This window comes from Ornithorhynchus anatinus, chromosome 4, assembly GCF_004115215.2.
Source record: "Ornithorhynchus anatinus isolate Pmale09 chromosome 4, mOrnAna1.pri.v4, whole genome shotgun sequence".
NCBI classification, from domain to species: Eukaryota; Metazoa; Chordata; class Mammalia; order Monotremata; family Ornithorhynchidae; genus Ornithorhynchus; species Ornithorhynchus anatinus.
This window is the reverse complement of record NC_041731.1, coordinates 108546019-108690197: the sequence shown is the minus strand read 5'-3', so window position 1 is coordinate 108690197 and position 144179 is coordinate 108546019. Positions and strand designations below refer to the sequence as shown.

At 41.2% G+C, this 144179-nt stretch overlaps 1 non-coding gene across 1 annotated transcript; it reads right to left on the bottom strand.

The window, feature by feature from the left end:
• Nucleotides 1-42814: 42814 nt before the first annotated feature.
• LOC114811388 lies at nt 42815-42952 on the bottom strand. Its single transcript, XR_003759092.1, has one exon. It is a non-coding gene; the product is annotated as a small nucleolar RNA SNORA7 (small nucleolar RNA).
• Nucleotides 42953-144179: the final 101227 nt, after the last annotated feature.

The following is a 144179-nucleotide window of genomic DNA, read 5'->3' as shown; positions in this document are numbered from 1 at the left end:
AGACATCTGTTTAAAGGCAGCAACCCCTTAAGCACAATCCAGGTTGATCCACCCTCTGCCTCTCTCTCCCATTGTTTGAAGCTGCACTTTTACTGGAAGTAATGCACACAGCCAAAATTGTGCATTAGGAACTGAGAATTTGAGATCTGCACTGAATTCTGCTTTTTAGGCAGAACCTTAGTTAATGTAGGCCAGCATGTGCTGTGGGAGTGTAGCCACAAGCTTCATACCTTACTAAAGGACAACATAGTAATGTCCCAACAGGCCCCATCTCCAGCTTTTTGAGCTATTTTGATCATTTTCTCACATTCCCTCTGTGTTTCTCCATCCCTAAATTGATCCTTAGGGACTTGAATATCCATATGGCTGCTCCTGATGAAACATCTGCTGTCCACTTTCTATTACTCCTTAACCCCACTGATCTCCTGTTCCACTCCATCTCATCCACTCACCAAATTGGGCATACCTTTTATCTCATCATCTCTAGCACAATCTCTACCCTCACCAACTCTAAAATTCCTCTATCTGACCATAACCTTATTATCTGCCTTCTCTCCCACACACCCCTCCCTCCAAATCTGTCCTGTTCCCCCAGAGAGACCTTGGATCATTCTGTTAGTGTATCCATAGAGTTTTCTTGGTAAAAATAAGGAAGTGTTATACCATTGCCTTCTTCCTCATAGTAAACGTGCAACAAGGGGACAGAGGGAAGTTTATGTGGGGTGAAGGGGACAGAAGTCAGATTGGAGAGGTTCAAGGAGAAAATTGGTTTCCTAAGTAAATAGTTGAATTGTATGCAGGTCTTTGGGTCCTTGAGAGTGAAGCATCCAGTGTTTAGGAGTAAACCTGAGTCTGGGTTGATGTGAGGGTAGACAGCTGTTGATATGTATGAGTCTGACTCACTGTCACCTGGGCATCAGAACAGCCACACCTGTTCTGTGATCTCCACCGTGTATTCAGGAGGGCTGCAGGGAAAGGGGAAAGACGAAGAAATGGCACTTCTCGGCTACAGCAGTTCGGGATCGAAATGTCAGAATCCTGGCAGGCGGGGGGTAAACAGTTGTTCCAATGGCTGATGACCTGGTCCGGTTGAGGCTACTCTGAGGAGAGAGCTCAGTGTCCTTGGATAGATTTCTGTCCTGGTTGATATTCGATGATCCGTGGTGATTTGTGGCCTCTCGGCAGGGAGAGATCTCATGATAATCAGGCAGAGGAGAGGACAGAGTTAAAGCAGGCAAGGATGAACTTGGGGTGAACAAGGTTGGCATGATCTCTGGATTTCTGTCAGCAGAGCTCTGTGACTCAGGCACAGAAGTGAAGGAAGCAGGCTGTGGAGGTGATCCAGGGCTGTGAGTTAGTGTTATGAGATCAAAACTTTAGGGGAGTAAACAAGTTGAGTTCAGTAGAGGGTGGGGTTGAGACCATGCAGTGTGGCTCAGTGGCAAGAGCCCGGGCTTGGGAGTCAGAGGTCATGGGTTCGAATCCCGGCTCAGCCACTTGTCAGCTGTGTGACTGTGGGCAAGTCACTTAACTTCTCTGTGCCTCAGTTACCTCATCTGTAAAATGGGGAAAAACTGTGAGCCCCACGTGGGACCACCTGATTCTCCTGTGTCTACCCCAGCGCTTAGAACAGTGCTCTGCACGTAGTAAGTGCTTAACAAATACCAACATTATTATTATTATTATAAATTTGGCCTTCAAGGGAAGGTAGTTTGGGTAAGGAGACTAAATGGGACATGATGACTTGAGATAATTGGATGGGATCAAAAGATCCAAGGTCTCTCTGGGGAAACAGGACAGCTTTGGAGGCAGGGATGTGTAGGAGAGAAGGCAAATAATAAGGTTATGGTCAGATAGAAGAATTTTAGATTTGGTTACGGTAGAGATTGTATAGTGAGTAGAGATGATGAGATAAAAGGTATGCCCAATTTGGTGAGTGGTTGAGATGGAGTGGAACAGGGATCAGTGGGGTTAAGGAGTGATAGAAAGTGGGCAGCAGAAGTTTCATCAGGAGCATCCATATGGATATTCAAGTCCCCAAGGATCAATGTAGGGATGGAGAAACACAGAGGGAATGTGAGAAAATGATCAAAATAGCTCAAAAAGCTGGAGATGGGCCTGTTGGGACACTACTTTGTTGTCCTTTAGTAAGGTATGAAGTTTGTGACTACACTTCCACAGCCCATGCTGGCCTACATTAACTAAGGTTCTGCCTAGAAAGCAGAATTCAGTGACAATCTCTAGTTCTCAGTTCCTAATGCACAATTTTGGCCGTGTGCATTACTTCCTTTACTGGGAGACTGGAAGGCTGCTGTGCAGGAATACTGGTCCACGATCTCAGGCTTCTGAATCCTTGTCAGTAGAGAGCAATCTGCCTTTTATAAAATCCATATATGCTATAAATGCATAAATATAATAATAATAATAATGGTATTTATTAAGTGTTTACTATGTGCTAGGCACTGTTCTAAGTGCTGGGTAGATACTTGGATTGGACACAGTCCCTCTTCCACATGGGGCTCACAATCTTAATCCCCATATTTACAGATGAGGAAATTAAGGAATGAGAAGTTAAGTGCTGTGCCCAAGGTCACACAGCAGACAAGTGGTCGAGGTGGGATTAGGAGCCATGACTTTCTGACTCCCAGGCCCATGCTCTATCCACTGGGACATGCTGCTTCCCCAGTATTATATTACATGTATGCACTGGAGTTTACTACATGGTGTTGGGAAGTTAGGTTTGTGTAAGTTAAATAGGAGAGAACACTATAAAAAATGACTTTGCAAGTCTATAATTGGGTTTGGACATTTCATAAGGACCATTATTGCAAAGTAGACATAAAGACAAGTGGTGATGAATTCTATTATGGTGAACAATAGTCTTTTTTTATTGCCAAAGCATCCTGTAGACAGATTGTCAGTTTGTGTTATATATACTTCATTCTATATTAAAAAAAACACATTTACTATTGATGTGTTGATATCTCTGAATGAAAACTAATTAAAGTTCTATGAGCTATAATTGCAATTAAAAAACAACAATCAGAACCTGTTTTCTGGAACTAAAATTAGAAATTTTAAAAATACCAAGAAGAATCCAATAGTAAAATGAGCAATGGACTATAAGAAGAGATTGAAATGAAAGTTTGATAAACACTGAATAATGGGTTCAAGCTGTTGTTGAGGCAGAGTGAGGTTTAGAATTTACACTGATGAATCTTTTCCCTCCGCTTTCTTCACTAGATTCTCAGTTTGTAAGGAGCAAAAGCTTTCAGGCACAAACTATTTACTAGCGGCAAGAATAGCATTTTTAATTTAGTAAATTTTATCAAAATACGCAAATATCAAAAGTCTCTAAGAGGTCATCTATGTAGTGATCTTGCACTCCCTCTGTACAACCAGAGTCCAAAGTGTTAAACTGAAACCATGCAACTGTAATTTCACAACTAGCCAGCTACTTGCAGTTCAGGTAGGGTAAAGTCAATTAGGTCAGGTTTGAAGTAAAACACTTCAAGCAAGAATAAAGTATGAATCTATACTACTGATTCAGTTGCTAGGGGGCCCATTAGGGATTTGAAATTTGAATGGCAAAAGTTATGACAAATTTAGTGGGGGGTTTTCCTTAGACAACTGCTATTCTGACCCCCAGAACTCTTTTTTTTCCACACTGAAATATATATACTCTTAGTAGAGAGACATAATTCCAGGTCTTCAGATGTACAGTTACAAGACCAAACAAGGGTCTGATACATTACACCTTTAAGAGCCTTCAAATTGGTGGCAATTAAGGGCATGCCCTTAGTATGCCCAACACAAAGGTTGTGGAGAGTAAATCTCTTTGGTTTGATGATGGGAACCGCTTTCAGCATCAAAGGGTGAATGGGGCAAACTAATCAACAATTTGGCAACAACTGCTTTTACTGGTTCGTATTGTCTGAAACCTTGAACTTTTTCTTTTTTAGACATTGCTCTCAGGAGTTCAAACTTACATTGGCAGCGGTAAAGTATACAGTTTGCTAGGTCTCCTTTGTATGTAAATTGTACCTTTTCAACATGTGTCAGTTTCTGGGCAGAAAAAATATAGTTCCCTGATTGAATCCAATAATGTAATTCAATTGAAGTTTCATGCTGACAGCACCAGCCCCAGGAGCACAGTAGTTTGTGAGAATAGCAGAGCATTGTGATTGTATGACATCCTATGGATTCAACTGGGGACTATATCCTGTTATGCAGAAGACAGAGAGAGATTATTTACAATTTAACTTTGATGTGAAAGAGAAGTTTTATCATGTGTCAAGCACTGTGTATAATACCAGACAGGAGCTTATCACAAGTGACCAGGGAGAAGAATTCCTTATATTTGATTCCAGAGGAAGGTTTTGCACTTAGCTACGTGCTTGCCAACAGTTTATAAGTAGCAGTAAAACTCTCTCACTCGGCAAAATCTCCTTATACTTTGGTTTAGTAGGGGTTCTTAGAAAACATTCATACAGAAATATGCTGGGCAGCTAAACTAAGGGATATCTTGGGAGTACAGATCTCGAGGTTGCAATGGCTCTTCTTTTCACTTAATTTTAATATCAGATAGATATTTACTTGATAGGTATACAATGCCAAAGTCAGAGGACGAGGGTTCTAATCCCAACTCTGCCAGTTGTCTGCTGTGTGACCTTGGGTAAGGCACTTAACTTCTCTGTGCCTCAGTTACCTCATCTGTAAAATGGGGATTAAGATTACGAGTTCCACATGGGACAACCTGATTACCTTGTACCTACCCCAGCGCTTTGAACAGTGCTGGACACATAGTAAGCACTCAACAAATACCATAATTATTAATGAAATTCAATAAAGTTTGCATTAGTTATCCTTCCCAGTTGTGCGAGATCGAAGATGGTACTTTGGATGGTCTTGGGGAAGCAGAGTGGCCCAGTGGCAAGATCACAGGCTAGGGAGTCAGAGGACATGGGTTCTAATCCTGACTCTGCTACTTGTCTTCTGTGTGACCTTGGGCAAGTAGCTTCACTTCTCTGGGCCTCATTGACTTCATCTGTAAATTGGGGAGTAAGACTGAGCTCCATGGGGGACAACCTAATTATCTTGCATCTACCTCAGTGCTTAGAACAGTGCTTGGCACATAGTAAGCGCTTAACAAATACCATTATCATTGCTATTATGGATAACTTCAAGCACAAATGACCAATTGGATCAGAAGAAATGAGGAAAAACATTAATCAAATATACTAGAAGATACAAAGAAGTCACCATATTCTTATTTCATAAAACTTTAACTTGTTATAAAAAAGTTTAAGGAAAGTGACCAATTCACAACATGATGTCAGGCCAGATTGAACTCCAAGTGGACTACTGGGAAAGTATTAGTCTTCGAGAATCAAAGTGGATACTGGATAGAGTTCTTTATCTTTCAGTGAGGCAAGGTATTCCAGTGAAGAGACTGCAGAAGGAATAAGCAGGACCGGTGGGTATCTTGGGGTTCTAGTGATTAGCTATGTAATCTCAAGAAATTCACTTTACTTGTGTGAACCTCAGTTTCAATCTCTTTAAAATGAAAAGAATCACTCCTGAACACCATGGCATTGAGAGATGTTAAAAGAGGTAGGAGGCAGTATCATCTAATGAAAAGAGCACAGGCTGAGAGTTAGAGGACCTATATTCTAACCTTGGCTCTGCCACTTGTCTGCTGGATGACCATGGGCAAATCACTCAGTTTTCTCATCTGTAAAATGGGAATTTATTGTATTAATGTCTGTCTCCCACTCTAGACTGTAAGCTTGTTGTGGGCAGGGAATTCATTCAATAGTATTTACTGAGCGCTTACTATGTGCAGAGCACTGTACTAAGTGCTTGGAATGAACAAGTCGGCAACAGATAGAGACAGTCCCTGCCATTTGACGGGCTTACAGTCTAATCGGGGGAGACAGACAAGAACAATGGCAATAAATAGAGTCAAGGGGAAGAATATCTCGTAAAAACAATGGCAATTAAATAGAATCAAGGCGATGTACATTTCATTAACAAAATTAACAAAATAAATAGGGTAATGAAAATATATACAGTTGAGCAGACGAGTACAGTGCTGAGGGGATGGCAAGGGGGAGGGGGAGGAGCAGAGGGAAATGGGGGGAAAAGAGGGTTAAGCTGCGGAGAGGTGAAGGGGGGTGGTAGAGGGAGTAGAGGGAGAAGGGGAGCTCAGTCTGGGAAGGCCTCTTGGAGGAGGTGAGTTTTAAGTAAGGTTTTGAAGAGGGGAAGAGAGTTTGGTGGAGGTGAGGAGGAAGGGCATTCCAGGATCGCAGGAGGACGTGGCCCAGGGGTCGATGGCGGGATATCTGACACCGAGGGGCGGTGAGGAGGTGGGCGGCAGAGGAGCGGAGCGTGCGGGGTGGGCGGTTGAAAGAGAGAAGGGAGGAGAGGTAGGATGGGGCAAGGTGATGGAGAGCCTTGAAGCCTAGAGTGAGGAGTTTTTGTTTGGAGTGGAGGTTGATAGGCAATCAGTGGAGGTGTTTAAGAAGGGGAGTGACATGCCCAGATCATTTCTGCAGGAAGATGAGCCAGGCAGCGGAGTGAAGAATAGACTGGAGTGGGGCGAGAGAGGAGGAAGGGAGGTCAGAGAGAAGGCTGACACAGTAGTCTAGCCGGGATATAAGGAGAGCATGTAGCAGTAAGGTAGCCATTTGGGTGGAGTGGAAAGGGCGGATCTTGGCGATATTGTAAAGGGAATGTGTCTGTTTATTGTTGTAGTGTATTCTCCCAAGTACTTAGTACAGTGCTCTGCACACAGTAAGCACTCAATCAGTACAATTGAATGAAAGAACTGAATTAATCCCAAATAAGGCAGCTATCCCTTGGGCATATTAAGCACCTTTGGAAGCTGTTGTGGAGGAATATCTTTCTCAAAATACCCCAGGGTCTTAGAGATACTAGCAAAATCAGCCTTCTTCTGAGTGATGCTCTTGTAGGTTTTTTGAAGAAATACAAGCCTCATAAAATATGACTAATACCTTAGTTTTTGTATGGGGATTTTATTCCCAAAGCACTCTCACATTATTTAAGTGCTTTTTACCCTCCCCAAAGTCTGTGAGGAAGGTAGAAATGCAGGAATTATTACCACTATTTTGAAGATGAGGACACCGAGATGTGGAGAGGTTATGTCATTCCTCCAAGGTCCCACAGCAGACTGGTGGCAGAGCTCACACTTGAACCCAGAACCTCCAGGTTCCAGACTGGCAGTCCTCCACTACACTACACTGACCACCCTGAATATAGATATGTATATGTTATTGTATTGTCCATGCTATAATGTGATTTGTATGAAACAGTATCATTTCCTTTACCTGATCCAACCTACTATGTTAATTGTCCTTATTTAACACTGATCATGATGATGATAATGACGGTATTTGTTAAGCACTTACTATGTGTCAAGCACTGTTCTAAGCACCAGGATAAATACAAGGTAATCAGGTTGGACACAATCGTTGTCCCACATGGGGCTCATAGTCTTCCTTCTCATTTTAGAGATGAGGTAACTGAGGTCCAGAGAAGCTCAGTGACTTGCCCAAGGTCACACAGCAGACAAGTGGTAGAGCCGAGATTAGAACCCAGATCCTTCTGACTCCCAGGCCTGAGTTCTATCCACTAGGTCATGCCACTTTCCTATGAGGATAGGATAATTTATTTGATCTAAAGTCCTTTATCACTTGATCATAAGGGTAGGAGGATTGACCTTATCTAAACATGTACTCCCACTCTCCTCTTCACCCCTCAGGAAGCATCTAGTTGTTTCTCTGAAATTTGAGGTACACATGTTGCACCTGATGGTTATTTTGAGAGAAGAGGAGGACATCCATATACCTCCTATGAATTTTGTCCTTTTGCTTGGATAATTTATTTTAATCAACTCATGTTGACAACATATTCTATTATCTTTCCACACATGAGAGGGAAATGAACTGTGTGCATAAGTATTAATGGGACTTGGGGGAAGGAGCGGCTTTTCATACTGAAACATATGGGGCAGCACTGAGAGAATGGGATGTTGGGTTGGGCCTTTGGGAGTGTGGGGCAAAGAGGGAGAAAGATCAGAAGAGGGATGGAAAAGGGAAGAAAAGAGGAAGGAGCAGAGGAAGGGGAGAAGGAAAGTAGACTGAGGAGAAAACAGAGGGGACCAGAGGGGAGGAGAGAAGCAAGTAGTAGGGGAAGAGGGAGGGGAGAAAGAGGAAGGAGAATGGATGGAGGGGAGAAGGGAGAGGAAGGAGAGCACCCACTCTCCTTGCTATATCACTTTCTTCCACTCTGCTCTTGCCCAGCCAAGGCTCTGGCCCTTTCTAATCAATCTATCAATCAATCGTCAATCAATGGCATTTATTGAGCACTTACTGTATTCAGAACACTGTACTGAACACTTGGGAGAGTATAGTACAACAGAATTGGTAGTCATATTCCCTGCCCACAGTGACCACACAGTCTACAGAGGTAGACAGACATAATTACAAATAAATAATTTCTATATTTGATAATAATAATAATAATGGTATTTGTTAAGCAATTAACTATGTGCCAGGCACTGTACAAAGCTCTGGGGTGGATACAAACAAATCGGGTTGGAGTCAGTCCCTGTTCTACATAGGGCTCACAGTCTCAATCCCCATTTTACAGATGAGGGAACTGAGGCCCAGAGAAATAAGTGACTTGCCCAAGGTCACACAGCAGATGTGGCAGAGCTGGGATTAGATAGACTGTGAGCCCATTATTGGGCAGGGATAGTCTCTATCTGTTGCCAAATTGTACATTCCAAGCGCTTAGTACAGTGCTCTGCACATAGTAAACGCTCAATTAATACTATTGAATGAATGAATGAATGAATGAATGAACCTATGACCTTCTGACTCCCAGGCCCGTGCTCTATCCACAACTTCATGCTGCTTCTCACTTAAGATGTGCATTTAAGTGCTATGGGGCAGTGGGTGGGGAAAACACCAAATGCCCAAAGGGCATCCAAGTGTATAGGTGATGCAGAAGGGAGAGGGAGCTGGGAAAAAGAGGGCTTAAACGGGGGGCCTCTTGGAGGAGACGTGACCTCAACAGAACTTTCTTTCATTCATTCAATAGAATTTATTGAGCGCTTAATATGTGCAGAAGACTGTACTAAGCGCTTGGAATGAACAAGTCGGCAACAGATAGAGACAGTCCCTGCCATTTGAAGGGTTTACAGTCTAATCGGGGGAGACTGACAGACAAGAACAATGGCAATAAATAGAGTCAAGGGGAAGAACATCTCGTAAAAACAATGGCAACTAAATAGAATCAAGGCGATGTATATTTCATTAACAAAATAAATGGCATAATGAAAATATATACCGTTGAGCAGACAAGTACAGTGCTGAGGGGATGGGAAGGGAGAGGGGGAGGAGCAGAGGGAAATGGGGGAAAAGAGGGTTAAGCTGCGGAGAGGTGAAGGGGGAGCGGTAGAGGGAGTAGAGGGAGAAGGGGAGCTCAGTCTGGGAAGGCCTCTTGGAGGAGGTGAGTTTTAAGCAGGGTTTTGAAGAGGGGAAGAGAATTAATTTGGCGGAGGTGAGGAGGGAGGGCATTCCAGGACCACGGGAGGACATGGCCCAGGGGTCGACGGCAGGATAGGTGACACCGAGGGACAGTGAGGAGGTGGGCGGCAGAGGAGCGGAGCGTGAGGGGTGGGCGATAGAAAGAGAGAAGGGAGGAGAGGTAGGAAGGGGCAAGGGGATGGAGAGCCTTGAAGCCTAGAGTGAGGAGTTTTTGTTTGGAGCGGAGGTCGATAGGCAACCACTGGAGGTGTTTAAGAAGGGGAGTGACAGGCCCAGATCGTTTCTGCAGGAAGATGAGCTGGGCAGCGGAGTGAAGAATAGACTGAAGTGGGGCGAGAGAGAAGGAAGGGAGATCAGAGAGAAGGCCGACACAGTAGTCTAGCCGGGATATAACAAGAGCCTGTAGCAGTAAGGTAGCCGTTTGGGTGGAGAGGAAAGAACATCATGCTGATCCTTCAAGCATGTGCTGGTGGAGGTAAGGGACATTGGGTGGTGATGGTAGTGATGGGGTGGTAGTGGGTGGTGAATGGTGGTGATTGGTAGTGATGGTGGGTAGTGGGTGGTGGTTGGTAGTGATTGTGGATGATGATGAGTAGCATGACCTAATGGAAGAAGGTTGGGCATGGGAGTCAGAGGACCTGGATTCTAATTCTAGTTCTCTCCTTGTCTGTTGTGTGATCCAGAGCAAGTCACAACTTTTGCATACCTCAGTTTTCTCACTCTGGGTAATACAGGAGGATTTTACTACCTGTACTTCCTGTTCTTTAGAATGTGAAGCCCATCAGTGATAGATGATCTTCTACTTCTAGCTTAGTACAATGTTTGGAGCATAGTAAGCACTTAATGAAAGATCACAATCATTAATAGCATTAGTAAGAGCATTATTAAACAGGTATTACGTGTGTTGTACTGTTCTAGATGCATGGGCAGTCCAGAATGACAGTGATACATTCCTACCTCCAAGAAACTGTAGTCTAAAAGGGAGACACATTATTGAATGCAAGAGAGGGGAAAACAATAAATGAAGTAGAAATATACACATGAGGGCTAGGATTGGTGTCAATCAGTTCATAAGAGCTAGAATCGGCTGAAACAATGACATGGATGATGATGATGATTATTATTATTACAGTATTTGTTAAGCACTTCCTATGTGCCAAGCACTGTTCCAAGTGCTGGGGTAGATACAAGTTAATCAGGTTAGATACAGCCCCTGTCCCAAATGGGGCTCACAGTCTTAATCCCCATTTTCCAGATGAGGTAACTGAGGCACAGAGAAGTTACGTTACTTGCCCAAGGTCACAAAGCAAACATGCGGAAGAGCTGGGAAGAGGTGCCCAGGCCTATGCTTTATTCACTAAGCCATGCTGCTTCTCAGGATCAGGGGGCTGGGAAATCAATGGGTAAAGCTTGTTGGAATAGGTAGGATTTAAGGAGAGATTTGAACTGGAGGGTTGTGGGTGGGGGGAGCGCTCTGGTCCTTCCTCTTTGGGAAAGGTGAGAATTTCAGCAGAGGGGTGATCAGTGGGAGCAAAAGGACATAAGCATTTGTGTTGGGAGCAAGGTACAGCTTGAAAGGTTGGTTCGGGATGAGCAGTGACAGCAACGTGAGAAACAGGAGGAGAAAGGAGGAGATCTAGTGCTTGATACAGTGATCTTCATGTAGAAAGTGCTCAGTAACTACCACTGATTGATAGATGTGGTGGGATGAGATGGTGGAGAGCCCTGAAGCTGACGGTGAGGAAATTTTTGTGCTTGATGGAGATTGATCACTGGATGCAGCATGGCATAATGAATAGAAAATGTGATAGGAAGTCAAAAGGTCACGGGTTCTAATTCTAGCTCCACCACTTGCCTGCTTTGTGACCTTGGGCAAATCACTTCACTTCTCTTTGCCTCAGTTACCTCATCTGTAAAATGAGAATTGAGACTGAGAGCCCACATGGGATAGGGACTGGTCCAACTAAATTTACATGTTTCCACCCGGCTGCTTAGTACAGTGCCTGGCACATAGTAAGTGTTTAACAAATACCACATTATCATTATTATTATTATGATTCATTATGGACTTTTGGGCTAACCCAGCATTGCTGATGTTCCTACAATTTTGTTTTTGCATGCAAAATTGATACTGAAAGGCACTCTGAATTTTATGTGAGAGTAACATAGATACTGCACGACATTTTCAAAATATTTAGGAAACACCTATGTTGCTCTTTGAAGTGACTGCTGCCTCAGTAAGTTCTAATTTCAAAGTGTTTATCTCACCTCCTTTCTGGGCAGAACTCCGATCTAGAGAGATTCGTGCTATAAGAAAAGATCTGGACTTTGGTAATTTTGGTTGTTTGTACCCCTTTTGCATTAGGTGGGTTTAAAGCAGCCCCGTTTTTTGTCATTGTTCTCCCAAACAATGACCTCTATAGCCTAAAAGAAAATTAGTAGCATGCAGGAAAAACATTTTTAATGAACCTGAAAAAAAGGTTAATTACCTTAACAACTAATAACTGCTTGCTTCTTTCCAAATCCCATTTTAAATTCCCTTCACTCCTGTAATTTATTTGTCTTAAATGATTTTTTCTCTGAACGGACTGAAAAAAGAACTACCCTTTTTCTTATAGTCACCTTAGCCTAGTTCCTTTCCACTTTATTATATCGAATGAAAATCTTTCAGTTGTGATGTTTTTAAAGCCACGAACACATTTCTAGCCATCTCAAACATGTTTTTCTTCTCTGCCATGTCTTTTTTTACTGATACCTATATGGAATCTGACATATTGCCAATAAGGTGGATTGATTATAATTACATCTTGCCATGCTGTTTTTTAATGCTTACTTGTTCTTCAGGCAGGTATTAAAATGTTGAATTTTGTGACAGAATTATGTAAAAAGAAGAAAGATCAATTTGTGATGTAAATATATTTATAAAATTATCTTTAGTTAGTATTTGAAAGCCTATGTCAAGAAGACTAAGTATTACAAAATCGGGTCATTATTATTATTACTAATACTACCACTATTATTAATAATAATAACAGTTGCGGTGTGTAGCAAGCTGGAGTTAGAACCCAGGTCCTCTGACTCTTTCCACTAGGCCATGCTGCTTCCCACACTACATTACATTTATAAGTACCGTTGTTTGAATGCAATTCATGTTACAGCAGTAATATATTGAATAGTGAAAACATTTTATTTTCCTTTAAGCACTTGCATAACAGTGATCTCATTTTATTCTTACATCATCACAGTGAAGTAGGGACAAAGTAGGGAGAAAAATAGCTATTATTTTCCCCATTTAAGAACTAAGCAAACTGAGATCCAGAGAGAAGCAATGTGACTCTGCCACTCGCCTGCTGTGTGAACTTTGGAGAGTAATTTATCTGTGCTTTAGTTTCCTCATAAAATAATGAAATTAACCACAATTACAAATCAAATACAGGAATAAGATACCTGTTTTCCATCCTTCTTGACTGTGAGCCCCATGTATCTGATCTAACTGTATATACCTAACATGCAGTGCCTAACATGTGGCCAGAAAGACATCTTTCCTATCTCACAAGATTGCAACCTCGGTGTCATCCTTGACTCTGCTCTCTCATTCACCCCACACATCCAATCGGTCTCCAAAATCTGTCAGTCTCACCTTCACAACATTGCCAAGATCCACCCTTTCCTCTCCATCCAAACTGCTACTTTGTTGGTACAATGTCTCATGATATCCTGACCGGATTACTGCATCAGCCTCCTTTCTGATCTCCCATCCTCCTGTCTCTCCTTGCTTCAATCTATATTTCACTCTGCTACCTGGATTATCGTTCTACAGAAATGTTCTGGGCATGTAACTCTCCTCTTCAAAAAACTCCTCAGTATTGGCTTCAAAGCTCTCCATCACCTTGCCCCCTCCTACCTCACTTCCCTTCTCTCCTCCTACAGCCCAGCCCACACACTCTGCTCCTCTGCCGCTAACCTCCTCCTCACTGTGCCTTGTTCTCACCTGTCCCACCATCAACCACCTGGTCCACGTCCTACCTCTGACCTGCTGAAATGCCCTCCCTCCTCACATCTGCCAAACTAGCTCTCTTCCCCTCTTCAAAGCCCTACTGAAGACTCATTTCCTCCAAGAGGCCTTCCCAGACTGACCCCTCCCTTTCCCTCTGCTCCTCCTCCCCTCCCCATCGCCCCTACTCCCTCCCTCTGCTCTACCCCATTCCCCTCCCCACAGCACTTATATATATTTGTATATATTTACTGCTCTATTTATTTTATTAATGATGTGCATTTATCTATGGTTCTGTTTATTTTGATGATATTGATGCTTGTGTACTTGTTCTGTTTTGTTGTCTGTTTCCCCCTTCTAGACTGTGAGCCCTTCGTTGGGTAGGGATTGTCTCTATCTGTTACCGAATTGTACTTTCCAAGTGCTTAGTATAGTACTCTGCACACAGTAAGCACTCAATAAATATGACTGACTGAATGAATGGTGTTTAACAAATACAATAATCATCATCATAATACCATTTTTAGTATTAGTGACTTGTCCAGGTCACAAAGCATGCCATTGGCTAGGTAGTAGCAGATTAGAACCTAGGTCTGCTAACTTTGCAGTCCCATAATCTTCCAACTAGATAACTTTGCTTATCCTTGAAAGAAATCTTTGGAGTCCCCTGTTGACAATGGTAGTTGAGTTACAACCCTAAACTGAAACAAGGTATTGACTGGAGGCGGTATTTGACTTGAAGATACTTCAAGTCAATGAATGGCATTGACTTAGCTTCCATAGTTACATCCTTTTTTCACTTTATGATGCACCATTTTTGAGTTTTCAACATGTCTTCTTTCTGGCACTAGTTCCAGGGGCATGTCCAGTGGCAGAATGGTGGGATGGTGGGATGGGTCCGACGCAAGGGCATAAAGGAACTTTGGGAAAATGGGAAAAGCCTTTTCGAAGCAGTGATTCTGGGATTGAGGGAAAGAAGGAGGATTGACTCAATTAATCACCATCCTCTGCTACTGCTCCTGAGAAACAGTGTGGCCTAGTCAAAGCATGTAGGCCTGGGAGCCAAAGAGCCAGAGTTCTAATCCCTCCTCATCTCCGCCAAATTAATTCTCTTCCCCTCTTCAAAACACTACTTAAAGCTCATCTCCTCCAAGAGGCCTTCCCAGACTGTGCTCCCCTTTTCCCTCTGCTCCCTCTACTCCCCCCTTCACCTCTCCATAGCTAAACCCTCTTCTCCCCCCTTTTCCTCTGCTCCTCCCCCTCTCCCGTCCGATCCCCTCAGCACTGTACTTGTCCGCTCAACTGTATATATCTTCATCATCCTATTTATTTTGTTTAATGAGATGTACATCACCCTGATTCTATTTATTTGCTATTGTTTTAATGAGATGCTCTTCCCCTTGACTAATAATAATAATAATAATGTTGGTATTTGTTAAGCGCTTACTATGTGACAAGCACTGTTCTAAGCGCTGGGGTAGACATAGGGGAATCAGGTTGTCCCACGTGGGGCTCACAGTCTTAATTCCCATTTTACAGATGAGGGAACTGAGGCACAGAGAAGTTAAGTGACTTGCCCACAGTCACACAGCCGACAAGTGGCAGAGCTGGGATTCGAACTCATGAGCCCTGACTCCAAAGCCCGTGCTCTTTCCACTGAGCCACGTCACGCTTGACTCTATTTATTGCCATTGTTCTTGTCTGTCCGTCTCCTCCGATTAGACTGTAAACCCATCAAAGGGCAGGGACCGTCTCTATCTGTTACCGTTTTGTACATACCAAGCACTCTGTACATAGTAAACGCCCAGTAAACACTATTGAATGAATGAACGAATAATCCTGGCTCAGACACCTGCCTGCTGTGTGACACTGAGCAAGTTGTTTCTCTGTGCCTCAGTTATGTATATATCTGTAATTTATTTGAATGTCTGTCTCCCCTTTTAGATGTAAGCTTCTTGGGGACAGGGACCAGGTCTACCAATTCTGTTGTATTGTACTCTCCCAAATGCTTAATATAATGCTCTGCCCACAGTAGGCACTCAATAAACATTCTTAATTGATTGAATGAAAAGGGGGATTATTTTCTCTCTTCTTTAAACAGGGGCTACATCTTACCACACTATCTCATATCTAGTACAGTATATGGCAAACAGCAAGTGCTTATAAAATATCACTATTACTTTTATAGTTATTATTTAATTACTATTATTACTATTTTCAATATTATTGTTATTACTGTCCAGCCCATTGCAGTAGAAGCTACTGCTGCTGCCCAGGGGAGAATGTAAGTGTCAGCCCTTACAATTGTAATCTGAGCAGCATCTCCAGCCTCTATTACCCCACCCCAAATACTGCATCCTGGAGATTTTTTAATCTGTCTGAATTTCCAAGAAATTATTCCAGAAAAAGGTCAACCCAGGTAAGAAGGGGCAGAGATAGCATGAAACTCCACATATGATGCTGAAGAGTAAGAAGAGGAGGAAGAGCCAAGCATCCTCTCTCTACACTACCTTCCTCCATCCCTTTGAGCTATTCTGTCACCCGCACAACTGCCAGCCAATGGAGGGTCTCTGGGGGGTGGGATGAAGCAGGTGACAAGCTGTCTAGTTTGGGATGGCTAGATTTGATCCCCACAAGGGACAAGCAACTGTGTGTATACCTACCTGTGTACTTTCTTCCAGCACTTAGGACACTGCTCCACATCAAGTAAGCACTTAAGCACATACTTGGAAAAGAGCATGGCCTAATGGGTAGATCACAGGCCTGGGACTCCTGGATTCTAATCCGGCTCGACCACATGTCTGCCGTGTGACCTTGGGCAATCACTTTACTTCTCTATGCCTTGGGTACCCCATCTATAAAGTGAGGATTAAGACTGTGAGCCCAATGTGGGACGGGGACTGTGTCCAACCCAATTACCTTCCATCTACCCCAGTGCTTAGTACTGTGCCTGGCATACGGTAAATGCTTAACAGATACCACAATAATTATTATTATCATGAATACTATTACTACTGCTATTTCATGAATATTGATGCATTTGACATCTTAGGCATTTGTTATGCTAATGTATTTTTTTTAAGTGCTTACCATGAACCAAGCACTATAGTAAACTCTGGGGTAGATAAAAGATAATCAGATCAGACATGATCCCTGTCCCACATAAGCTTACCATCTAAGGAGAGGGAAAACAGGTATTGAATCCCCAGTTTAGTGTTGAGGAAACTCGGTACAGAGATGCTATGTAACCCAACTAAGGTCACACTGCAGATTTGAGATTTGTGTTTTGTAGCATCTTAAATGCCCTACACTTTTTGGTCTAATATCCCAAAGTATTCAATAATCAGGATTACAGAAAAATGGGATAGATGAAGAAGGATTTGAAGGGAGAAATGTAATTAATAATATGGGAAGATAGGGATTATTATTTTAAGGAAAGGACAATTATGAAATATAGAATGGAAAAGGGAGTGAACAGGATAGGAAAATAAATGGTCAAAATATGTGCTTTCACAGACCAAAATCTAGATGAGAAATGGTGAATGGTGAAAGAGAAGACAGCAGGAGAAGGAGACAAAAAGCATTCATATTCGAAAGCAAGAGGGGAATGGACAAAGGATCCTAAAACAAATAGCATTTTGCCAAATGGACCAATTAATTTTGACTGCTTGCAGCGTAGTTATTAGGTTGACACCTCTTTGCCTTTTGTATCAGCCGAGTAGAGTAGCTATACCTTTGTGTTTGGGAATATGGTTATCATGTGAAATAACATAAATAAATCAGTCTTTGGCAGTGGAAGAACTGTGCAGCTATGACACATTAGAAAATAAGGAATCCTGTGGCCTCCAGGAATTAAACAACTGAGGGGCTTGTCAGACACTATGTGGTCTAGCAGAATTAGTAAGGGCATGTGAATCAGAGGACACGAACCCTGAACCCGCCTCTGTCAGTTGCCTACCAGGTGAATTTAGGAAGGCCACTTAATTGTGCTGTGCCTCTGTTTCCTGCCCTGTACAATGGGAATTCAATATCTGTTTCTCTCTTCAACTTCGACTGACATTTAGTGAGTTCTTACTACATGCAGAGCACTGTATTAAGTGCTAAGGAAAGTACGATATAACAGCATACATGATCCCTGCCCATATGAAGCTTATAGTCTAGAGAGAACTGATTATCATGAATCTACCCTAGCACTACCCCACTTAGTAAGCATTTAATAAATACCATTATCTCTCTTTGGGGTTTGTGAGCGCAGCTGTTTTTGAAAAAATCACCACACTTCCCACCACCATTTTTTCATGGTATTTGTTAAGTGCTTACTATGTGCCATGCACTAAGCAAAACACTGGACACTGTACTAGGCACTGGTTTAAAATCTCATATCCACCAAGCAGTCTTCCTTGACTAAGCCCTCATTTGCCATATTCCCTCTCTCCATTCTCTCCATTCCATTCCTCTCTCATTTTCACTTGGATCTGTATTCTTTAAGCACTTGAGGGTGATATGAATGCACCCTCAGCCCCACAACACTTATGTACATATCCATAATGTATTTTAATATCTATCTTCCTCCTAAACTGTAAACTCCTGTTAGGTGAGGAAGGAATCTTCCAACTCTGCTGTACTGGACTCTACCAAGGACTTAGAACAATGCTTTGCATACAGTAAGTGCTCAATAAATAACATCGATTGTTTGAGGCGGAAATAAACAGGATCTTCTACTTTCTGTTGTCTGCAAAATATACTCTACGCCTTCAAGTAAGAGTTCACACTCTCAGGATCCAACACCATTCTAATCAGTTGTCAGTTTAGTGTGGAAGAAACTACAAACAATATTCTCCCCAATACAGTCTGGAAAAATTAAAGGAAAATTCAGATAGCTTTCTTACTTTCTATTCAATTGCTTTTTGAACTAGCCAATGAAATAATTTCCTTTTTAGGGTTCTTATAGATGAGTGCACTAGTTTGATTCTATTCTTTGTGGTTGCAACAGTGTAAATTAAATTCATTCCATATAAACTTTGAATCTTTAGAATCTGGTCACAAGTGGCGTTCTTGTTTGGGAATAAAATACAAAAGGTATTCCTTTGAAACTGTGGCTGCAGTGTGCCAGAGAGCTGTCTATTAAGATATTTAATCACGGCAAAGCTTATGTTCAATAAAAGTTATCAAAAGGCATTATCATAATGAGGAGCTTTAGTCCTCCACACATAGAGCACCTTATGAATTATGCTGAGCTATTTTTGAACTACAATGCATTGCTAAATTGATCTCCTCTTTGGTGAAGGAAAATATTAGTGCATAATCAGGGACTATTCATTGCTTATTTCTAATTTCTACAACTCTGCCTTGATTTTGAAAAACCTACTGGAATCGGAACTTCCTGATCCTTTTTTTAGAGGCATCTCATTTTGGCTCTGTTCTCATCCTAGAAATTGCTGATGTAAACTACGGCAACAGAACGGCACCTTATCAAGGCTCCTCTTAAATGTGCTTTTCTGAAGCCAATCTGTCTTGCAACTTGCATCTTCCATTTAGTGACAATAAAAGGTGTGGGTGAATAGAGGTCATTCATAGCTTAAAACAACAATAGATGCATGTCCCTTTCAGCCTTGTGATGATGGAATTTGCATATATCCTATTAAGCCTTCCTGCGCACCATTTCCAGATTTTGATGTTACCAGTCAATTTACAAGGGTCAATAATATCTTTTTCTCAATGCACATTTTCTTATAATTGCACCTCAATAACTGACAACTGGAACAGGAACAAAGACAAGAAAGGCAAGTGTTTGCTTCGAGAAAGCATCATTGCTTGGCATTTTGCAGACAGAAATACTCTTCGCCTCTGCTATTTTGGGACCATTAGCATTGAGTCAAGGTTTCCAATGATAAATTCAATTAGAGTGGAGTTGACTAAGTGATAGAAAATAGTGTGCATTAGAAGTATTGAAGGCACATGTAGTTCATTAAACGGCAGCATTTCTGCTTTCATCTTTTAGGAGCACAATCAATTTGTTCATCTCTGCACGATCGGATGGGTCAGACCACATTAAATGTAATATGCACTGACATAGTGATTCTCACTACTTCCAAAGTACCTCCAAATGTGGAGAACAATAGAGATCTTAAACTGCTTCTGTACAAGCCAGAGGAATCAGATTAAAATGAGGGCAAAGGAATGGGAGCAAACATACACTTTTTGTTTGCGCCTAAGTTTTAGAAAGAGTTCTCCTTAAAGTCTACAAAAAAATCAGTCTAATAGAAATCCTGCGAACCCCGCAGATTTTACTGAATTGACTGCTGCATTGGCAAATTTGTATTCCATTTAGGTTTCCATCAAAGCCTTGAAGGTTTATATTGCAGAATTCTACTGACAGGTGCTATAGAAGCAGCACCATTGTGATGTTCTGGAAATTTCCATTGCGGCATAATAAGAAAACTATGAAGACTGAAGGATCTGGCCTCACAAAACAGTTGAAATGTACTTCACCCCCCTCGCAATCTCCCATCTTTCAACTCCTTCCTTATTATTTCAAAACAAAGGGGCAAAACTCACCTTCCAGAGTGGGATAGTGCATGTTTCATCCTCAATCAATTTTATCCATCAGTTATACATTTATGAAAGATCCTTTTGACTGCTTGACTTTTTGTCAGCATCAGTTTGCCTGATAACAATCACGGCCCTGTCCTGTATTTCAGATTAGCATCCCGGAGTCTGAATCTTTGATAATCGGAGAAGAAAAGCTAGAAGGACAACCAAATCCTTACTTGTCCTGTTTACTGTGCGCACTTTTTGAGAATGTAGGGGAAATAACATTTCCTTTGCTCCAGAACTGCAGCCAGTTATATGCGTGCTATTTTACATTCTAGAAAAAGACAACAATCACAACAGAAACAAGCATCCTATGCTCTTCAATTAAGCTCATTTACAAGAGCTCCCAGGGTTTATACATGTGTTCTTTAAAGATTGCTTTAAACAGCAAATTAGAAATGCTGCCTTTGAGTGACTGATATTCCTTGAGGTGATGCTAGGGGGTGCTATAACCACATAATCTAAATTCATCCTGAACCCATGAGTTGAAATAAAATTATTTTATCAACCCGTGTATGTGCAGGGAAGGAAAGAGAGAGAGAAAAAAATAGAGAAAGAGAAAGATAGAGAGGAAATTGCACTTGGAGTTTATTTGAGACTTCGGTTCATTAGAGAGTGGGAGAAATAAGAAATATTACACCTAAATGTAGAGAAATTAGATGAAAACTTCCCAAAGTTTCAATAACCCCCCCACCAAAAAAAAATCAGTGAATGACTCGCAGTTTGTATCTTGGACAAGATTAATTTTAGGTTCTCCCTCACTCCTGATAAATAGATTTTTCCATGTTTTTAGGTTTAGAGTCAAAAAATCATAATTGAATGGGGGCCTTGTAATACGTGTTTCCAGAGAGATCAAATTTCTATACTAAGCTGTGCTATCACCATATCATTTTCCTTACAGATTACCTTAAAATGCATACTTTGGAAGAAAGGGTCAGACTTTTAACATTTTTAAAATAGATTTTTTTCAGGCATTGAATATTTGCTAAAACAAGGGTTTGATTAGAAAAAAAATAGCACATAGCTCAGAAGAGAGAACTGCCTTGATAATTTTCCGAACCCCAGTGTTTCCTGATAATTATTTTGACTAACACTGCTGGGACCTCAAACTCAGTATATCTAAAACTGAACAAATCTATCTTTCTTCCCAAACCCTGTCCTCCAACTCTCTTCTCCATCAGCAACACCACCATCCTCCCCATCTCTCAAGATTAAATCTTGGCATTATCCTAGATACTTTCCTTTTTTTCAGTAACCATATTCAAATTATTGCCAAATCCTATCTTTTGATTCCTCCACAAAATTTCCAGGATCCACAAAGCCTCTTGAACCAAACAACCACACTCGTGCAATTTCTTAGTCACATCACAGCTTGTCTATTTCATCAGCATATTTGTTGATTTTCCTGTCTTGATCTCTCCCTTCTATAGATCTCCTCGGCGCTCCTTAATAACTAACAGTATCACTTACTTCTCTCTTAATCAAGCAGAAACTCCAGAATGTTGGTTTTCAGGCACTTCATCAACTCTCTCCCTTCCATTGAACTATTACACTACAGTTCATATTCTTAGTTTCCTCCAAGCTAACCTATTCACTGGGCCTCATATCTCTCCCATCCTCCCCCAACCTGCTATTGCCTATTTCTATGGGCAGACTGCAGCCTCTCTTATCTTTAAAGCCTTTTGAAATCAGGCCTTCCCCAAGAGTCTTTCCCCAATTCATTTCTGATCTCCCCACCTCTTCATCCCCAAGTGTTATATAAGCACATTTATACCACCTAAACTCACAGTTCCCTGTATTACCTTATATATTTTACTGCAGTAGTTCCATGATATTCACTAGAAGTTGGATAGCGATGCACCCCATGGGGAAATTTAATTCATAAACCCATGGCCTTCTGTCCTTCCAGCGATGATGGGGATGAGAATTTCTCTGTTTTGGAACTCCTTTCCTTCTGAAATTTTCATTATTATTGTAATTATTATCATTACTATTATATTTGTTGAGTGTCAAGCATTATTCTAAGTCCTGGAGCCAATATAAGTTAATCAGCATGTACACAGTCCCTGCCGTGCCTGGGGCTCATTCTCTAAATAAGAGGGAGGCTAGGCATCGAATCCACATTTTGCAATTGAGCAAATCGTGGCACAGAAAAGCTAATAACTTGGCCAAAGTCACACAGCAAGCAATTGGCAGAGCCAGGATTAGAACTCATATCTTCTGACTCCCAGGCCCATGCTCTTTCTGTGAGAAGCAGCGTGGCTCAGTGGAAAGAGCATGGGCTTTGGAGTCAGAGGTCATGAGTTTGAATCCCAGCTCTGCCACTTGTCAGCTGTGTGACTGTGGGCAAGTCACTTAACTTCTCTGTGCCTCAGTTCCCTCATCTGTAAAATGGGGATTAAGACTGTGAGCCCCACGTGGGACAATCTGATTCCCCTGTGTCTACCCCAGCGCTTAGAACAGTGCTCGGCACATAGTAAGCGCTTAACAAATACCAACATTATTATTATTATTAACAGAGAATAGTTAGCTCCACATTTAAGCCCTCCTAGAATTCCTCCTTCCCCAAAGAGACTCCTCCAATTAATTTCCCAGCATCTAAGCCATAGAAACCCATCAGGAAGCTTTAGCATTTGTGAACTTATTTATACCCATCTTCAGCACTCATGTTTATATGTTTATTCAAGTATATGTTATATTATTTATTTTGACAACTCCTGTAAATATTTTTCTATTTGTCTCCCCTATCACAGTGTAAGTTCTTTGGGAGCAAAGACAGTGTCACTCCTTTACTTTCAACTTCCCAAGTGCACAATACAGGGAACTGAAGGAAGTGAATGCTTAATAAACACTATTACTAATACATATTGCTACTGCTATGATTTCTACTATTATTTGTCCAAAGCAGTGCATCTTCACATTTAGAGGTTTTGCTGTATGAGCTTCTGGATCTGCGTTCCTTAAATATATGGTCAAAATTCACACAGCTGACAAAAAATAAAAAATAAATCATCTGTAGCTAGACTTTTAGTTCAAAGTTGCCTTATCCTAGTTATAGAACAGAGAATATGGTTCAGAGTTCATCATCTGAACGGCCTGGTCACTTGGACTAGCATTGATTAAAACAAATTCACATCAGTTCTAGAAATCAGGTCACAGCAGCTGGTGCAAATCACTGTTTCATCGCCCAATCCTCTCTATTTTATAATAATAATATTTGATAAGCAAATTGGGTTGGACAGAGTACCTGTCCCACATGGGGCTCACAGTCTTAACTGTCAGTTTACAGATGAGGTAACTGAGGCACAGAGAAGTATGTGACTCACCCAAGGTCACATAGAAGACAAATGGTGGATTCAGGATTAGAACCCAGATCCTTCTGTCTCCCAAATCCTTGCTCTATGTAGACCACACTGCTTGAAATCTCCATGGCTTTCCAGAGGAAGCCTCTTGTTCTGATTCTCTTTGATGTCATGGTTTCTAACTCAAAATGTTTAGACTGCAAGGAAAACAGCAAGGGTAAAAAGTTTGTGTGAAATAGTAAGTTCAGGTCAGAAAACTAATGTGCAGAGCTCTGTTTTTTGTCTGGAACACTGTATATCCATCCGGGGATATCACCCAACTCTTGTTTATGAGCACACAAAAACAGTTTCTTTACAGAAGGGGATACTACTTCATCATTATTGTTCTGTTACTTAACCTGACCCTAGAGCTATGTTTTTCAAATGCAACCCATGTGGCCACATGAGAACACCAAAGGATTTCCATGAGCTCAGAATAAAAGGACACAGATTTTCCACCATCACCCCCCCCCCCCCCCCCAGACCACATACAGAAAGCAGAGACAGAGTGCAGGTCAGAAGCATAAGTGCAATTGAGGAAAACCGACAATATCACTCAAAAAGCAAAAGAAAGCACTCTTGAATCTTGTTTGAGTTTGAGAGTGCAAGCAGTGTGCCAATATGGGATGTTTGCCAGGAGATAAAGGTACATGGGGAAGAATTTTGTGCATGACATTATTCTCTTTGGCTCTAGAAGGGAGAGCACTGGACTGGGAACTGGGAAACCAGAGTTCTGGTGCTAGTTCTTCTGTGTGACCTTGGGCAAGTCACTTAATCTCTCTGGGCCTCAGTTACCTCATATTAAAAATAAGGATTAAGTAATGCCGGATGTGAGAAAGGGTCTATGTCCAATCTGATATAAATCTACCCCAGCCCTTAGCATGCACTTAGAACAGTCCTACAGAGTTAATACATGATATGCCAAAAAAAAAAGAAAAGCCTGAGGATTACTCCTTTAATGCTGGACCACTGACCAAATCCCATCCCTCAAATAGTCGAATGGCTGAACCAGTGAAACCTGGGACCCAGGAGGATCCCGGTCATTCCTTGCAGCTCCACAAAACTATTCCAATCCCTGCTGGGCCCTCCTGGCTCTAGACATATTGACCAGGAGCTTGGACACACCTGACAGGGCTGAACCTCCTAGATGTTCAGCAGAACGAGAGATTCCCACCCAAAAATCTTGTCCATTTTCTTTTATGGTTTTGTTAAACGTTTACTATTGTTCCAGGCACTGTATTAAGTGCTGCTTTGGACACAACGTAATCAGGTTGAATGGAGTCCACATCCTACATGGAATTCACAGTCTTAATCCCCATTTCTTACTTCCCATTTTACAGATGAGATAACTGAGGCACAGAGAAGTTAAGTGAGTTACCCACAGTCACACAGCAGACAAATGCTGGAGCTGGAACTAGAATCCAGGTCCTTCTGACTCCCTGGCCCGTGCTGTATCGACTAGACCATGCTACTTCTCATAGATTACACCGCTTCTCATGAGCAGGATCCTTGAGGAGGACACAGGTTTACTGGCTTCTAGAGTAGGATGAAAAAGAGACTGCAGTCATTCAATAATATTGATTGATCATTTATTCTCAGCAGAGCACTGTACTAGGCACTTGGGAGAGTATAAAAATTAGTAAGCATGATTCTTGTCCTAAGTAACTCACAGTCTAGGAGCATAGAGGGAGACGCTAACATAATCTGCAATAGGAAAATAATTTACAGAATAATTGCAGATCAAACATATATCTCTCTATACTATAAGCTCGTGGGCAGAGAATGTGTCTACCAAATCCGTTATATTGCATCCTTCCAAGTACTTAGTACAGTGCTCTACACCCAGTCAATGCTCAATAAATACAATTGATTGATTCAACAATTGTTAGGTAAGATCTGCATCTAATTGCTTCAAAGACATTGCTATGAACCATTTCCTACGAGCTTGTCTTTACCTTGAGAGGGAGATTTTCAGGCCAAGGTTGAAACTTTCAGGTAAAAAAATAAATAAATAAAAGGCTCTTCTTAAAAATACTTAAAACTCACTCTAGTAAATAGTTGTTTAGACAGGTCGAAATAAGTCAAGTTTATGGCTTGTGGAGTTCTATTCACCCAAGTCTTCACTCCGAGAGGAGTTCAGATATGATTGACTGATTGATTGATTGATGGATTGGTTAAAATTCCAACATAGTCCATTTCCTGTCCTTTGATGAGAGGGCAAGCTGGGGAAAGACATTTTGAGCTGGTGCCTTCTTAGTCTTATTTGCAAAGCTAGATGAAAGATGTGGGCAATTGAAGCAGTCATTCAAACTATCAATCACATTTATTAAGCACCTACAGAGTGCTAAACAGCATGGCCTAGTGGAAAGAACTGGGGTTTGGGAAGCAGAGGACTGGCTTCTATTCCTAGATCCTCCACTTGCCTGCTGGGTGTGACTTTGGGCAAGTCACTTGCTGCCTCTCTGTCTCAGTTTCGTCATTAGTACAATGGGGATTAAATACTGAATTCTCCCTCCTCCTTAGACTATGAGTCCCATGAGACTTTGAGACAGGGGTTGTGTATGACCCACTTATCTTTTGTCTACCCAACATTCAGTGATATGTTTGGCACATAGTAAGTGCTTATTACCACTAATATCATGATGGTGGTGATGATGATGACGTCGATGATGATGATGTTGATTATGTATTCAACACTCAGGGTAGTTTAAGCAGACGGGTGAACTCCAGACTGTATCTGATCTGATCACCTACCACCTACCCTAGCGCTTGGCACTTAGTAAGCCTTACCATCGTTAAGATAGATGTTTCCTGCCTGTTCTGCAGGAGTTTGTTACCTAAGGGAAACAGACAAGAATTACAAACACACATTTTTTAAAAATATAACAGCTCTTGCACAAAACCCTTCAGAAAGCAGGAGGGCCCCACATTTTCACAACTGACTGTCCCACCGCCAAGCCCACCCAGGTTCACCTGAGCTTCACTTGAGCCCACCTGAGCTCCAGTTCCGGTGAAGAGAAACTGTGCATCCCTGTTAAAGGTGAGTTGTTGAGCATTCTCACGGTAAGTTCTGGCTGCTCCAAGATACTGCCATAGTAGATGGAAGTGACTTTTTCAAAAGCACAAGCTTCAGTGCTAACATAATAATTACTCTTCTAAAATGTGGAGGCTTAAAAATTTGGAGTTGAACAAGACGAAGTACTAAAACTTCCCCTAGCTTTTTTGTTGGTTTGTTTCTTTTTATGGTCTTTGTTAAGTGCTTACTATGTGCCAGGCACTGTACTAAGCACTGGAGTAGGTACAAGCTAATCAGGTTGGACACTGCCCACGTCCCATATGGACCTCAGAGTCTTAATACCCATTTTACAGATGATCTCACTGAGGCACAGATAAGTGAACTGACTTGCCCAAGGTCACACACAGAAACATGGTGAAGCTGAGATTAGAACCCAACTCCCTTCTGACTCCCAAGTCTGTACTCTCTCCACTAGGACACACTCTTTCTCTGAAGGTTGATTTTTTGATCGAAAATCTGGTATCAGTTAATATAAAACTCATATATTGCTATTAAGCATGTGGTAACATTAATTTAAAGGGCAAAATAATTACTTCTTTTCCAGTAGGAGTGAATCAAATACTAGATTGTCTCTAAGGGCCAACCACAGTGTTAAATGGGGTAGATTTAAAATATTCAGATCAGAATAGCATTTCTTTCATTCATTCAACCATATTTATTGAGTGCTTACTTTGTGCAGAGCACTGTACTAAGCTATTGGAATGTACAATTTGGCAACAGATAGAGACAATCCCTGCCCAACAATGGGCTCGCCGTCTAAAAGTGGGAGACAAGACAGCAAAACAAAACAAGTAGACAGGCATTTCTCCCATCTGGGTCTCTGAATCTAAGAGGAGGAAGAGCAGATTTCAAAATAAAAAATGCATTAGGAGCAGCATGGGTCTGGGAGTCAGAGGACCGGGGTTTTAAACCTGTTTCTGCCAGTTGCCTTCTGTCATACCTTGGCAGGTCATTTAACTTCCTGTGCCTGAGTTTCCTCATTTGTCAAATGGAGATTCAATAGGTGTTCTCCCTCCTAAACACTGGTAAAGACACTGTGTCTGACTTGATTAACTTGGATCTACCCATGTGCTTCGCTTAGAACAATAATTGACACAAAGTGTTTAATAAATGACAACAGTAACAATAATAATGATAATAACAATAATGATAATAATAATGATAATAATAGGTTAAAACACTTTCTCCCTTCCTTCCTCTGCCTAACCACCATCTTCAATCGTTTATTCCGCAATAGCATCTTGCTCACTGCTTTCCAACATGCTGGTATATGCCCTAATCCTAAAAAAAAAAGACTCTTTTGACCCCACAGCCAGCTCATTTCATTTTTTGCCCCATCTCCCTCTTTTCAGTCCTCTCCAAATTTTTGGAGAAAGTTGTTTATAATGACTGCCTTCACTTCCGTTCCACACTCTCTCTTTGATGGCCCTGCACCCCGTCAACCTTCTACCTTCTTCGGGCCATGGAAATTGCACGTTTAGGATCATCAATGACCTTATTAATGCAAAGGTCCAATGGTCACTAATCCATTCCAATCCTCCTCAAACTCACAGCTGCTTCAACACTGTGGATCACCCCTTCTCCAAGAAACATTATCTAACCTTACCGTCATTGACACTGTCCTTTTCTGGTTCTCCTACTATAATAATAATAATAATAGTCACGTTTGTTAAGTGCTTACTCTGTGCCATGCACTTTACTAAGTGCTGGGAATACAAGCAAAATCAGGTTGGACACAGTCCCTGTCCCACATGGGGCTCACAGTCTCACTCCCCATTTTACAGATAATAATTATAATAATAATGTTGGTATATGTTAAGCACTTACTATGTGCACAACACTGTTTTAAGCACTGGGGTAGATACAGGATAATCAGGTTGTCCCACGTGAGGCTCACAATCAATCGCCATTTTACAGATAAGGTAACTGAGGCACAGAGATATTAAGTGACTTGCCCACAGTCACACAGCTGACAAGTGGCAGAGATGGGATTACAGATGAGGCAACTGAGGCAGAGAGAAATAAAGTGAATTGCCCAAGGTCACTCAGCAGACAAGTGGAAGACCTGGGATTCGAACCCACAACTTTCTGACTCTCAAGCCCATGCTCTATCCACTATGCTATGCTGCTTCTCTATCTACCTCTCTGGCCACTCATTCTCATTCTCTTTCATGGGTTCCTCCTGTGACTCCCGAAGTCTAGTCACGGGGGTGCCTCAAGGCTTAGTTTTGGGTCCCCTTCGATTCTCCATCTACACCCATTCCCTTGGAGAATTCATTTGCTTCCATGATTTCAACTACCATCTCTATGTGGATGATTCCCAAATCTACATCTCCAGCCCTGCTCTTTCTCCTTCTCTCCAGTCTCTTATTTCCTCCATCCTTCAAGATATCTCTAGCTGGTTTCTCCCACCAACATCTCAAACTAAAATTGTTCAAAGACCGTCTCACGTCTGTAATGTCTGTATCCTTCACTAGACCATAAGCTCATTATGCTAAGGAACATACCCGCTAATTCTAAAGTATTGTACTCTCCCAAGTGCTTAGTACAGTGCTCTGCATATAGTAAATGCTCGATAAATAGCATTGATTGATTAATTGATTAACAGTGTGGCCTAGTGGATAGAGCATGGGCCTCGAAGTCAGAAGGTTCTGGGTTCTAAATCCTGCTCTGCCACCTCTCTGCTGTGTGACCTTGGACAAGTCACTTAACTTCTCTGTGCCTCACTTACCTCATCTATAAAATGGGGATTAAGACTGCACTACATGTGGGACAGGGACTGTGTCCAACCCTATTTGCTTTTATCTACCCCAGAGCTTAGTATATTGCCTGGCACATAGGAAGCATTTAACAAATACCACAGTCAATCAACATTATTATTATTATTGCATTCCCCCTTGCTTTTCCATCTCTGTAGGCAGCCCTACCACCTTCTCTGTCTCATAAACCCATAACATTGGCATATTTTCAACAAACTTCTCTCATTCAACCCACATATTCAATCTATCACCAGATCCTAACAGTTCTACCTGCACAACATTGCTAAAATCTGTTCTTTTCTCTCCATCCAAACTGCTACCATGCTCATCTAAGCACTTATCCTATCCCACCTTGACTACTGCATAAGCTTCCTTTTTGACCTCCCTGTCTCTTGTCTCTCTCCACTTCAGTCCACCCATGAGTCCTCCAAAGGGGTGGGTGGCGATAGAGACTAGGAGACCCTGAACTGAATCTTGAAGGGACTCCCACAGTTAAGGGGTGGGAGGCAGAGAAGAGTCCACTGACTTGTCTTATCCCACCTTGATTATTGGATCAGCTGGCCTACTGACCTCTATCCCTCCTGTCTCTCCCCACTTCAGTCAGTACTTCATCCACTGTTCAGATTACTTTAATAAAAAATTTCAGTCCATTTTTTCCCCACGTCTCAGGAATCTCCATTTTTGCCCATCTAATAATAATAATGTTGGTATTTGTTAAGCGCTTACTATGTGCCGAGCACTGTTCTAAGCGCTGGGGTAGACATAGGGGAATCAGGTTGTCCCACGTGGGGCTCACAGTCTTAATCCCCATTTTACAGATGAGGGAACTGAGGCACAGAGAAGTTAAGTGACCAGAAACAATTTACCATTAACTTTAAAGCACTCAATCACCTAGCCTCCTTCCTATCTTAGCTCGCTGATTTCCTAGTACAACCCAGCACAGTCACTTCATTCTTCTAATGCCAACCTACTCTCTGTACCTTGATCTTGTCCATTTAACTGTTCAACACTCACCCACATCCTGCCTCTGGCCTAGAATGCTCCCCCACCCGCCTTCTGCCCCATATCTGACAAACGATCACTCTCCCCATCTTCAAAAGTTTATTAAAAGTACATCTCTTCCCCATTGCCCCGACTCCCTCCCTTTGCTCTACCCCCTTCCCCACCCCACTGCACTTGTGCATATATGTACATATTTATAATTCTATTTATTTTTATGAATTAATATATTAATTCAATTGTATTTATTGAGTGCTTACTGTGTGCAGAGCACTGTACTAAAGCTCTTGGAAAGTACAATTAAATGATGTGTATATATCTATAATTCTATTCATTTATATTGATGTTACTGATCGATATGGATCAATACTGTTACTGATCAATACTATTTACTTGTTTTGATGTCTGTTTCCCCCTTCTAGACTGTGAACCCATTGCGGGCAAGGATTGTTTCTATTTGTTCCTGAATTGTGCTTTCCAAGGGCTTAGTACAGTGCTCTGCACACAGTAAGTGCTCAATAAATCTGCTTGAATGAATGAGTGAATCATCAAAAGGCTTTTTCCAAGTCTACTACCTTTTGCAATACCCTTGCCCTTTGATTTGCAACCTCTATTTACCCCACCCTCAGCCCCACAGAACTCATGTCCATATCCATAATTTATTTATTTATATAATGCCTGTCTCCAAATGTAGACCGTAAGCTTCTTGTGGGCAGGGAAGAAGTCTACCAACTCTGTTACATTGTACTTTCCCAAGACCAGAGTGTGATGCTCTGTTAGAGTAAGTGCTCAATAAATACGATTGAGTTATTTAACCACCTAGGAAGGTTTGGCAACTTCCTTAGTGTGGTCTTGGCCTATCCTGGTAACCCAGTCTTTTTTCAATACCATGGATGGGCAGGTTCCCGTACTTGTACTGTACTTGTATAAGCAGGGTGGCTCAGTGGAAAGAGCCCGGGCTTGGGAGTCAGAGGTCATGGGTTTGAATCCCATCCCGGATCTGCTACTTGCCAGCAGACTGTGGGCAAGTTACTTAACTTCTCTCTTCCTCAGTTACCTCATCTGCAAAATGGAGATGAAGACTGTGAGCCTCAAGTGGTACAACATGATGACCCTTTATCTACCCCAGCACTTAGAACAGTGCTCTGTACATAGTAAGCACTTAACAAATACCAACATTACTGTATATCCATCAGTCTGATTTTCCACTTTTCACTTTGAATGAGACTGGGAACTAATATCCCTTTTAAATTTTTTCCTGGCTGGGTCTCCAATGGCCGAGAACCACAGGCTAAGGTTCCTATGACTATGAAAGGTAGATGTAAAGTCTCTGGAGGATGTTGGTGGGGTTGGGGAAATTCCCTGAATTTCTTTCCCATCCCCACAGGCGAAGTGCTCTAAGATTAACTAAACTTGAACCTTTTTCCACAATAGGGTACAAGTGACATCATCATATTACTCTGCACACCAAGCAAATGAACATGACATCTCATATATCTCTTGTGATTGGAAAGTGGCTATTTTAGTGTCTGCATATGCTCAGTCAAATCCACAAGGGGAGCGTGCTATGTCATTTATGTCATATAAGCTCCAAACCTTCAGTTGCATTACCCACAGTTTTCTAATGGTGTAATGGGCATGACTCCTTAGGTAAAATATAATTTCACTAGTCAGGCTCAAGACAGGGGGATGATGGACAAAGGCCATTTTGTCATTTAGGGAACCTTATATTTAGGAAACTTTATATCATTTAAGGAATGTTTTGTGGGCAAAGTTGCTCCCATCTCCAACTGTGTGTCACTCCCAAAGGTCACTGTTGGGGAACACAGGGTGCTTTACTACAGAGGGTTGTCTTGCCCAAATGATATTGGACATACTATAGAGGAGGAAGAGAAAGTGAGAGAGGCAAAAATGAATTTCTCATTTCAAGACAGAAGATAGTAAGTGGTAGCTCTTCCTGCTCTACTTCAATCTCTTCATTGCTGCTGGTAAAATAGATTTGACTCCAAGGTAGACAATGCTATGTTGCCTGCAATAGCAGCCTCTATGATGGTTTGTATGGGCACAAATTCATCTCTTCCCCCTAGACTGTATACACCTTGTGGGCAGGGAATGTGTCTAACAATTCTGTTGTACTTTCCCAAGTGTTTAGTATAGTGCTCTGTACACAGTAAATTCTCAATACATACCATTGATTGATTGATTGATTCTGAAGGGAGGAGGTAGATTCCTTTGTTAGTCTCCTTTCTCATTTCTTCTTAGGAGCAGTTTGGCCCAGTGGAAAGAACATAGGCCTGGAGTCAGAGGACCTGAGTTGTAATTCTAACTCAACTTCCGTTTACCTCAGTTACATCATCTGTAAAATGGGGATTAAATCCTCCTCTTTCTAATTTAGACTGTGAGGTCTATGTGGGACAGGACTGTATCCAACCTAATAATCTGTCCAACCTGATAATCTTGTATCTACCCCAGCACCTAGTACAATGCCTGGCATATAATACCATGAAAGTAACAATAAAAAATCATAACAAGTACCATTAATAAAGAAGTCTTCTTCCATATCATTTCTGCTAGTTCTATATCCAGAATTTTCTATACTTCCTCTAATTAGATATTAATAATGCAATTATAAAGATGCTCTGGGAAGGATTCAAAATATAATCTCGTTAACTATTTTCTTCACAATAAGCTGGTTCTGCTTTCACTTTGAGATGATATATGCCATTTGGAGGGCAAATTCATGTCATTGCAGAGTCAACACTTGCGAGTGTAATGTCAGAGATTCTATCCCCTAACCCTAACCCCAATCCTTTGCAAGCAATGTCTTAGTGATTTTCCAAGACCTCAAAAAGGGGAAATGTAACAAGGAATGATGGAGTAGCCAAAAAGTGCTTATGAAGTTTATTATCCACCAGATAAAGTGTTGAATAATTTAAGGGGCTCTTAAACTGTTAGTGAGCCTTTGTAATATTAGCCATCCTTCCTAACTGCCTTCATTAGGTCTGATACACCATTGCTGGAGCTGAGGCTTGGGGTCCTGGTCTGTATTTGATTTTAAATCATAAAGTTTCATTTCGGGAATAACAGGGACATCACAGATATGATGCTCTATTTGCTAAGACATGAATATCCCACTTCATCAAAACAGTCCCTTCCATTAAGTATAAACAGTTAGGAGGCAGGAGGTTTTTGACTGACTGAAGTCCCCAGGTAATCTTTTGATAGCTCATTCCCAATTTTCCAAAGCTCTCACAGTTTTGGTATTCTGCTCATCTCAGGTGAGTTCACTGATGACTGTGGACACGAAAGACGCAACACATTTGAAAACACCATCCAGTTCAATTTTAAAAGGCCTTTGGGTTTTGGTATAACTGCTATGATCATTGTGCTGGAGGGAGACAAATCTTGACCAATCAAACTCAGGCAAAACAGAACAACCAATACCTGCAGGATGCTGGAATTGTCTCTTAAACACTTTTGCAAATCTTCCACCTGCAGTGCTTCCAAAATGGCCTTTGGCCATCATCCACCTGTCTTGAGCTTGACTGATGAAATGATATTTTACTTAAGGATTCATGCCCCATTACACCATTAGAGCACTGTGGGTAATGGAACTGAGGGTTGTGAGATTATATTTATGGCCATAAAAGTTTTCAGGACATGAAACTTCAATTCTTGTGAAAAGTACACTTGATGTGCTTCATTTTGAAATGTGGAAAAATTTCCAAGGCTAACCTAAGAGAGTGCAGGGTGAAAGGGAAAGAACATCTGAGGAACCTGGGAAGGAGAGCCTTCAAAAGGGGAGAGTACTGGAGGGAAGTGGGAGCTTTTGACGGTGGGTACAGTCACAGGTTAGGGGAAGAAGAGTGTGGGAGCTTAGAAAATTGTATCCATGAAGGGATGAGGAACTTGAACTGGCTATCAATCCACCAATTAATAGTATTGTTCCTCTGTACAGGGCACTGTACTAAGTGCATGTAAGAGTAAAATAGATTTTATAGACACAACCGTGCAGCTGAGTAGTTTACAATCTAGTAGGGGAGAAAGCAACTAAAATGCATTACAGATAGGAGAAAGCCACCATTTTGCTGGATGGGAAAATACTAAATGATGATCCCGTTTCAGTCGATGCCTAAGTTTAACATGGATAATATTTGATTGGTTTGTGGTTTATGATCTTTGATTTGCAGCATTTTACACTAGCTAACTCTGCACACAGAAAGTAATAAATATCAGTGTTCAACTGATTGGTAATTTTTTCCCTCTAGATATGTGATCCAAGCCTGCACAGGGAAAATCTAATGTAAGTAGGGTTGCTTTGAATAAATAAGATTAGGATTGGTGGGGGGCAAAATGCTCCTTCCCCAGGCCTCCATAAGTAGAACTCTGCAGGAACTGGATTTTTCTGACCCCACTCCCCATCCCCCAGAATTGCTGAACTGTGGAAGCCTGGCTCCTCAGTTCACCTTTGCTGACTGGGGTAGATACAAGGTAAACAAGGAAGGATACGATACTTATCCCACTTGGCGCTCACAGTAATTCATTCATTCAATCGCATTTATTGAGCACTTACTATGTGCAAAGCACTGTACTAAGTGCTTGGGACAGTACAATATAACAACAGACACATTCCCTGTCCATAATGAGCTCACAGTCTAGAGGGATAAGCAATATAAGAGGAAGGGAGAACAGATATTTTAACCCCATTTTACAGATGAGGAAACTGAGGCACAGAGAATAATAATTGCCATGTTTCCCCACTTGTCAAGATTACCCTTCCACCTCTGCATCAAACAAAAACTCCTTACCATTGGCTTTATAGTACTCAATCGCCTCACCCCCTCCTACGCCACCTTACTACTCTCCTACTAGAACCCGGTCCACACACTTCACTCCTCTAATGCCTACCTTGTCAATGTACCACTATCTTGTCTCTCTCACCACTGACCTTTCGCCCATGTCCTACCTCTGGCCTGGAATACTCAGCCTCCTCAATCTGACAATTACTCTCTTCCTCTTCAAAGTATTATAGAAGGAACAGCTCCTTCGAAAGGCCTTCCCTGACTAAATCCTCCTTTCCTCTTCTCCCTCTCCCTTCTGTGACACCCTAACGTGCTTCCCTCATTCATTCGCCCCTTCCAGCACCATAATGCTTATATACAGATTGATAATTTATTTATTTGTATTAATGTCTGTCTCCCCCTCTAGACTGTAAGCTCTCTGTGGGCAGAAAATGTGTCTTTATTGTTATATTTTACTCTCCCAAGAGTTTAGTACGGAAAGCACTCAAAAAATACAATTGAATGAATCAATGAAGAGCTTGCTATGTCTCAGACACTGTATTAACTACTGACACAAACAAATAGGATTGGACACAGTCTCGGCCTCACGTAGGGCTCACAGTGTTAATCCCCATTTTACAGATGAGGTAATTGAGGCACAGAGAAGTGAAGTGACTTGTACAAGGTCACACAGCAGACAAGTGCCAGAACTGGGATTAGAATCCAGACCTGTGCTCTATCCATTAGACCAGCCTCTTTCTCTAAATTAAGTGACTCATCCCAAGACACATAGTAGACAATTGGCAGAGTTGGAATTAGAACCCAGGTCATAGAGGCCTATGTGCTTTCCATTGAAACACAGTGCTTTTCACTGGCCAAGTATCCTATAAGGACCAAAGTTTAAGTGGCAAGACACCGGAATCGCTACAGTCTCTACTACAGTTCTCCGTACACAGTAAGTGCTCAATAAATACGATTGAATGAATACTATTATCATCTCCCCAAACTCAGTATCCCCCAACCCTTACATAAGGGGCAAATGAAGGCATTTATCTGGCACACAGTTTGAGGCACAAGAAATTTTCCTCACCCAAACTCAGTAGAGCTGTCAAAAACTGCTGGCACAGGAACCGGAGACTAGACTTATAGTCTTGAGAAAAGGACTTCTAGTTTGTTGATTTACTTTACTGATTAACTCCCAGGCTTGACATTATATTGGGAAGGAGGGTCCCCAGCCATTATTGTGTATAAATGAAAATGGGATCATAAAACAAGACAAGCCAGGACATGTATAAACAAAAGTGCTGAAGTGCTTTTCCTTAGTTTGAAAGAGATGAGTGAGGATTTTAGATACCAGTCCTAAGATTGGCAAATCACTTCAATGAAAGATGAGAATAGATTTTCATCACTGGGTCAAATTGGTACCATGAGGATATTGAATATTTTCTTAGAGATCAAGAAGAAATTTTGTCTGAGTTCATAAGGTCAGGAAAAATATGAGTGTACATAACAGATGAGGCAGAAAGCCTCCAAACCCTATTCAGCTTAGGTCTCTACTTACATCAGGAATCACAGGAGAATTTCATGTCATGGGGAGAAACAAAACTCTGACTTCAGCAACTCAAACAACTTACCTTCTCTTCACGCACAAATCCACACCCTCAACACCACCCTCTCTCCTGAACTCAACTTTCTTACACCCCGTCCCTCTGTCGATCTCACATCACCATCCTAAAGCCCTGGATCACCTCTACATTGTATTTCCTCCACTCTGATGCCTAAACCATGGAGCGCTGATAGTGGAAATCGAGACCTCAGGCTGACCTCACCCAACTCAAACACATCCTCACTCGCTTTAACTCTTCCCTTTCCTCTGCCTGGCAAACTTCTCCATATTTATTGACTCCCATAACCCAGTGCAAGCCCCAGCTGTTTCAGATTTCCAAAATCCCCCATCCTGCCTCCTATTCTCACCTCTCTAGCCCCAAATGACTATGCCATTTATTTCACTGATAAAAATGAACTCCCAGTTGTCAATTTCCTAAAATCTCCTATAATTTTCTAGTTCAACCCACTTCTTACCCCTTCTTCGACTTTCCCATTTATTCCAGCAGTATCTCAGATCTCCCACCTCTTCTCAAAATCTACCCCCTCCTCCTGTGCCTCTAACCTCATCCTTTTGTTCCTTATTAAAACACTTTGCTTCAGCTATTTTCCACCCCTGACTGCCATCATGAATCCCCAATCCTAAAGAACAACTTCCCTTGAGCCCACAGCACCTTCTAGTTATTCCCATTTTTCTCCTGCCATTCCTGTCCAAACTCCTTGCTTTATTTGTCTACACCTGGTGCCTTCACTTCCTTTCCTTGGCATAATGAATAAAGCTTGGGCCTGGGAGACAGAAGATCATGGGTTCTAATCCGGGCTTCACCACTTCTCTGCCATGTGACCTTGGACAAGTCACTTAATTTTTCAAGCCTCAATTTCCTCATCTGTAAATGCGGATTGAGACTATGAGTCCACTCATGGAATAGGTACTTTGTCCAACCCAATTTCCTTGTATCCACCCCAGCATTTAGTACAGTGCCTGATACATAATAAGCACTCAACAAATACCATGATCATTATTATTCTCTTCATCTCCCTCAATCTGGCTTTCATTCCTTGCATTCCACAGAAACTGTCCTCTCTGAGATCACTAATGACCTCCTTCTGGACAAATCCAATGACTTCTACTCATCCTAATTCTATTAGACCTCTTGCTGACTTCAAAACTCTCCTACTACAACCCAGCCTGCACTATTTGATCCTCTAATGTTAACCTTCTCACTGTACTTCGGTCTTATCTATTTTGACCCCTTGCCCACATGCTGCCTCTGTCCTGGAATGCCCTCCCTTCTCAAATCCGACAGAAAATTACTCTCCCTCACTTTAAAGCCTTATTGAAGGCATATCTACTCCAAGACACCTTCCCTGACTAAACCCTACTTCCCCCTTCCACTCCCTTCCGCATTGCCATGATTTGCTCCCTTTATTTATTCCCCATCCCAGCCCCACAGCACGTATGTACACATCTGTAAATTCATTCATTTATATTAATGTCTGTGTCCCCCTCTAAACTGTAAGCTCACTGTGGGCAGGGAATCTGTCTATTGTTATATTGTACCCTCCCAAGCACTAATCACAATGGTCTGCACACAGTAAGAGGCTCAGTAAATACAACTGAATGAATGAATCAATGAATGGACCACTCATTCTCATGGAATATCATATAACCTTGACTTCACCAGCACTGTCTTCTCCTGATTCTTCTCCTTTCTCTCCGGCTGTTCTTTATCAGTCTCTTTCACTTGCTCCTCTTCTGCCTCCCATCCTCTAACTATGAGTATGTATCAAGGCTCAGTTCTCAGTTCCCATCTATTCTTCATCTATGCTCACTCCCATGGGGAACTTATTTGGTTCCGGCATTTCAACTACCATCTCTATGTAAAAAGTCCTAAAACTACCTCTCGTGCACTGACCTCTCTCATTTCCTACAGCCTTCCAAATACTTCTGTCTTCAGGACACTTCAAACTTAACATGTCCAAAGCAGAACTCCTCATCTTCTCACCCACATCCTTTTCTTGCATCTTTCCCATCACTGTATACAACACCATTAACCTCCCTACTTCACAAATCCATAACCTTGACATTATCTGACTCATCTCTCTCATTCAACCCACAAAATTGTCCATCACCAGATCCTGTCAGTTTTACCTTCACAAACATCTTTCCTCTCTATCTAAACTGCCACTCTGCTGATCCAAGTATTTATCATATCCCACCCTGATTACTGCATCAGCCTCCTCATTGACCTCCCTGCCTCCTGTCTCTCCCCACTCCAGTCCATTTCTCATTCTACTGCTCTGATCATTTTTATAAAACAAGATCAGTCTACATCTCATCATTCCTTAAAAACTTCCAGTGGTTGCCCATCTATGTCCGCATCAAATAGAAGCAATTTAAGTTTTTTTTTTAATATTTGTTAAGTGTATATTATGTGCCGGGAACTTGACCAAACACTGGGTTAGATTCAAGATAGGTTGGATACAGTCCACTGCACATATGGGGCTCACAGTCTTAATCCCCATTTTACATTTGAGAAAATTAAGTGTCACTAGTCCATCAGACCTGGGGTTTGGAATCTCCTTCCACCCACCAGTATGAGCCAGGAGCTAGAGAGAGCAAGCTGAGTTTCCTTTTTCTTTAAATTAAGAATCTTGATCTCTTTATTGAGTCCCATTAACACAGATATAAGAAGAATATCATAAAGAGGAGAAAGCAGAAAATCAGGACCCGACCTTTTAAAAAAAATATAAGAATCTTGATCTCTTCATTGAGTCCCACTCATATAGATGCAAGAAGAATATCATAAAGAGGAAAAAGGAGTAAGTCAAGGTCAAACAAGCAGGTTCCTCAAGGTCATCTAATATACTAGTAAAATTCATTACAACACAGCCTAATGAACAGGCTCACCTAGTTTATCTAATACACTCAGGCTTACAGTATCATGCGTGAATATCTTGGGTGAGAAGCAGACTCATCCAAGGCTACTTACTTAAAGCCTCCTCATGGTTCATGATAGACGGACTTCTTGGGACTACTTAAAGCCTAGTCCAGTGGCAGCAGGCATCTTGGACCCCTGGGTCAAAGTGGGGTACACTTCCAAGAAAACGACAACCAAACAGGCCCCCCATCTTCCTAACGGTGCTATCACAGAGCAGAAGTTCTACACTCTGAGTAGGGAAGAACGTTGGATCAGCTGACAGAGATCTCATCATGCTACAAAGAACTATTACCAGGTGCTGCATAGGGTCTGGTATGGCTGTGCTCTACCTTCTTTTGCTCATTTCAGAGAGATTAGGTGAATCTTACTTCCTTATTTTAGCTCTTTATCGGCAACCATGCTTAGATGTTGCCTAAAGGTGTCTGCTGGCTCTGGTTTGCTCGCAAACTGGCCAAACAGGATGGAGTTCAGGCCTAAGGCAAGTCACACTAGGCTCAAAGAAATGAAGTGACTGTGCAAGGTCGCAAAGCAGACAAGAGAAGGAGCCAGGATAAGTCCTTCTGACTCCCAGGTCCATGCTCCATCCACTAGGCCAAGTATAATGCTGTGGGGCTGAAAGTGGGGTGAATGTCAAGTGCTTAATCATACAGATTCAAGTTCAGAGATGATCTAGAAAGGAGAAGGAAAAGGGAAAATAAGGAAGCAGTGTAACCTAGTGGAAAGACCTTGGGCCTGGGAGTCAGAGATTCCAGTTTCTAATACCAATTCTGCTACTAGTCTGCTATGTGACCTTGGGCAAATCACTTAACTTCTCTGTGCCTCAGTTTTCTCAATTGTAAAATAGAGATACAGTTCCTGTTCTCCTCCTATTTAGACAGTAAACTCCCTGGGGAGAAGGACTTGTGCCTAACCTGATTAACTGTATCTACCCCAGTGTTTATAATAGTGTTTCACACACAGTGTTAGACAAATACCATTAAAAATTGAGGGTTTAGACACAGAAAGCCTATTAAAGGAGATGATCCTTTAATAAGCTTTGAAGGTAGGGAGAGAGGTGGTCTGTCTCCAATCTTAAAGTCGAGGGAGTTCAGAATGAAGTGGGCAAGTATTTGGGCAAAGGTTACCAATGAGATAAATGAGATTGAGGCATACTGAGCAGGTTGACATTGGCGATGGGCCTAGGATAAGAAGGTGAGAGATTAATCAGGGAAGACATTGTGGAGGAAATGTGATTTCAGAAGGGTTTTGAATATAGGGAGAGCAGTAGTTTGCCTGATGTGAAGAGGGAGGACATTCTAAGCAGAATGGAAGGCTCATGAGCAAGAGGACGGTACTAGACAAGATGAGAACAGGAAATGGTAGTTTACCTTGATGGGATAAAGATGGAGGAAAGAGATTGGGTGTCTTTTAAGTCAATAATCAGGAGTTAGAATGCAAAATAGGTGGGAGGGAAGAATGTAGGTTACTTGTTGCAGGTCTCATGTAACCAAATCAAAACATGGTTTTCTTGGTTAAAAAATAAATTATATAATTGTTTAGTCTCCCACTAGATTGTAAGCTGTCGCTCTATACTGCAAGATCCTTGTGGCCAGGATGCTGTTATGCTGTACTCTCCCAAGTACTTAGTACAGTGCTCTGCACACAATGAGTACTCTAAAAATATCATTAATGATAATGATGATGATGTACAAAGTACATAAAAATAGTAATAATGGTGGTATTTGTTAAGCGCTTACTAGGTACAGAGCACTGTTCTAAGCGCTGGGGTAGATACAGGGTAATCAGGTTGTCCCACATGAGGCTCACAGTTAATCCCCATTTTACAGATGACGTAACTGAAGCACAGAGAAGTGAAGTGACTTGCCCACAGTCACACAGCTGACAAGTGGCAGAGCCGGCATTCGAACCCATGATCATAATACATAGTAAGCACTCAATAAATATTATTGATTGATAGTCTCTTTCAAAAATGAGTTTCTAGTGACTTTTATTTCAAGAAACTCTTGACAACATTTTGCTTTTTTGTATTGCTTCTCTACATCCAGGTATTTTCAGAAGGGAAATCAATGGTTGTTTGGATTTGCTGGCAAAATTTTTAAAAAATGTTTTGGCATCATTAAAAAAATGCACTGAACAGAGTCAGAAAAGAATGGAAGCTTGCATTTTTATTATTAACATTTTAACTTTAAAAATAATTTCATTAGCAATTTAGGCATAGACCACTGCACATTGATCATTCATGATTGGTGATTATTCCTCTCTGAGGTTCACTCTTGAAATCATTTTTTTAAGAATGAGCTGGGTCATAGTAATTTATTACCATACGTGTGAACAAATTTTTTGTAGCAATTTAAGGCAATAACAATGCTTGCAAAGATTTATTTGGTGTTGATGTTCTAAGATGAATATTGCAGTTTCATTGCTGTTATACTTCTAACAAGTTTGGAAATAAAAATATCCAACTGGAAATAAAAGTATCCATTATATGAAGTACTTATTTCCTCTTTTCTTTCTGCCTTTTTCCCTTCCTTTATACATAATGGTTTATAAACAAACTGATTGCAGACAGGAGAGTGAACTCTTAGGTCAATTCTCTTGTCAGTCATTAATGATAATATAATATTATTAATCACTCACTGTATACCAAGTGCTCATCTCAGCAATCGGCTCAGGCATAGTCCCTGTCATTCATTCCTTCAAACACATGTACTGAGTGCTTATTTACTCATTCAATCATATTTATTGAGTGATTATTGTGTGCAGAATACTGTACTAAGCACTTGGGAGAGTAGAAAGCACAGTAAACAGAGTTGAAAAGGAAAGGGGAAGAGATACCATTAAAAAGATATAAATACATATCTTTTTAATGGTATTTGTTAGGCACTTAATATGTGCCAGGCACTGTACTAAGTGCTTTTTTGTCTTGTCTTATGCTGCCGAGGCCTCTCTGATCCATAGCGATGCCATGGACATATCTCTCCTAGAACACCCCCAACCTCCATCTGCATTTGTTCTGATAGTCGACCCACAGAGTTCTCTTGCTAAAAATACAGAAGTGGTTTACCATTGCCTTCTTCCATGCAGTAAACTTGAATCTCCACCCTCGACTCTCTCCCATGCCGCTTCTGCCCAGCACAGGTGAGTTTTGACTTGTAGCAGATTGTCTTCCACTTGCTAGCCACTGCCCAAGGTAGAAATGGAAAGGGTAGGCCTCTGCTTGATTCTCCCTCCCGTTGTCAAGACTGATTAAGTACTGGAAACTCTACAGGTGTGACCCTGAGAGGGTACTAAGTACTTAGGTAGATAGAAACTCATTTGTTTGTGGTTATAATAACTGTGGTGTTTGTTAAGCTCTTCCTATGTGGCAGGCACTATACTAAGCACTGGGGTAGATACAAGTTTATCAGGTTGGCCACAGATGCTGTCCCACAGAGAAGGAAAGTGATTTGCCTAAGTCACACAGCCGATAGGTGACAGAGCCAGGATTAGAACTTGTTTTGTTTTGTTTTGTTGTCTGTATCTGCCACTTAGACTGTGAGCCTGTTATTGGGCAGGGGCTGTCTCTATGCATTACTGAATTGTACATTCCAAGAGCTTAGTACAGTGCTCTGCACATAGTAAATGCTCAATGAATACTATTGAATGAATGAATGAATGAACCAAGGTCCTTCTGATTTCCCAGGCCAGTGCTCTATCTAGTAGGCCATGCTGCTTCTTAATAGCCATTAATACCCATTTAATACCATTTTTACTCTCATAAATCAATAAATCATATTTATTCAATACTAACTGTGCTCAGAAGACTGTACTAAGTGCTTGGGAGAGTACAATATACCAGAGTTAAAGGAGAGAGTACAATATAATAGGTTCCCAATACACAGTGAGTTTCCAATCTGCTAAAACTATTGTTACTACTGATGCTGCTAATGCCTAATAACTAATTATTGCTACTACTCATGGCAATACTTTGCAAATGTAACCAGTTGTGTGTGTAGGTGATGGTAGTAGTAATAGAGAAGCAGTGGTTTAGTGGAAAAACATGGATTTGGGAGTCAAAGGGCGTGGCTTCTAATCCGGGCTCCTCCACTTGTCTGCTGTGTGACTTTGGCAAGTCTCTGGGCCTCAGTTACCCCATTTGTCAAACGGGGATTCAAAGTTTGAGCCCCACGTGGGACAGCCTGATTACCATTTATCTACCCCAGAGATTAGAACAATCCTTGGCAAATAGTAAGAGCTTAACAAATGCCACAATTATTATTATTATTAAGAATAGTAATGGCTTTTACTGAGTGCCTACTGCAGATTTCTAACATACAGGATGTGTTCTCTGCCTACAGGCAGCGCCTATGTAAAATATTTTTAATCATAAACAATTTGCAGCTATTGTTAATCTTATGAGATATTCCTGAATTGGAAGTGGCAATTGAGGAAAGTTTAATACTCAGTCAGTATATTTATTGAGTTCCTACTGATAATAATAATAACAATAATAATAATAATGGTGGTATTTGTTAAGCACTTCCTATGCATCCAGCATTGTACTAAGCACCGGAGTGGATACAAGCAAAGTGGGTTGGACACATGTGAGGTTCACACTCTCAATTTCCATTTTGCAGATGAGGTAACTGAGTCAAAGAGAAGTGAAGTGACTTGCCCAAGGTCACACAGCAGACAAGTGGTGAAGCTGGGATTAGAACCATGACCTTCTGACTCCCAGGGCTGTGCACTATCCAATACACCATGCTACTGTATGCAGAGGTCTGTGATAAGCACTTGGGAGAGTACAATGTAACAATATAACAGAGTAGGTAGATATGTTCCCTGCCCACAATGAACTTACAGTCTAGAGGGGGAGAGAGACGTTAATATAAAGTACAGTTCTGTGCATAAGTGCTGAGGGACTGAGGGAGGGGGTAAATAAAGGGAGCAATCCAAATCCAAAGGAGTGGAAGACAAGCTTAGACAGATTAAGCCTCTTGGAGGACATGTGCCTTCAATAAGGCTTTGAAGGTGAGGAGATTAATTGTCTGTCAGATATAAATAGGGAGGGCATTCATTCATTCAATTCATTCAATCGTATTTACTGAGCACTTACTATGTGCAGAGCATTGTACTAAGCGCTTGGATATACAATTTGGCAACAGATAGAGACAATCCCGGCCCAACAATGGGCTCACAGTCTAAACGATAATGGTATTTGTTAAGTGCTTACTATGTGCCAAGCACTGTTCTAAACGCTGGAGTAGATACAAGGTCATTAGGTTGTCCCACATAGGGCACACAGTCTTAATCCCCATTTGAGAGATGAGGTAACTGAGGCACAGAGAAGTTAAGTGACTTACCCCAAGTCTCACAGCTGATGAGTGGTGGAGCTGGAATTAGAACCCATGACCTCTGACTCCCAAACCAGTGTTCTTTCCACTAAACCACGCCGCTTCTCATTCCATGCCAGAGGCAGGATGTGGGTGAGAAGTCAGTAGTGAGATAGATGAGATTAAGGTACAGTGAATAAATTGGCATTAGAGGAGTGAAGTCTGGGGTCTGGGTTGTAGAAGGAAAACAGCGAGGTAAGGTAGGAGAAGGCAAGGCCATTGAGTGCTTTCAAGCAAATTTCTGTTTGAAGTGGAGGTGAAGGGACAACAATTGGATGTTCTTGAGGAGTGAGGAGACATAGACTTAATGCTCTTTGAGTCCATGTAGCATCATTGTCTATGGGGTAGAACATGGGCCAGGAAGTCAGAAGGATCTGGGTTCTAATTCCAGTTCTGCCACTTGTCTGCTGTGTAACCTTGAGCAAGTCACTTCACTTCTCTGTGCTTCAGTTTCTTGATCTGTAAAATGGGGATTAAGACTGACTTCCAGTAGGAACAGGGTCTGTGTTCAACCTGATTAGCTTGTATCTACCCCAGAACTTAGAACGGTGCTTGACCTACAGTAAGTGCTTAACAAATACCTTTATTATTATTATTATCATTATTATTATTATTAACAATGATCTGGGAGCATAGTGAAGTATGGACTGGAGGGGGAAGAGACAGAGAGGACAACAAGGAGCCAATACAGTAATCAAGGCAGGATAAGAGCTTGTTTTACTATGGTATCAGTTTAGACAAAGAGGAAAGCGTGGATTTTACCAATGTTAAAAAGGTTGAACTGGCAGGATTTAGACACGGATTGAATATGTAGGTTTAATGACAGAGATGAGTTGAGGATAATGCCAATGCTTGTGAAACATGTAGGATGATGGTGCTGTCTACAGTGATAGGATGTGAGTGGGAAGATAAGGAGTTTTGTTTTGGGCATGTGTTTTAGGTGTCGGAGGGACGTCCAAATAGCAGTGTCTTGAAGGTAGGAGAAAATGAGAGAATGTAGCAAGGAAGAGAACTCAGGTCTGGTGATATAGTTTTGGACATCATCCAAATAGAAATGGTAGTTGAAGCCATGGGATGAATGAGTTCTCCAAGGAAGTGGATGTAGATGGAGAACAGAAGGGGACCAATAATTGAACCCTGAAGGATTCCCACAATTAGGGGGTGGGAGGCAGAGCAAGAGCCTGTGAAATAGACTGAGAATGAACAGACAGAGAGAAGCAAGAGAGGAGGACTGTGTCAGTGATACACATTTAATAATAATAATAATGTTGGTATTTGTTAAGCGCTTACTATGTGCAGAACACTGTTCTAAGCGCTGGGGTAGATACAGGATAATTAGGTTGTCCCACGTGAGGCTCACATTTAATCCCCATTTTACAGATGAGGTAACTGAGGCACAGAGAAGTTAAGTGACTTGCCCACAGTCACACAGCTGACAAGTGGCAGAGCCAGGAGTCGAACTCATGACTTCTGACTCCGAAGCCCAGTCTCTTTCCACTGAGCCACGCTGCTCCCCCAGAAGCTTCCCTCAGAAGCTGCCTGACTGATAAATTCATTCAATCGTATTCACTGAGCGCTCACCGTGTGCGATCACTGACACTTTTGCAGGTAAATACAGTAATGAGGAAATAATTTTTTTGGGTAGCCACCTATGTTTCTTGCAAAGCCTGTGCAGCAACATCGTACTTCGGTGAGAGAAATTACCTTCCAGAACCTTTTAAAGCTCTCCCTTTCCCCCTCTCTGAATTTCAGTGAATAGGTTTTTGGACTGCCTACTGTGAGAGCAGCACTAAGGACTTGAGCAAGCACAATTGTAGAAGACAGACATGATCCCCACCTACACAAGGAGTTTGGATAAAGATTGAGTTCAGTTCAAGTAGTAAAAAGGGGAACCAGCCACCAGCACAAACTAAGAACACACAATTAAGAACTTTCAAAATGGGGATTGCATATGAAATCCAGAAGTAGTTTGAACAGTAAAATGATTTATCCAGTGTTTTTTTTCAGGTGTCACTTGAAACAATCTCTGAAATGAAGATTATAATTTCTCCATTAAACAGTATTGATGTCTTTATGGTCCAACCACATGATAAGCATCGTATATGCTGTTGCCCTTTCTACTTATAAATACATCCTTTGCAAACGTTCACGCTTAAATGGGTTCCTTTTTAAGAAAGCATGCTTAGAGAAAGAACAATATTCATTCTTAGTATGCAAGCACATTGAAAGCTTAAGTACTCAACAGAAATCAAAGTCTCCTTGAAAGTGTCATATTAAGACTCATTCTTAGGTGACATTGCTTTCCTTTTTAATGGTAGTTTGTCCCCAAGGGACAAGAAAACAGATCTGTGAAACAAGTGAACTTCCTTCTCCTATGAGGAGCCCGAAGGGCACTGTTGATTGATTCATTCATTCATTCATTCATTCATTCATTCATTCATTCATTCAATGTATTTATTGAGCGCTTACTATGTGCAGAGCACTGAACTAAGTGCTTGGAATGTACAATCAGCAACAGATAGAGACAATCACTGCCCATTGACAGGCTTACAGTCTAATCGGGGGAGACAGATGGACAAAAACAATAGCAATAAATAAAATGAAGGGGATGTACGTTCATTAACAAAATATATAGGGTAATAAAAATATATACAAATGAGCAGATGAGCACGGTGCCGAGGGAAGGGGAAGGGAGAGGGGGAGGAGCAGAGGGAAAGGGGGGGAAGGGGTCATAGCTGAAGGGAGGTGAAGGGTGGACAGAGAGGCAGCAGAGGGAGCAGAGGGAAAAGAGGAAGCTCAGTCTGGGAAGGCCTCTTAGAGGAGGTGAGCACTTCCTTAACATACAATTAGCAGTGATCTAGGTGGTTTTAAAATTTCTGTTTTCATCATAGAGAATCCATTTCCCTCTAAATGGCTGCTAGTGAAGACTAGAGGAAAATTCTTCACCACCCACACTTATGCCTGTGAAAGACATCTAAATAGGAAAGGAAAGAGAAGGTGGCATTTAATTATTGAATCAACACATGCATATATTGTAAAAGGTGAGCACATTTTAATTTTAGTTAAGAGAAAACAACAAATTTCTCTCTGAACCTTTAGGAGAATTGTGCAATCAAACTAGTGTGCTCTTGGTAGATATAGCAATGAGGTTGTAACCTATTAATTGGTTAGGGTAATTAGTAATGAGGAGAGTGCACTTACACACTGCCTGAGTAATAATTTTAGATTCCTTTATATTTCAATTATGACATAAGCTTATACCAATCCAAGATTTGCTTTTTTCCATTTCAATATTTGTGTCCATATAATCAAGTATAAGTCCACATATGTGAATGCCTCACATAAGAAGATTTATTGTATGACTGAAATTAAACTAAATGAATTGTAGATTTCCTGGGCTTAAGTGAACAATTGGCCCACTTTATTTAGAACAGTGATGCATTTTGGGTGGTGATCCAATTTTGCCATCTGAACTTTCCCTCTACATCCTCCCAACAAGGAAAACATGTTGACGTGGAAAAATATCATTCTCCATTGCTGACTCCTCTAATTGGCTGTGACACTAAAGTATGTTAAGCTAGGTGGTAGAAAGAGATAATAATGATAATAATAACAATAACTGTAGCATTTAAGTGCTTATTTTGTGCCTGGCACTGTAGTAAGTGCTGGGATAAATATGATGCAATCAGGTAAGATACAGTCCCACTCTCCCACAGGGCCTCCCAGTCTAAGTAGGTGGAAAACAGGCATGTCATCACCATTTTAAGATGAGATAATTGATGCAGAGAAGTCTGGTGGTTTGCCCAGTGTCATATAGCAGACCAGTGGTGGAGCCAGGATTGGAGAAGCAGCATGGCTCAGTGGAAAGACCCCGGGCTTGGGAGTCAGAGGTCATGGGTTGGAATCCTGGCTCTGCCACTTGTCAGCTCTGTGACTGTGGGCAAGTCACTTAACTTCTCTGTGCCTCTGTTCCCTGATCTGTAAAATGGGGATTAAGACTGTGAGCCTCACGTGGGACAAACTGATTACCCTGTATCTACCCCAGAGCTTAGAACAGTGCTCTGCACATAGTAAGTGCTTAACAAATACCAACAATATTATTACTATTATTATTATTAGAAATTTCTGGGAATACCCTTGACCAGAAGTTGAGTGTGCCTGTGACATTCCCATCCATAGCAAATAACCTCAGCTCCATGGTTGGTACAAGAATCAATCAATCAATAATAACCTTGATTGCAACACTTCAATGCATCCCAAAGGGAGCAAGAAGAGTCAATACAGACTGAACGATTTTATTCTTTATATTACTCCTAACCTTCAGTCTGCCCCCTTCATGAGAGGGTGGCATGCCAAAGATATTTTTTCCATGACCTTTCCCATTCTTCCCAAAGAAGCAGGATGCGAAGAAGCAGACAGCTTCAAGGGTAGTGGGGTGATCTCTCCCAGCCCCAGGTTGATACTTATCTTCTGGTGGTCTGTATCTTTTCCCAGCAGTTGACATTTCACTGTTTTTTTCCAACCTGGTTTTTGACTTTACATTCTTCGTTGCCACACTGGCTTCTTTCACCTTTCATCCATAAATAAGCCTGGCATTCAACCTTACATTGCATATCTTTATTAGGGTGGCACAGGACCCTGTGCTAAAGTTCCCCCTCGCTCACCTATGAGTTCTACTCCCCTTTTCTGTTGAGGTTATGTTACCTCTAGTAATAAGAATCCAGATCCTCTGATTCCCAGGCCCATGTTTTTTCTACTAGAACACTCCATAGGAGCAGTTGTGGGGAAGTGGAGGAGTGAAGGAAAAGTGCTTCGTCTTTTACTGTGGCAGCAACAGTCATGGCTGAAAACATCACCAGGCCGCCACTGGAGTTACCCTGGGTAGAATGCTGACTTTTTAGAGGATTTGGACATGGACATGTGGTGCAGTACTGGGAACAGTCCAGGATCCTCTTCTTCCACCACGCCATTTCCATGGTGGAGGAGATGGAGTCCCACTACCATGTTTCAGAAGAGCTTAGTATAGTGCTCAGCACACAGTTAGCACTCAATAAATAGGACTGAACGAAAGAATTTACCACAGAAGTGGGCTTTCACTGTCCAGGCAGACTTGATGAGACTTCATCTCTGCACATAGTAAGCACTCAATAAATACTACTGGTTAACTGATTGATTTGTTGATGTGCTTCACTGCCTGGAGCACTGCAGAGAAGCACCTACCACTCAAATCACAGTGGTAGAGCACCTACATATCTTCACTTCTCTTTCACTACAACCCAGCCTGCATACTCTACTCTTCTAATACCAATCTATTCACTGTCCCTTGCTCTCATTTTACCCACTGTTGATCCTTTGATCATGCCATCCCTCCCTCTACATATCTAAAAGAACTAAACTCTACCTATTTTCAAAGTCCTAAATGAAATCATATCTTCCCCAGAAAAATAGACTCACTAGATTTTAAGCTTTTTTTAAGTTCTTGTTTACCAACTCTACTGTACTTTACCATCTCCACCCTATTTTCCCTCACCTGTGCACTTATTCTGACCTACTAAGTACTTAGATACTCATGGCACTTAGGTCCATGTCCTTATACTTGGTCTCTTTCATTCCCTATGTATATATTTTTAATGCTGGTCTCACCTACTAGATTTTGAGCTAACTCCTTGAAGGCAGGGAACATGTCTTTCACCTTTAGTGTATTCTCCCAAATGCTTAGTACAATGCTCTGCACAAAGTAAGTGCTCAAAAAGTAGCATTTTTGCCATGGCCTGACTATTGTTTGTAAGGCAGGTAGTGGTTCAGTAGAAAGGGCAGTGTTTTGGGGGTTTATTTTCTGGTTACATTTCTGCTTTTTGCCATCTCTATGGTCCTAAAAGGTCAACCCTTGCCTCAGTTTCTTCATCTGTGTAATAGAGCTAATACCTCTTCTCCTCCCTATGTCAAAGAGATGTTGTCAAGACAAAATGAAGCAATATTTATTACACGCTTTGGAAAATAGTGATGTCTACAGTCTCAGAGCACTGCAAAAGCAATGAATAAGCTGAGGCAGAGGATGAATGCTATGTGCAAATGTAAAGTTCATTCAATCGTATTAATTCTGCATACAAAGAAGGTAATAATAATAATAATGATGAAGATGGTATTTGTTAAGCGCTTACTATGTGCCAGGCACTGTTCTAAGCGCTGGAGTAGATACAGGCAAACCAGGTTGGACATAGGTTTACAGATTTAAAGGTTTACAGATAAGGGAACCAAGAAACAGAGAAGTTATGTGACTTCCCCAAGGTCATATAGCAGATAAGTGAAGGAGCCGGAATTAGAACCCGTGTCCTCCACCTCCCAAACCTGTGCTTTTTCCACTAAGCCATGCTGCTTCTCAAAGCAATTACCGCCACTCGACACTACCAAACAAAGGACCATCTGGATACCTGTGCCTTCTTTCCTTCACCCAATCCTTATCTCCCGAGTGAGGTAAAGTAACATTAGTTCAATAGCTGGGTAGGACAGTAGCATGTCAGATCATGCTTATATTATTTATCGGTCTTTGTTTCCTCATCAAAAGTGAAAAGACAACTGAATGTACTGTAATATCAAAACAAATTTAATTTCAGGGCACAATAACTGTAACACACACTCTTGTGGAAAAAAATGGAGGCCTTGAGAGTGTCTCAACTTCACAAGGAAAATGAAAGTAGTGACTCGGGCTCAATAGAATACAGACTATAAATTGCATTTATACTATGAATGGCCTTCACACACAATCCCAGAAGGCTTCACAAAAATTAAAAATTCTTAACAGCAACATCAAACATAAGTTACTTTGGTTTAAATGTAAAAAGAGGAATTGATTCAGCATTTCCGATCTCCTTGGGGAATTGATTCTACAGTCATGAAAGCCACTTTTAGAATGGTGGATAAGCAATAGAACCAGTAGGTGCTGATGTAGGCAATTTTATAGCTTCCAGGAAAGGGCAGAGACTGTTGCATAACAAATGTATGGACTGGCCATACCCATCTAATAAATGCTAGGTCACACTTGGTAACTAACCCGATTTGCTTGCAACTACTCCAGCACTTAGTACAGTGCTTGGCACCTAAGTAAGCACTAAATAAATATGACAATTATTATTTGGTCCTAAGTCTCTGGGAGATCTATTTGTTTGAGGCACGGTGTTCTCAAAACCTTGTAATCTACATAAGGAAAATAGAGTTTCTTTGATCTACCCAATCTCACTTCAGGTGACAATGAAACAGTGGGGGCTGGGAAAAAAGGCTGCAGGAAGGCCTATCTTAAGGACTAATTTGAAAGGAAGAAGCTTGACCCATGAATGTTGAAAGACATCTTAATACAGGTGGTAGGAAGGAATATATTTCACTGAGAGTCAGTTTCAGCAGTGTCTTCTTTTACCAAAAAAAAGACGGGAGGCTGACCCTGACCATAAAAAAAGGACTGGAGAGATATATAAATAAGGATAGAGGGGGATAAGAGCTCACAGTAATACTGGTCCAGATCCAAGAAACTCTGAAGAGCTGTTCGATGGTGCGCATGTCCTTTCTAAAAAAGTACTCCCTTTCCCGAACCTCCTCTTGTTTTTTTTTAATGATATTTGTTAAGTGTTTACTATGTACCAGGCACTAAGTGCTGGGATAGATTAGAGGTAATTAGATTTTACATAGTCTTTATCCCTCATGGTATTCACAGCCTTTATCCCTATTTTACAGATTAGGTAATTGAGGCACGGAGAAGTTAAGTGGCCATGCTGCTTCTGATAATAATAATAATAATAATAATATTTATTAAGCCCATACCCTGTACCAAGCACTGTATTAAACCCTGGGATAGATAAAAAAGTCAGGCCGACACAGTTCCGTTTCCTCTTTGTGTTCAGTCTAAGAAGGAGGTATAACAGATATCTAATCTCCATTTTATAGAAATTAAGTTATTCACCCCAGTCACACAGCTGGTAATAGGTAGAACTGAGATTTGAACCCAGATTCTCTGACTCCCAGGCCGCAAGGCTACTCAAAACTCTTAGCATAGAACTTGGCTCTCCTGGCCACTCTCTTTGTTGCTGAATGTTTACGCAGCACCTAATACTCACTTTATCATCCCTGCCTTTAATACTTCTGCAATACTATTCCTGTGTGTTCCTACAGTTCCCAAACCCAATGAATAAAAAAGCAATGCTTTCACGGAATAAATAACTGGAATGAAGAAACCTACATTGGAAGAGAATAGGAGAGATACAATGGAAAAACTAAGATGCGAAGAATAAAATGAGTCCACCTGTGGTAGATGTGATAAATAACCAGAAACATGAAACAAATTAGAATAGGAAAGGGATCATAAAAATGAAAAAGGTGAGGACAGCCTGCTGTGAAAGTAAGGAAGAATAGAAAAGAAACGGTATTAAGGGGATGATATAAATGGGAGACTTAATAGGGAAAGATCAAATCAGAAGAGGGGGGAGGAAGAGGTACTAGAAAATAAGGAGCACGAAGAGTGGGAGGCTATATGAAGGTCAAAGAAGAAGCTATCTCGGAGCTAGCATTATTCGGTCTGCTTATTCTTTTCTAACTAAGTAGAGCTGTGAAATGCTAAGTATTGATGTAGGAAAATGAAAACCAGCAATACAAAAAGTTAATAATGCAATTTTCTCCTTGAAAAAAATATTGTTGCTGCTGGCAACCTAGAGACATTTCAACACAGAGACATTTCTTTCCCATATGATACATGCAAAAGACACAGAACACTCTTTTAAACTATTTGGAGTATGTCACATCCAAATGTCTTTCATTTCCAAGGTTATTCCCCTTAATAGGTGAATTCTTAGCACAAATCTCTCTCTCCACCAAACCCTTCATCTTTTCCTGATAACAAAGCAGAGCAAAAGAAGAATTTTACTAATTCTTTACCAGTATGAGATGTTTTAGGAGAATACTTAAAGATAGATCAATCAATTAATAAATCATTCAATCAGTACCTGGATGTAGTTTTAATTCTGCTATTGGTTGGGTCATCTTTTTAAACTCTTAATAATAGACATAACTATATAGCAACCCATCAAGCTTCAAATGAATCATAGGTGACCGTGTGTCTATGTGTAAAAATAATGTTGTGCTATTCCTTTGACCATTAATTCTACTGTTTTTATTTTCATGTTTACAGAGTAACAGTTTAAAGTAAGGGTCCAGCTGAAGTAATTAATGTTGAGTTTCAGTAGAAATCCAATTGAAATACTTGCGACATTCACATTAATACTAAATGAGTTCACTGAGATTAATGCTGTTAAATAGATACCAAAGGAATTAATATTGATTAGGCAATTATTTGAAAGTGTTACTGTTTACAACAATTTATATCAACTTCCCTTTTTGAATGAACAACCTTTCTGGGCTAGTGCAGGTCACAAGCTGGTTGGGGGTAACTGGGAAAACTGTCCAGAGGGTCATGATTACTGATATACCTTCATATGGAAGGAAAATTTGTAGTGGAAAAGTGTAGAGCTTTATCTAATCTGAGCCTCTTCAGTTATTATCTCCATGGAAGAAGCGTCTAACTTACAGTACTATCAGGCCAGCTCTTTATGTGCAAAATTAAATAGAGAACCAGGTGCAATGCAAGCAAAAACATCTTCATGAAAGAAATGCAGTCACAGAACTCAGAGATGATAAAAACTAGTTATCAGATTCACCATATCCCAGTCAATCCAACAATCTTTATTTGAGTGCCTATTCTGTGCCCAGCACACAGGCTTTGGCTTTCAACACTATGCTATTATACTGTCTGAGGCTGAAGGTTTCACAAGACAACCTTCATTTTCGAAGTGTAAACCACGAGCAGTGGAATCCCACCCATGTATGCGTGAACAAGGCTGAAAAAGCTGTTTGACTAACACATGAAAAGATTATCTCTAGCTGTGCTAAGAACACTTCCTTTTAGAGTTACAGTCCACACACCTTGAGGTCTTACTGAAGTTAAGGGGGTAAAAAGGCTGAATTTCATTCAGCAAAAGTTTCAATTCTCCCTTCTTGTGTTACTACATACAACTGACATCATTGCTTCATTTCAAATAATTGATCCGCAGGTACAGCATTTGGCTGATAAACAAGTTCTAAATCTTTTCCCTTATGACATTCAGCATTATTACACAGATCATTTTTTTTTAAAAAAATTAAATACAGACTATTAAACTAAATGAAAGTAGAGATGAAACAATCTATTACTCAGAGCATCCATCACATCTTAACTCACAAATTGCTGTCCATAAATAGACATTAACCTAATTCAAACCCACCTAAGAGTATTTGAAAACTAGTAACGCATTAAGGGCAGTACGACTCAAGTAGCATTTTTGGTTCTATCTTTCATACTGAAATTTGGGATCAAATGATTCAGTTTCCAAAGTGAGAGAGCAAAATTCCACTATAGAATATAAGTTATTGTCCAGAAAAATGTGTTGGGTCACGATTCAGATTTGGAGGTGTTTGCATTTTGCATCAATTTTCTTTGTCTTCAGGGTTTAACATTATTTACTGAAATTAAGCCTGCTCCTAAATTGCAGGGTATTGGCTTAGCACATTGTAAGTGGCTGTGATGGCTCTCAAAGGAACTTTTTTTTAGTCCAATCACTCATGTAAATACTTTTTGTTTGTGTCCATGTAGAATTATTCAATTTAAATGAAAAAATGCTTAATATATATCCAAAGACACCAGGGTTTATTGCATTTTTCTTGCCAGGAGTATTTTCCAGCTAAAAGTAGTTTGTCTTCATGTCACAATTGAAAATTCTTTTTCCCTTGTCTTTTGCATGATCATGATACAGTGAATAAAAATGTTAGGAAAAAGATCTGGAAGTAGTGGAGCCCATAGGAGAAATCTCTCTGGCCTTTCACAAAGGCAGAAATACCCATAGAAAGTGTCCATTCAAATATTACATACTATATCCAGCAAGTCAAAATAATCCACAAAGGGTATAAGAAAAGCCTGTCACTGGAACAGAGATTTGAATTCTACTGTGTTCAGTAGTTATACTATATACTATACTATACATTTATATAGCATGATGATACTATTAATCAAATAAAACCCAGATACTATGCATTTTAAAAGGACAAAACTGAAGAACACTGAAGCAAACCAACTACTTTAGAAAGCTGGGGTCTTATCTTAGTAGCATAACTGCTTTTGCCACAAATCTTATAATATCTTCCTGGCACATGTGCAAGAGCTGATTTTTTCAAGATATATAGCATTAGGTAGCTGACTATAGTTGGGAAAAATCCACTCCCAAAAGTTAGAATATACTTTAAAGCTTATCGGCTGCAATTCATTACATATCCTATGAGAGAAGGAAAATGATCCTCCCTTATTAGTGATTAGTGCACCTTAAGCTACATTTTTTTTTACTATAAAGCATTCATTGTATTATTATATCATTACTCATTTCTCCTTTTCTTGCTTGTCAAGTTGGTACTCCTGTCCCATTCTCATTTACCTGGCTTGCCTTTATTTAGAAACTGCTCTGAAAATACTTAGGTGGCAGTGAGATAAGGCTACAAGAAGGTAATAGAGGAGAAACTCTGTTTGTACATTTTAATTACACACAGCTTCAGTCCAGGTGATAGTTAATACATTAACTACTGTCTGTTATGTTCAATATTCTTAGAACTGTACTGATAGCTTAACTATCACCTGGACTGGAGCAATGTGTAATTAAAATGTACAAACAGAGTTTCTCCTCTATTACCTCTTTATTTCGCTGTTTCCTAGGGTATTTTCAGGCAAGTTAGAGAGATGTGATTGGAACAGGAATGCCAGAACCACAGAGTGGATCAGAAAGCAAGGGTGAGTTTATAATCTTTAGAAACAATTCCTAACAAAATCTAATGTGTTATGTTTCTTCGGCTAAATTGTGGTTTACAGTAGTGGTAGAAAAATCCCACTAGTATTGAAGCTAATGATACAGATTTAACTAGGGTCATGAAAAATGTGGATTTTGCCTTTTTGTGTGTGTGTGTTTGGTTTTAATTGACAGGAGGAGTCACTCTTTGCTGACTCGGCTTGGTTATTTGCTAAGTTGGTTATCGTGCATCTTATTTATCAGGCATGGGACAGTTGTTTAGGTATTGGTCTGTCAGCCTTCCTCATTACAAGACTAAACTGAGATTACTTGAATTGCAATGAGCATTATTTCAGCCTTAATGCATCCAATGTAATCTGAAACCTTGTTGTTATTGTTCATCTCTTGTCATCTGACATTAATTATGGCTTTTAGTTAGACTATTGCTATTGTTGTTGAAAATCCACTAGGTTGAAACTTCCTTGAAGGAAGACACTGTGTCTCTTACTCCTTCCACACTCTCTGAAGCATCTAGTATAATGCCCTGCACACCTGTAGTGACTAAATCATTCATTCACTGGTATTTATGGAATGCTAACTGCAAGCTGAGAACTGTAATAAACCCTTTTTTATGGTATTTTGTTCAATATTTACTGTGTGTTAGGCATTGTTTGAAGCGCAGGGGTGGACACTAGTTGTGAGAGTACATTACAACGGAGTAAGTAGATGTAAAACTTGCCCTCAATTATTATTGTGGCATTTGTTAAGTACTTATTATTATGATACAATCCATCCTTTCAATGGTTATTATGGTATTTATGTGCTTATTATGTGCCAGTCACCATACTAAGCGCTAGGGTGGTTACAAGCAAATCAGATTGGACATAGTCCCTGACCCACATGGAGATCAAAGTCTCAATCCCCATTATATAGATGAGGAAACTGAGGCCCCGAGAAGTGAAGTGACTTGTCCAAGGTCATATAGCAGACAAGTGGCACAGTGGGATTAGAACCCATGACCTTCTTACTCCCAGGCCTGTGCACTAGCCACTATGCCATGATGCTTCCCAAGGATCCTACAGTCTAGGAGGGAAGACGGATATTGAAATACATTTATAAGTAGGGGAAGCAAATTGATCGTAAAAATAAGTACATGCAAACGGTGAGAGTGTGAGAAGGAGTGAGTTCCTAAATGCATAGGAGACATGGACTCAAGTGTATAGGTGAAATAATAGGCAGGAATAAAGGATGCGATTAGAGATTTGTCAGGCAAAATTCCCAGAGGAGATTAGTATATATTAAAACCACAATCTTGGAAGTCTGTCAGTTTAGAGATGCAGCATGGCCTAGTGGATAGAGCACGGGCCTGGGAGTCAGAAGGACCTGGGTTCTAATGCCGGATCCACCACCTCTCTGCTTTGTGACCTTGGGCAAGTCACTTCACTTCTCTGTGTCTTAGTTACCTCATTTGGATAACGGGAATAAAGACAGAGAACAATTTGTGGGACAGGTGCTGTGTCCAACTCAATTACCTTGTATCTACCCCAGCACTTAGCACATAATAAGCACCTAATAAATACCACAATTATTATCATTACTTTGTGATGGACTCTTTTTTGTATTTGTTATTAATAATAGTTATTAATAGTGATATTTGTTTATTAAGCACTCCCTATGTACCTAACACTGTGCTAAGCACTAGGGTAGCTACAAGATAGATTCCACATAGGTCTAAGGAGGGAAAACAGGTATTAAATCTTCAATTTTGCAGATGATGGAACTGAGGCACAGATAAGTAATGTGACTTACCCAAGGTCACACAGCAGACAAGTGGCAAAACAGGGAGGGATTAGAACCATGGAAAAAAACCATGAATTTTGCATTATGTTTTGAAATGTCAGGGTTTGTCAGGGACAAGTTTATCAGGGACATCCAGCAATGAAACTTGCTAGCGCTTCATCCAGCACTAGCAGAGAGAGGTGGTTGAGCAGCAGAGATACCCCTGCTAGTCAAGGTCAGCTCTGTTTTGGCTAAACCAGAGATTATTTTATACAGTGCAGTTTATAAATGAATTGAAGTACAGTACAGGATAAATACATCAGGATGGGTGTCAACACCCTTTGGCTGGGTTTTCTACCTTGTTTTCAAGGTGATTAAACCTAGCCAACCCCAATAAAGGAGTAGCTACTCTTACAGAAACAAAGTGAAGATGTGTTGTCAACTGGATTGTCTTGGTAATGAGAAGCTGGCCTGCAGCTGAAACAAAAACTCCTCGCTATTGGCTTCGAAGTTGTCAATCACCTTGCACCATTTTACCTCATCTCCCTTCTCCCCTACATCCCAGCCCGCACACTTCACTCCTCTGGTGCTAACCTTCTCACTGTGCCTCCATCACACTTGTCTCGCCACCGACCCCAGCCCATGTCCTACGTCTGTCCTGGAGCGCCCTCCCTCACTAATCCGCCAAACAATCAGTCTTCCCCCCACCTTCAAAGCCCTACTGAAGGTGCAGCTCTTCCAAAAGGCCTTCCCAAAATAAGCCCCCTTTACCTCAGGTCCCCCTCCCTTCCGCATCACCTCAACTCGCTCCCTTTTCTCTTCCCCTCTCTTCCCACCTCACAACACTTATGCATATACGTATATATCTATAATTCTACTTATTTATATTGATGCTTGCTTATTTGTTTTGATGTCTGTCCTCCCCCCACCTCTAGACTGTAAGTCGCTGTGGGCAGGAATTGTCTCTCTATTGTTATATCATATTGTACAGTGTTCTGAACACAGTAAGCGCTCAATGCATAGATTGGATTGAGAGAAGCACCATGGTTTAGTGGAAAGAACATGGTCTTGGAAGTCAGAGGTCGTGGGCTTTAATCCCATTTCCATGACTTGTCAGCTGTGTGACCTTGGGCAAGCCACTTAACTTCTCTGTGCCTCAGTGACCTCATCTGTAAAATGAGGGTGAAGACTGTGAGCCCCATGTGGGACAAACTGATTGTCTCTATCTGTTGCCAAATTGTAGATTCCAAGTGTTTAGTACTAATAATAATAATGTTGGTATTTGTTAAGCGCTTACTATGTGCAGAGCACTGTTCTAAGGGCTGGAGTAGATACAGGGTAATAAGGTTGTCCCACTTGAGGCTCACAATCTTAATCCCCATTTTACAGATGAGGTAACTGAGGCACAGATAAATTAAGTGAATTGCCCACAGTCACACACCTGACAAGTGGCAGAGCTGGGATTCGAACCCATGACCTCTGACTCCCAAGCTCCTGCTCTTTTGACTGAGCCAGTGCTCTGCACACAGTAAGCGCTCAATAAATACGATTGAATGATTGAATGAATGAATGAATCACCTTGTATCTACTCCAGTGCTTAGAAAAGTGCTTGGCACATAGTAAGCACTTAACAGATACCAACATTATTTATTATTAACTGAATTGAAATGAAATGGTTCAGAGAACAGGGAAGGGGAGAAAGGCAGGTACTTGACCCTTATACTTTGACAGAGCACAGGTCCTCTGACTCCACAGAACTCACTAGTCCATGCTATTTCCTGTTTTCTTTCAGCAATCATCAGCTGGTGAATGGAAGAACTTGAGAAAAGAGTAGTCAGGTGGAATTACAGCATTCTGGAACATTGATCCTTCATGTTCCAATATGCTGTGAGGTTTAAAAGGAACATGAAATGAAACCTGTTCCCACCGTGTTGTGAAATCCTAGTATTTAAAATTAATAAGAGCTGCTGGTGGTTGCTGCAAGGTAGCATGGCTAGTTCAACCAGGACAGTCTTAATTCTGAGACATTTGCGTGCCTTATAGAATTATGCAGCATAGCCAATAAACCTGAAACAACTCAGCTATGAGCACGGGCTTGGGAGGCAGAAGACATGGGTTCTAATCCCAGCTCTGCCACTTGTCAGCTGTGTGACTTTGGGCAAGTCACTTCACATTTCTGTGCCTCAGTTACCTCATCTGTAAAATGGGGATGAAGACAGTGAGCCCCACGTGGGACAACCTGATTAACATGCCCAGAAATGCTCTGGGCATGTCACTCCGCTTCTTAAACACCTCCAGTGGTTGCCTATCAACCTCCGCTCCAAACAAAAATTCCTCACTCTAGTCTTCAAGGCTCTACATCACCTTGCCCCTTTCTACCTCTCCTCCCTTCTTTCTTTCTACCTACCACCCCGCACGCTCCGCTCCTCTGCCTCCCACCTCCTCACCGTCCCTCGGTCTCACCTATCCCACCGTCGAGCCCTGGGCCATGTCCTCCCGCGGTCCTGGAACACCCTCCCTCCTCACCTCCGCCAAACTAATTCTCTTCCCCTCTTCAAAACCTTACTTAAAACTCACCTCCTCCAAGAGGCCTTCCCAGACTGAGCTCCCCTTCTCCCTTTACTCCCTCTACCACCCCCCTTCACCTCTCCGCAGCTAAACCCTCTTTTCCCCCCCATTTCCCTCTGCTCCTCCCCCTCTCCCTTCCCATCCCCTCAGCACTGTACTCGTCTGCTCAACTGTATATATTTTCATTACCCTATTTATTTCGTTAATGAAATGTACATCGCCTTGATTCTATTTAGTTGCCATTGCTTTTACGAGATGTTCTTCCCCTTGACTCTATTTATTGTCATTGTTCTTGTCCGTCCGTCTCCCCCGATTAGACTGTAAACCCGTCAAACGGCAGGGACTGTCTTTATCTGTTGCTGACTTGTTCATTCCAAGCGCTTAGTACAGTGCTCTGCACATAGTAAGTGCTCAATAAATACTATTGAATGAATGAATGAATTAATGAATACCTTGTATCTACCCCAGTGCTTAAAAGAGTGCTTAGCACATAGTAAGTGCTTAACAAATGCCATCATTCTTATTATTATTACTGGGAATAGAGTCTCATTCCCAGGGTGATAGCTCCTGGGCAGTAGTTCCAAGTCTTGCAAACGATTGATTAATCACTAAATCAGACACTGGTATGTATTGTTTACTGTATGCAAAGCACTGTAATAATAGCTTAATAGGATGGTTCCTCTATCCATTCAGGAGTTAGCTAGGTGAAACAAACTGAGGGCCCTGACCATTCATAGGCTAAATGTCTTTGGAAAACACCGGGACAGTTTGTAGCACATGATTTCAACTGTAGAGGCAGAGGAGGCCATTTGGCTGGTCTCTGCTTTAGACTGTAGGCTCCTTGAGGGCAGGAATTGAATCCTTTTCTCTAAGTTCTCTTGAGGCCTTACATCATGACCAGCACTGATGGCACTGAATATTGAGACTGGTTGATCTGGAGTTCAGAGTCTTCAAGATAGTTTTAATGGTAGAAAAAGAAATCGTATCAAGCCACTCTTTGAACTGTGCCATCTGAGGTACATATAAAAGCAGCGTGACTTAGTGGAAAGAGCATGGGCTTTGGAGTCAGAGGTTGTGGGTTCTAATCCTGACTCAGCCACTTATCAGCTGTGTCATTTAACTTCTCTGTGTCTCAGTTACCTCATCTGTAAAATAAGGATTAAGACTGTGAACCCTCTGTGGCATAACTTGATTACCTTCTATCTATCCCAGTGTTTAGAACAGTGCTTGGCATAAAGTAAGCGCTTAACAAATGTCATCGTTATTATTATAATTATTATTCCCCAACATCCCACATCACTCCTTATATATCCACAAACTTGCCATACCACCCAATGCTTTTTTATAACTCTCTCCTGCCTATGACCGCTCTGTCTTCAAATCCACCACATCTCAGATTTCCTCATCTTTAAATCCCTTCTGAAATCCCATCTCCAGGATGATTTTCCAATGAATGTATTTTCTCCCCAGGTTATATCCTCTCAACTCTCATCTCACACTTATCACCTCCTTGGCAAATTTGCACTCACAACCTCCTGTTGGCTCTTTTTGCTTGTGTCTATTTACATACTGTAGTTAAGCATTATATCATATGACTCTCTTCCCTTAAAATTAGAAAATTAGAAACTCTTCTCTGGCTGAGATCTCTTCTAACTCAACTGTCTTTTCCCAAGTGCCATGCACACAATAGGTGTGCACACAATAAACATTGTTTGTTGATTGTTCAATTTTCTGCGCTTTCATGATAAACAAGCTCTGCAATTAAACTCCTGTGAGGATGCAGCTTAGTCAAAACCTGTTGATCCTGGATCAGACTGCATTGAATGAAATATTGTCCGTGAACAGTGGTAATACATTCTAAAAGCTTTTTCTCTTTCATATCCAATTAATGAAACATTTGTATCACTGTGTACCCCTGCTGTTAAGTGTTTAACTTTCTCCTTGAGCTTTAATTAAGTTAATCTTCAGTTCAAAGGGATGTTTATTTCTTAAAAAAAATCACAAACAAAAGATGTTCTCACCCCTTTGACTGCATTTTGCCAGGTTGGACAAAATTGTCTTAAGTGTCAGGTGTGTCTCACTCGACCCATGCTCCTAATGCTAGGAAGTGGAGGGCCAGAAAAAAGCAAGAGTTAAACATTTTAAACTAGTTTTGCAATAAATGACATTGGTTACCCTTATTTGAGCTGGAATATTGTATGAAGAAGCTACCACCCAGACAGGCACTTGCAATTAATGAAAGAAAGACTGTGGACCACATGCAGCTCTGAAGATTATTTTGGAGAGGTATTTTATACTTCATTTCAGAGATACACATCTTCTTACCTCCCTTTATGCATTTAGGATCCCTTTTTTTTTCTGTGTAACAATGATTTCCAGAGGAAATACTATGAAGATGCCCTTTTCTTTATAGACCCAGGATTGACTTATGCTGTCGTGGTAATCATTCTTTCTTGAATGGCAGCCTTGGGTATTAAACAGAATTATATCTGACTCTCCCTGCATCTTAAAAAGTAACTATGTCCAGGTGGAATGAGAAGTTTGGTTATTATAGCGGATGATAACTGACAACGGTGTATAATAATGGCCTGATAAATTGTTTTTTTTTTTTTTTTTAGAAATACAGCTCTTAGTGTAACCATAATCAAGACTTAATTATACATTTCCCTTGGCAGTATCCAATACATATTCAAATGATATAAAATTATACAGGAAAGTGTTTCAGATGTATTTGGCTTCACATTAGAGGAAAATAGAAATGAAAACTACCCAGATGTGACTTGCAATGAGTCCATGTGTTTCTCTGTTCTGGTGGTGTTTATGACTTTCAGGAACTTACATATCTTATTTATTAAATATATATTTTATGTTGTAAATTATTAATAAGAAATTCACCAGTATGCATTTAAGAATGTTTTGGTAGCATTTACAACTGATAATTTCTGGAGTCAACTGAAGGTACGTTATTGATACTTAAGGACACAGCACCTGTGTCTTAACCATTTACATCTTTTTTGAAGATGCCCACAAAAATATTAGTCTTATTGATGTTAATTTCCTGTTTACTCCCATTTGGTATTTTCTCTTCATTTTTAGCCACTAATAGCAATACATAATAATCATGGTAGTTCTTAAATACTTACTATGTCTCAAACACTGTTCTGAGACCTGGTGTAGATACAAGCTAATCAGGTTGGACACTGACCCTGTCCCAAATGGGGCCCATAGTCTTAATTCTCATTTTACAGATGAAGCATGGAGAAGTGAAGTAACTTTCCCAAGGTCACACAGCAGACACTTGGACGAACTGGGATTAGAACCCAGGTCCTTCTGACTCAGGCACGTGCTCTATCCACTAGACCATGCTGCTTCCTAAATTCTGATGCTCAGGACGATGACTATGGAAACTCCTTAACTGAGGATAAGAATTCTCTACAAATATATTGTTAGATTTCTCATTAGATTTTCCTAATAAAACTCCTTAGTATTTCTTCAAAGGAACAAGATGATTTAGGGTGATGGGCTGCATGTGTGCACCTGCTACTGTCATATAGCTAAACTTAGTTATGGCTCTGAATTTGTTCAATTTGCAACCAGAAAATGTGAGTCCCAAAGACATACAGTTCGATCATGGAAAAACGGTGTTTAAGACCTAGTTCCTCTTATTCCAGTTGATTAGTGATTGTCTCCCATGTATCTATTCCCCAACCTGTACACAGCCCTATTCAATCCCCAATTCCTCAAAGGTCAAAGTTGTTCAGGTGAACTGTCAACTATCAAGCTGATGAAGTATTACTTTCTGTGAAAATAATCACACACCCTGAAATATGGCTTATAATTGGCTAACGCTATGACTCAAGCTCTAAATTGTCAGGGCTAGCTATTGGATTGAAATGCATGAAACATCAATCTTGGTTCCTGGGTAAATGTTCTGGTACCAGAAAAATAGAAGAAATAGAAGGAAATAGTTGAACCTTAAACAGCTGGGTCATATTGTCTGACTCCAATCCCTTCATAGCACAAGCATCAATGTGGATTTTAAATGTCTTCCCCAACAATTCCCATTAGATCTTTGCTATGAATGTGAAATCAATAACATCGTTTTCAAACGGCAAAAAGAGTTCCCATCATGTCACTGCCTTCCAACAGGCAAAGCCACAGAGACTTATTCCTATCCATGAGGGATATTAAGGGGAAGTAGCAGATTACTTTTTTCCGTCTCTTTGATGTCTGTCTGAATGCAGCCTTCGCAATTCCAGGCAGAACTGAGGGTGGGGGCCAGGCTTCCTTCTGCAGCCATCACTGGATCTTCTATCGAGAGGACTATGGATTTCCTTTTGGCTCAAATCCCCTGCTGCTATTCTTGGCTTCGCCTTGATTGTGAACTTAATAGCTGCATTCAGCTTCATCATGAAGAGCAATCCTCTAGAGAGAATGGAAATAGGTCTATAGATATGAGTGGCTTTTCTGGTTGTTTCATTCAAAATACATAGTTCTTAAATATGACAAATTGGAGAAAACTCCGCCTCCTATCCAGAAAATTCCCAACTACTATTTGATTTTGACTCAGAATGTGAGATTATCCATAAAATCATAACTGGAGCTTGAAGTGAGGAGGAAAAAAAATAGGAAGATATAAATCAGGAATAGAGCCATGTGAAATAACAAGAAATCCTTTAAAGAGTAATGTGTGGAATTTATGATTTAAGGATATGTAGTGCTCACAATAGGGAAAGCAAAAGAGAGCATATGACATACTTTATCTGAAAATTTAGTACCAGTAGAATAGTAACTACAGATAGAGAATGCATATTTCTTGAGGGCTTGATTTTACTATCTGTAATTATGATTATGAGGGTTTTCATTTAAAGATAGTATTCTGCTTTCATTGCAGAATCTCTCAAATCAATAACATTATTTTCTTTATCTAAAGATACAGTACTTGAGTTAGATCTTACTTATGTAAAAGATCTACTGATATTTAACTTTGAATTCCAAGTTTGGATGGGGTTTGATATAGACTCTTTTCACCCCCTGAGTTTCCCATCACTGTACACAGCACCCTCATCTTTGCAGTCTCACAACCCCATAATCTTGGCATCATCCTCGACTCATCTCTCTCATTCACCTCACATATTTAATCTATCACCAAATTATGTTGGCTCAATCATGACAGCATCACTAAATTTTGTCTTTCTCCATCCAAACTGCTATCTCATTAATCCAATAATTTATCCTATCCTGTCTTGATTACTGTATCAACTTCTTTGATGACCTCCCTGCCTCCTGTCTCTCCCCACTCCAGTCCATATTTCACTCTGCTTCCTGGATCATTTTTCTAGATAACTGTTTAGCAAATGTTTCTCTGCTCCTCAAGAACCTCTACTGGTTGCCATCCATCTCTGCATCAAACAGGAACTCTTTACCATTAGCTTTAAAGTACTCAATCACTTTTCCCTCTCCTACCTTACCTCTGCTTTCCTAGTATAACCCAGCCCACACACTCTACTCCTGTAATGCCAACCTACTCAATGTACCTTGATTGCATGTTTCTCACTGCTGACCTCTTGCCCTCATCCTGCCTCTGGCCTGGAACACCTTTCCTCCACAAATCTGATAGATAATCACTTTCCCTCCCTTCAAAGCCTTATTGAAGACACACCTCCTCCAAGAGGCCTTCTCTGACTAAGCCCTCCTTTCCTCTTCTATCACTTCCTTCTTCATTGCCCTGACTTTCTCCCTTTGTTCTCTCAACCACAGCCCCACTGAAGCTATGCACATATCTGTAATTTATTTATTTATATTAATGTCTGTCTCCCCCTTTAGATTGTAAGCTAATTGTGGCAAGGAATATGTCTGTTTATTGTTGTATTGTACTCTCCCAAGCACTTAGTAATAATAATGGTATTTTTTAAAGCACTTACTATGTGCCAGGCACTGTACTAAGCACTGGGGTGGATATAGCAAATTGGGTTAGACACAGTCTCTGTCCTACTGTCTCATAGTCTCCATCCCCATTTTGTAGATGAGGTAACTGAGGTACAGAGAAGTGAAGTGACTTGCCCAAGGTCACAGAGCAGACAAATGGTGGAGCTGGGATTAGAACCCATGAGCTTCTGACTCCCAAGTCCGTCTCTATCCACTACATCATGGTTCAGTGCTCTGAACACAGTAAGCACTCAATAAATATAATTGAATGAATGAATGAATGAATGTATTTATATTAATGTCTGTATTCCCTCTAGACTATAAGCTCATTGCTTGCAGGGAACATTTCTACCAACTCTGTTGTACTGTATTCGCCCAAGCACTTAGTACAGTGTTCTTCACACAGTAAGTGCTAAGTATATATGATTTATTGATTGATATTCTCCTTGGTTATTCTTCTTCTATTTGCAAAGAATTTCTAGCCGAAGACTCCTGTGCATGGAATATCTGGATTTTCTTTACACAGTATACTGAGCCCATGAATTCTTAAGTCTACCTAAAAATGCTGTCAAAATTTTGTTTTAAATTGGACTGTTTACATAGCCACAACATTACCTTATGAAGAGCTTGAGTTCTTCCTCAGAACTCTGCCCAGGAGTTATATTTTTAGGATTTCCCCTAGATAATGTCAACTCTAAGGTGACTGCATTAGCCTTCCTTGTTGTCCATGTAGTTCCCTGGGGGACTGGATATGACATCACTGAGTGGTTTTCATCCCTAAATCCCAGCTGAAAGAGCTCCCAGAGTTATTTTAAGAGCTTCCAGGTCCCTGAGTCCTGAAACCCTTCAATTGGTCCACTCTTCTAACAGGTTAGGGAAAGTCCAGGTCAGTCCTTCCCAGAACCTTAACCCCTATTGCTGCCACTAACCTACTGCTGAATCCCAGGTGTCTCCTGAAGGTGAATGGGTCATCAAGGACAGGTGACTATCACCCATCCTAAGGCTGACTATAAGAAGGCCTTGGAAAAAACTCACCCTCCCTCCCCGTGGCTCCCCAGGTCCACATCTCTTCCCAGAGTCAATCCTTCTCCAGGCCCTACAAGAGGCAGACACCAAGATCAGAAATTTCAAAAATGTTTAATGGTTTCTTGATTTCGTCACCATGAAAACAATTCCAGTTCAAACCACCTTTCCGGGATCTAATCCCCTTTCTCACCAGGAACCTCTGTATTTCCTTGTAAACATCCCGGGGTTCATGTTTTTCTGATCCTTCCCCATCTTATTTTGATGCACCCCATATTCCAGTTTCACCCTCTCTGAGTCCTTCAGATACCAGATCTCTCAGTGTCTTTTCTGCCCCTGAGGGGAACGAGCCTCACTCCTCCGGAGACCTAGCTTCTGAACCTCCATGGTATCCCAACCATAATCTGTAATAATAATAATAATTATGGTATTTGTTAAGTGTTTATGTGCCAGGCACTGTACTAAGCCCAGGGGTGGATACAAGCAGATCAGGTTGGATAAAGTCCCTGTCCCACATGGGGCTCACAGTCTCAATCCCCATTTAACAGATGAGGTAAGTGAGGCCCAGAGAAGTGAAGTGATTTGCCCAAGATCACACAGCCAACAAGTCGAGGAGCCGGGATTCCTTTTGACTCCCAGGCCTGTGCTGTATCCACTACGCCATGCTGCTTCTCGTACTATGCCATGCTCTAATCCTCTCTGATCTCTCCCTGTGCCCTGTGTCTGTTCAGGGACACTGCATGAGCTTTCCCTGTGCCTTGCTCTTCCAGGCATACAGCTCACAACCTCTTAGCCTCCAAGGTGGCCAAGGATTTTCTTCTCCAACTTCACCCTTCTGGTCCCCCTACTTCCTCCCCAATCCTTCTCTCTCTCTCTCTCTGATTGGCTTGACTAAGTCTTTACATTTCCCTTCCCAATGGAGTGACTTTTCTGACTTCCTTCTCCCTCTCCTGAGTGTGGGACCCAGGGGAATTGGTCATCACACTGGGGCAGCTCTTGTAACTGGGGGCATTTGCTTTGTTACTGACTTTCTCAGCCTGTCTACTGGCTTGAGAATCTGTACAGATGACCCCTCAGTCATCCCATCAGTCTACTCATGCTAACAATCAAATCTTTAGAAATCATGAGGGTACTGGCCTGGGTCTGGGGACGATTATGTCCGCAAGCCAGGTTGCAACCAATCAGGGGGCTGAAGGAGAGTACGACAAGGTAAAGGGTCCCCAGAGTTCAGATCATGCTACCTGTCTTTGTGGTAAAATCAACTGCACTGAAGAAAAACCACAGGGTAAACTCCAGAGCATAGTGAACTCAAGTATGAAATTGCTTGGCCACTTATTTGCTCTCCTGTTCCACTTGCTTTACCTCAAATAAGCACAGAATATGTTAATCTTCTGGATTGTGTCATTGAAGTAGTCCATATTTCATACCATAAACAGATGTAATAAAACTATTTTTAGCCATATTCTCCCTGTGCATGGAACCTCTCCATCAATACCATCAGCTTCTAAGGACAGATTCTCTCTCAAATTATATAAAAACATCTCTATCCGTCTATACAAGAGAGCGAGAATGAGAAAGGGAAAGAATATTAGGGAGTTGGGGAATGGTCTTACAACAATTTAAACTCGTTTAGACTTGGTGTTCCTTATCTAATAAATTATTTATATCCATGCTTCGGCATTGGGATAGATGATGGGTTGCATAGCACAAGCTTTCCTTAATGTGAGATTTCACAAGTGAAATTCTAGCATAAGTGAACTGGGTGTACTTCATCCTTCTGAGAATCACTTCTAAAATGACTTTTTGACTTTTCTAAATCTAATACTTGCTATAAGAGCCAGACCATGATACGGATGAAGCGTTCCTCAAGAACTCCAGATGAGTTCAAGTCCTGGCACTTTAGGACTGAGAACTTGAGAAAGGAATCTGTGATTATGGTGGTTTACATCATGTCATTCACATGCTCTCTTTGCTGCCAGTTATGATCCTACTGAGTGATAGAGTGCAAAAAGCAAGTAGGTGGTGCAGCAAGGAGAGAGGGTTCACAAAGGTTTCCACATACAGGATGTATTTTTATGGCTGAAGTGACAGCAGTGATGTGCAGATGCTATGACCAGCACCAGCAGGCCACATTTGGCCATATATGCTATCTCGACTGTTCATGCTAGCAACTGTTTTCCAGGAATATTTTGAAATGCCCCAGGTGGTTCTTCAGTCAGAAGTCTTCATCACTCATGGCATAGACCCAGAAGGCAGAATTGACTCAAACCCAGGATGCCTGATTCCCAGGATGACCAAGAGGAGGACTCAACCCTCTAGGAGTATAGTAAAGAAGAGAGGATGACCTGAGTGATTCATTACCTGATTTTAGCTTCTTTCATTATCTGATTTTAGCTGAAGAAGCAGTTAGTTCATTAGACATCCAAATAGCCTTCTGTGTTTAAGATAAACATGTCCTTCAGAAAACACCTCTTTGGATCTATTTTATTTTGTCTAAATTGTCTATTTGAATTTCCAAACTAGAAACAAATCCTGAACCCCCAAATCCAAGTGATCGAACACATGGTGTACTCATCCTGGGTTGGAGCTATTTAATAATGGATCTTCAGTATTTGAGCTCATTTACTCATTTGAAGTGAATAATTTATTATAGTCAAAGAGACTTATATTGTGCACCCAGAATTCACATAAGGTAATAGTTCTAGTCATAGATGATAAACTGTTCCATAAAACATATTCACTCTACTGCCATCTTCATAAAATGCCATGAGCTTTTTGAATGGATATAACTCTTTCTACCTCTTCCTCCCCAGAATACTGAATAAATGAAATGGAAAAAGGTATTTTTCTCTCTTCAGAATGAAAATATGGACCTACTACAGGAAATATGTGCTCCTTGTTTGAAACAGAAACTTAGGAGGAAATTAACAAAGCTGCAGAAGATGACTAATCTTTTCTCCCACCTTCTTACATAGGTGAAGATCATTCATCAAAAGAGACGAAAAAGGAATCTGTTGGCAAAATGCATTATACACCAAGGTTAAAAAATGTAAAGAACAAATGATGATACTTTGCCTCATTTTTTTTTTTCTTCCCAAGCTATTCATCAATTCTTCTTGGAAAAAAATACCCCAAAGCATGTGGATAGTATAGTTTAGAATCACCAGATCTTTGAAATTATTGTTAACATTCTCTATCCTGTGAAGACAGAATTCAGATTAATGGGCTGCTTAGTGTCTTCTTATTACTGTCCCACATAATTGCATGAAAACCATATTTAGATAGCAAGAAAATTAGCTTTAGGGGGAAAATACTGAAGTTTGAGCATTGTCCTTGAAATCCACGAGGAGCTTACAATTTGATGGGAGGTATAGATATCAATTGAAAAATATAAAATAGTCCTGTACTGATTGAATATCATGCATAATTCTTCTTTTTACTTTTACTGTGCATTGAACCATCATAATATACTGGATCTAAATCTCAATTTCAATATATTTCATATTGAATATGTTTACATTTTACTTGTATTTGTATGTATTGGCTTTTTCAACATAGTCTACTATGAGATATATTCAACTAAGCTCTTCTTTCCTTATTTTAATTATAATTTATAGTATCAATTTATTTCTGGATAATTCATAGGGAGACTAGCTTGTTGTTGTATTCATTTAAATTCTGGTAATCTTAAAATGATGTGAAAGGGGGGTTAGCACTGACTTAATACTTTGAATTGATTTGGTGTTTTATTTCTCAAAAAAATGGTTTAATTGTTTTTGTCTTTCCTTCCAACCTTTTGCAAATGAGAGAATTGAAGAACAGTATGGACTAAGTGACTTTCCCATTATTATACAACAAAGAGCATAATTGTGTCAAGAAGCAAGGGATCCTGATTTCAAAACAAACAAAATTTTGATTAGACCAGTCTGCCTTAAGTAGGTAGATGTCATATCATAATGAGATGTAGGAAGGGCAAGGGATTGTAAATCAGTGCAAGAAAAAACAGATTTTTCAACTACTCAATCCCCATATTGAATCTGATATATTATCTTCTCGGTTCTTCCTCCATAATATTTCCAGGATCGACTTCTTCCTTTAATCCAAACAGTTGCCACACTAGTCCAGGCACTTATCAAATCCTGGTTTGGCTGCTGTGTCGTCTTCATTGCTGACCTCCCTGACTCCTGTCTCTCCCACCTCTACTTCTCATGGAATTTTTTTCCCACTTCTCAAGAATCTCCCATGGTTGTCCATTCCCTTCCACATCAAGCAAAAACACCTGATGAACACTTAATTCCAACACTCAATCCCAACACGAACACTTTCTTCCTCTCAAGCCAACATACTTGCTGTACCTTGTTTTTGTCTCTTGCTCATATTTTCTCTTTTGCCTGGAATTCTTTCCCCTTCTACATCCTCAGCTTCAACTATCCTCTCTTTGTGGATTTCCAAACACACACCTGCAGTCTCTCCTCTCCAATCTCACATTGCATCCTGCCTTCAGGACATCTCTACTTGAATGTCCTGCTGACACCTCAAACTTAACATGTCTAAAATTGAACTTCTCATCTTCCCACCTAAATCTTGTCCTTCCCCAGACATTTCCATTACCACAGACAACAGCCCCATTCTTCCCGTCTCACGAGCTTTGGCATCATACTCAATTAATCTCTCTCATTTAATCCGCATATTCTGTCCGTCACAAAATTCTCTTGATTCTCCCTTTACAACATTTCTAGAATCTGTTCCTTCTTCTCCACTCATATTGCTTCCACAGTGATCCAAGCACAGCTAAGTACTCAGTAAGTACTTTTGATTGATTGATTGGAGTAGCATAGACAGAAGTAATTCAGAAATCCAAATTGCCCATCTATTGCTACTTATTGTTTAGATTATTGGACTTATTATTTAGGTATTTCAGTCTCCATTTTTTAACTAAATGATTTAATTTTAAATTAATTTGTCTTTTTCCAACTCAATAACACCAGTTTTCCAATGCAATACCCCACTAGACATCAAAACTAAATCATACATAGCAAATTTATTCTTCAATTTTTTATTCAAGAATACACGTGAATAAGTGTATTCTCAAATGCGATACTCACTCTCTAGGATCAGGAAAGAACATTGTTTAGAGCGTATTTGTTCAGTTTTAAACTCCTAAATTTTTAGGTGTATCATAATTCTATTGGGAATAACCTTTTATAGTTCAGGTCATTGTTAGAGATGTCAGGTTCAGGAAAATTAAATAAGGGAAGCAAACATAAGAGGCAAACGGCTTATCCTTTCTAGCTCTGAAATCACTAACAATAAAGTGTCCTTCCTTATAAAATCTCTCATTCATTTCTTAAGGAAAATAATATTAAGTTTTAAGATGTGAAATCTGATTTTCTCCTTTATTAAAAATAAGCCTATGTTATAGAGTTAAAAAACAAGAATTTTAAATAAGACTGAAATGACTGAATAATAAATAATTGAATGAATGTGTGCATGATTGTGTTTACTGTAATGTCATGAACATCATACCTCATGCATAGAGTGAGAGCATAAAGCATCTTAAGTCTACCTAATTAACAATGATTAAAAATGATGTATGGTGAACCAATACTTCCAATCATGAGCTGCCTATAATACATCTCAATAGTGTTATGTACAACTATAAAAGCTAAAGTGAGCCAAGGAAAAATAATAGTTACTGAAAAATGGCATTCTTTTGGCTATGTTAAATAGGTTTGGTAATTTTTAATTTCTTTTTAAAGAGGGAAAATTGCACCAGTATGCTTCTTTTCAAGAAGAAAAAAATCAAAGACTAAACGATCCTCATACTATTCAAACACTTCATAACTAGGACCAACTGGATACATTTCAACATTAGAAGTCACAGGAAGATGATTAGAGTTGCTCTCCTTTTTATTTTTCCATTTTCACTTTCCTATAATCACTCTTCAGAACACTCTAAGATGTAGTTTGAGACTTTCAGAACCTTGGGGAAATTAGCTAGTTGGGACCCAATAAATTAGTAATAAAGCTGAAACAAACTTTTCCAGGACAACTGACAAAGCTTTGCTGAATTTTTTTTTAATTGGTATTTGTTAAGCACTTACTCCGTGCCAGTTACTGTACTAAGCACTGAGATTAGTACAAGCTAATTAAATTGGACACAGCCCATGTCCCATATGGGGTGCACAGTCTTAACCCCCATTTTACAGATGAGATAACTGAATCACAGAGAGGTTAAGTGACTTTCCCTAGGTCACATAGCAGACAAGTGGCAGAGATGGAATTGAACCCAGGATCTTCTGACCCCAAGCTTGTGCTCTATCTATTAGGCGATGCTGCTTCTCTGGTGCTAGGGACAATTAGGGAGCTCAGCTGCAACACAAATCCCTATGGTCTGGCAAACACAGAGCATATTGCGAATGGGGATCTGGGTGGGGCAAAGAGGGGGCAACAGTTAAGTAGTTGCTTTGGTCAGCCATGGTATAATGTATTAATTGAGCACCTCCTATATGCAAAGCACTATACAAGTGTTTGGGAGAATACAATTGAGTAAGAGATGTGTTCCTATCTTTGAGGGGCTTACTTCTAATCTTTTCTCTGATTAAACCTTTGAAAGATGACAAAGAGTATATTGCTGGAACACAACAAATGTATATATATTTTGGTTTACTGTTCACTGAGAATTGGTGCAGAAGCCTACATTTTGAAGATAGATAGATAGCCAGATGAGAGATAGACAGCATGGCATAGTGGGCAGAGCACAGGCCTAGGAGTCAAAAGGTCATGAGTTCTAATCCCGGCTCCACCACTTGTCTGCTGTGTGACCTTGGGGCAAGTCACTTCACTTCTCTTTGCCTCAGTTACCTCACCTGTAAAATGAGGATTGAAACTGTGAAGCCCAGGTTAGACAGAGACTGTGTCCAACCTGATAAACTTGTATCTACCCCAGCGACTAGTATAGTGCCTGACACATAGCAAGCACTTAACATATATTACATTCATATAGAGAAGCAGCGTGGCTCAGTGGAAAGAACCCGGACTTGGGAGTCAGACAACCTGATTACCTTGTATCTACTCCAGTGCTTAGAACAGTGCTCTGCACATAGTAAGCGCTTAACAAATACCAACCTTATTATTATTTAGACAGATATTTTGCATTCAAAAAGGACATCAATTAGATTAGATTGTGAGCCCATCATTGGGCAGGGATTGTCTCTATATGCTGCCGAATTGTACATTCCTAGTGCTTAGTACAGTGCTCTGCACATAGTAAGCACTCAGTAAATTCTATTGAATGAATGAATGAACATCAATGATGGTGCAGGTCACTATGAGTGCATGTATGGTTAGAAAGGTCAACATGACACCTACAGTTCTTGCCATAGTGTGCTGTGGCTAGCATGGCCTACTGGAAAAAGTATGCACCTGGTAGAGAAGCAGTGTGGCGCAGAGGAAAGAGCACGGGCTTCGGAGTCAGAGGTTGTGGGTTCTAATTCTGCCTCTGCCACCTGTCAGCTGTATGACTTTGGGAAAGCCACTTAACTTCCCTGTGTCTCAGTTACCTCATCTAGAAAATGGGAATTAAATCCTATGTGGGACAACATGATTACCTTGTATCTACCCAGATCTTAGAACAGTGCTTGGCACATAGTAAGCCCTTAACAAATACCAAAATTATTATTATTATCATTAAATAACTCTGGTTCCTATCGTGGGTCCATCCTTTGCTTGCTGTGTAACCTTGAGCAAGCTACTTGTCTGTGCCCCACTCTCACTCTTGTCATCTGTAAAATGTGGATTCAATGGCCATTTTCTCTCCAACTTCAACTGTGAAGCCAATCTAGAACAAGGACCATATCTGATTCACTTATCTTGTATCTACCCTAGTGCTTAGTACAGCGCTTGACACATAGTAGGTGCTTAATGGATACTATTATTAGTATACACAAAATTGTCCCTTGTTTTTTTGTCATGTTTTCTGTTTGCAGTACCTAGTGCTCTTTTCATTTTTGCCTCCTTGTCTCTCACTCTGTACAACATTTTTTTTTTCTCCAGAGTTTTACTCCTTTCTTAATAATAGTGTGATATACTATGACAAACTGGGAAAAATTTTCCAGTAGGTATAAGGAGAAATGCTGAAGGCAAGTGAGTTCAAGAGCAGAAACAACGGTAAAGAAACTGAAGTGTTCCAAGTTATTCAAAATTCCTGAGGCAAAATTGGATTAGTTGCCATGGGGCAGTAGAGAGACAAGTAAGGCTTTGGAAAACTCGCCTATGGGGTCTTCGGGAGTCCTGGAAAATGTCAATGAGGGCAGGTTAGAAAAGGTGACATACCTTACCTAAGAACTCATTTCCCCATCCTTTTTTTTAATGGTATTTATGAAGCACTTACTTTGTGCCAAGCACTGCACTAAGTACTGGGATGGATACAAGCAAATGGTGCTAAAATTCTCATTTTACAGATGAGGTAACTGAGGCACTGAGAAGTTAAGTGAGCTGTCCAAGGCCACACAATAGATAAATGGCAGAGCTGGGATTAGAACCCAGGTCCTCTAACTCCCAGGCCCATCCTTTTTACACTAGGCCATTCTCCTTCTCTACTTTCTCTCCTGTTTGTACCACCTTTGCTCTTGGGCCCTCTTCCCACTCAACATTCACCCTACCCTCAGTTCCACATCAGTGAAGTAAATTCTCCCTCTTCCTTCTGTGTCACCCTTTCACTTGGATCTGGACCCTTTATTCACTCCTCCTTCAGCCACACAGCACTTTAGTTACATATCCATAGTTTATTTATATTAATGTCTGTCTCCCACCTACTCTAAACTCACTGTGAACAGGGAACATGTCTACTAACTCTGTTATATTGTACTCTCCCAAGTGCTTAGTACAGTGTTCTGCACAAACTAAGCTCTCAATAAATACAGCTGATTGATTGATATAGGTGTTTTATTTTAATGTCTATTTCTCCCTCTAGATCGTAAGCTCCTTGTGGAACAGGAATCATATTTCCCAGCTCTATTGTACTGTACTCTCTCAAATACATAGTACAGTGCTCTGCTAAGTGCCCAGTGAATATCATTGATTGGTTAATTTAAGGGAGTGGGGAACAATTACTGCAACTTGAGTCAGACATATATATAGTTATATATATATACATATATATATAGTATAGTTTTACATACTTATTTTGTTATAGTGTTAGTGATCCTGTCTTTGCTTTTCAATATGGCACAAATATGATTGGCTTACTTGAAATGTCAGATTTGGTTTTTATGTCAGATCCAGGCCTCTTATTCATTTAGAAGGTTGGCAGTACCAACCTTTGGTTTGAATCTTGATATCATATTGGCACCGTCCTGTGTCAATCCTCTGAAATAATGACTGGAAGGGCTTAGGGCTGTTAGTAAGATGGTATTGGGAGCCTACAACCCACATAGTTGATAGGTAATGAATCCCCATTTCACAGAGATGATGATACTGAAAAATCATGCTTCTTGAAGACCTTTGAAAATGTTCAACTATTGCAGTTGGAAATTGAAATCCTATTTTTTAAGCATCATTCTGATTTATATTCCTTCTCTGCTCAAAATCCTGCCATTTGGGTTTTTAATCTTCTATTTCAAACCCCATAACTTTCTTTCTAACTGCCTACATTGACTCACTCATTTTTTTTCCTGTAAATTAATAGCTTATCCTTAGCTGCCTTCCTATGTTCTCATTCTCATGGCTCTAGGGTTATCAGCAGAATTAGAAGAAAGAACAATAAAGATCCAGGTCCTAAAAGGCCTGTCCAATATTCTGAGTAAATATGATCAAAAATTTATTGTCCAACAAGGAAAAATTAACTATAAATCTCTTGACTAGTATCTCCCTTTCATCAGGTGATTTTCAATTTATTAAAATCTTTTTATCTCCTGTTAGTAGGCACCAATTTGTTTACCTCCTTTCATGTCACAAGAGAAACAGGAAAATAGAAATTGAAGGGAAAGGTTTTTGTAACCTCCTAAACACCTATTCAGAAGCTACCACCTTTAATTGCTAAAACTAACATTGAGAAATAATATCCATTTTGCTCAAAAGCCATAAACCTTGGGACTTTTTGATAGAAAAAAAGAAGGATGTTTGCTCCCATCTTACTCTAATTAAGCTTTTCACCCCCCAAAGAAAATGCCAAGGAAAAGGTTTGAGGAAATGTGATTTCAGAATCTCAGGCTAATGACTAGACAGCACACATTTTCTTCTACAAATTTTAGGGGGCATTGCTCTAATTATATTTCAGCATTCCCTGAATGATATTTTGAAAATAACATTGAAAAGAACTAGTATGACAAAAACGAAGAATCGGGTTGTCATCCAGTGCTTAGAACAGTGCTTGGCACATAGTAAGCACTAAACAAATACCATCATCATTATTAACCAGTATAGTAACGAAGAAAACTGCATTATATCTATGATTAGTTAGATTCTGCGACTCAGTAGAATTTGGAAATAAAGAATGGATATTTTTATTTGCGTTTTTACTTCTACTTCTAGGGCTGGCTTAATCAGGGCATGTTTATTTATCTATCTATCTATCTATCTATCTATCTATCTATCTATCTATCTATCTATCTATCTATCTATCTATCTATCTATCTACCTGTCTGTCTGTCTGTCTGTCTGTCTGTCTGTCTATCTATCTATCTATCTATCTATCTATCTATCTATCTATCTATCTATCTATCTATCTATCTATCTATCTATCTACTGCTATTGTTCTTGTCTGTCCATCTCCCCCGATTAGACTGTAAGCCCGTCAAAGGGCAGGAACTGTCTCTATCTGTTACCGATCTGTACATTCCAAGCGCTTAGTACAGTGCTCTGCACATAGTAAGCGCTCAATAAATACTATTGAATGAATGAATGAATGCCTTCCTTCCCCAATTAATTTTTTTAAAAAATCAGATCACACTTGGAAAGTTCCTTCCTTTTTTCCTCCCTTTCTCCCTCCTTCCCTTCATCATTCTCGCCCTCCATCCTCCCCCTACTAATACAGTGCTCTGCACACAGTAAGCACTCAATAATTACCACTGACTGATTATCCCTCTTTACCCTTAAACCTTCCTTCACTGCCATTGAAATATTTTGCGTGGCCAGATGAAAATGACTGTTAAAAAAGGAGTTCCCACTGGTCTGTTTCCCTTTGAAATATACTACTAGCCATGGGCATTGTCTAAATTAAAGTTACATTAAAGATGAACCTGGAAGTTGAGATAATTATCTATTCTAAAAAAAAATAAAACATTTAAAAGTGATTTGACCCGAATTATCTAGATTTGGTCAATTAACCAGAAATATGCAGGACATTTCCTACACATCCATAATTGATGAAATTTTCAACTTCCCTCTGTCTGTGTAATTTTAATTGAATTTAAGAAACCACTAAGTTTTTACTTTCTATGGAATACCCTCCTAAAGGTTTTCCAACTTTCAAGCAGCGTACAAAGCCTGCATGATTTTGAACTGTATCAATTCAGAAAAATGTTTTAGATGATATTAAACATAAAAGTAACCCTGGAAAAAAGTCAGTGGTTTCCATTCTTATACCAGATTTGAGTTACAAACAGGGAATAATTCTTGGGAATCAGTTGGTTGGCAATTGTACTTTCTCTACTGACCTTAGTTTGACCCTTTCTACTCATCAAGTCCAGGTAAATCCTACTGCTAAAAAGAGATTGGCAAGAAATGTTTCAGTTGTCCAAGAAAATCCCAAGGAAAATGAATTTATCAATAGACCTGATCCTCCTACTGAGAAATGTGTATTCTGTTTCCTTTCAAGGAAAGTCTTTTAGATCAGGTTTTCAAGTAATCATTTTCCTTGAATCCTATTATTGATTCCTTGCTTTGGCAAGCATTTTGCTGCCCAAGCATGGAGTAGAGGCTAGTTTGGGGAGGAAGGATGGGAAGGTGTGGTCTCAGTCAATTGGATTGGATTGCATGGGGATCCTCAATGGCTCAAGCCTTATTCCCTGTAAAGGGTAGGTACTGGATACCTGTAAAAGATGCAATTTTCTATCTACTGGACCAAGGAGGAAAGAAAGATCCAATTTCCACTCCCAGCAATACCACATTTATGAAAATATTTCAGGGATTACTTTTAAATTGTTGCTGCTATGTCCTTGCTCCCTTTTCCTTATTTTTCAGTTTGTTTTTTCTTTAGAGATTTCCCAAAATCTATTACTGTGTAATTCTCACTGTGTTGATGAATAGCAAATTTTGATGATGATGTAAACGATTTTGATAATTTCATTAGTTGCCAAAGTTTTTATCTTCATCCTTTTGTACTTCCCAATTCTCCCAAGCTTGAGAAAGTGGTGTATTCCTTAGGCTTGCATGTGGTTGACAGGGTTTCTTTTCTCTATGTTTCTTTGATCTTATAGAAGTTTAATTTGGTAAACTATTACATTAGTGAAAGAGCAGGAGGGTCCTGAAGGCAGGTGGAATTCTGAAACTTCATCTTTTCTGTACAGGACTACCTAACATCAGTTTGAATAAAAGGACCAAAATTCATATGATTCCAAAGTTGTCTTCAGACATGTGGCTATTCATTCATTACATTCATTCAATTGTATTTACTGAGGCCTTACTATGTGCAGAGTACTGTACTAAGTGCTTGGGAATAAACAGTGACATTTCCTGCCTACAAAGAGCGTACAGTCTAGATGAGGGGGAGACAGACATCAAGACAAAGAAATAAAATTACAGAACAAAAAAGTGCCGTGGGTCTGGGAGGAGGGGAGGAACAAAGGGAGCAAAGCAGGAAGATGCAGAAGGGAGTGGGAGATGAAGTGGGGCTTAGTTTGGAAAGGCCTCTTGGCGGAGATGTGCCTTCAACAAGGCTTTGAAGGGGGAAGAGTAATTGTCTGTCACATTTGAGGAGGGTGGACGTTCCAATCCAGGGGCAGGATATGGGTGAGGAGTTAGTGGCGAGATAGGTGAGATCGAGGCACAGTGAAAAGGTTAGCGCTAGAGGAATAAAGTGTGCGGGTTGGGGTTATAGAAGAGAGTAATGAGGTGAGGTGGGAGGGGACAAGGTGATAGAGTGTTTTCAAGCCAATGGTGAGGAGTGTGTTTTTTTTATGTGGTGATGGATGGGCAACCACTGGAGTTTTTTGAGAAGTGGTGTGACATGTCCTGAACACTGCTGTAGGAAAATGACCTAGGCAGCAGAGTGTAATAATGGCCTGGAGTGGGGAAAGACAGGAGGCTGGGAGGTCATCAAGGAGGCTGATGCAGTAATCCAAGTGGGATAGGATGAGTGATTGTATTAGTGTGGTAGCAGTTTGGATGGAGAGGAAAGGGCAGATTTTAGCAATGTTGTGAAGGGTGAACTGACAGGATTTGGTGATGGATTGAATATGTGTGTTAAATGACAGAGAGGGGTCAAGAATAATGTCAGGGTTAGGGGCTTGTGAGACAGGAAGGATGGTGGTTCCTTCTACAGTGATGAGAAAGTCAAGGGGTGGACAGAGTTTGGCTGAGAAGAAAAGGAGCTCTGTTTTGGACATGTTAAGTTTGAGGTGATGGGAGGACATCCATTCTGAAGATAGCTAGATAGCTAGATGATAGCTAAATAGATAGCATGGTATAGTGTGCAGAGCATGGACCTAGGAGTCAGAAGGCCTTGGGTTCTAATGCCGGCTCTGCCACATGTCTCCTGTGTGACCTTGGGCAAGTCACTTCACTTCTCTGGGCCTCAGTTACCTCATCTGTCAAATGAGGATTGAGACTGTGAGCCCTGTGTGGGACAAGAGACAGTGTCCAACTCTATTTGTATTCAACTCAGCGCAAGGCACAGTGCCTTGTATATAATAAGAGCTTAACAAATACCATTAGTACTATTATTATTATATCTGACAGACAGTTACACTCCCCACCTTCAAAGACTTTCCAAAGTCTTCATTTCCTCTTCTACCAATCCTTCTTTGTTGTCCTTGCACTTAGATTTTCTCTCTTTATTCATCCCTCCCTCAGCTGCACATAATTGTAATTTCTTTGTTATATTAATCTCTGTCTGCCCCTCTAGACCATAAGCTCATTGTGGACAGGGAATTTGTCTACCAAATTGTTATACTGTTCTCTTCTGAGCACTTTGTGCAAGTGCTCTGAGCACAGTAAGTGCTCAATAAATACAACTGATTGATTGACTGATTGAGCTACAAGAGTTTTCCAGTGATGATGTGGCTAAGGAGATGCCTAGAAAAGAAATTAATTAATGGAACTCCAGTCGTTTAAGGGCAAGATGGAGGTAATCAGAGAGAACACATGAACACCTTGTGTTTTAATGCAGAAGAATTGGGTCCCTCGGGAAATAGAGATGATGTAGGTTAATTATCAGGTCATTCCTGGAGACAACACAAGAAGGCAGGTTCAAGACTCCAAATTCATGTGAGCACAGACTCAAAGACAAAATGTTCAGTCAACAGTGTAATAGTATGATGAAATGATCTACTTGCTAATCCAATTTTATTCTGAGATGAATGGGAGCTGGACATATTTTTGCAGTTAAGAATACTATATGCTTCATTTAGGATTATTATTTTAAGCAAATTTTTCCAATATTAAAGCAGGAAAGGAATCTTTATTAAGTATACTACTTTGAGTATCTAGTAATCTACGAATAATGGTTTGGGCCATGTACAACAGCACTTGAATATGCAAGCCAGACTTTTCTCTTTTTTGCTTTGGCATGAAGATCTGCCTTTGAAGTCCACTTGAGGGCAAACTTGTTCCTTGGGTTATATATCACATGATTAAAAAAATGCAATCTAAGTTTGATTTAGCTCATACTGAAAGATCTACATCACCTTTTGAAATGGATTAATTTTACTAAAAAGACCAATCACCTTCAGAACCAGATATAGTGCATCCTCTATTAAATCAGATGCATTATTCACTTAAATTAGATGTATCACCTGTTAATTAAGCCACTCCATTTACATCAAAGTCCTGAGTCAAATGCATCTCCTAGTAAATCATATCAATATTGAATAAAACCCATGGCATAGTAAATGAATGTGCTGCCTTATTGTCACTTCCTGAATAAGAAAGTTATAACATTTGGTGAGTAAAGCCTTCCCTAATCTAGTCATGAACTGGCTGTTTTCCAGTTGGATTATTTCAGGGGAAAACATTGGTACATGTGTTTTCTACTTAGGTTTTCTAACTGAAGTTTGTGTAAATCATTATAACTTTTTTGAACGGTCCCATAAAGCTGCAGTAGCTGTGAGTCTAGGGTGTTACTCCTGTGACAAGTGGATCAATATGGTTCGGTATGAACACAAAACAACCAGACTCTATCATTTCTAGGTATAGTTATACCTTGTTACATTTTATGGAGTTTTTGGAACACGGGACTTTGGGGAATGTGGCTGTTAGTTTTGTTGTCATAGGTATGAACAATGTTTCTGAGGTTTATATTTTTAGAAAGAACTGCTTTTTATTATTATTTTCAATGCAATCTTTCCTGACCAGTCCTCCCTTTTCTTCATAGGAAGAGATGCAGCTGCTAATGAGCTGGCTCTTCATTTGTATCAAGTGGGGTTGAGTTAAGGGTAATAATAACAACTCTGATATTTCTTAAACAGTTACTATATGCTAAGCACTGTACTAATTACTGGGGAAGAAACAAGATATTCCAGTTGGACACAGCCCCTGTCTCACACGGGACTCACAACTTAGTTAGGAAGGACAGCAGGGATTTAATCTCCAGGCCCCAAGAAGTTAAGTGACATGTCCAAGCTTCCACTGAAGGCAAAGGGTAAAGTGAAGATTAGAACTCAGGTCCTCTGATGCCCAGGTCCATGCCTTTTCTGCTTGGCCACACTGCTTCAAGAAGTCCTTGGATGAATGGCTACCAGCACTGTTTCTTTCTTTTCATCTCCACTTATATCACCTCACTTTGGTGTCCTACTGTTCTCTCTTAGTACTTTATTCATATCAGTTGCACTGTGGGAGTAGAGGTATTGAATTAAATTCTCCCACTAGAGTTGGTTCTGAAAGACTCAGCAAACTTACTTCTACAGAAGGAAACAATCCAGTCAATCAATTAATGGCATTCATTTAGCATTTGCCTGGTCTAGTGCACTTACTAAGTTCTTGGGAGAGTACAGTAAGAAAGCAAGTGGATATGATCCCTGCCCTCAAAGAGTTTTCAATCTAGCAGGGGAGTCACCTATTTAAATGAAATACAGAATCAATCACTGGTATTGAGCACTTTCTTTCTGCGGAACAATGAGGTGATTGCAATACAACAGAAATATCAGAAAGGTTCCCTGCCCAAAATGAGTTTATAGAAGCTAAATGATTGACCCAAACTCATATAGGCAATTAGCAAGGCCAGGACTGGAAGTCAGGTCTCCTGACTGCAGTGCTTTCCTCTATGGCAATCAGCTTCCCTGGTGCCACCCATTTCTGCACATGCCCTTAGCATTCCTGCCTATGTCTGTTTGTTTAATTGCTGATTTTTACCATTTGTATTTATTATCTCACTTAAAGAGAAACACCTTATCATTGGCTTTAAAGCACTCAATCATCTTGCCCTTTCCTACTTCACCTCGCTACTTCTACAATCCAGCCTACATACTTTGCTAATCTAATGCACTGTATCTAGGTCTCATATATCTCACCGCCAACCATTCACACATGCCACTTATTCATTCATTCAATTTTTTTTTTAGTACTTACTATATACAGAGCACTGTACTAAGCACCTGGGATTGTTCAATACAACAATGAATGGACACATTCCCTGCCCACACAGCAAGTTTACAGTCTTGGGGTGCTGGGTAGTCAGACATTAATATAAGTAAATTACAGATATATATGTAAGGGCTGTGGGGCTGTGGGGCAAAGGATGAACAAAAGGAGCAAGTTAAGGTGATGTAGAAGAGAGTGGGAGAAGACGAAAGAAGGGTTTAGTCAGGGAAGGCTTCTTGGAGGAAATGTGTCTTCAATTAACCTTTGCAAGGTTGGGGGATGGGGAGGGAATGGGGGACAGTAATTGTCTGTTGGATTTGAGGAGGGAGGGTGTTCCAGGCCAGAGGCAGGACGTGGGCAAGGGGTCAGCAGCAAGATAGATGAGATCAAGGTTGCTTCTGGCCTGGAACACCCTCCCTCCTCATATCCAACAGACAACTACTCTCCTCTCCTTTAAAGCCCTACTGAAGGGACATTTCCCCCAAGAGGCTTTCTCTGACTAACCCCCCTTTCCTCTTCTCCCACTCCCTTCTGCATTGCCATGACTTGCTCCCTTTATTCATCCACCCTCCCAGCCCCTCAGCACTTATGTACCTATCCGTAATTTTATTTATTTATATTAATGTCTGTCTCCCCATCTAGACTGAAAGCTTACTGTGGGAAGGGAATGTGCCTATTACATTGTTATATTGTACTCTCCCAAGTGCTTAGTACAGTGCTCTGCACAAAGGAAACGCTCAATAAATATGATTGACTTACTATTCTTTTATCTATAATATTTTTTCAGTCTATGACTTATTAACCCTCTCCTCCCTACCATTAAATTGGAAGATCTTCAAGGATATGGGCTACCTCGTATTTCTATAGAATGTTCCCAATAATAGAATGTATGGGACATTGCATGCATTAGGTGCTCAATCAATGCTGTAAAGGAGGAAGATGATGATCACTCAGCACTGAATCATCCTTTCTATTCTTTTTTCCTCTTTGTGGTATTTGCTGAGCACTTAACTATGTGTTAAGCTCTATTCTAAATTCTGGGTGGATATAAGCAAATCGGGTTGGACACAGTCCCTGTCTTTCCTGGGGCTCACAATCTTAATCCCCATTTTACAGATGAGGTAACTGAAGCACAGAGAAGTTAAGTGATTTGCCCAAGGTTACACAACAGATATGTGGTGGAGCTGGGATTAGAATCCAGATACTTCTGTATCTCAGGCCTATGCTCTATCCATTAGGAAACACTGCTTCTCATTATTTCATTATTCAATTTAGCTTCTGTAAAATTCATTATATAAGCCTCTTTCATGTAACTTCAAGTTGCCTTAGTACAGTAATCTGCACACAGTAAGTACTCAATAAAAAACACTGTTTGATTTGTGCTCTTAGGGGTTTTTTGTTGCTTTTTTTAAGGTATTTGTTAAGTACTTACTATGTATGAAGCACTGTAATTAATGCTGGGGTTGATACATGATTATCAGGTTGGACACTATCCCTCGGTAACATTGGGCTCACAGTCTTAATCCCCATTTAACTGATGAGGTAACTGAGGCACCGGTAAATAAAATGACTTGCTAAAGGTCACACAAGAGAAAAATGTAAGAACCTGAATTAAAGCTCAGGTTTTTCTAACTCCCAGGCCTGTTCTCTATCCACTACACCACATTGCTTCTCTTGGGTTTGTTTTCTAATATCTGTGGCTGATTTCCTGGCAGAAGACTTTAAACGAAAGCTAATTTTCCACACTTTACCTTCTGCTGCATGTACATATGTTGGATAGCTCAAGTCATGGGTGGAGTTTCTGGCTGTGAAGAGAGATTTTTGCTGGATACATGTTCCTCATTTATTAGGAAAGAAATTTAATCCTCCAGAAGAGATCATCAAGATCTTCCCCAGTGACCAAGACCTAAAGATTTTGTACATTTGGATTTTGGATAAAGATTTTGGAGCCAGTTTTGTTGTCCTATGCTAGGAACAGGATAGCAACTAGGCTATGGGAAAGAGTGGACAGTACAGAATAATAATAATGCGAGAAGCAGCATGGCTTAGGGAATAGAGCACAGGCCTGAGAGTCAGCAGGTCATGGGTTCTAATCCCGGCTCCTCCACTTGTCTGCTGTATGACCATAGGCAAGTCACTTCATTTCTCTGGGCCTCAGTTACCTCATCTGTAAAATGGGGATTGAGACCAGGATCCCCACGTGGGACAGGGACTGTGACCAACCCGATCTGCTTGTATCCACCCTAGAGTTTAGTAAAGTGCCTGGCACCTAGAATTCCTTAACTCCCATTCTCTTCTGGACCCCCTCCAATCTGGTTTCCGTCCCCTCCACTCTATCGAGACTGCTCTCTCTAAGGTCACCCGTGACTTCCTTCTTGCCAAATCCAATGGCTCCTACTCCATTCTAATCCTCCTTGACCTCTCTTGACACTGTCGACCATCCCCTCCTCCTCCACACCTTATCTCACCTTGGCTTCACGGACTCCGTCCTCTCCTGGTTCTCCTCTCATCTCTCTGGTCAGTCATTCTCGGTCTCCTTCGCAGGCGCCTCCTCCCCCTCCCATCCTTTAACTGTTGGAGTTCCTCAAGGGTCAGTTCTTGGCCCTCTTCTGTTCTCCATTTACACTCACTCCCTCGGTGAACTCATTCGCTCTCACAGCTTTGACTACCATCTCTACACAGATGACACACAGATCTACATCTCTGCCCCTGTCCTCTCCCCTCCCTTCAGGCTCGCATCTCCTCCTGCCTCCAGGACGATCCCACCGGGATGTCTGCCCGCCAGACATGAGCAAGACTGAGCTCCTCATCTTCCCTCCCAAGCCCGGTCCTCTCCCAGACTTCTCTGTCACCATGGATGGTACGACCATCATTTCCGACTCTCAGGCCCACAACCTCGGTGTCATCTTTGACTCATCTCTCTCGTTCACCCCACACATCCGATCCGTTACCAAGACCTGCCGGTCTCACCTTTACAATATCGCCAAGATCCGCCCTTTCCTCTTCACCCAAAGGGCTACCTTACTGCTACAGGCTCTTGTTATATCCTGGCTAGACTACTGTGTCAGCCTTCTCCCTGATCTCCCTTCCTCCTCTCTCGCCCCGCTCCAGTCAATCCTTCACTCCGCTGCCCTGCTCATCTTCCTGCAAAAACGTTCTGGGCATGTCATTCCCCTTCTTGAACACCTTCAATGGTTGCCTATCAACCTCCGCTCCAAACAAAAACTCCCCACTCTAGGCTTCAAGGCTCTCCATCACCTTGCCCCTTCCTACCGCTCCTCCCTTCTCTCTTTCTACTGCCCACCCCGCACGCTCTGCTCCTCTGCCGCCCACCTTCTCACCGTCCCTCGGTCTTGCCTATCCTGCCGTCGACCCCTGGGCCATGTCCTTCCGCGGTCCTGGAATGCCCTCCCACCTCACCTCCATCAATCTAATTCTCTTCCCCTCTTCAAATTCATACTTAAAGCTCACCTCCTCCAAGAGGCCTTCCCAGACTGAGCTCTCCCCTTTTTCCCTCTGCCCCCTCTTCCCTCCCCCTTCACCTCTCCGCGCTAAACCCTCTTCTCCCCCCTTTCCCTCTCCTCTCCCTCTCCCGTCCCACCTCCTCAGCACTGTATTCGTCCGCTCAACTGTATATATCTTCATCACCCTATTTATTTTGTTTAATGAGATGTACATCATCCTGATTCTATTTATTTGCCACTGTTTTTATGAGATGTTCTTCCCCTTGACTCTATTTATTGCCATTGTTCTTGTCTGCCTGTCTCCCCGGATTAGACTGTAAGCCCATCAAAGGGCAGGGACTGTCTCTATCTGTTGCCGATTTGTACATTCCAAGCGCTTAGTACAGTGCTCTGCACATAGTAAGCGCTCAGTAAATACTATTGAATGAATGAATAAATAGTTAAGTGCTTAATAATAATAATGGTGATATTTGTTAAGTGCTTACTCTGTGCAAAGCACTGTTCTAAGCGCTGGGGGGATACAAGGTAATTAGGTTGTCTCACGTGGGGCTCACATATTTCATCCCCATTTTACAGATGATGTAACTGAGGCACAGAGAAGTGAAGTGACTTGCCCAAAGTCATACAGCTGGCAAGCAGCAAAGCCAGAATTAGAACTCATGACCTCTGGCTCCCAAGCCCAGGCTCTTTCCACTGAGCCATGCTGCTTCTCATTACTATTAAACAAATAATAATAATAATAATAATAATAATGATGTTGGTATTTGTTAAGTGCTTACTATGTGCCGAGCACTGTTCTAAGCGCTGGGGTAGACATATGGGAATCAGGTTGTCCCACATGGGGCTCACAGTCTTAATCCCCATTTTACAGATGAGGGAACTGAGGCACAGAGAAGTTAAGTGGCTCAGTGGAAAGAGCACGGGCTTTGGAGTCAGAGCTCGTGAGTTCGAATCCCAGCTCTGCCACTTGTCGGCTGTGTGACTGTGGGCAAGTCACTTAACTTCTCTGGGCCTCAGTTCCCTCATCTGTAAAATGGGGATTAAGACTGTGAGCCCCATGTGGGACAACCTGATTCCCCTATGTCTACCCCAGCGCTTAGAACAGTGCTCAGCACATAGTAAGCGTTTAACAAATACCAACATTATTATTATTATTATTATTAAGTGACTTGCCCACAGTCACACAGCCGACAAGTGGCGGAGCTGGCATTCGAACTCATAAGCCCTGACTCCAAAGTCCGTGCTCTTTCCACTGAGCCACGCTGCTTCTCAAATACCATTATTACTATTATTTTTAATTATTATTATTACAGATGTCAGGTTACTATTTTTAATCAGAGAGCAAGTGCCATGGTAGGAGCTGGGAATAAAGAGTGACAGTAAAGAAGGGGTATTAAACCTCAGAACACTCTATATCTAAAGGGAGAGGAAAGCTAATGGCATTTCCTTAAATAAGCAGAAGAAAGACAAGTATGGGGGTAGGAGGAACCTACCTTCGGAAACATAATGAATCTTGCTGAAGACTTATATGGTATGAAGTTGTTCTTTAGATAAACATGGAACATTTTTTATCACATATGGAATAAAAGCACCCAAATAAGGATCCTTGGTTGATTAATTAGCTGTGAAATCTGAACTCTAGTACATGAGCAGTCTTGGGCATTCCTCTTTTGCTAATGAAGGAAGATGTGCTTAGTACAGTGCTCTGCACATAGTAAGCACTCAATAAACATGAATGAATTAATGAATAAATGAATGAAAGGTCCTTCTTAGTTAAAGTTTCTCAGTAACTAATATTGACATTGAAAAATGATCTCTCCTGGGGAACCTCATGGGACAGCAATGGATAAAACATAAATCAGAAAGTATACTTTTTAAAGGAATATTGACAGGACATTTTATAAATAGCTATTTCTTTAATGCCTTTCCTGTATGTGCTATTATAATACTGTGTTTGTGTTTTAGTTAGAAATTATACAGTACTTTTGTGACAGACATTCAAATAAATTAATTGGTGATTAGCTGAAACTCCAAATTCATTTTGCCAAGTAAGAATTTAGGCGACTGAAAGAAAAATTCTTTCATTAAATTCCTGTGCAACCAGCCCCATCTGCTTAGCATACTTTCTGGAAAATACTATGTCGGGTAACTGGCAAAATTACTTGCAACAACAGATCTCTGAACATTGTGTTGATCGGAGACATGGAAGATTCTAAGAAATGTTCAGCTCATCATGAGAGCTACACCATTAAATTTAATTACAAAGAGAAACTTATTTTTGTTATACAAATAATATCCCCACGTAGCCTAATTTAAACTAATTGCCTACACAGTTTTCATTCCAAGGGGGAAACGAAAACTAAAATAAGTGCTGACTTATTGAAAATGTCTTTAATTATATTATTATGCTGCATTCTGCTTTGACCCTTCTTTTGAAGCTACTTTTAAAATCAGAAATCTGCTGAAAAGCGTGGCATTCCTGCAAACCGTAGTACTACATTCCTCCATGACCTACTTTACCACTCACTTTTTTCCATGAGAAGAGTCTTTTCTGTTTAAAAAGAGATCAGAAAATGCCAGCGGTAGAACAATGAACGCTCAGGCTGTTTTTTGAGGTTTTCTTTTTGTTTTCTTATTTCTTGGGAGTGTGAAATTTGTGTCTGAACCTGAAACATGAAAGAATAATCTTTGTCTAGTTTTTGAGATTTAGGGGATTCTTCAATGCAAGCTGTCTGAAGTCCAAAAAGTGTCAACAGAGTCATTTACTAACCCAAGGTGGGCCCCCGTTGTGAGAAATATCAGAACAAAGGGCTGAACTGCTGATTTCTCTCTCAGCATGGAAGAAATAAGATTTTTAATTGGATTCAGCAACCGGTCCACCAGAGTCACACAGCTGGCTGTTGTGCAGAGGTAACTTTCAAACTACATCAGTCGTGTTGACTGGAGGGCATTGTAGCCCACCATTAACTTGGTTCCTGGCTGGAGTGAAGGACTCGGGAGACATCAACAGACCTGTGAGTACAAAACTGGTTGGGTAGCCACGTCGAATTGAATACGATTTCCTCTACATGCTCAAAAGCCACTGAAGGGCCCGAACAAGACTTGTCTTCCAGCTGGCACAGAAAAGCATGTTCTTCCTGCCAGTCTGGTTATCTGAAAGGCTATTTTTTGGTCTAAATATCAGGATTCTGTCAAGCTTACGCTGTGATCTAAAGCTTTAATCTGATCTATTATTCTTTAATCTGATCTATTATCCCTTTGCCTCTACCCCTTGTTCTGGCATCTAAGCTCAAATTCTAGGGAGGTTCGCTACTCCCATCATTTTAGAAAGGCCTGCAATAGTTAACTAAGGAACAATAAGTAACATATTGGCTAGATGTCCTACAAGCTTATAGAAAATAATAATTGTGGTATCTGTGATTTGCTTACTCTTTGCCAAACTCTGTATTACACACTAGGGTAGATACAAGTCAATTAGGTTAGACACAGTCTCTATCCCTCATGAACCTCACAGGATAAGTATGGGGAAAACAGGGATTGAATCTCCACTTTACATATAAGTAAGGCACAGACAAGTTCAGGGCCTTGCCTAAATTCTCACAGCAAGCTAGTGGTGGGAGAATGTTTATTGGGAGAATAACTCATTCTAATTCACTAACTGAGCTTCACTTGACATGTAATGAAATTGTTTATCATAAAAAAGCTGATTGGAATAATTTGTGTGTCATTTACCTGCTTTGTTACTAGTAGTGATGTCCCCATGCACTTTACTGTATTTATTATTGTCCTTGTCTTGAATATTACTGATTTTTCATTGTTATATCATTCCTATGTGTCTGTCATCCATTCTCCTTTGCCTTCCTAATCCCTATATTGGAGGTCCTTTGGGTGCCAGAAACTGTGTCAGTTTTCACAAGTGTACATTTTCCCAGGGCTAGTATCAATCAATTAATATTTATTGAGTCCATACAGCGCACTGTACTAAATGCTTGGGAGAGAGCAATACAACAGAGCTGCTAGACATGTTCCCTCAGTTTCACAACATTTTTCCAGTCTTTGTTTTATGATATATTAATGAAGTGTGATCCTTCAAAATGATCCATTAAGCTGCAGATTACGGAGCAGCCCCAAGTTGTTCTGCAAAGTTTGTTACAGCAGCATGGGAAGCAGCATGGCCTGTGGATGGAACACAGACCTGGGAGCCAGAAGAACCTGGGTTCTCCTCCCTGCTCCACCACTTGCCTGCTGTGTGACCATGGGCAAGTCACTTCTCTTGCCTCAGTTACCTCATCTTATAAAATGGGGATTAAGACTATGAGTCTTATGTGGGACAGAGACTGTGTCCAACCTGATTAACTTCTATACATGCCAGTGCTTACTACAGTATCTTGCACATAATAAGCCCTTAAAAAATACCATACAAAAGGGTCACCAGACTTTCTGAGTAGGAGGCCGCACCAGGGAAGAGCAAGGTGGGGCTATTAGCTGAAAGTTATATAGTGCAATCCAGATGCATTTCAGTCCCAGGCGGAGGACGATCTGGGGACGCTGCTCTCTCCAAAAATATATTTGGAAGAAATTATCAGACGTTTAGGGTCTTTGATTTTCAGGGTTCTTTCACTGCAGTGAGCCAGGGAGAACCTCTGAAATTCACCTCACTGATTGATTGATATGAAACTCAGTGACTGCTTCATTACTTGTATTGTTATCATAAGGGTTTCCCAGGCCAAGAAAGTTAAATGATTGCTCCTTGCTTCTCTCTCACTACACCCCATCTAGCAATCCTACTCCCACCCCAAGCCACCAAAAACTTAATATGTATTCTTCTCTATATATGTGGACATGCTGGATGTGAATGTTTCACTGTCTAAACTTTCTTCCCACCAGCTGCTAGGTTTTAGCATCCCAACAGGCCTAGCTATACAGAGAGACACAATCACTGGTAGGTCAAAAGGCTTTCAGAATAGAACAGATTGGAAAAAAAAATATTCTCTTCTCTACCTGCCTGCCTGTCCCTACCCCCATTAAAAAAGTGAGTTATTTTAATTCTCTTCTTCCCCTGCTTTCTTTTCCCTACCTCTCATTTCTCCACCTCCATCTTGCCTCTGGAGTAAATTTTTTCCCTGGGCTTCTGGTCCATCTCACAGATACTAGATAACTAATTCTTCCTTAAGGATCTGTCTTCTCTGTCTGCCCACATTCTCTGGCTCATCATCTTTATTAGAATAAAAAAAAAATAAATAAATAAAAAAGGACTTATTATGGACAGGGAATGTGTCTGCTAATTTTGTTGTACTCTCTTAAGTGCTAAGTATTGTGTGCTGTACATAGTAGCACGAAGCAGCGTGGCTCACTGGAAAGAGCACGGGCTTTGGAGTCAGAGATCATGGGTTCAAACCCCAGCTCTGCCACTTGCCAGCTGTGTGACTTTGGGCAAGTCACTTAACTTCTCGGTGCCTCAGTTCCCTCATCTGGAAAATGGGGATTAAGACTGTGAGCCCCACGTGGGACAACCTGATTCCCCTGTGTCTACCCCAGCGCTTAGAACAGTGCTCGGCACATAGTAAGCGCTTAACAAATACCAACATTATTATTATTATTATTATTATTATTATTATTAGTAAGTATTCAATAAATACCACTCATGGATTGATTGACTACTTTAATTCTCTTCTCTCTTGCTTGCCCCCATTTCCATGACTGCTCCAGAACTGCTATGAATGCAGTTGTCCAGGTGCCCTATCAAGCTTACCAACCTCAAAGTGAAAGGGCTGAATTACATGGTGCTTCCCCCTCACCTTCCCCCATTCATGACTCAATCCACACATTTGTGTAGTCCCACTCCCCCAGAAGAGCAGAGGAAGGCACTCATAGTAGTTAAATGAGGAATCTGATTCTAAAAGGGCAACTCCATTGAATCAGCTGTGCAAACCCTAGAATACTCTAGAATACAAGGGTCCTTGCTGCCTCCAGGACTCTCTGTACCTTTAATAACAGCAATGATAATTATGGCATTTGTTAAGCGCTTACTATGTGCCAGGCACTGTACTAAGCATTGGGCTGGATAGAAGCAAGTCAGGTTGGACAGAGTCCCTGGCCCACGTGAGCTCACAGTCTACCATTTTACAGATGAGGAAACTAGGCCCAGAGAAGTGAGGTGACTTGTCCAAGGTCACACAGGAGACAGATGGCAGAGTCAGGATTAGAACCCATGACCTTCTGACTCTCAGGCCCGTACTCTATCCACTACGTCGTGCTGCTTCTCACAGGCACGCTGCATGTTGACCTGCTGACACAAGGATACAAATGAATTTGTTTCTCATTTTCCACCCTTTATACTTACAGAGGATGTCTTTCACTGGTTGAACACCTCTTCTCTACCTCCCTACTTGTGGAAAATGGTGAACAATGCTAATAATTGCTACCTTATTATTGATAATCATAGTGATTTAGGTAGTTCATTTTTCCTCTGAATAGTTCAAAGTGCTTTAACCAATATTATCTCATTCATCATCCTTATTAATCCTTCCTATGAGTATTATTATCCCTAGCTTAACAGTGGAAAAACTTGAAGCACAAAGAGGTTAAGTGATTAGCCTACTGTCATGTGCTGAGTCAGATGGGATTTGGTTAGTCAAATTTCCTGGCTGTAGTCTCGTGTTCTAACTACTGGGCCATAGGGCCTTAAAGTCATCTCCAACCCCAAGGATCGATCATAGTCTCAGTGCTTTCTTTCCAGGCACTGAAATCCATTGGAAATTGTTTTCTTGATTCAATGATTAGTAGCCAGCTTTGCAGAATGAAATAAAACAGTAGATATTGCCTAGGAATTTTGAAATTTCCCCTCATGGTTTGGGGGAGGATTTGACAGCTGAAAATATGATGATCTGCACAATAAAATTTCCTTTTAAATTATATAAAAAGACTATATAATTAACCAAGACACAAAGGAGAAAGATGCAGCCTGAAAGGCATCAAATACCAAAAAACAAAATAAATTCCTTGAATATTATCGGCAGCATTATTTTGGGGAGGAAAACTGATAAAAGCACACAAGTCACTGACATAATTTTCACTTAAATAAGGATGGATAAATATCAATCAATGATATTTATTGAATGCTTACAGTGTGTGGAACACTGTACTAAGCGTGGATCACTGTTCTAAACTCTTGAGAGAATACAGTGCAACTGGGTTGGTAGACAAGACCCCTGCTGGGTGTGAGGTAAATATGTAGTACAAATCCAAGTATGTAGGCAACATGGAAGGAAGAAAGAGTAGCAGTAGGTTTTTAAGTTGCAGCCAAGAGCAGTCATATGTATTTCTTCAGTATTCTTATTTTGAGGAAAGATAGTGCAGATTTCCTGAAAGAAATAATCACCTCAACTTGATAACACAGAGAGCTAAATCCCGAACCATCTGCAAGGTTCCCTTTGTCTCTCAATATGGTGCCACACATTGCCAATTAGAAGCATATTGGTGGCCATGAGTGGCTCTAGTGCTGAATATAGCACTCACTTTTGAGTGCAGGTTAGGCAAGTTAGGGAAAGAATCAGAGAACAAAAGTGATGTTGCTACTACTGCCTGCTGGTCCTCAAGTAGGCTGCACCAAAAGCAGAGTCAGCAATATCAATAGAGGGAAATGGGAGATGTGAATCCACTAGAATCCACTAGAATCCACTAGTACTTACTACTACTAGTAGTAAGCTACTTGTAAACAGGACCATATCTACTTAATTATATTAGTATTATTCTGTTTGTTGAGTGCTTACTATGTCTCAAACTCCGTTCTGTGTCCTGGGTTAGATACAAGTTAATCAAGTAAGGCACAGCCCCTGACCCACATGGGGCTCGCAGTAAGAGAGAGAACAGAGATTATACTCTCTCAATTATTTAGTACAGTGCTCTGCACACTGAAGGTGCACAGTGAATACTACCAACTAGTTAACAGGTCTGGGATCTAAAATGCTGGTGCCATCTCAGGAGAGATGTGTGAATCCTGCAGAATTATAGTATAATTTACTTTGCTACCTTCAGATTTCCTGGTTACATGAAACAAACCTCCCTTTTTTCAATGATTAGCTATTAGAAATAGTTGGATATGCAAGTGAAAAGTAGGATATTTCCTAACCCCCCCAAAAAAAATTAGTAGGTAAAAAGAACATTTCTATTTTCTTGATCTAATTCACTGGAATAAAAACTAGAACTCTCTCTTCCTCTGCAAATCCAGCAGCCCCAGTGCTCCCCATATTCAAATCTCCTTTTCTTCAACAAGCCTTCCTTGGCTAGTTCTCAGAACCTGAGGTCATACAAATTCACAAGCAAACAAGATCACACATATTTATACACACTTATTCATATCTATCTTGAGCACTTTTAAGCATATTATTCCATTACATATTAAATTACTTTCTTTGTTACTATTTGTAAATATGTTCATGTCTGTCATCCATTAAAATGCAAGCTCCTTCTGGACAGGGAATGTATTGATTGTTTTATACAACACAAGGACTTAGTACACTGTACTGTATCCTGTAGGCCTTCCAAAAATAACATTACTACTATTTCTACCATGATAGGATTGAAGTCCTTCATCCTCAGTTACATGCTTTTAAAATCTTCTTGCCTGATGGACTAAAGCGAGAGAGACAGATTTGCTTTGGAAACTAAGCAAAAACACATTTGACAACCTGCCAAATTTGTTTTGTTTTGTTTTCTTCCAATTCCAGCTTCTCTTTGGTCACTGAAGTTTTATGTTGAACATAATTTGATTTTTGATAAGCAAATCCATTACTCTAGTTGAATAGCTACAATATCGATCAAGAGCTAATACCTGTGCATTCCCATGAGTGACACCTGGATAATTATTACAGACTTAGAGCAGCTTCTTTGAGAAGCTCGGCCCAGTAAAAACTGGCCTCAGGTACAACACCAATTCATTGGATTATCATGCACCTAACTTTTAATTTCATAGAAAATGGATGAGAGGATATAATCAATCCAGTGCTCTCGATTCCATAAGAACTGGAAGGCACCTGGTTTTTAAGCTAGTTTGGAATGGATGTGCTGTCACAGAACCTTGTCACTTTACTAAAAATGAAAAGGAATTTTATGTTCAGGAAAGGTGCCAGTTGATAATAATGGAGATAAAGGTTCTGTATTTACCCGAAGAGCATACACAGCCAAGATACTGGCAGGGCAATTTTCTGTGAGCTGTCCTTCTCAACTCTAACCTGCCGGGATAATTCTGAGGATGAGACAGTAGTTAAGTCCTTGGGCCCACTTAGCCTTTAGCCTCACTGCTAAGAGAATGCCAAGGAGGAGCCTTGATTGTTTTTGTTTTGTTTTGGTGGTGGTTGATTGTTTTGTTGTTGTCGTTGTGGGTGATGATATTGCCCTCAGCCCACTAGCAAAACAAGTTAATCCAGTATACACTAAATAGCCTTGAGAAAGCAATGACCTCTGGTCACCACAAGTCTGGATTCTAGCTGACCCCACTAGTTTGAAGCAAAATCCTATTACCTAGGTCCATTTACTCTGGAGTTCCCCTGAAATGAGTTTTCTTGCTCTCTCAGAATGTTTCCTAAATTCACTCCCACCATGTTGAGGAAAAATAAACTGAAATAGGCAGACTAGGGACATCCTTATTGCAAGCCTTTCTGTGAGGTTGCCCTGGCCTCTCTGGGAATGGAACACCGTACTTTGAATCAGTCTTGTGGTAAGATCACCTTGAACCGGCTTCTGCTTTCTAGCATTGGAGGCTGATATTTACGACTAGCATCCGACTTATGGTAAAGAGGGGGCTAGCTAATTATAGGTTAAAGAGCAATGCCACTGCTGGAAAAGGCTGGTTAAAAATCCTTTCAAATAAGGTGGGTGAGAGGATTGGGTGAAAGGGTGCACAGGCTAACAAATCCCCTGGCCAATAGGCACTGGTTTAGCCCACCTTTTCCAGAAGCTGTAAGGACAACCGATATGGGGAAAGCTCTGCCCACTGTTGTGAGGGACTTAATTCTCTCCAAAACAGCATGAAAGATGTTCTGGGAAATAGAGCTTATTGTGTGCTTGGAGATCAGTAAATTGATCAATCAATGGTGCTTACTGAGCATTTACTATGCACACTGTACTAAGCACTTGGGAGAGTGCAAATCAAGAGAGGTGGGGGACTCTTTTTTCCCTGCTCAAAAAGAGTTTATAATTTAGAGACTAGAATCTTACAGTCTAATAGTCTCAACTTCTGGTTGAAATCACACCATAAGAAAACTTACCAGTGATAAAGTATGTCTCTCAGTTTAAGCAACAGGGTAAAGAGGAAGCCAGAAATTAGGGGCTGTTTAAACTACAGTCTTTTCCCAGCCAACTCCCCAAACAAAGACTTAAGATAGCCACATGGTGAAACATATGGTGTCTGATTTCTGGTAGTCAGATCATCAAGTTTGGTCCATGCAGTTGTGAATCTCAGTGGCTTTGTTGTCTTGTAAACCCTTGACTTTGGTATTTTCTGTTGCTTTTCTTTCCAACTGCAATACTAATTGAATCCCAACTCTGATCATTACCTAATTTGGGAAGCTGGTTCAATCATGACTTCTGGAACTTTCAAAAAGCCCTCAACTGGGCTCTGATAGAAGGACAGCAAATTTTGGTTTGAGTTTGAGGCTGTCTACAAGTGGTCCCAATTTCTATCTCAGGAAGAAATAGTGCCTGAGTGTAATACTGTCACAGACTTTGGGCCACCAGATAAACAAAAATTAAATTTGCTTTTTGATTCTATATATATCTCCTGTAATGTAAAACTGAAAATAACATCTTTATCCCTATCTGGGAGGCAGAATGACCTGATGAAAAGATCACGGGACTGGGAATCAGGAGACCTGGGTTCTAATCCCTGCTCTCCTATTGATTTGCAATGTGACCATGGAAAAATCACTGAATTTCAGCTTCCTTATGCATAAAATGGCATAAAATGCCTGATCTTCTCACCTCAAAGATTGTGCAGCCCTGTGTGGAACAAGAATATGTCCCATTTGTTTTCCTGTTTATTAATAATAATAATACTATTTACAATGATGGTATTTGTTAAATGCTTGCTATGTGCCAAGCACTGTTCTAAGCATTGGGGTAGATAGAAGGTAGTCAGGTTGTCCCACATGGGGCTCACAGTCTTAATCCTCATTTTGCAGACAAGGAAACTGTGGCCCAGAGATGTGAAGTGACTTGCCCAGGCTCACACAGCAGACACACAGCAGAGCCAGGATTATAACCTATGACCTTCTGATTCCCAGACTCGTGCTCTATCCTCTAAGCCATGCTGCTTCCCTCTGATGATAATTGTGGTATTTGTTAAGCACTTACTATTTGCCAAGCACTGTACTGAATGCTGGGATGGATACAAGCAAATCGGGTTGGACACACTCCCTGTCCCACATGGGCCTCACAGTCTCAATCCCCATTTGGAATATGAGGTAACTGAGGCAAAAATAACTGAAGTGACTAGCCCAAGGCCACACAGCCAATGAGTGTCAGAGCAGGGTTTAGAACCTATGACCTTCTGACTCCCAGACCCGAGTTCTATCCACACCAGTGCCTGGACAATCCATAAATCTATGGTATTTACTGAGCAATTACTGTGTGAAGAGCATTACATTAAGCACTTTGGAAAGTACAATTCAATAGTAGATGTGGTCCCAGCCCACAGGGAGGTTAGAAAGAGCTTAATGCAATAATTATTTCCTTCAAGGGTCTTCTGATGTGCTCTATGCCTCTGGAGCTGTGAGGGACTCAGGCTGTGACAGCAGACCCCTCCACCATCTCAACAACAGAACGCTGAGCAAAACCACAGAGAATCTCTGCCTTCCTCTCACCATGCCATCCAGTGACCTGGCTTGTAACATGTCCAGGCACCAGAGGTTCTGCAAAGGACTTAAGCAGCAAGAGTCCAACACTGCAAAATTCAGAATGTTGGGAAGACTTTGGTTGTGCCCAGATTTGTACTTAGATCTGTACCCTCTAAATCCTTGATATTTCCCTCAGTCCCACCATACTTATGTAAATAGCCATCATTTATTTATATTATTTATATTAATGTCTGTCTCCTCCTCTAGATTGTAAGTCCTGGTGGTGGGGGAATGTATCTACTAACTCTGTTTTATTGTTCTCATCAAGCACTTAATACTTGATTAAGTATTATCTGCACACTGTAAGCTCTCAGTAAATACCACTGATTGATTCAATCGGTTATATTTCTTGGAGTACTGATTGTGTGCACACCAGTTGACTGTGAGCTCGTTGTGGGCAGGGAATGTGTCCATTTATGGTTCTATTGTACTCTCCCAATGGCTTAATCCAGTGGTCTAAACATACTAAGCTCAGTAGATATGACTGAATGAATGAATAAATGAATGAGTACTAAGTGCTAATTTGATTGATTGAATTCAGATGACCCGGTGCAACACTGTGAAACCTCCATGGGTCATTTTTACTGCATGACCTGTTAGACTCTGAAATTTGCCTTTGCATTCTCGTGTATTACCTTTCTTCATGTGTCTATCCCCACCATCTTCATATACTGTGAGCCCCTATAGAACCAGAGACAATGTATAATTTTCACCTGCGCTTTTTTGTCTGGAGCTAAAGTGATGATGATAATATTAATAATAATAATGATGATGATTTTAATGTTTCTTAAGTACTTATGAGCCAAAATGTACTTAATCCTAGTGTGATATAAAATAATCAGATTGGAATAGTCTCTGTACCACATGAGGCTCATAGGATAAGGGAGAAAGAGTGGAAGTATTTAATTCCTATTTTGCAGAAGAGGAAGCTGAGACAGAGAGAAGATAAGTGACTTACTCATACAGCAGATAAGTGGCAGAACCTTGATTAGAATCTAGCTACCCTGGAATCCAGGATCATGCTCTTTCCATTAGGCCATGCTGCTTAGTACAGTATTACTATAGCTAATTAGATATGTGGTCCATTGTTAGATAAATTACAGGATTGGATCATTGGAAGGAAGAAAAAATGGAGTTAGTGGAATCCTTCAGGATGTTAGGTCAAATAACCTGATCTTTATTCAACTGCTGGAGAAAACAATGTTACCAAATAAGAGAGACAATGTTCTGTCGAGGGCAATTCAAACAATCACTCTAGAGGTTTGATGATCCTGAATCCTGGGTCTGAAAATATTTTTTTAGAATATTGAGAAGAGTTAATTGTCCTGATCAATTAATATTTAATGAGGACCCATTCAAAGTTAAATTTGGTGCAATTTTGTACACTTGCAGGCCATGAAGAGAAGTAATTTTGTTTTTGAATGTGAAAAACAAAAAGCCCAACAGATTTGCTATTTCAAAGAAAATAGTGCTGCTTCAGATTTCACTTGGGTTTTAGAGAAAGATACAGATTGTTCTTATTTTCCATTGAATTAATGTGTCTGCCTTTAGTTGGCAGCAGATGGTAAAACTTTCAATAACAATTACAGAGCGGAGATGATCCAATAACATCCTTTTTTTCCTCCTTAATTGGGATTAGCTGGACGTTGCCATTTGTCACAGAGAGGATATGTCAGCAAACTGTGGGTGGTGACCAGATTTCCTTCTTTAAACAGGAATGGAATGGTTTTCAGGGTCCATTTGCCAACGAACACTCACCCACCATGGCTGGGGTGACATGAGGGAACCTTAGGACTGGATGTAGCATTTTCCCTCATATCTTCCCTGAAAATCTGTCTGATCTTATTTCTGTTTATTCATCCAGCCTGAGTCTCAAACAGATGGCCACCAAGAACAAAGCTTTCTCACAGTTTGGATGAGGATACCCAGAGTTGGTAGACAAACTCATTCTTCATATTCAAAAAATTAAAAAAAATTCAATAGCATTTTCCATGTATAGCTACTAAAAGAAATTAAGCACCATGTACTACACGTTATAGAGTGAAATGTTAATTATAGGGTTGTAAATGTGGAAGTTGTAGTGAAGAACAAAGAATACTCATTTTATTTTTTAAAAAATACATATGTTTCAACAGAAATTGCAAATACCCACTACTAACATGAAATCTGTGATGACACCTCTATTTCTGGATGAGTTTTATATTAAAATGTGAGCAAAACATCTTCTTTAAACTTAAAGTTCCTTTTAGATATTTTGAAAAACAAAATCCCTTTAACAAAGACCCTTTGGGGGTCATGAAATTAAAGGAAGCATTTTTTTATGCTGATTTCTACCCCATCGTCAATATTTAAGGATTAAAACAAACCCTGACAGTCTCATGACTCCTCACTTCTCCAGCTGTTTCTGTTCCTCTCCATTCCTTCCCCAAATCCCAGACACCCAAATCTCCATCTTGTTTTCCCACTTTCCTCCCCCTCTATCTCCTTCAAATTTAGAAGAGGTGTCTATAAAAGCAACCTCAGGGTGTGGGAAGCTGGAGAATTACGGAAGGGATTCTGTTTCAAAGTTTAGAGTCAGCTGCCCTTTCCCAGCTCTCTCCCATACCCTCTTCCTTTTCCCACATAATGGGAACTCCAGGTTGCACCTGTGCCCCATCAGCTGTAAGCTCATTTTGGGTCAGGAATGTGTCTATTTACTCTGTGATATTGTACTCTCCCAAGTACTTAGAATGGTGCTCTGCTCATAGTTAGCACTCAAATAAATATGATTGATTGATCTACTCATTCCTCCCCTTTGAGCAAGTGGCATTTGTCCCTCCTCTCCCTTCAGTTTTCCTGGCGTGATCTCCTGGACAGGATGATTATCAAAAAAAAAATTCCAAAAGGAAATTTCTTTTCTTTATTTTCTATTTGCTTAGACAATCCTTGGACCATCAGCTTTAAAGCACCCAATAGACCTTTTATTTATCTTCTGCATCATGACTTGACCACCACATCCACCTCCTCTCTGTCCTCACTGCCTCCAGTCTCCCTTCCCCAGCTAATGCTATGCTCTACTGACTAGATCTGCACATTTCCCCCACTCTTTAGAAACTTAAAATGCTTTCTCATTCTTCTCATCAATCAGTCAATGGTATTTATTGTTTAAGCTTACTGTGTGCTTCAAGCAGAAATTCCTGAGCAACAGCTTCGAGGCACTCCATCAACACTGCTTATTACATGTTCTCTTCTCCTAACACCCAGGATCATCTTTATTAACCCAGAACTTGAGATTTTCCTTTTGTAGCCCAAGAACGGGCTCATTTTTCCTTTTTAGGGCTATGCTGACTGGGAGCACAGATAATCTGATTAAGGAATGACAATGCCTTATTGAAGGCACATCTCTTCCAAGAGGCCTTCCCTGACTAGGCCTTCCATTCCTCTTTCCATGCCCTTCTGTATCGCCCTGACTCACTCCTTTTATTCATCCCCCCTCCCAGTTCCACAGCACTTACGTACATATTTGTAAATTATTTATTTATATTAATGTCTCTCTCCTCCTCTAGACAAACTCGGTTTGGGCAGAAAATGCATATGTTGTTTGTTCTCTCCCAAGCACTTAGTACAGTGGACTGCACACAGAAAGCACTCAATAAATATGATTGACTGATTGAATAATGGGGAAAAGTGTCTTGAGCTTCTATTACCTTCCAAAATGCTTCCATAGTGTTTGTGCTCAGATGTTCCCAATAACGCCATTACTAGAATTATTAGTACTATTACTATTACTAGTAGCTGCATATAATCTTGTCTCTGAGTCCCATGAACTTATCTCAAAAGTTTCTTTGCTCTCCCATGAACTTATCTCAAAAGTTTCTTTGCTCTCAAGGCATTCCTGAAGGCCATGTATGGTAGAAGAGGAAACTATGAGAGTCTTGAAGCCAGTAGTAAGGAGCCAGGAACTTTACTGAACAAATGCCTTGATGGTTATGAAGCCAGTGATAGCACCATGAAAAGGTATAGAAATAGGAGTAGCATTAATACAAGTGAAAGTATTTGCATCATCACATACCATTAAGAGACCACTGAAGTGAGTGACCAGGATGCCATACATATCATATGTTTCTTGAGGTTAAAGCCAAAGAAGGCTTTACGGAGGAGGTAAAATTCCAAGACAATTTTTGAACATCTTTCCATGGGAGGCTCCCAAAGCACTGAACATGCAAATAAGCAAAATGACATAAAATCCCCTGTGTCTCAATTTCCCTTAATAATTTTTAATAGCTAAGGCAACGATAAATTATTCAAGACTTTGGTGCTCCAATTAACTGATTTCTAAATGTCACTAATTCTTCCTCCCAAAGTATTTCCCATGTTCTTCCCTTCCTCTCCACAAAACATTACAATATAACAATGAATAGAGGTTCTTGGTTTTGTATCCATCTGCCTTAATTAATAATTACGGTATTAGCTAAGTGCTTGTTATATGTCAAGCACTCTTCTAAGCAATGGGGTAGATACAAGTTAATCAAGTCAGACAGAGTTCCTGTCTAACTTGGGACTCAGTCTAAGTAGGAGTGAGAACAGGTATTGAATCCCAATTTTACATTTGAGGAAACTGAGGCAGAGAGAAATTAAAAGATTTGCCCAAGGTCACTCAGCAAGCAAGTGGTAAGAGCCAGGATTAGAAACCAGGTCTTCTGACTTCCAGGATCTCATTTTTTCCTTTAGTTCATGCTGCTTTCCATTCAGGCAATAGCCTGAATCAGTTGCATTTTGCCATTTTCTTCTACTGCTTTTGGCCAGTAGTAGTGATACAATTTATTGAATGCTTACCTTTAGATCTTTATACTCTCTCATTTCCCTATCTGTAATTTGTTTCAGTGCCTGTGTCCCAATTCTAGACTGTGAGCTCCTTGTGGACAGGGAGTTTACCAATTCAACTGAATTGTTCTTTCCCAACTGTCAAGTATAGTGCTTGTCACACAGTAAGCACTTTATAAAATTCCCTTGACTGATTGATAGATTGATCTTCACGCCTGGTAAGCATTTAATAAATTGTATTACTACTACTGGCCAACAGCAGTAGAAGAAAATGGCAAATTGCAACTGAGTGCGACCTTAGAGAGGTCACTTCCTTTGAAGCAAAGTAGACAGAAGTCAGGTTATAGCAGTCAAGGAGAGAATTAGAGGTGAAGAAGTAAAGACAGCTGCTATAAACAACTCGCTCAAAAAATTTGGAGTGGATTCTTGGTAGGGAGATGGGGCAATAACTGGACAGTGCTGTGAGGTCAAGAGAAGGTATTTTTTAGGATAGGGGATACATGCTGGGATGCATACTTTAATGCTGGGAAATAATATACAGATGGGAATGAGACATGGTCCCTGGCTCTGAGGAGACTCCCAAGTCACCTCTTCCACTTCTACCTCCCTTCCCCCACAACCCTCTCCCCTACTTTCCCATCTTTCCCTGCAGTATCCTCAGAGGAGATCTCCTCCCTCCTCGCAAGTGCCACCCCCTCCACCTGTGCCTCGGACCCCATTCCCGCTCACCTTATAAAAACCATCACCCCTTCCCTCTTCCCCTCCTTAACCTCTATTCTTAACTGCTCACTCTCCAATGGCTTCTTCCCCTCTGCCTTCAAACATGCCCATGTCTCCCCCATCCTAAAAAAATCCTTTCTTGACCCCACTTCCCCTTCCAGTTATTGCCCTATCTCCCTACTACCCTTCCTTTCCAAGCTCCTAGAACGAGTCGTCTACACTCACTGCTTAGAATTCCTTAATTCCTATTCTCTTCTGGACCCCCTCCAATCTGGCGTCCGTCCCCTCCACTCTACCGAGACTGCTCTCTCTAAGGTCACCCATGACCTCCTTCTTGCCAAATCCAATGGCAATCCTAATCCTATCCTATGCTATCCTAATCCCCCTTGACCTCTCAGCTGCCTTTGACACTGTCGACCATCCCCTTCTCCTCCACACCTTATCTCACCTTGGCTTCACGGACTCCGTCCCCTCCTGGTTCTCCTTATCTTTCTGGCCATTCATTCTCAGTCTCCTTCGCAGGCTCCTCCTCCCCCTCCCATCCTCTAACTGTTGGGGTTCCTCAAGGGTCAGTTCTTGGCCCTCTTCTCTTCTCCATCTACACTCACTCCCTTGGTGACCTCATTCGCTCTCACGGCTTCAACTATCATCTCTATGCAGATGACACAGATCTACATCTCTGCCCCTGTCCTCTCCCCCTCCCTTCAGGCTCGTATCTCCTCCTGACTTCCTGGATGTCTGCCCGCCACCTAAAACTCAACATGTCCCAAACTGAGCTCCTTATCTTCCCTCACAAGCCCTGTCCTCTTCCTGACTTCCCTATCACTGTGGATGGTACGACCATCCTTCCCGACTCTCAAGCCCGCAACCTTGGTCATCCTTGACTCAGCTCTCTCGTTCACCCCACACATCCAATCCATCACCAAGACCTGCCAGTCTCACCTTTATAATATCACCAAGATCCGCCCTTTCTTCTCCACCCAAACGGCTATCTTACTGGTACAGGCTCTCATAATATCCCAGATGGATTATTGTGTCAGCCTGCTCTCTGATCTTCCTTCCTCCTGTCTCTCCCCGCTCCAGTCTATTCTTCATTCCACTGCCCGGCTCATCTTCCTGCAGAAACACTCTGGGCATGTCACTCCCCTTCTTAAAAACCTCCAGTAGTTGCCTATCAACCTCTGCACGAAACAAAAACATCTCACTCTAGGCTTCAAGGCTCTCTATCTCCTTGCCCCCTCCTATCTCTCCTCCCTTCTCTCCTTCTACTCCCCACCCCTCCTCTCCTCTCCTCTGCCGCCCACCTCCTCACCGTCCCCCATTCTTGCCTATCCCGCCGTCGATCCCGGGGCCACATCCTCCCACTGTCCTGGAATGCCCTCCCTCCTCACCTCCACCAAACTAATTCTCTTCCCCTCTTCAAAGCCCTACTTAGAGCTCACCTCCTCCAAGAGGCCTTCTCAGACTGAGCTTCCCCTTTTCCCTCTGCTCCCTCTGCTGCCTCTCTGCCCCCTCCTTCGCCTCCCCTCAGCTAAGCTCCCTTTTCCCCCCTTTCCCTCTGCTCCTCCCCCTCTCCCTTCCTCTCCCCTCAGCACTGTGCTCATCTGCTCATTTGTATATATTTCTATTACCCTATTTATTTTGTTAATGAGATGTACATCACTTTGGTTCTATTTATTGCTATTGTTTTAATGAGATGTTCATCCTCTTGATTCTATTTATTGTTATTGTTTTTGTCTGTCTGTCTCCCCCGATTAGACTGTAAGCTCATCAGTGGGCAGGGACTGTCTCTATCTGTTGTCGATTTGTACATTCCAAGCACTTAGTTCAGTGCTCTGCACATTGTAAGCTCTCAATAAATACTATTGAATATTGAATGAATAAAAATCTATGGGGGAAGAGGGAACTGGCAACAGGCACATAAAGAACAATGAAACAGTGAAACACTAAAACTTAATAAAAGACAAGGAAATAAAATAAAAACTATGAAGGTAAAAATCAGATGTCCTTATTCGCCAACTAGATCCCATAATTGGTTCTGTTGTTTTTAGCCAACAGGCTTTAGTTCTTATTTCAGAAATTGGTTTGAGTAAATGTTTATGGTTATAAAGGCTGAATCTGTTTATAAATCTCCTAAACCATTCACAATAGTCAGTAAACAAGGACATGAAGATTTTTGTTTCCAGAAACAAATGAAAAAAGTTAATGTCTGGATACCATGTACGCAACTGGAAAATCTTTTTATTTAGTGTTCTCATTGCCTTTCTCTTCCATTCCCATTTGAAATAATGGCTTATAATTTGTTTGTCAGGAGAGACAGGACTTTTCTGATAAATGGCTTTGGCACTGAACTCTATCTAAGTTCTCTTCTGCTAATAAAGTCAAGAACTAGATGCTTGCATGGAGATGATAATTTCATGTCACGTCTCAGTTTCACTTTAGGAGGATTCACAAGCCTCCATTTTGCCCTGGGGTGAAACAGTACCATGTTTACAGTAATACGGCCTTTTGCTAAGGGAAGTGGCCATTTTCCTCAATAGTAAAGTTGCACTAACATGTGAGGAAAGTGAAGTAAAAATGTCAGACTTGGATATTATGTCATATTTTTGCAATCTGCAAAATGATTTGTCCAAGATAAATTTGGAGTCTACTGGGAAAATAAAGATGGAAATTTAAAAATAAGAGGGAAAAGGAAAATAATTTTAATGGGATGAAGATCAAATCAATCGACTGTATTTATTTGAGCACTTACTGTGTGCAGAGCCCTGTACTAAGCATTTGGGAGAGTACAATACAACAGATTTGGCAGATTTGTTCCCTGTCCACAAGGAATTCATAGTCTAGAGGAGAATAATAATAATGATATGGTATTTTCTAAGCACTTACTATGTGCAAGGCACTGTACTTACCGCTACGGAAGGCACTGTACTAAGAGCTGTGGTGAATACAAGCAAATCGAGTTGGACACAGCGTCCGTCCCACTTGGAGATCACAGTCTTAATCCTCTTTTTACAGATTTGATAACTGAGGCACAGAGAAGTGAAGTGGCATGCCCAAGTTCACATAGCAGACAAGTGGTGGAGCAGGAATTAGAACCCAGGACCTTTTGACTCTAAGGCCCATGCTCTATACACAAGGCCATGCTGCTTTTCCAGGACATGCAGCTAAATTAGGAATATATGCAGGGGGCTGTGGGGCTGGTTTTAGGCTGACCAGGTGTCTAAGGGCTACAGTTCCAACTGACATTGAAGGGAGAGGTAGTAGGGGAAAAGAGGCCTTAATTGGGGAGACCTCTTGAAGGAAATGTCATTTTAATAAGAATTTGAAGGTGGGAAGGGTGGTAGTTTGTCATATAGTGGGGAACCAGGTTGGCATTAGAGGAGGGAAGTGTGCAAGTTGGGTTGTAGAAGGAAAGCAAGAAAGTAAGTTGGGAAGGAGCAAGGTGATGGAATGCTTTAAAGCTAATGGCAACATATGTCTGTCTGATGCGGAGGTGAATGAACAATCACTGGAGGTTCTTGAGGAATGGGGAAACCTGTAGAAAAATGACCCAGGCAGCAGAGTGAAGTAAGGAGTGGAGTTGGGATGGACAGAAAGCAGAGAGATGAACGAGAAGGCTGATATGCTAAACAAGGAGGGTTAGAATAAATGCTTTGGATTAACATGGTAGCATTTTGTTTGGAGGAGAAAGAGTGGATTTTTGCGATTTTCCTGCCCACAATGAACTTATAGTCTAGATGGTGGGGGACAGAGACTGGTATAAATAAAGTAAATTACAGTTATGTACATAAGTGTTGTGGGGTTGGGGGTGGGGAGGTGAATAAACCATGTACAAACCCTAGTGTAAGTTTGAGGGAGAAAGGGTGGGGAGAAGAGGAAATGAGGGTTTAGTGGGGGAAGCTCTTGCATATGACTAATACTGGACCAAATTCAGAAATCCTTCTTTGATAAAATAAAATATGGTACTTTTTAATAACAATAATGATGTTATTTGTTAAGTGATTACTTTGTGCCAGGCACTGAACTAAGCGCTGGAGAAAATACAAGCAACCTTTTGCTCCAGATTCACAATTGTTGGCCATTGATCATCATTTGCATCATCATTATGTCCCACAAATCCTTACTGAAGGCTCATTTGGTACAAAACACTGCAGTAAGCACTGAGAATACACTTTAAATCACCAGTTATGATTCCTGCCATTGAGTAGCTTGCAATTTATCGGGGAGCCTGCTGTCAACAGTGTGTAAATATATAACCTTAACAGTAGAACCTAGCTGTAGGATAACTCAAAAAGCCCAGTTTTCACAAACCACAGTATATTGTTATTCCAATACCTATCTCTGTTCTCTTTCAGGTTGTTGTTCTTTAGATTCCTAATCCTACTCTTTTTCTTTCTCCTCTCTTTCTTCCACTGCCCAAGAAAATCCAATTTCTCACAAATGTAGAAAGCTTTTTGTTGTTAGACATGTCCACATACACCAAGCACAAACATGCAGGAAGACATGCACATAAGCATTCAGTGACCCTTCCTAAGTCTCCCAGGAAATAACTCCACAACAAAGGCACACAAATAGGCAACCTCCCATAAAAACATGTGCAGGAACTAACAGATACAAATACACACACATATACAGAAAAAGTGGAGGCCAACAAATACATAGACACTGAAATTAAGAAACATCTATATACATTAGGACAAAGTAGAAGTATTTCTCCTAACATGAAAAATAAATGAAAAACTGCCTACCTTGAAAACAAAGCCTCCATTTTGAATTGACGCATCAAGGCATATGGTATAGTTTAACAGGAAATTATGTTTCCTCCATATTGTGAGATTTTTGTGTACATCATAATTAGAGATGGATGGCACAAGCTAAGAAATCAGCTACAATTTTTGGTCATTGAATGGAATATGATGGCCGAAATAAATACTCTTGAAATCAAAGATGCTTAGAACAGAAAGGGACCCTCAGGACTTACCTGAAGCAGGTAGGGAAATAGCTAACAGGATGGTTGGTTAGTTATTTTCCTTTAAAGACCTCTAAGATTGGATATCTTAGAATTTCTTCAACAGCCTGATCCAGGGTTTGATCACAACAGCAGTCCAAGAGTTGCTCCTTATTGCCAGCAAAAGCATCTTTGGTTTAATTTAATATTATTTCCTCTCACCTGGTTTTCTGAAAAGAAAAGGGCAATTGGTCAGCTACATCCTCCTAAAAATCCCCACTGATCTTGAAGACAGTTATTGTCTCCCCTTAGTTTTTTCATCTTCAGGCTAAAAAAAATCCAAATTTCTTTCATCTTCTTTCACAGGATCTATTTTCTATCTCATTGCATTGTTTTTGCACTTGTTTGGATCCTCTCCAGTTCCTTCATACTCTTTCAAAATTTTTTTTCATAATGCTTCACTACTAAATCTCTAGGCAATATTCTAAAGAACATTTCCAAGAAAATTCTAATTTTAGGCTAACCTTCCTTTCCCATTTCTATTTAGCTGTCCACTGATGGCCAGCTTGAATATTTCTATGAAATGGTTTGGCTTAGGAAGAAACAGGAAGTTCCAGTTTTTAAGTCTACTGAGAAGGAAAGAATGATCAGACATTATAGTTCTCTCAGCCCTGAAACATGGATAATTCAAACCACAAATGAGTCTTCATTTCATTAAAACACTAATCCATCATTATTCCACAGGCCAACATAATCCTTCTGGGTTCATTAACATGACCGCACATTAGGTTGGTCAATTACTGGACAACCCATACACTTGTGTGTATGATGAGTCAAAGGCTCAGCTGAATACACTCACAGAACTAGAATGCAATTTTTCTGGCTGTTGGGCACACAAACCAGAATGTTATGAAACAGCTTATAAAAAAAGAAAATCAATCATTGGTCTCTTTTGACACTGTGTTCATACTATGTACCTATCCATAATTTATTTATGTTATTATATATCCCCCTTCCTAGATTGTAAGCTCCTTTTGGGCAGGGAATGTGTCTACCAACTGCGTTATATTTTACTCTACGAAACTCTCATTACAATGCTCTGCACCCAATAAGCACTTGGTAAATATGATTCATTCATTCATTTATTCATTCAATCATGTTTATTGAGCGCTTACTGTGTGCAGAACACTGTACTAAGTGCTTGGAATGTACAATTCGGCAACAGAGAAAATCCCTGACCAACAACAAGCTCACAGTTTAAAAGGAAGAGACAGACAGCAAAACAAAACAAGTAGACAGGCATCAATACCATACACATCATTAATAAAATAGAGTAATGAATAATATATACAAATATACACAAGTGCTGTGGGTAGAGGAAGGGGATAGAGCAGTGGGAAGGAGTAGGGGTAATGTGGAGGGGACGAGGAGCAGAGGGTAAGGGAGGGCTCAGTCTGGGAAGGCCTCCTGGAGGAGGTGAGCTCTCAGTAGGGCTTTGAAGAGGGGAAGAGACTTAGTTTGACGGATGTGAAGAGCGAGGGCATTCCAGGTCAGTGGTAGGGCGTGGGCCAAAAGTCGACAGCAGGACAGGTGAGAACAAGGAACAGTGAGGAGGTCAGTGCTTAGAACAGTGCTTTGCACATAGTAAGCGCTTAACATATACCATCATTATTATCATTATTATTAGCAGCAGAGGAACTGATTGTGCAGAGCACTGTATAAAGTGCTTGAGGAAGTATCCTAGAGTATGTAGACATAATTTCTCCGCTCAGGCAAAACAGATAAAATCATCGAGTGACAATACCATAGGATACAGATCTTCTAAAACTTTACTGGCAATTGTTTAGCTTAAGTGGAAATGATCTCCCCTACTAAACTATAAGCTCTTGTTCTAGACTGAATGGCCTTGTGGTGGAACTCGTGTCTATTGTCTATTGTACTGTACTTTCCCAAATGCTTAATACAATGCTCTGCACATAGTAAGCACTCCTTAAATACTACTGATTAATTGATCCTGCTTTGAAATAGTTGTGAGGTTCTAATGATTGAAAATAGCAGCCTAAAAGATTAATCTGAATTCTCCTATCTGCCCATATTTCATCCTTCTGAATCCAATTAACCCTCCCCGTAGTTGAGAGAATGGACAGTTGGGTTTTAAAACAGACCAGTTTTCTAGTCCCTGACTCTCTCTGGTGTCACTGGTTAACTGAAGAAGCAGAGAGGGGCTTCGAAGAGATTGTGCTATCCCTTCAGTCCAAGCAACACGACCCTGTAATTCAAAGTTACTGATGGGGACAGCTACCAATTTTCTCCATAGTTATCTGGGTTTGGAGAGTCAGACCTCAATACTATGGTCCATAATTGGCACATTATTGAGAGGCTTAGCTGTAAGAGCTGGAAGTATTTGAGAAAGGTAAAATGGTAGCTCAATCCTACTGAAAAACTATCAGAAAGTGAAACAAAACAAAACAAAACAAAAACTGACTTCTGAGTGCTGAGAAAGCCAGTGGGTATTTGAACAAAACTCTCAAGCAAATCCTACTAAAATCACATCTACTCCAGGAAGCTTTCTCTGATTAATATCTCATCTCCCCACACTATTTTCCTTTCCTACTTCATCACTCATGAATTTAAGCCTGTGCCCCTTTTATCATTCATCTATTCTCCCTAACCTCTTGTCTTGTCTTGTCTTATGCCAAGTCGTTTCCAATCCACATGGACATCACGGACACATCCCTCCCAGAACGCCCCGCTCTCCATCTGCAATCATTCTGGTAGTGGATCCATAGAGTTTTCTTGGAAAAATTTGGAAGAGGTTTACCATTGCCTCCTTCCCCACAGTAAACTCGAGTCTCTGCCCTCGACTTTCTCCCACGCCCTTGCTGTGCAGCATGGGTGAGTTTTGACTGGTAGCAGATTGCCTTCCACTCCCTAGCCACTCACCAAAGTAGGAATGGAATAGGTAGGCCTCTGCTTGACTGTCGCTCCCATAGCCAAGACTGGTAGAATACTGCAAACTCTCCAGGTGCAACCCTGAGAGGGGCCCCCTAACTTCTACCCCCACAGCATTTTGGATTCAGTTGCCCTACCTGTAATTCATTTTAATGCCTGTCTTCCTGGTAGTTTTATAGGTGCTATAGGCCAAGGGAGCTACTCTCTGTGCCTTTCAGGAGAGGTATGTGAAACAGGGTGGGATGTACTGTGGTCTAGTGGAAAGAGCATGGGTCTGGGACCAGGGTTCGAATCTCAGTTCTGCTACTTGCCTGCTACACGATCTTGGACAAATCACTTAACCTTTCTGAGCCTCAGGTACCTCATCTTTAAAATGGGGATTAAATCCTCCTCCCTCCAATTTAGACTCTGAGCCCAATGCAGATCAGGGACTATGCCTAGTGACCTGATTATCTTGTGTCTATCCCAACACTTAGTACACTGCCTGGCATTTAAGCACTTAAGTAGTTCTTAAGCACTAAAGTAGTAAGCATTTAAGAAGTATCATAAAAACAGAGTCCCAACTCTCTGCTCTCAGATCCCTGGCTGTGGATGGGGACATTGTTACACAGGTACTCATGTGAGTGAAATCTAGGGGTTCTGGACTAAGGGGAGCCTAAACACTACAGTGTGACTCTCAGACATGCGAGTGTCACCATAGCCTTTTCCCCAAGAGTCACCCTGGAACATGGTCAGGTGGACTTCCTCCTCTTAACATTCCCTCTGCCATGGTGGAATAACTCCTTCTCCGCAGCTCTAGTCTATTGCCTTGGATACTCTTGGCACAAGATTGGCAGACCCATAGGCTTGGTTTTGGGAAGGAGAGTGCTGGGTCCAGGAGAGGGTGGCAAGAAGTTGAGGACACAGGGAATGGAGCGAGCACGGGTTGATCAACCAATCAACTGTATTTACTTAGTGCTTACTGTGTTCAGAGCACTGTACTAAGCACTGCGGTAGATACTAGGTAATCACGTTGGACAAAGTTCCTGTCTCACATGGGACTCATAGTCTTCAACGTCATTTTACAGATGAGGGAACTGAAGCATAGAGAAGTGAAGTCACTTGCCCAAAGTCACTCAGCAGGCAAGTGGAAGAATGAGGATTAGAACCCAGGTCCTTCTAACTCCTAGGCCCCTGCTTTACCCACTAGGCCATCCTGCTTCTCAGATAGCAAAGGATTCCACATATCAGATGCTCTGATCCAACATGAGGGACTGGGGCATCCAGAGGTACACCCTGGGCCACTGGCAGGGGATGTGTCTGTAATATAATAATAATAATAATAATAATAGTGATGGTATTTATTAAGTACTTAGTTTGTGCCAAGCACTGTTCTAAGCAGTGGGGTAGATACAAGATTATCAGGTTGTCCCACATGGGGCTCACAGTTTTAATCCCCATTTTAGAGATGAGGTAACTGAGGCACAGAGAAGTTAAGTGACTTGCCCACAGTAACACAGCTGACAAATGGCAGAGCCAGCATTAGAACCCACAACCTCTGACTCTCAAGCCTGAGCTCTTTCCACTAAGCCATGTTGCCTCCCTAATATCACACTCTCTCAAGTCCTTAATACAGTGCTCCGCAAATAGTAAGAGCTCAGTGTATACAATTGATTGATTGACTGATTCCAGTTCAGCTTCTCCAACCCCATTGTTGGCACTTGCTTCATTTACAGCACCATAATCTTCAGCAGCTGCTGTCCAGTTCTCGGGAAAAGTGAACAAAAGCTAGCTGGGAAAGATACGCTGGCTTGTCCCTCTGTCTCAGGAGTAATGTAGAGTAGCTCCCTGTGTGGGCAGAGAGATTTAAGTTATAGTCTTAAATGGGCCAAAACCTGGCTGACTGGTGCCTAACAGCTCCCTACTGAGAGTTCACCTCCTCCAAGAGGCCTTCCCAGACTGAACTTCCCCTTTTCCCTCTTCTCCCTCTGCTCCCTCTCTGCTCCCTCTCCACCCTCTGCTCCCTCCCCATTCCCCCCCTTTACCTCCCCTCAGCTAAGCCCCCTTTCCCTCTGCTCCTCCCCCTCTCCCTTCCCCTCCCCTCAGCACTGTGCTCATTTGTATATATCTTTATTACCCTATTTATTTTGTTAACAAGGTGTACATCCCCTTGATTCTATTTATCGGGATTATGTTGTCTTGTTTTTGTCCATCTGTCTCCCCCGATTAGACTGTAAGCCCGTCACTGGGAAGGGATTGTCTCTATCTCTTGCTGAACTGTACATTCCAAGTGCTTAGTACAGTGCTCTGCACATAGTAAGTGCTCAATAAATACTATTGAATGAATGAATGAATGAACATCCACCTCCATCTGCCCCTGAAGAGCTGGCAAGATGATGCTCCCCTCCCATTCAGTTCCCCTGCTGGCACATGGGCAGTCAATGACTCAGCCCACCCTCCCACAAACCTGCAATCTTTGGAGCCCGAGCCCTCCACCTGGGGTGATAAAAGAGAGCTGTGTCAAGGCTCCTTATGGGCAGGGAGTATGTCTGCTAATTCTGTTCTGTTTACCCTCCTAAGAAGTTAGCAGAGTGTTCTGCACATAGTATGCAATCAATAAATATGATTGATAGACTAATTGCATATCTAAGAGGATCCTCCCACACTCGGGTCCTGGCAGTGGGGGTCAAGAAGTTGGAACAGGAAATTCCAGAGTAGATTTTTCTCTCTCTCTTTTTGCCTCGATCAATGACATCACATATAGAATAGCATATATGCAGAGAAGTAGCGAGGCTTAGTGGAAAGAGCATGGGCTTGAGAGTCAGAGATCATGGGTTCTAATTCTGGCTCTGTCAGTTGTCAGCTGTGTGACTTTAGGCAAGTCACTTCACTTCTCTGTGTCTCAGTTACCTCATCTGTAAAACGGAGATTAAGACTGTGAACCCCAAGTGGGACACCCTGATTACCTTATATCTACCCCAGCGCTTAGAACAGTGCTTGGCACATAATAAGCGCTTAACAAATACCATCATTATTAATTATGTGATGATGTACTGGGCACCAGGGCTGTGTTCCATGAAACTCTGCAACACACAAAGGAACAGGTGTGTCCAATGAAGCCTGAAGATGACACAGATATGGAATTCAGGAATGGCAGAAGTTGTATTGTTCAAATGTCTCAACATTTAGGGGGTCAATCAGCCAATCACTTAATGGTATTTGAGCACTTACTTTGTACAGAACACTGTACTAAGCACTTGGGAGTGTATAATAAAATGGAGTGGGTAGACATCTTCCTTGCTTGCAAATACACAAAAGGGTTTTAGAAAGAAATTGCAGGATGTAGAGGGAAATTTAAGGATGTCTAAAGTTACATTTCTAATAATCAGGATAGATGTTATGCAAGGCAATTCCTTCAGGAATTCTATTTCCATTACTGGAGGGAGAATCCTGGGCTGACGGAATCACTGGTCTGACTGAGTAATGACATTACTTCTTATGCATTTAACTGGTGAAGAATTCAGGACATGAGTTTTCTCCCCAAAAGTGCAGTCACAAACTGTTCTGACACATAGCCGTAAACCCCCAAGTGTAAATATTGAAGTCCACTAATGTATCACCAAGAAGAAAATGAAATAGAATCTGCATTTTCAAATTAATAAGCACCAATTACTCTAATGTTTCAACTATTCGCAGCCACTCAGCCTCAAAACAGCCATTTCTATTATAGCATTTACCTGTGAAGATTCTATCATTTAATAGCATGTAAAATCCCTGTTGAGTTCAAACTTGTAGTCAATTGAAAATCCATTTTACTACACTCTGCCTCAATATCATGTCTATGCTTCCTCTCTCCAATTTGATTTAAATAAATGGTTGATGCTTCAAATACTGAAAAGAAGGAGTGGATTATTTAAATTTAAAAAAGCAAGTTAGCTAATAGGTACATTAACTCTCTTACCCGCTTTGACTCTGTACTTGGCTGGAGCTGGTACACTCCTCGTGGGCAAGAATTGTGTGTACAATGTGTACTTACTTTATTTTACCCATTGTTCTGCACACAATAAAAGCTCAATAAATACCACTGAGGAGTTGATTGACATTTAACTGCCCCTTTTTATATATGATTAATGCTCCAAGTCTTGTTAGCAGTTATGAGAATGCCAAAAAAAGGACCATGGGCAAAATGAGGCTTTTAATTCTTCTTCCTAGTTGGCTTTGGAACTGTAAGTGAGTATTTCTACAGTAAGCAAAACTGCTTCTTTAAATTTTTTTTCAGCATTAAGTGAATGAAATAGCTGATTGCAGCTGAGAGTGTGCCCAAAGGTCACAATTAACAGATTCCATGGGGCTTCCAAACAAGACTATTTCTCTGAACAGACACCTAATGTAAACTTATTAAAACCAAAAGATGCTAGGCTCTTGGCAATCTACAACATTGTTCTCCCTTTGGCAGTACAACTGAATTCTCTCTGACGACATAAGGAAATGGGAAAAGGAATTGGTGTTTATAAGCACCTAGGAGGTTTGGACCAGAAAAAGAACAGAGAGCTATTTGGCTATGGACCACCAAATGAAAACAGACACTGCTCAGCAATTGCCATGAGCTATATTGGAGTACCTCACAATTGAGCAAATTGGGTTTTCAATGTAGTAATCTATGCTTTGGATGTTTGATGGTCACAATTAGGTTCCTGGGATTTGTTCAAACATTGGAAAATGGGGGAATGAAAATGTGCAACACTAGCTTCACTGTTTGGGAAAGGAAAACCCCCACATTTGCTTTTTTTCCTCTGGACAACTATTACAATTTCCACACATAAGAGACATTTTTCACAAAAGGGCCAAATGGGCTTCATTAAGCTTAATGGTGGCAGAGAACATTAAGCTTAGACACTGGAAAGTTAAAGAAAGGCTATTAGTGTGAGGATAGATTTCGGGTCTAAAACAAGCAAGTCTAATGACGATGACAGAGTCTCCCGTTATAAAACAATAAAGTAACCTCGGTCCAATCACAAGGAATATTTATACACTCTCAGTTCCACCAAAAAGTATGCTTTCATTACAAATTTTGGATAGAATATTGTTAGGGAATGAGAGAATGTTCAGTGTGGCGTAGTGGAGAGAGCACTGACCTGGCAGTCAGAAGGACCTGGTTTCTAATTCTGGCTCTGTCACATGTCTGCTATGTGCTCTTGAGCAAGTCACAACTTCTCTGGGCCTCAGTTATCTCATCTATAAAATGGGCATTAAGAGTGTGAGCCTTATGTGGGACACAGACTCTGTCCAACCTCCTTAACTTTGTATCTACCTCAGTGCTTAGAACAGTGCTTGGCCCATAATAAGTACTTAACAAGCACCTTAAGTATTAGTGATTTTCCAAGGATCGGGAGAAACAAATGGTGGGCATGGATTCAAGGTCAGACCTAGCTAGTGCAGAAGTGGCAAAGTAACCATAGCTCTCTTGTACTATTAGAGTACTAAGAGTAGAAGAGAAAATCAATAAATCAATATATGGTATTAATTGAGAACTTACTGTGTGCAGAACACTGTATTAAGTACTTAGGAGAGTAAACTACCACAGAGTTGGTAGACATGTTCATTGCCCACAATGAGCTTACTGTCTGGACTAATTTGGTGGGATTCTTTCGGGTGATAAAAAAAGACCATAAAATATCATTCATTCATTCAAGCTTATTTATTGAGCGCTTACTGTGTGCAGAGCACTGTACTAAGTGCTTATCAGCATCGAAAGAGTTAGCAAAATGTTTATGAGGATTTTTCCAGTAGAATGTTCCTCATGACCCTAGTCGGCACAATTCTAACTTTCGGCACAAATTGACATTTGCGGGCAGTTGCAAATGTACAGTGATAACTCATTCGTACTTCTCATTCGAACTTCTCCCACTATACTGTGAATCCTGATAGAAATAGTTCTGCCTGATTGAAGTAGAAGTCATCTCTTCTAGCTCAGCCTTAACCCTCCAAGCCCTGGTGGCTCACCAAATTGCCCAAAGCTGAGGTGCCAATTCAGCAGAGGGCAAGAGCATTAGTAAAGTTCTCAATCTTTCCTGGGCAGCAGCTATTAGCACTCTAGTGAGGGCAAGGATCATGTTTACTTTTTTAAGTGGTGTTTTTTAAGGGCTTACTATGTGTCAGACACTGTACTGAGTGCTGGGATGGAGTCAAGATAATCAGGATGGAAGCAGTCTGTGTCCCACTTAGGGCTCGCAATCTTAATCCTCATTTTACTGTAGAGATAACTCTGCTCTCCCAGTCCCTGATACAGAGTTCTGTAGACCAGGCACTCAACTACTATTCGTTACGATCACTCTGAAGAATGCATCACGGGTTGAAATTCCATAATGACAATAGCAACTATGGTGTTTATTAATGGCTTACTATGTGTCACACATAATGCCGAGCACTGCAGTGGATGCATGATACTCAGATCAGACACTGTCCCTGTACTTCATGCTGTTCCCAATCTAAGAAGTAGAGAAAGCAGATCTTACCTCCCTGTTTTACAGACAAGAAAGCTGAGGCACATGGAAATTAAGTAATTTACAGAAGGACATGGAGCAAGCTGCTAGAATTCAAAAAAGGTTTCCTTTCCTAGGATTGAATTTTTGGCCTCATTGCTGTATGACCAAAAACCAAGACCAGCCAACCCCTCCCTATTGCCCCTACTTCCTCCCTCTGCTCTACCCACTACCCCTCCCCACAGCACTTGTATATATTTGTACATATTTATTGCTCTATTTATTTTATTAATGATGCACATTTATCTACGGTTCTATTTATCTATTTTGATGGTAGTGATGCCTATTTGTTTTGTTTTGTTCTCTGTCTCCCCCTTCTAGTCTGCGAGCCCATTGTTGGGTAGGGATTGTCTCTATGTGTTGCCAAATTGTACTATCCAAGCTCTTAATACAGTGCTTTGCACACAGAGTATGCTCAATAAATACAATTGAATGAATGAATGAATGTACTTCCAGCCATCTAGGGAAGGTATGGGTTAGGAATTCCCCCCAAGATCCTTCTATGTAGACTCCTGTGGCCAGGACTGAACCAAATTCCCAAACCAGATCGAAAAGAGAATCTAATCAACAGCACAGATGAAGAGATTACTTCAAGACAGCTTTGTAAAGTTCTATTTCCAGCTCCTAAAGTTTTACCAACTCTGTCGTAGTGTACTTTTTCAAGTACTTTGTACAGTGCTCTGCACAGAGTAAGTGCTTAGTAAATATCACTGATTGGTTGAGTGAATTGAGACTATCAGCCAACCTAGAGGTCTGATGTCTAGGTCATAGTTTATGCAAATGTACCAAGAAAGTAAGTCTAGACTACAACCACCCAAATTACATCCATGACCAAACTAACCCATACTAAACTTCCTTTTAACCACAGATGTAGATTACTTGGAGAGAAATATGTTACCACATGGAAATGATTCTGGTTGGATCTCAAGGACAGGAATTAGATGTGCAGCTCTTTTATGAGCCAACATTAAATGGGAATTCAGCCTTCACTTGAACTTATTTCAAAGGAAGTAGAGTTTTTCCCACCCTACTGGTTGAAAAGACAACACTCTCCAAAAGCATGCTAAATGACTCCTGGAGGAAGAGTCTGGATTGAATGAGTTGCTGATCTTTTTAACAAAGGTCAGAGACAAAGCTGGGATGAAATCCAAGTCTTTGGACTCTCTGGCCTGTGCTTTCTCGGCAAGGCCACTCTTTTTTTTAAAAAAATGGTATTTACTATATGCTTATTATCTGCCAGGCACTGTTCTAAGCTCTGGGGAAGATACAAGATGATCAGGTTGAACAAAGTACCTGTCCTACATGGGGCTTACGATCTTAATTCTCATTTTAAAGATGAGATAAAAGGCCTAGGAAATTGAAGTGACTTGCCCAAAGTCACACAGCAGACAAGCACACTGCCTCCAGGTCTCCAGTAACTGAACCCAATGGCTTTGAGCCAATTGAGAAATGTAATAGTGAATTTGCTGTGTCCATAGCAGTTTGATGGAAAATAGGTTCATCTGTGTTCACACCACAAAGAAGCCCTTGGACTTGGAATCTTATTTTTTATGGGGTTTGACTGCAATTGCATATGTTCTGATACCCTTTTTGGATGTATAGCTTATGAATTATTTATTATTCTAATAAAATAACCTACTTCTACAATTAAAAAAATCAAAGACATTAATTTCACAGGGCTAAGCTGTTATTTTTCAGATTGCATTTGGTTTTCATGAGCCTTCAAATGTTAATTTGAGCATTAGCTAGCCAGGCAACTGGAGTTTGGCAATGGTTGAAATACCAATCAGCTCTCCACACTGATCCATACAGGGTTGATTTGAATTGTTACCTCTGATCACAAAAAACATGAACTGGAATTTCCTTTCAAAAGCCCTAAAAATGTGGCAATGTTAAAATCAAAAACACTTTTCAACGGAGGGGAGAGGGGAAACTATTCTTTGAAATGTTTAGCTCCTAAAGAAAATCACTGCTTTGAGTCCCTGTGTACTTGCTCCACATAATGTAAGATTCAGAGACACCTGAAGGTGTTACTGCAGTGTGTATAGAATTACATGGAGATCTCACTGCAGGAGATATAAGTGTATATAAAATTGCATCTATCTTTAACTATGCCTTCAAATCTGTTTACACACTAGTCGTTTGGTCAGTTCAATTTTATTCAACTCTTCTTTGCTTAGAACAGGCCTGTAAGATTTTTGGAGCAAGGGCACTATTGTGTACAATAATTAAATAGCAATTAGCAATCTGGTAGGATAGACCAGGTTGTTCCAAATACTTATCAATCGCATTTATTGAGTGTTAGTTACTGTGTGTGTAGAGCACAATACTAAACGCTTGGGAGAGTATTCATTCATTCAATAGTACTTATTGAAGGACAATATGAAGGAATTGGTAGACATGTTCCCTGCCCAGAATGAGCTTATAATCTAGAAGGGGAGACAGACATTAATATACGTAATTAGGAATACAGATATAAGTGCTGTGGGGCTGAGGGGGGGTGAGTAAAGAGTGAATATCCAAATGAAAGAATGATGCAGAAGGGAGTGGCTGAAGAGGAAATAAAGTCCTAGCCGGGAAGATCTCTTGGAGGAGATGTGCTTTTAGAAAGATTTTGAAGGTGGGCAGAGTGACTTTCAGATATTAATAATGATTTGGGTATTTGTTAAACACTTACTTTGTGCCAGGCACTGTTCAAAGCGCTGTGGTGGATACAAGCAAATCAGTTTGGATGCAGTCCCTGTCCCATGTAGGGCTCACAGTCTCAAATCCCATTTTACAGATGAGGTCACTGAAGCCCAGAGAATAAAAATGGTAATAATAACAATAATGATAATGACTGTGGCATTTGTTAAGCACCTACTATATGCTAGGCACTGTACTGCTGGGGTGGACACAAGCAAATAGGGTTGGACACATCCCTAACCCGCATGGGACTCACAGTCTTAATTATCCTTATCTATTAAATGGGAATTTAGGCACAGAAAAGTGAAGTAGTAATAATAATGATAATAATTATGGTATTTGTTAAGTATTTATTAAGTGCCAAGCACTGTTCTAAGTCCTGAGGTAAATACAAGTTAATCAAGTTGAACACAGTCCCTGTCCCTCATTAGGCTCACACTCTTAATCCCCATTTTACAGATGAGATAACTGAGGTACAGAGAAGTTGTGTGACTTGCCCAAGGTCACACAGCAGACAAGAGGCAGAGTTGGGATTAGAACCATTTACCTTCTGACTTCCAGGTCCGTGTTCTATCCACTATGCCATGCTGAGGGAGGGCACTGTAGGCCTGAGACAGGATGTGACAAGGGGTCAGCAGTGAGACAGATGAGAAAGAGAACAGCGAGGAAGGTGACATTAGGGGACAAAAGTGTGTGGGTTGGGTTGTTGTAGAAAATCAGGGAGATAAATTAGGAGGGGGTAAGGCGATTCAGTGCTTTAAGGTGAATGGTAAGGAGTTTCTGTTTGATGCAGAGGTGGATGGGCAATCACTGGATGTTCTTGAAGAGTGGCGAATCATGAACTGAATGGCTTAGTTGAAATATTATCCATGCATTAGAGTAAAATTTGGACTGAAGTGGGGTGAGAGAGGTGGAAGGGAGGTCAACATGGAGGCTGATGCAGTAATCAAGGTGGGATAGGATAAACACTTGGATTAACATGGTAGCAGTCTGGATGGAGAAGAAAGAGAAGATTTTAGCAGTTCTGCAGAATGGGCTGACAGGATTTGGTGTCAGATTGAATATGTGGGTTGAGTGGGAGTGATGAATCAAGATGATGCAAAGGTTACAGACTTGTGAGACTGGGAAACTAGTGGTGCTGTCTTCGGTGATGGGAAAGTCTCAGGGAGAACAGGGTTTGGGTGGGAATATGAGAAGTTCTGTTTTTGACATGTTAAATTTTAAGTGTCAGCAAGACATTCAAGTAGAGGTGTCCTTTGGGCAGAAGGAAATACAAGACTGCAGAGAAGATGAGTTAATGGCACTGGAGATGTAGATTTGAAAATCACCTGCATGTAGATTGTAGTTGAAGCCATGTGAGTGGATGAGTTTTCCTATGGAGTGTGTTTAGATGGAGACTAGAAAGAAGGATACCCAAAATTGAGTCTTGAGAGACTTGCAAAGCAGAGGAGGAGCTCACCCATTTATCCTATCCCACTTTGATTACTGCATCAGTGTCTTTACTGACCTCCCTGCTTCCTGCCTCTCCCCACTCCAGTCCTTATTCACTCTGATGCTCAAAAAAGTTCAGTCCATGTTTCCCCACTCCTCAAGACTCTCAGTGTTGTCCATCTATCTCTACATAAAACAGAAACTCCTTACCATTCACGTTAAAGCATTCAATTATCTTGCCCCTCTCTTATCTTACCTCACTGATTTCCTACTACAACCCAACATGCTCACTTCACTCTTCTAATGCCAACCTACTCACTGTACCTTGATCTTGATCTTGTCTAACTCACCACTGACCCTTTGCTCACCCCTTGACTCCGGTCTGGAACTCCGTCTGCCTTCATATCCGACAGATAATCACTCTCCCACCTCCAGAGTCTTATTAAAAGCATATCTCCTCCAAAAGCCCTTCCACAACTAAGCCCTCATTTCCTTATTCCCTCCTCCCTTCTGTGTCACCCTGGTTCTTGGATTTGCACCTCTGATTCACCCCTCCTTCAGCCCCATAGCACCTATATACATATCCATAATTTATTTTATTGTCTGCCTCTCATTTTATATTTTAAGGGCTTCAAGGGCAGGTAATGTGTCTACCAACTCTGTTATACTGTATTTTCCCAAGTGCTTAGTACAGTGCCTTGCATACAGTAAGTGTTTAATAAATATGATTGATTGGAAGAGTATAGCATGGGTAAATCAAGCAGCTTGAGAAATTAATATTGACTTCTGGAATTATGGGTGAATTTTCTGCAACCGAAAATTTTTCAAATATAACACATTCTCTTTCTTTTGAAGAATATTTGGCAGTCCTGACCTTATGTCAATAATCCAGGCCATAGTGATATAGTTTAGAATTTGTGCACTTGATATATTACTTAAATATATACATTTATTTAATGACCTAAATACAAACATAATTCTTTGCTAGTGAGAGTGGAATGTAAGATTACCTGTTCAATTTTAATTCATTTAATTAATGTTTCTTGAACACCCAGCGCATACAGAACCATTGTTCCTTAAATACTCTTGTTGAGGCAATCTACCCTCTCCATCCCCAAAATAAAAAACAAAAAATAATATCAGGACAATTGCTTTGTAATTGCCTAGATGTTCAACATACATGATACGTTGCAAATGTATTTTACAAGATTTATAAATGTATGCATATATATGGCTATATGTAAATACACATATATGATGATGATAATGATGGTATTTGCAAAGTGCTTAATATGTGTCAAGCACTGTTGTAAGCACTGGGGTAGATATGAGCTAACCAGGTTGGACACAGTCCTATACCACACAGGGCTCACAGTCTTAATCCCCATTTCACAGATGAGGTAACTGAGGCACATAGAAGTGAAGTGACTTGCCCAAAATCACACAACAGACAAGTGGGAAAGCTAGCATTAGAACCCAGGTCTTTCTGACTCCCAGGCCTGTGCTCTATCCATTAGGCAATACTGCTTTTCTTATATCAAAAGGATTATCCAAGAAATATCTAGCCATGGCTTGAATGATAAATATACCCTAAGCCATAGCAATATTGTCCATTTAAAAAAAATTCCAGACTAGATTAATCCATCTACTGCAGAAACACTTCCCTTTGTTTACTTGAGTTCTCCAGGAAAAGATAACATCTGTTTCGTTTCTGCTCACCCACCGAAAAGCAGGCAAGAGAAAGAAGTGTTTACATGTGTCTTGGTTTGTATTCTGCAATAGAGTTGTAAGTGTACACTAAAGTTCTTGAGTAATTGCACATGGCCAAGGAAAAGCAAATCACTGAAATCTGTCCTAGTACTGTCTGATGTTCTGTTGTGGGTAATACTTGGCATTAACAGATGCTTTGGAATAATTCCACGTCTCTTCCAAGGGAAACACATAATTGCCTTACGCTGGTGACTGGCAATGGTTTCAGGATACTTTTCACTTCCAAGATTCAATTTTAAATTAGTTGGTTCCTCTATCAAACATTTAATGTCTGAAATCATGGCATTGACCACTGTAGCAAAAAGGCATAAGGCAGACATATTCCACCAGGAGCCACAGCATAAGTACTAAAAGGCAAGGATAAATGGACTGCTGCTTCCTTGAAAATCGATGCAAGATATTTCAATCCCAATATTTTGTTGGTGGAGAAACAATATCTTCTCATTCTGGAAATTAAGCATAAGATGGTCAAAATTTATTGAATAACTATTCTCAAACAAGATGTGGTTAACTCATTAACATCTGCATTATCTATTTCTAAGTTACTGTGTTTCCCCAGTTCTTTTGCTCTCTGCTCAAGTGGTCACTTCTATGCTTAGAAAATTGGGCACAAAAAAAGGGGGCTGCAGTTCCACCAGGATCTATTTGTTGCTGATTGGTAAATCTCAGACCAGAGAAGGAGTTGGATGGGAACATCAGGACCCATCAGATGCTGCTGTGACTTGCCCCATATCCACTCCTGACCAGCCCTTATGTGTGTATGGGACAAGGCAGCAAACAATATCCTCAGGAAGATGGAACTGCAGGGGGTTGTAACCTTGGATATGACTTGATCGAATGTCGACTTAAGGAAAATGTTGAAAATAGCAGTGATTCTGCTTAAAACTTGCTGAAGGGTCACAACCCTTATTCCTCCAAGAAGTCTGTCATATCCATCCTTGAAAACGTTCCTCTTCCAGAAAAATTTAAAGGCTATTTTTCTTTTGCAGTTGAGATACCATATTATCTATTCTGAATCATTAAGATTTTACAACTAAAGCTCATTTGATATTGGAATTTACTGTATAAACAGATATGGCTATTTTCCCTTTTAATTAGAATACTAGATACGATTAGTACTTTCTTCCCAAGACTCTGTGAATTCAGCATGTTAGAGTCTCAAACACAAAGATTATATTAATGTAAAGTTGTTTATTAGCTATGATACAGTAGCTTATGGTTCTTTATTTTTGTTTTACTCATAATATTTCCTCTTGAAAATAATACATGTGGGTTTGGCAGCTGACTTTTAAAATGAATGATTAAAATTCAGTGTATTTAGCCCTTCTTTGTGTCAAGCACTGTAAGCACTGGGGGAAGAGTCCCAAACTAATCTCTTATCTTCCCATGCTATTTTCCCTCCTTAGTCTGTCACCTATGGATTGGGGTCCATTCCCAATGAGCTAAAATCTGCCTTTTCCTCTTCATCCAACTGCTATCACATTAATACAAGCACTCATCCAATTCCGCCTGGATTACTGCATCAGCATCCTTGCTGACCTCCCAGCCTCCTGTCTCTCCCAACTCCAGTCCAAACTTCACTCTGCTGCCCAGATCAGTTTTCTAAAAAAACATTGGGGAGACGTCACTCCGCTCCCCCAAAATCTCCAGTGGTTGCCTATCCACCTCCATATCAAACAAAAACTCCTCTCCATTGGATTTAAAGCAGTCCATCATCTTGCCCCCTCCTAACTCACCTCACTTCTCTCCTTCTACAACCCAGCCCTCACACTTCGCTTCTCCAGTGTTAACCTTCTCACTGTGACTTGATCTTGCCTGTCTCGCCACTGACCCCTAGCCAACATCCTGTCTCTGGCCTGGAATTTCCTCCACGTCAATCCGATTGACGACCACTCTCCCCTACTTCAAAACCTTATTGAAGGCACATCTCCTCCAAGAGGCCTTCCCAGACTAAGCCCCACTTTTCCTCAGCTCCCACTCCCTTCTTCATCATCCTGACTTGTTCCCTTTCCTCTTCCCCCCTCCCAGCCCCAAGGCACTTATGTCAATATCTGTAATTTTACATACCCCTTTGCTCTCCCCCCCCACACTCTCAAAGCACTTATGTTCATATCTGTAATTTTATTTATCCCTTTGCTCTTCCCTCCTCCCAAACCCTGGGCATGTCACTCCTCTTCTTAAACACCTCCAGTGGTTGCCTATCAACCTCCACTCCAAACAAAAACTCCTCACTCTAGGCTTCAAGGCTCTCCATCACCTTAACCCCTTCCTACCTCTCCTCCCTTCTCTCTTTCTATTGCCCACCCCGCACGCTCCGCTCCTCTGCCACTCACTTCCTCACTGTCCCTCGGTCTCGCTATCCCGCCGTCGACCCCTGGGCCACGTCCTCCCGCGGTCCTGGAATGCCCTCCCTCCTCACCTCAGGCAATCTAATTCTCTTCCCCTCTTCAAATCCCTACTTAAAGCTCACCTCCTCCAAGAGGCCTTCCCAGACTGAGCTCCCCCCTTTTTCCCTCTGCTCCCTCTACCCCCTTCACCTCTCCACAGCTAAACCCTCTTCTCCCCCCTTTCCCTCTCCTCCTCCCCTTCTCCCATCCCACCCCCTCAGCACTGTACTAGTCCGCTCGACTGTATATATCTTTATCACCCTATTTATTTTGTTTATTTTGTTTAATGAGATGTACATCACCCTGATTCTATTTAGTTGCCCTTGTTTTTATGGGATGTTCTTCCCCCTGACTCTATTTATTGCCATTGTTCTTGTCTGCCTCTCTCCCCTGATTAGACTGTAAGCCCGTCAAAGGGCAGGGACTGTCTCTATTTGTTGCCGACTTGTACATTCCAAGCGCTTAGTACAGTGCTCTCTAAGCGCTCAATAAATACTATTGAATGAATGAATAAATGAATGAATGAATAATTTTATTTACTTGCATCGATATCTGTCTACCGTCTGCTAACTGTGAGCTCGTTGTGGGCAGGGAATGTCACTGCTTATTGTTGTATTGTACTTTCCTAAGTGCTTAGTACAGTGCTCTGCACACAATAAGCACTCAATAAATGATAGAATGAAAGAATAAATTCAAGTACTCCCTGTACCATTCCCCCAAAATAAACACACATACACACACACACACACACACACACAAAGAACCACTGATGTACCTATCTTAATACTTCATGTGATTTATTTTAATGTCTGTCTCACATGCTAGATTGTAAACTCCTTTAAGCCAGGGATGTGCCTACTCATTCTATTATACTCTCCCAAGCTCTTAGTACAGCTCCATCTACCATAAGCAATCAGTTCCATTGAATGATTGGTTGAGAAGCAAAACGATTACAATTCAGATATGATCTTAACCCATCTAAAAAAAGAGGGTTGGGGGCAGATGACCCAAGGCTTCTTGCCAGTCATGTGTCAAAGGGAGAGAGGTCCCCACAAATCAGAGACTGAGGGAAATACAGAGTTTCATCCTTCTGAACATGCTCAAAAATATTAAAGGAAAAACAGCTTTGTTACTTTCTAATACCTAAAGAGGAATAATTTTAAATAGCTAAAAATGGAGTCACTCTAGACTTGCGGGTAGGGGACAGGTCTATCAACACTGTTGTACTGCACTCTTTCAAGCACCTTAGTACACTGTTCTGAACACATTAAGCCCTCAGTAAATATCATTGATTAAGAGACGTTGTTCAGGAGATTTTAGGAGTAGAACACATGTCAATTTCTCTTTGGAGTCCCCAAATGCTACTACTATTACTTCTGAAGCATTCTGTGCCAAGCATTGATCACGTCTGAAATAATTTATAGACACGGACCACAAAATAATACCCTTAATTGTTAATCTTTAATGGATGCTATTCCTAGGAAGTTTTACAGGCACTAATTAATCTTCAGGAATAAATCACATCTACCTAACTAGATTTGTCTTTGTTGCCTTGGAGTTCATTTATCAGTTTTCCATCAGTGGCCACGGACTGCATTTCTATTGTTGGAATCACACCAACAATTTGGGGGATTCTCTTGGGAGGTGGCATCCGTCAGACCTCAAGGACTCCACATTCACAAAGAAGACCTGGCCTAGATAATAAAACAAGTAAGCCTATCTTTGGCTTCAGAATCATTCAGGCCATCCCACTGTTTTTAGTCCGCTTTAAGTCTGCCATGATATGATAGGCAAAGTGTCTTCACAGAAAACCAATTTCTCTAAATTGATTAAATCTAAACTAGGTTATTATTCATAATATTAAAACTATAGTATTTGTTAAACATTTACTTCATCCCAAATGCTGGAAGGACATTTTTGAGGGAAACAGGGTGGCCTAGTAGAAAGAGCACAGTTTGGGAGGCAGAAGACCTGAGTGATTTTGTAAAGTCCTTAACTTCTCTGTGCCTCAATTCCCTCATCTGTAAAATGGAAATTAAGACTGTGAGTCCATGTGGGACATGGACTGTGTCCAACCTTATTAGCTTGTATATTCCCCCAGAGCTTAGTACAGTGCCTGATATATTAAGCACTTAACAAATATCAAGAAAAATGCAAGACAATCATATTGAACACAATCCCTATTCCCCATAGGTCTCACAGTCTAAGAGGGAGAGGGAGTGGTAAATCTTGGTTTTACAAACGAGGTCAGGGGAAGATAATTGACTAGCCCAGGTTCACAAGGCAGTTGAATGGCAGGGCTGGGGTTAGAAACCAAATCTCCTTATTTTCAGTTCCGTGCTCTTTCTCCTAGGCCACACTGCCTAGGAATAGGAGCAGGCCGCCCATTCCAGAGGCAGCTCATGGAACAGACAAGATCACTCAACTGTCCTCCAGATCCCTGAGAGTGGACCCACTGAAATTTGCCAGAATGCTGAATTCCAACCAAATGAGATTGCCAAAATGCTTTCCTATTTAATGGGGAAATGTTATCTTAATAAAATTATTAGTGCAACTCAAAATGCAATTATTATTGTCCCACATGAGTTCACAGTTTTGAACCTCATTTTACAGATGAGGTAACTGAGGCACAAAGAATTTAAGTGACTTGCCCAACATCACACAGTAGAATGAATGAATGAATGAATGAATGAATGAATGAAAGGACAAGTGGCAGAGCTGGGATTATAGATCAGTTCTATAGAGGGCTAAAGAGCTATAAAATGGTGAAGAGAAAGAGGAAAATTGATTTAGATCATAGTTCATCCTTGCCCAATCAAGTGGACAACTTGTGATCATTTTATAGGCCACCATAATGACCCTTTGAAAAATCTCTATGCTCAATTTCCAATTCAGAGCACCTTTCCAAGCACCATCAATCATAGGAAAGGTACAATGTAGAAGATTGGGACAGAAGGGCAAAACTAACATGTAGAACTATTTAATTAGCAATATTATTGGATAAGCACCTACAAGCTGCAAACACTGTGCTTAGAACAAGCTAATACAAGACAATAGTTGTAATAGTAAATAGCTGTAATCTATGTCTTGTGCTGTGAGCTCATAAAGAGCCCATAACCTAAGATTTAGAAATAAATTGGAATCTTATCTACATTTTACTGGAGGGAAAACAGGTAGAGAGAAGCTGTTCACCAGGTTCACACACCAGGCCACTGGTAAAGGTGGGATGAAACTAGGTTTTTCTGACTCCCTTGCCAATGATGCTTCCACCTAGCTACACTGTCGCCTAAATTATAATGGGGACTATTTCTGGCCAGGAGCAAAGGGAGGTCTCCAAGATGGAGGGATCAGTAGATCTCCTTTTTTAGACAAATGGAAGAGTTGGAGACCCAACAAAGTTGGAGACCCAACAAATCTTATCTCCTCTAACTCTCTCAAGCTATTTGACCTGCTCTCCCCAGCCAAATAATGTCACTATCTCATTCTTTCTCCTCCTTTGCATCCCACATCATATGCCTCTGTCACCTTCTACATTTAATAGCAGTTGTCATCTGCCATTCTCTGGTCCCTCCTCTACATTTCCTGCCGATTTTAATCCTTTTCTCATCTTGCTAGTTTCATTCATTCATTCATTCTATCGTATTTATTGGGTGCTTACTGTGTGCAGAGCACTGTATTAAGCACTTGGAAAGCACAATTCAGCAATAAAGAGAGACAATCCCTGCCCACAACAGGCTTACAGTCTAGAAGGGTGAAGACAGACATCAAAACAAGTAAACGGGCATCAATATATATAAATAGCATTATAGATATATACATATATACATAAGTGCTGTAGGGGAGAAAGTGGGGGAGAAGAGCAAAGGAAGCAAGTCGAGGTGATGCAGAAGGGAGGGGGAGTAGAGGAAAAGGGGGGCTTAGTCTGGGAAGGCCTCTTGGAGGAGGTGAGCCTTCAGTAGGGCTTTGAAGGGGGAAAAAGTAATTGGTGGATTTGAGAAACACATGTGTTCCAGGCCAGAGGTAGGATGTGGGTCAGGGACTGACAGCAGGACAGTCGCGTTTGAGGCATAGTGAGAAGGTTAGCACCAGAGGAGCAGAGTGTGCAGGCTGGGATGTTGGAGAGAAGGTGTAGGTAAGGTAAGAAGGCTTTGAAGCCAACAGTGAGGATATTCTGCTTGATACGGAGGTTGACAGGAAACAGCTGGAGATTTTTGAGGAGGGAAGTGGCGTGCCCTGAACGTTTCTGTAGAAAGATAATCAGGCAGCAGGGGTGAGGTATGAACTGAAGTGGAGAGAGACAGGAGGTTGGGAGATCAGAAAAGTTTACTGCATCAGCCTCCTTTCTGACCTCCCAACCTCCTGTCTCTCCCCAGTTCAGTATATACTTCACTCTGCTGACCAGATTATCTTTCTACAGAAACGTTCTGGGTATGTCACCCCCCTCCTCAAAATTCTCCAGCGGTTGCCTATCAACATCCATATCAAGCAGAAACTCCTCACTATTGGCTTCAAAGCTCTCCATCACCTTGACCCTTCTTGCTTCATTTCCCTTCTCTCCTTCTACCTCCAGCCCACACAATCCGCTCCTCTGGTGCTAATCTTCTCACTGTGGCTCGTTCTCACCTGTGCCGCCTTCAACTCCTGGTGCACGACCTACCTCTGGCCTGGAATGTCCTCCCTCCTCAAATCTGTCAAAAAATAACACTTTCCCCCTTCAAAGCCCTACTGAAGACTCACCTCGTCCAGGAGGCCTTCCCAGACTAAGCCTCCCTTTTTCTCTGCTCCTCCTCCCCATCACCCGACTCACTCTCTTTGCTCTGCCTCCCTCCCCCGCAACAGCACTTCTGTATTCATGCACATATTTATAATTCTCTTTATTTATATTAATTATGTGTATATATCTATAGCTCTACTTATAAATATTGATGCTGTTGATGCCTGTTTACTTGTTTTGATGCCTGTCTCTCTGCTTCTAGACTGTGAGCCCATTATGATCAGGAACTGTCTCTATTTGTTGCTGAACTGTACTTTCCAAGAGCTTAGTACAGTGCTCTGCACACAGTAAGTGCTCAATAAATATGATTGACTGAATGAATAACCCAGTCGGACCATATGAGTGACTGTACTAATATGGTAGCTGTTTGGATGGAGAGGAAAGGGCAGATCTTGGCAATGTGGTGAAGGTGAGACCGGCAGGATTTGGTGACAGATTGGATATGTGGGATGAATGAGACAGCATAGTCAAGGATGATGCCAAGGTTGAGGGTCTGTGAGACGGGAAGGATAGTTATGCCGTTCACAGTGACAAGAAAGTTTGGGAGAGGACAGGGTTTGAGGGGGAAGATAAGGAGCTCTGTCTTGGACATGTTGAGTTTGAGGTGGTGGGAGGACATCCAAGTAGTAATGTTCTGAAGTCAGGAGGAGATGCAAGCCTGGAGGGAGGAAGAGAGAATAGTGGAGGAGGAGATATAGATTTAGGTGTCATCCACATAGAGATGACAATGGAAGCCATGGGAGTGAATGAGTTCTCTCCTACTCTGATCCTTGGGGTCAACGACTCTACTGGGAATTTTCAACGCTGAAATCTGGCTGAAAGAGCTCTTTCAGCTCCCATGGATCTCTGGGTCCACAGGTCTTCCCACAGCCAGAGCTTGTTCCTCAGCCCCCACTGCAGGGAGTCAGCAAGATCTTAGAACTCAACATTTCATATTTTCTTAACACGGTAATTAGTGAAAGCAAACCCATTTCAAACCACTTTCCTTACATCTACTACCCCTCCACCACACCCCCCTGGATCCTCTACACCTCTCTGTAGGTGTTCCAGGCACACAGGCTCTTCTCCCCTTCAGGGTCAGGGGACTTGTTCCTCCAGAGGCCTAGCCACTGGACTTTGAACCTCCAGGTATCATCAATAACTCCCTGTGCCCTGTCTCCATCCAGGGTCCACAGCATGATCTCTCCTTGTGTCCTACTCTCACAGGGATGTGACTAGTTTACAGCTCACTCACCTTCCACCTCCAGGATGGCCACGGGTCTCCCCTCACCACCAACCCAGCCCTTCTACTTCCTCTCCAATCATCTGTGATTTGTATGTCTATGTCTTCAGGTAGGGGTACAGCAGAGTGACACTCCTCCTTTTTCTCCTGGGTTCCTCTGCCCTCTCTTAACTGTGGTAGCCAATGGAACTGGTCCTCACAGGGACTTCAATCTCCATGCTGATCTCCCAGCTACTTTTCTTTCTCTTTATAACATTCCTGATCTCATAGCAGTCACATATATACTTGGACAGACTCCAAAACTAGTCATTTCAAAGAATGACACCTCTCTACCCTCCACAGCTCTGACTTACCACAGTTTGACCGCAGTCTTGTAATTTTTCAATTCACCCACTAATTCCATTCTCCCCTTTCACAGTCATCTACCCCTCTAGACTATACTCTCTCCCTCTAGACTGTAAGCTCCTGTGGACAGGGACCATATCTCCCAACTCTATCTTGTACTCTCCCAAGCACTAAGTACAGTAAGCACTCAAAAAATATGACTGTTTGATCTCCATACACTGGATCCACCCCACCCATCTCAGATCCCTTTACCCTTCCTGGGCTTCCTACCAGGCCTCCCATCCCTAGGTGCAAAAGGTATGCACGCTCTACTCTTCCCTTTTAAACAATATTGACTTTCCTGCCTTACTTCCTACACCATTATTTCTGCACCACCATCCCTCAATCCTGGATTGATTGATTAATTGATTAATTCAATAGTATTTACTGAGCGCTTACCGTGTGCAGAGTACTGTACGAAATGCTTGGGAAAGTACAATACAGCAACCTGGATCTCCACCTCAGTTTACTACCTCTGCTCTTTTGCTTATCTAGATGAACACAGTTGGAAATTTAGGATACAGCCTGACTTCTGCCATTACAAATTAACTCTTTTGTTAGACCTCACCTCATTTTTCTACTCAACAATTCTCTTATTCCTCCCAAATTAACTCTCATGCCCACAACTCTCTCCAGTTCATCCAAACCTTCAACTTCTTCCTGAAACCCCAGTCCTTCCACCACCTACATCTCTTCCCAACTCCTCTGATGATACTGGTATTTTGTTGGTGAAATAGAAATCATAAGGCATGAACTCCCCAAAACCTCTCCACAATTCTTTCGTCACTCAACAGCCATGTCTCATCTTTCTCTGTTTCTTATTTGTCAAGAAGAGGCTTCCCAACGTCTCCAAATTTGCCCTTCTGCATCCCATGTCTTTTGCCTCTGCCATCTTCTACATCTAATAGCAGTTGTCACCTGTCATTCTTTGATCCCTCCTCTGCTTGTCTTGCTGACTCTGGTTCTTTTTTCATCTTGCTAGTCTCTCTCAGTTCTCCTACTCTGATCCTTGGGGACTGTGACTTTACCAGGGATTTTCAGTGACTTTACCAGGGATTTTCAGCCCTAAATTTTGGCTCATAGAGCTCACTCCCATTCCCAGAGATCCCCAGGTCCACAGCTCCTCCCGCAGCCAGAGTTTCTCCCTCAGCTCCAACTGCAGGAAGACACCAAGATCTTAGATGTCAACATTTTATATATTCTTATCAAGGTATCAAATAAAAGCAAATCCAGTTCAAAACAACTTCCCCTGTCTATTACCCCCAACCCCACTTTACTGTGTGGGAAGTACTACAGAACTGGTAGACTTGTGCCCTGCCCATGAGTAACTTAAGATCTATACTCTATGCTGCTGCATAGATCATCTTAGAGTATTGCTTGACTACACAGCTCTGCTCCTCAAAACTCTCCACTGGTTTCCAGTATCTCTCCAATTAAACAAAACTCCTCACACTTGCTCTAAACCAACTTGCCCCATCTTACCTATCTCTTCTCCATATCCACGACTTCCCAGCTCTTTCTCTCTCTCAGGCTTTCAAGTGATGCTTCTAGCCAGCTTCATCTGTCTTTGCCCCTTGTCTCCACAATTTTCCTTGCCTGCAGCTTTCTCCCTCTGCAAATCTGACAAAAAAGTGAAACAGTATGGGCCTGGGAGTCAGAAGGACCTGAGTTCTAATCCCCGCCCCTCCCATCATAATCATAATTGTGGTATTTAAGTGCTCACTATGTGCCAAGCACTGTTCTAAGCACTGGGATGGATACCGAGTAATCAGGTTGTCCCACATGGGGCTCACACTTTTAATCCTCATTTTAAAGATGAGGTAACTGAGGCACAGAGAAGTTAAGTGACTTGCCCGAGGTCACACAGCAGAGAAGTGGCAGAGCCAGAATTAGAACCCACGTCCTCTGACTCCCAAGTGCGTGCTCTTTCCACTAAGCCACACTGCTTCACACTCCTGGTACTTCTCTGTTGTGTGACTGTGGCAAATTACTTCACTTCTCTGTGCCTCGGTTATCTCATCTGTAAAATGGAGAAGCAGCATGGTCCAATGGACAGCACATGGGACTGGGAGTCAGAAAGATCTGGGTTTTTTAAACCGGTTCCACCTCTTATCTGCTGTGTGACCTTGGGTAAGTCACTTAATTTCTCTGTGCCTCAGTTACCTCAGCTGTATGGGGATTAAGACTATGAGCCCCATGTGGGACAGGGCCTGTGTCCAACCTAATTAGCTTGTATCTCCCTCATCTCTTATAACAGTGTTTGACACTTAGTAAGTGCATAACAAATGCCATTACTATTATTATTGCTATTATTATTATTGTAAGCTTTTAACAAATATCATCATCATTTACTGTCCTCCTAAAATCCCACTGTCTCCAACCTCACCTTTTCTTCCTACAGTCAAATGGGTTCTTAGCCTCTCAAGATGGTTCTTAGCATCTTGGGTCATAAAAACCCAAGATCAATCATTAGCACTTCTGCATTTATTAAAATCCATCATTTGCACTATTGCATGTGTTATCAAATTGTACAACTATTACAGCTATATAAGTATTCCCATTGCTCACCCCATGTATGTCTTTTCATGTCTGCCTCCCGATTTAATAATAATAATGATGGTATTTGTCAAGTGCTTACTATGTGGCAAGCAATGTTCTAAACTCTGGGGTAGATAAAAGGCAATCGCGTTGTCCGACATGGGGCTCATAGCCTTAATTGTTCCAGACCTTTAACTCTCTCCTTAGGCCCCCTGTTCCTCCCCCTCCCCCATCTCTCACCCCCAATGATCTGGCCACCTATTTCCTCACGAAAATCAACACAATCAGGTCTGAGCTCCCCAAAGTCACCCCTCCGCCTCTCCCCTCCCCCCAACCAACCCCCTCCCCTACTTTCCCATCCTTTCCTGCAGTATCCTCTGAGGAGATCTCCTCCCTCCTCGCAAGTGCCACCCCCTCCACCTGCACCTCGGGCCCCATTCCCTCTCACCTTATTAAAACCATCGCCCCTGCCCTCCTCCCTTCCTTAACTTCTATTTTTAACCACTCAATCTCCAATGGCTCCTTCTCCGCTGCCTTCAAACATGCCCACGTCTCCCCCATCCTATAAAAACCCGCTCTCGACCCCACTTCCCCCTCCAGTTATCGCCCTATCTCCCTACTACCCTTCCTTTCCAAAATCCTAGAACGAGTCATCTACAATCGATGCTTAGAATTCCTTAACTCCCATTCTCTCCTAGACCCCCTCCGATCTGGCTTCCGTCCCCTCCACTCTACCGAGACTGCTCTCTCTAAGGTCACCCATGACCTCCTTCTTGCCAAATCCAATGGCTCCTACTCCATTCTAATCCTCCTTGACCTCTTTGCTGCCTTTGACACTGTCGACCATCCCCTCCTCCTCCATACCTTATCTCACCTTGGCTTCACGGATTCCGTCCTCTTCTGGTTCTCCTCTTACCTCTCTGGACGGTCATTCTCGGTCTCCTTCGCTGGCGCCTCCTCCCCCTTCCATCCTTTAACTGTTGGAGTTCCTCAAGGGTCAGTTCTTGGCCCTCTTCTGTTCTCCATTTACACTCACTCCCTCGGTGAACTCATTCGCTCTCACGGCTTTGACCACCATCTCTACGCAGATGACACGCAAATCTACATCTCCGCCCCGTCCTCTCCCCCTCCCTTCAGGCTCGCATCTCCTCCTGCCTCCATGACGTCTCCACCTGGATGTCGGCCCGCCACCTAAAACTCAACAGGAGCAAGACTGAGCTCCTCATCTTCCCTCCCAAACCCGGTCCTTTCCCAGACTTCTCTATCACCGTCGATGGCACGACCATCCTTCCCGTCTCTAAGGCCCGCAATCTCGGTGTCATCCTTGACTCGTCTCTCTCGTTCACCCCACACATCCTATCCGTTACCAAGACCTGCCGGTTTTACCTCTACAATATCGCCAAGATCCGCCCTTTCCTCTCCACCCAAACGGCTACCTTACTGTTACGGGCTCTCGTTATATCCCGGCTAGACTACTGTGTCAGCCTTCTCTCTGACCTCCCTTCCTCCTCTCTCGCCCCGCTCCAGTCTATTCTTCACTCCGCTGCCCGGCTCATCTTCCTGCAGAAACGATCTGGGCATGTCACTCCCCTTCTTAAACAACTCCAGTGGTTGCCTATCGACCTCCGCTCCAAACGAAAACTCCTCACTCTAGGCTTCAAGGCTCTCCATCACCTTGTCCCTTCCTACCTCTCCTCCCTTCTCTCTTTCTACCGCCCACCCCGCACGCTCCGCTCCTCTGCCGCCCACCTCCTCACCATCCCTCGGTCTCGCCTATCCCGCCGTCGACCCCTGGGTCATGTCCTCCCACGGTCCCGGAACGCCCTCCCTCCTCACCTCCGCCAAACTAATTCTCTTCCCCTCTTCAAAACCCTACTTAAATATCACCTCCTCCAAGAGGCGTTCCCAGACTGAGCTCCTCTTCCCCCTCTACTCCCTCTGCCATCCCCCCTTTACCTCTCCGCAGCTAAAGCCTCATTTTCCCCTTTTCCCTCTGCTCCTCCACCTCTCCCTTCCCATCCCCACAGCACTGTACTCGTCCGCTCAACTGTATATATTTTCATTACCCTATTTATTTTGTTAATGAATTGTACATCACCTTGATTCTATTTAGTTGCCATTGTTTTTACGAGATGTTCTTCCCCTCGACTCTATTTATTGCCATTGTTCTTGTCTGTATATCTCCCCCGATTAGACTGTAAGCCCGTCAAACGGCAGGGACTGTCTCTATCTGTTGCTGACTTGTTCATCCCAAGTGCTTAGTACTGTGCTCTGCACATAGTAAGCGCTCAATGAATACTACTGAATGAATGAATGAATAAAATGGGGGTTATTACTATTCTCCTTCCCCGTTACACTGTAAACTCCATTCATTCATTCATTCATTCAATCATATTTATTGAGTGCTTACTGTGTGCAGAGCACTGTACTAAGCATTTGTACAATTCAGCAGTAAAGAGAGACAATCCCTGCCTACATGGGAATTGTAGGACAGGGGATTGTGAATGACCTTAGTACAGAGCTCAGCGTTTAGTACAGTGCTCTGCATATAGTAAGTTATCAATAAATACCACTGATTGACTGTCCTGATTATCATATCCAACCCAGTGCTTAGTACAGTGCTTGCCACATAGTGAGCCCTTAATACCACAATTATTGATATCTCTGAATAACAGAGCTCTTCCTCTATGTCCCTCCCATTCAGCCCTTAACATTCCACTGAGATTCCAAGGATGACACCGAGATTGACTCTTTTAACCCTCTTAACCCTCTTTTCCCCGATTTCCCTCTGCTCCTCCCCCTCTCCCTTCCCATCCCCTCAGCACTGTACTCGTCCACTCAACTGTATATATTTTCATTACCCTATTTATTTTGTTAATGAAATGTACATCGCCTCGATTCTATTTAGTTGCCATTGTTTTTACGAGATGTTCTTCCCCTTGACTCTATTTATTGCCATTGTTCTTGTCTGTCCGTCTCCCCCGATTAGACTGTAAGCCCGTCAAACGGCAGGGACCATCTCTATCTGTTGCCGACTTGTTCATTCCAAGCGCTTAGTACAGTGCTCTGCACATAGTAAGCGCTCAATAAATACTATTGAATGAATGAATGAATAATCCCCATTTTACAGATGAGGTAACTGAGGCACAGAGAAATTAAGTGACTTGCTCAAAGTCACACAGCTGACAAGTAGCAGAGCCAGGATTAGAACCCATGTCCTCTGACTCCCAAGCCCTTGCTCTTCCCACTAAGCCACACTGCCTCTATGCTTTTTGTGGACAAAGAATCGGTCACCTGATTGTGTAGAACCTCTCATGTGTTTAGTATAGTGCACCTCGCCCCCGGCCCCATCAATATTTTTACAACTACTATGACTACTAATACTATGATTACTGTTGATTTCTAAGACAGATATTATACCTCAGTTATCATTCCTGACCAACCTAGATGAGTAGCATTTTCTAACTATCTCACTTTTAGTAATTACAAGGTTTAAGTAGGAAAGATGAGCAGAATGAAAGGCACAAAATAAACCATAATTTGGGTTAATGAAGTTTGTACTTAATGCTTTTAAATAGAAGGTCAGTTAAAATCGCATTACATTCTCTCTTTTACTGTTAACCCTTGATCTTTGATTAAACTACCCAGAATAGGTAAGTGTAATGGTTGTAGCCTGAAGACTTTTATAGTAGTTCTGTCCAAACTAATGACCCCATTGACTGGCCTCCCCAATTTAATATGGCACTTCTAGTCACAGTTTTTTCTTTATGCTTTCTGAAAGAGGGAACATTAGCACAAAAGCAAGAAGCAATTTGCACTTCCTCAAACTGAATATGCCTTGGTTTCAAGAAGAAAAAAATAATTGGCAGAGAGTTCATTCTTTGTGTTTACATGAACCTGGCCAAAAAAAAAACAACCCACAATTTTCCCTTTTTTACATAGCACATGAAACTTTTGTCTTTTTTTTTTTTTTGCAGACATCTAGTGGAGATAAAGCAAATAGCTGGCAGGGTGCAGTGTCTTTTGGGTGTCTTTAAGTTACCTATGGTGCAGGCAGTCTGGATAGCTTCCCCAGTCATGCATATATATTTCAAAGATGCTGCTTCGGATTCTTTCCAGGGTCCTCAGGAGCATCTGTAATTTAGAGGTTTGGCAAAGGGATGATCAAATGATGCTTTCTTATTTAATCTTGCCGAAAGGTGGGAGTCTTGAAAAGTTTGAAAACATCTTACCATGCTACATCAACAGATGGATAATAATTGGAACTCATTTTGAACACCTAAGGGGATTAGTCTCTTGAAGTGTGTTGTCTTCCACATTATGATTAATGGAATAATTTTATTACTTTCAAAGTATCCTCCTCTCCAACACATGCAACACTAAGACTATTAATAAAGATGCAAATGTACACCTCATTGCCTATAGCCTCACAGAACCCTATGTTAAGAACAACACACTTGTAGTACTCACTGTGCCCTATAAAAGTCTGTATATACAAACATGCACAAATGTTCATACAAGTAACTATTTCTTCCAGCAACATATGGCTTCATATCCAGAGAATCTCATGCTGTAAGAAGACAATTTTCTAATTCTGCCATCGCAGTGTAGCCCAGGTAGAAAGTGGAAACACTTCTTTAGGCTCAGAAGTGATATAGCCACCACTTGGCTGTACACCTTTATCTCTCAGTGTCAACTGCAATGCCAATGTATCTTTGGAAGCTCAGCATTTACGATAACCAGTTTCAGTTTGATTTGTCTATAAAATGATAAAACTATCTTTCATTTAATGATCAGATGTCCCAGTTAATACCTTGTCTGCTATGTGACCTTGGGTAAGTCACTTCACTACTCTATGCCTCAGGAACCTCATCTGTAAAATGGGGATCAAGACTGTGAGCCCTACGTGGTACAGGGACTGTGTCCAACCTGACTGCATCCTGTATCTACCCCAACACTTACTACAGTGCCTGACACAAAATAAGTGCTTAATACTATGAAATAAAATTAAAAAAATGAATAATGACCCAAGACACCCAAATGGTTTAAGGCTTAAAGGATTGGTTCCTTGTCCTGTTTTGTTTTGTTCTGCTTTGCTTTGCTGTCTCCCCCGTATAGACTATGAGCTCGTTACTGAGCAGGAATTGTCTCTATCTGTTGCCCAAATTGTACATTCAAAGTGCTTAGTACAGTGCTCTGCACATCGTAAGCGCTCAATAAATACGATTGAATGAATGAGTGAATGAATTTGGGTCGCTTTTATTAACACAGAAATATTTTTATAGGGCTAAGGTGGTGACTTTTAAATCAATGTTATTCACTGAGATATTTCTGTATTCAGAGAACGGTACAACATTTGGGAATAAAGTATAATAAAGTTGGTAGACACAATTCCCACCTTCCAGAAATCATGAGATCAACTAGGAGCATGCAGGAAATAAGGAAGCTATTTTAAAAGCCTAAATGGGGAAGGAAAGTTTATCATGACGGGCAAGGGTGGAGGGGTGAAACCGGACAGGATGGGGAAATGACAAAGGGGATCTAGCAAAAACTGGTTTCTTCATCATGTAACCATTCTGATTCAGTATAATCACAAAAATAAAACTATATTCCTCTAGACTGTAAGCTCAGTGTGGGCAGGGAATGTGTCTGCCAACTCTGTTGTACTGTACTCTTCCAATGCTTAGTACAGAGGTCCATACACAATAAGTGTTCAATAAATGCAATTGATGATGCTAATATAGGATCAATTTAATATCCAGTTCTGAGTATTTTTGGTAAACATGGATATGCAACCTTAACTGAGGAACCAATTCCCATTTGCAATATATTTTGTTGACAAAATTGGTTCCTATTTACACCATTTTGACAGTGCAATTTTCAGGGACCAGTTGGTTTGTAAATTAGAGGACTGACTGTGTAAACCATAAGGCAACTTTTTGGGATGAGATACTTCTAGAAGTTTGTGATCTAAGAGACAAAAATGAATAGTTTCAGGCACTTCATAGATCAAATGAAACAGCTCAACAAATGGCAATTCTATGCATGGACAATGTAGAAGCATTCCGGTTACACCTGCACATGTGCAGAATCTGGATGATCTGCACTCCCTTGCAATACCCACATTTATCAGGCCATGCACAATAAGGAAACTTACATCCAAGGATAATTCCCAAATCCAGTTTAATAGGGATTTCAAATCCCTGCTACTAAAAAATTAACAGAGCTGCAAATACTAAAAGCTGCATGATAAAGAGATGCATAGTAATGATGATAAAGAGGCACAGTAAAAACCAGGAGCATGCCCCAGTGGAAATGGGACAGGCCTGGGAGTTGGAGGAGCTGGGTTCTAATGCTGGATCTGTCATTTGCTGGGTGACCTTAGACAAGTCACTTAACTTCTTTATGCCTCAGTTTCCTCACCTACAAAATGGGGGTTCGATACCTGTTCTTCTCTTAGGCTGTGAGATCTCTGTGGGACCTGATTATCTTCTATCTGGTCTTGCATATGACACATAGTAAGTACTTAAATACCACAGACATTATGATTATTATAGTTGCTGTTTTTAAGTTTTACTTCTTCCAGCTAAATGCTCTGTAAAAAGCTAAGATTGGTCAGAAAGAGAAGAAAAAGTAAAACATTGGAAACTTCTGACCCCTGAATAATTGAGAACTAAAGGTACTAGTGGATTATGACAGACTGATAGTTTTCTTCTAGCTTTAGTAAAGAACGACTATTTTAATAATTGAGATGGTTATTGGTCATC